Source organism: Ranitomeya imitator, chromosome 4, assembly GCF_032444005.1.
Source record: "Ranitomeya imitator isolate aRanImi1 chromosome 4, aRanImi1.pri, whole genome shotgun sequence".
NCBI lineage: Eukaryota > Metazoa > Chordata > Amphibia > Anura > Dendrobatidae > Ranitomeya > Ranitomeya imitator.
This window is the reverse complement of record NC_091285.1, coordinates 607,980,786-608,103,805: the sequence shown is the minus strand read 5'-3', so window position 1 is coordinate 608,103,805 and position 123,020 is coordinate 607,980,786. Positions and strand designations below refer to the sequence as shown.

The 123,020-nt window shown below is 44.1% G+C and overlaps 1 protein-coding gene across 2 annotated transcripts; it reads right to left on the bottom strand.

The window, feature by feature from the left end:
• Nucleotides 1–15,929: 15,929 nt before the first annotated feature.
• GFPT1 (glutamine--fructose-6-phosphate transaminase 1) lies at nucleotides 15,930–74,192 on the bottom strand. 2 transcript variants are annotated; one of them, XM_069766569.1, is made up of 20 exons: nucleotides 74,063–74,192; nucleotides 42,507–42,614; nucleotides 41,648–41,755; nucleotides 37,551–37,676; nucleotides 36,639–36,697; nucleotides 34,636–34,770; nucleotides 33,786–33,847; nucleotides 33,623–33,702; nucleotides 33,020–33,073; nucleotides 31,413–31,518; nucleotides 27,058–27,221; nucleotides 25,169–25,264; nucleotides 24,478–24,575; nucleotides 20,882–21,002; nucleotides 20,474–20,631; nucleotides 20,231–20,345; nucleotides 20,011–20,138; nucleotides 18,472–18,639; nucleotides 18,226–18,387; nucleotides 15,930–18,109 (listed from the first exon to the last, which is right to left on the bottom strand). In XM_069766569.1, exons 1-20 carry the CDS (start codon nucleotides 74,067–74,069, stop codon nucleotides 18,065–18,067), a joined length of 2,100 nt encoding a protein of 699 aa, XP_069622670.1. In that variant the 5' UTR covers nucleotides 74,070–74,192; the 3' UTR covers nucleotides 15,930–18,064. The 2 variants fall into 2 exon arrangements, with proteins under 2 accessions (XP_069622670.1, XP_069622672.1); XM_069766571.1 differs by lacking the exon at nucleotides 33,020–33,073.
• Between the last annotated feature and the right edge of the window lie 48,828 nt (nucleotides 74,193–123,020).

Below are 123,020 nucleotides of genomic sequence, written 5' to 3'. Positions count from 1 at the left end.
GATAAGGTGTTATTCCGAGCATGCTCGGGTGCTAACAGAGCGATTTTGGCATGCTCGAAAAATATCTTCAAGCCCCAGCGGCTGCATGTCTCATGACTGCTCGACAGCTGCAACACATGCAGGGATTGCCTAACAGGCAGCCTCTGTAGCCTTTCAGAAAAGGTGTGTGTATACAGACAGACCATGTGACGCTTAGGCTGCGGTCACACCTTCAGTATTTGGTGAGTATTTTACCTCAGTATTTGTAAGCTAAAACCAGGAGAGGAACAATCAGAGGAAAAGTACAATAGAAACACGTCACCACTAGTGTTGAGCATTCCAATACTGCAAGTATTGGGTATCGGCCGATATTCACTGTATCGGAGTTCCGATACGGAGTTCCAATACTTTTGCAATATCGAATACCGGAATCGGAAGTTCCCATAATGCTATGAGCCAGTTTCATTTAATTCAGCCAATGAGGAATCCTAAGAAGTGTGGGCACATCCTGTTATGCATGTTAGGCATGTAACTAATGGCATGGCTGTTGATTGGCTGCTGAAATGATGTCATGATGAACTTTTTGGGTTCACTGTGCTGTGAATTCAGTTAGGGACAGGACGCTGCTGTTCTGACTGAGGGAGAGTTTGAGATAGCGATTTGCTTCATTGTACTTTACCCAGGCTACTGTAGTAACCAGTGTGAGAACCTTTTTTTTGCCTTGCAGCGTTGTTCACGGCTGTCTGCAAGGTCTGTGTGTGTGAGTGCAGCTCACGCTGCAGTATGTTCTGCAGCCACATCTGGTGGTAGTTCCCTCAGCGTGCATCACTGCCTCATACTGTTACATTGTCCTTTTTTTCATTAACCCCTTCCCGACCCATGACGCCACGTAGGCGTCATGAAAGTCGGTGCCAATCCGACCCATGACGCCTATGTGGCGTCATGGAAAGATCGCGTCCCTGCAGATCCGGTGAAAGGGTTAACTCCCATTTCACCCGATCTGCAGGGACAGGGGGAGTGGTAGTTTAGCCCAGGGGGGGTGGCTTCACCCCCTCGTGGCTACGATCGCTCTGATTGGCTGTTGAAAGTGAAACTGCCAATCAGAGCGATTTGTAATATTTCACCTATTATAACGGGTGAAATATTACAATCCAGCCATGGCCGATGCTGAAATATCATCGGCCATGGCTGGAAATACTAATGTGCCCCCACCCCACCCCTCCGATTGCCCCCCCAGCCCCCCGATCTGTCCGGTACACTGCTCCGGCTCCCCTCCGTCCTGTGCTCCGCTCCCCCCCGTGCTCTTGTCCGCTCCCCCCGTGCTCCAATCACCCCCCCGTGCTCCAATCACCCCCCCTGCACTCCGATCCACCCCCCCCCCCCGGTGCTCCGTTCCACCCCCCCGTGCTCCATTCCAGCCCCCCCGTGCTCCGTTCCATGCCCTCCGTGCTCCGTTCCACCCCTCCCGCGCTCCGATTCCCCCCCCCCCGTGCTCCGATCCCCCCCCGTGGTCCCCCCCCACCCCATCATACTTACCGATCCAGCCGGGGTCCCGTCCGTCTTCTCCCTGGGCGCCGCCATCTTCCAAAATGGCGGGCGCATGCGCAGTGCGCCCGCCGAATCTGCCGGCCGGCAGATTCGTTCCAAAGTGCATTTTGATCACTGAGATATAATCTATCTCAGTGATCAAAATAAAAAAAATAATAAATGACCCCCCCCCCCCCCTTGTCACCCCCATAGGTAGGGACAATAAAAAAATAAAGAAATTTTTTTTTTCCACTAATGTTAGAATAGGGTTAGGGTTAGGGGTAGGGTTAGGGGTAGGGTTAGGGTTAGGGTTAGGGGTAGGGTTAGGGCTAGGGTTAGGGCTAGGGTTAGGGCTAGGGTTAGGGGTAGGGTTAGGGGTAGGGTTAGGGCTAGGGTTAGGGTTTCGGTATGTGCACACGTATTCTGGTCCTCTGCGGATTTTTCCGCTGCGGATTTGATAAATGCGCAGTGCTAAACCGCTGCGGATTTATGGCGGATTTACCGTGTTTTTTTCTGCGCATTTCACTGCGGTTTTACAACAGCGATTTTCTATTGGAGCAGTTGTAAAACCGCTGCGGAATCCGCACAAAGAAGTGACATGCTGCGGAATGTAAACCGCTGTGTTTCCGTGCAGTTTTTCTGCAGCATGTGTACAGCGATTTTTGTTTCCCATAGGTTTACATTGAACTGTAAACTCATGGGAAACTGCTGCGGATCCGCAGCGTTTTCCGCAGCGTGTGCACATACCTTTAGAATTAGGCTATGTGCACACGGTGCAGATTTGGCTGCGGATTCGCAGCAGTGTTCCATCAGGTTTACAGTACCATGTAAACATATGAAAAACCAAATCCGCTGTGCCCATGGTGCGGAAAATACCGCGCGGGAACGCTGCGTTGTATTTTCCGCAGCATGTCAATTCTTTGTGCGGATTCCGCAGCGTTTTACACCTGTTCCTCAATAGGAATCCGCAGGTGAAATCCGCACAAAAAACACTGGAAATCCGCTGAAAATCCGCAGGTAAAACGCAGTGCCTTTTACCCGCGGATTTTTCAAAAATGGTGCGGAAATATCTCACACGAATCCGCAACGTTGGCACATAGCCTTAGGGTTAGGGTTGGAATTAGGGTTGTGGTTAGGGTTAGGGGTGTGTTGGGGTTAGGGGTGTGTTGGAGTTAGGGTTGTGATTAGGGTTATGGCTACAGTTGGGATTAGGGTTAGGGGTGTGTTGGGGTTAGTGTTGGAGGTAGAATTGAGGGGTTTCCACTGTTTAGGCACATCAGGGGTCTCCAAACGCAACATGGCGCCACCATTGATTCCAGCCAATCTCGTATTCAAAAAGTCAAATGGTGCTCCCTCACTTCCGAGCCCTGAAGTGTGCCCAAACAGTGGTTTACCCCCACATATGGGGTACCAGCATACTCAAGACAAACTGCGCAACAATTACTGGGGTCCAATTTCTCCTATTATCCTTGGCAAAATAGGAAATTCCAGGCTAAAAAATCATTTTTGAGGAAAGAAAAATTATTTTTTATTTTCATGGCTCTGCGTTATAAACTTCTGTGAAGCACCTGGGGGTTTAAAGTGCTCAATATGCATCTAGATAAGTTCCTTGGGGGGTCTAGTTTCCAAAATCGGGTCACTTGTGGGGGAGCTCCAATGTTTAGGCACACAGGGGCTCTCCAAACGCGACATGGTGTCCGCTAACAATTGGAGCTAATTTTCCATTCAAAAAGTCAAATGGCGCGCCTTCCCTTCCGAGCCCTGCCGAGTGCCCAAACAGTGGTTTACCCCCACATATGAGGTATCGACGTACTCGGGAGAAATTGCCCAACAAATTTTATGATCCATTTTATCCTACTGCCCATATGAAAATGAAAAAATTGAGGCGAAAAGAATTTTTTTGTGAAAAAAAAGTACTTTTTCATTTTTACAGATCAATTTGTGAAGCACCTGAGGGTTTAAAGTGCTTACTAGGCATCTAAATAAGTTCCTTGGGGGGTCTAGTTTCCAAAATGGGGTCACTTGTGGGGGAGCGCCAATGTTTAGGCACACAGGAGCTATCCAAACGCGACATGGTGTCCGCTAACGATGGAAATAATTTTTCATTCAAAAAGTCAAATGGCGCTCCTTCCCTTCCGAGCCTTACCATGTGCCCAAACAGTGGTTTTCCCCCACATGTGAGGTATTGGTGTACTCAGGAGAAATTGCCCAACACATTTTAGGATCCATTTTATCCTGTTGCCCATGTGAAAATGAAAAAATTGAGGCTAAAATAATTTTTTTGTGAAAAAAAAGTACTTTTTCATTTTTACGGATCAATTTGTGAAGTACCTGGCGGTTCAAAGTGCTCACTATGCATCTAGATAAGTTCCTTGGGATGTCTAGTTTCCAAAATGGGGTCACTTGTGGGGGAGCTCCAATTTTTAGGCACACGGGGGCTCTCCAAACGTGACATGGTGTCCGCTAAAGAGTGGAGCCAATTTTTGATTCAAAAAGTCAAATGGCGCTCCTTCCCTTCCAAGCCCTGCCGTGCGCCCAAACAGTGGTTTACCCCCACATATGAGGTATCAGCGTACTCAGGACAAATTGGACAACAACTTTCGTGGTTCAGTTTCTCCTTTTACCATTGGGAAAATAAAAAAATTGTTGCTAAAAGATAATTTTTGTGACTAAAAAGTTAAATGTTCATTTTTTCCTTCCATGTTGCTTCTGCTGCTGTGAAGCACCTGAAGGGTTAATAAACTTCTTGAATGTGGTTTTGAGTACCTTGAGGGGTGCAGTTTTTAGAATGGTGTCACTTTTGGGTATTTTCAGCCATATAGACCCCTCAAACTGACTTCAAATGTGAGGTGGTCCCTAAAAAAAATGGTTTTGTAAATTTCGTTGTAAAAATGACAAATCGCTGGTCAAATTTTAACCCTTATAACTTCCTAACAAAAAAAAATTTTGTTTCCAAAATTGTGCTGATGTAAAGTAAACATGTGGGAAATGTTATTTATTAACTATTTTGTGTCACATATCTCTCTGGTTTAACAGAATAAAAATTCAAAATGTGAAAATTGCGAAATTTTCAAAATTTTCGCCAAATTTCCGTGTTTATCAGAAATAAACGCAGAATTTATTGACCTAAATTTACCACTAACATGAAGCCCAATATGTCACGAAAAAACAATCTCAGAACCGCTAGGATCCGTTGAAGCGTTCCTGAGTTATTACCTCATAAAGGGACACTGGTCAGAATTGCAAAAAACGGCAAGGTCTTTAAGGTCAAAATAGGCTGGGTCATGAAGGGGTTAATGTAGCTGCACATTTTTCCTGATTTCTCCTATTAGTGGTGTGTTTCCATCCGTATCCAGCTAGATTGCATGCACTATATAGGAGTAGATAGAGGAGCTTTTCTGTAGCCTTGCAGCGCCATTCACGGCTGTCTGCAAGGTCTGTGTGTGTGAGTGCAGCTCTCGCTGCAGTGTGTTCTGCAGCCACATCTGGTTGTAGTCCGCTCACACTTAGATAGGGGAAAAAAGGATAATCCCCGCTCTGCCGCAAGAATAATTTCAAAAATTGTAGAGGGTTCAACGTGGTTTATTCTACGCGTTTCATGGTTCACATGACCCATTTATCAGGACATACCACAAATATTGTACAAATATTGTACAAATATGGTACAATATTTGTGGTATGTCCTGATGAAGTAATCATCTGAACCCTGAAATGCGTAGAATAAACCACGTTGAAATCTCTACAATTTTTGAAATTCTTCTTGCGGCAGCGCGGGGATGATCCTTTTTTCTCCTAAGTGTGTGCTTCAATCAGGTCCTGCACTGACCTGTGGATCTGCAGCAGCTGCCATTAATATATGTCCTTCCTTTAATCTCACCAGGTGAGTAGTTCTCTTGGTGGGCAACTTTGTGTAACGTTTGATAAGACCCTATTTGCGCTTTTGTGTCTCCCTCTTTTCACTGAAGTCCGCTCAGTGTGCATCACTGCCTCATTGTTGTGAATTCAGCTTTTGGGCTCCCTCCGGTGGTTGTAGAGGGTAATGCAGTTGTGCCTAGACTGCAGGAGTAGACAGGTGTATCTACTAATTGCAAAACTGACTGGGGTATATAGCTTTGCAGGATCCTTTAGTCAGTGCCAGTTGTCCATTGTTTTTGAAGGATTCACTTCCCTGCTGGTCTCTCCAGTTTGCTGTGCTTTTCTACAAAGATAAGTCCTGGCTTTGTTTTTGCTGCCCACCTGCTGTGGACCTTATAGTTCTGTGCATTTTCATGTTTTTGTCTTGTCCAGCTTAGTCTGTGAAGGATTTTTTGCAGCCTAGCTATTTCTCTGGAGATGCAGATATACCCCCCATGTCTTTAGTCAGATGTGGTGATTTGTATTATCTGTGGTGGATATTTTCTAGTGTTTTTATACTGACCGCATAGTACTCTGTTCTATTCTTTCTTTTTAGCTAGTATGGCCTCCTATGTTAAAATCTGATTTCATATCTGCGTATGTGATTTCCCTCTCCTCTCACAGTCAATATTTGTGGGGGGCTATCTATCCTTTGGGGATTTTCTCTGAGGCAAGATAGATTTCCTGTTTCTGTCTTTAGGGGTAGTTAGATCTTAGGCTGTGCCGAGGGGTCTAGGGAGTGTTAGGTACCCCCCACGGCTACTTCTAGTTGCGCTGCTAGGTTCAGGGTTTGCGGTCAGTACAGGGACCACCTTCTCCGGAGTCCGTCTCATGCTGCTCCTAGGCCACCAGATCATAACAGTACAACTGGCCCACAATGAGTTAATTGCATCTCAGAAGAAGGGAGGGAAGCTTTTGAGCCATTTTTTTTTTCCTTAGCCTGTTTGGAATTTTCCTCTCTCTTTACCTCTGGGTGGCTACGGAATCTAGTATTAACATGAATGTTCAGGAGTTAGTTTCTCGGGCGGATCAGCTTGCTGCTAGGGTACAGGGTATTTCAGATTTCATTGTTCAGACTTAGAACCTAAGATTCCCACTCCTGATTTATTCTTTGGTGACAGATCCAAATTTTTGAGTTTCAAAAATAACTGTAAACTGTTTTTTGCATTAAGACCCCGGTCTTCTGGTGATCCTATTCAGCAGGTTAAAATCATCATATCTCTGCTGCGTGGTGACCCACAGGATTGGGCATTTTCCCTGGAATCTGGCAATCCTGCTTTGCTTAATGTTGATTCGTTCTTTCAGGCATTGAGGTTGTTGTATGATGAGCCTAATTCTGTGGATCAGGCTGAGAAAATCTTGTTAGCCCTGTGTCAAGGTCAAGAAGCGGCAGAATCGTATTGCCAGAAATTTAGAAAATGGTCTGTACTGACTAAATGGAATGAGGATGCCTTGGCGGCAATTTTCAGAAAGGGTCTTTCTGAATCCGTTAAAGATGTTATGGTGGGGTTCCCCATGCCTGCTGGTCTGAGTGATTCTATGTCTCTGGCCATTCAGATTGATCGGCGCTTGCGCGAGCGCAGAGTTGTGCACACTGTGGCGTTGTCCTCTGAGTGGAGCCCTGAGCCTATGCAGTGTGATAGGATTTTGTCTAGAGCTGAACGTCAAACATTCAGGCGTCAGAATAGGTTGTGTTTTTACTGCGGCGATTCTGCTCATGTTATTTCTGATTGCTCCGCTAATGACCTCAGGTTAGCATCCTCAATAATCAGAACCTCCCACTCCCGTCTCCAAGACTTTACACGTGCTGCGCCGATTCTTTGGAATGCACTACCTAGGTTAATACGATTAATCCCCAATCCCCCCAGTTTTAAGCGTGCCCTAAAAACTCATTTGTTCAGACTGGCCTATCGCCTCAATGCATTAACCTAACGATCCCTGTGTGGCCTATTTATAATAAAAAAAAAAAAAAAAGGTTCCTCGCATCATGTTCTCATACACTTTATGCAGTATTAGCCCTCTGTGTCTGTACTGCTACATACTTAGGCAGTGAACTGGTTCATGCAGCTTTACATGAACACCTGAGCCTTACACTATGGCTGGTCCGAATAACTAAAGCAATTGTTACCATCCACCTCTCGTGTCTCCCCTTTTCCCCATAGTTTGTAAGCTTGCGAGCAGGGCCCTCACTCCTCCTGGTATCTGTTTTGAACTGTATTTCTGTTATGCTGTAATGTCTATTGTCTGTACAAGTCCCCTCTATAATTTGTAAAGCGCTGCGGAATATGTTGGCGCTATATAAATAAAAATTATTATTATTATTATTATTATTGCCCTAAGCGTACAAAGAGAATCGCTAGTTCTGTTGCCATCAGTACTATACAACCTAAATTTCTGTTATCTGTGACCTTGATCTGCTCATTATCATCAATTTCTGTCATGGCATTTGTGGATTCAGGCGCCGCTCTGAACTTAATGGACTTAGAATTTGCCAGACGTTGTGGTTTTCCCTTGCAGCCTTTGCAGAACCCTATTCCTTTGAGGGGCATTGATGCTACACCGTTGGCTAAAAATAAACCTCAGTTTTGGACACAGCTGACCATGTGCATGGGGCCAGCCCATCAGGAAGATTGTCGTTTTCTGGTGTTGAATAATTTGCATGATGATATTATGCTGGGTTTTCCATGGTTGCAGCTACATAATCCGGTGTTAGATTGGAAATCCATGTCTGTGGCTAGTTGGGGTTGTCAGGGGGTTCATGATCAGGTTCCTTTGATGTCAATTTCCTCTTCCCCCTCTTCTGAAGTTCCTGAGTTTTTGTCTGACTTCCAGGATGTATTCGATGAGCCCAAATCCAGTTCCCTTCCACCGCATAGGGACTGTGATTGTGCTATTGACTTGATTCCAGGTTGTAAGTTCCCTAAGGGCCGACTTTTCAACCTGTCTGTGCCTGAACATACCGCCATGCGGAGCTATATTAAGGAGTCTTTGGAGAAAGGGCATATTCGGCCATCTTCTTCACCGTTGGGAGCGGGGTTCTTTTTTGTTGCCAAGAAGGATGGCTCCTTGAGACCCTGTATTGATTATCGCCTCTTGAATAAGATCACGGTTAAATTTCAATACCCCTTGCCTTTGCTTACTGATTTGTTTGCTAGGATTAAGGGGGCTAGCTGGTTTACTAAGATTGACCTTCGAGGGGCATATAATCTTATTCGTATCAAGCAGGGTGACGAATGGAAAACTGCATTTAATACGCCCGAAGGCCATTTTGAATACCTTGTGATGCCATTCGGACTCTCTAATGCCCCATCTGTGTTCCAATCCTTCATGCATGATATCTTTCGGAGTTATCTTGATAAATTCATGGTTGTATATTTGGATGATATTTTGATTTTTTTCCAATGATTGGGAGTCTCATGTGAAACAGGTCAGGATGGTATTTCAGATCCTCCGTAATAATGCTTTATTTGTGAAGGGGTCAAAGTGCCTCTTTGGAGTGCAGGTTTCTTTTTGGGGTTTCATTTTTTCTCCCTCATCTATAGAAATGGATCCGGTTAAGGTTCAGGCCATTCATGATTGGATTCAGCCCACATCTGTGAGGAGCCTTCAGAAATTCTTGGGCTTTGCTAATTTTTATCGTCATTTCATTGCCAACTTCTCCAGTGTGGTTAAACCTCTAACCGATTTGACCAAGAAAGGCGCTGATGTGACGAATTGGTCCTCCGCGGCTGTTTCTGCCTTTCAGGAGCTTAAACGCCGATTTACTCCTGCCCCTGTGTTGCGTCAGCCAGATGTTTCTCTTCCATTTCAGGTTGAGGTTGACGCGTCTGAGATTGGGGCAGGGGCCGTTTTGTCTCAGAGGAATTCTGATGGTTCCTTGATGAAACCGTGTGCCTTCTTTTCTCGGAAGTTTTCGCCTGCAGAACGCAATTATGATGTCGGCCATCGGGAGTTGTTGGCTATGAAGTGGGCATTTGAGGAGTGGCGACATTGGCTTGAGGGGGCCAAGCACCGTATTGTGGTCCTGACCGATCATAAGAATCTGATTTACCTCGAGTCTGCCAAACGGCTGAATCCTAGACAGGCTCGATGGTCCCTGTTTTTTTCCCGTTTTGATTTTGTGGTCTCGTACATTCCTGGTACTAAGAATGTTAAGGCGGATGCCCTCTCTAGGAGTTTTTTTCCTGATTCCCCTGGGGTTCTTGAGCCGGTCAGCATTTTCTGCCATCTCCCCTGATTTGCGACGGGTTCTTCAGGAATTTCAGGCTGATAAGCCTGACCGCTGTCCTGTGGGGAAACTGTTTGTTCCTGATAGATGGACTAGTAAAGTGATTTCTGAGGTTCATTGTTCTGTGTTGGCTGGCCATCCTGGGATTTTTGGTACCAGAGATTTGGTTAGTAGGTCCTTTTGGTGGCCTTCTTTGTCACGGGATGTGCGTTCTTTTGTGCAGTCCTGTGGGATTTGTGCGCGGGCTAAGCCTTGCTGTTCCCGCGCTAGTGGGTTGCTTTTGCCATTGCCGGTCCCTGAGAGACCTTGGACGCATATTTCTATGGATTTTATTTCCGATCTTCCTGTTTCCCAAAGAATGTCGGTTATCTGGGTTGTCTGTGACCGATTTTCTAAGATGGTTCATTTGGTGCCTTTGCCTCAATTGCCTTCTTCTTCTGATTTGGTTCCGTTGTTTTTTCAGCATGTGGAATGTTTGCATGGTATTCCGGAGAATATTGTGTCCGACAGAGGTTCCCAGTTTGTTTCTAGGTTTTGGAGGGCCTTTTGTGCCAAGCTGGGCATTGATTTGTCTTTTTCTTCTGCATTTCATCCTCAGACAAATGGCCAGACTGAGCGAACTAATCAGACCTTGGAGACCTATTTGAGATGCTTTGTGTCTGCTGATCAGGATGATTGGGTGGCTTTTTTGCCATTGGCCGAGTTTGCCCTTAATAATCGGGCTAGTTCGGCTACTTTGGTTTCGCCTTTTTTTTGTAATTTTGGATTTTATCCTCGTTTTTCTTCTGGGCAGGTTGAGCCTTCTGACCTTCCTGGTGTGGATTCTGTGGTCGACAGGTTGCAGCAGATTTGGGCTTATGTGGTGGACAATTTGGTGCTGTCTCAGGAGGAGGCTCAGCGGTTTGCTAATCGTCGTCGGTGTGTTGGTTCCCGGCTTCGGGTTGGTGATCTGGTTTGGTTATCTTCCCGTCATGTTCCTATGAAGGTTTCTTCCCCTAAGTTTAAGCCTCAATTTATTGGTCCTTATAGGATTTCTGAGATTATTAATCCGGTGTCCTTTCACCTGGCGCTTCCGGCCTCTTTTGCTAATCATAATGTCTTCCATAGATCTTTGTTGCGGAAATATGTGGAGCCCGTTGTTCCCTCTGTTGATCCTCCGGCCCCTATATTGGTCGATGGGGAGTTGGAATATGTTGTTGAGAAGATTTTGGATTCTCGTTTTTCGAGGTGGAAGCTTCAGTACCTTGTCAAGTGGAAGGGTTATGGCCAGGAGGATAATTCTTGGGTTTCTGCCTCTGATGTCCATGCCGTTGATTTGGTTCGTGCCTTTCATCGGGCTCATCCTGATCGGCCTGGGGGCTCTGGTGAGGGTTCGGTGACCCCTCCCTCAAAGGGGGGGGTACTGTTGTGAATTCAGCTTTTGGGCTCCCTCCGGTGGTTGTAGAGGGTAATGCAGTTGTGCCTGGACTGCAGGAGTGGACAGGTGTATCTACTAATTGCAAAACTGACTGGGGTATATAGCTTTGCAGGATCCTTTAGTCAGTGCCAGTTGTCCATTGTTTTTGAAGGATTCACTTCCCTGCTGGTCTCTCCAGTTTGCTGTGCTTTTCTACAAAGATAAGTCCTGGCTTTGTTTTTGCTGTCCACCTGCTGTGGACCTTATAGTTCTGTGCATTTTCATGTTTTTGTCTTGTCCAGCTTAGTCTGTGAAGGTTTTTTTGCAGCCTAGCTATTTCTCTGGAGATGCAGATATACCCCCCATGTCTTTAGTCAGATGTGGTGATTCGTATTATCTGTGGTGGATATTTTCTAGTGTTTTTATACTGACCGCATAGTACTCTGTTCTATTCTTTCTTTTTAGCTAGTATGGCCTCCTATGCTAAAATCTGATTTCCCTCTCCTCTCACAGTCAATATTTGTGGGGGGCTATCTATCCTTTGGGGATTTTCTCTGAGGCAAGATAGATTTCCTGTTTCTGTCTTTAGGGGTAGTTAGATCTTAGGCTGTGCCGAGGGGTCTAGGGAGTGTTAGGTACCCCCCCATGGCTACTTCTAGTTGCGCTGCTAGGTTCAGGGTTTGCGGTCAGTACAGGGACCACCTTCTCCGGAGTCCGTCTCATGCTGCTCCTAGGCCACCAGATCATAACACTCATACATTGTCCTTTTTTTCATCAGTGCAGCCCATTTTTCCTGATTTCTCCTATTAGTGGTGTGTTTCCATACGTATCCAGCTAGATTTCGTGCACTAGATAGGAGTAGATAGAGGAGCCTTTCTGCAGCCTTGTGCCCTGCAGCCCCAGCCAGATTAGTATTAGCCTATTTTTTGGAGTCCCATCTATTGCATTGTAGGTTACCTTCCTGCATTGCAATAGGTGCAAAAAGTTTGTGATACTATCGGTTTTACATCTTTGGGCACATCCATTTATTTTTTTTAAAAAACAAAACCCTAAATAAAGTTCACCAAACACTCCACTTTACAGTTGTGTAAGGCCACATTACCTCATATTAAAGTCTAGTCCACACTTTATAAAATTAGTGTTTCTTATACCTGTTAGCAGCTGTTCAGGAATAAGCACACTAAGCCCTTAGTACTTTTCTGCCTATCTCTATCAGTCTACCAAGATGAAGAAGGCAGGGAGTAAGTCACGTGGTCGTGGAGTTTCTGCAGGGAGAGGACGTGGGGATTCTGTGCCTGCTGCGGGCACCAGTGTCTCAGCATTCCCCAGTTTTACCAGGGAACAGTCCTTTATGCGCAGCTTTGTAGGAGCTTTCCGTACCCCACTGCTGCGGGACAAACAAATTGAAGCCGTTGTCGGATGGATGGCAACTAACGCATCAACTTCAATTAGTGCCACATCCTCTCAGGTCAAGAGCACTGCAGAGCACCCATCTGTCTAATCACCACCTGCCAAATTGCCCAGGCAGTCAGAGAGCCCAGGACAGGAGCCATCTCTACTTCTGTTCTCTGAATCTCTTGGCTTGGAAAGAGGGGACCAGCCAAGCAGCATTCGAGAAATTGAAAAACAGGCAGTATGCAGTGATGCGCAACTGCTTTGTCTCTCTGAATCTGAAGAGACAGGTGGGCCAGTGCCTATGGTCAGCACACCTCAGTACGCATCTGATGATGAGACTCAGGTGCCACCTTCTGGTGCGTACTGTGCTGCCGAGACTACCCAGGACAAGCAGTTGTTGGAAGAGGGTAGTGTAGATGATGAGGTCCTTGACCTATCATGGCGTGAGGTAGAGGAAGGTGGTGGGAGCAGCTCTGAGGAAGAGATTCCCCGAACGGCCCAAAAACGAGGGAGAGGGAGGGGGAAGACTGCGTTGCCTGTAGCCTCCACTTCGGCACTCATTAGGAGCATGCCTCTTCCAAAACCCAAAATGGGCGCTCCCAAGGTGCCTGGTCCTTTTTTGACAGTTGCAGATGACATTTGCTTTGTCAAATGCAAGCTGTGTCATCAGAAAGTGAAAAGAGGGAAAAGTGTCAGCAACCTCAATACCACAAATATGTGGAAATATGTGCGGACCAAGCACGTGGTGAAGTTAAAAAACACACTGAAGACCTAGGCCAACCTACAGCGGCACCTACCACCTCTTCAGCTCGTGTTGTAGCCTCTTCCTCCAGCTCACACACACCTGGTTCGGCTCCTTCACAGGATCGCCATGGAAGAACCTCTGGCACTGTTGTCCAGAGACCCAGTGTAATTCCACCCACAGCACCACATTCCCTGTCATCCTCACACTCCCAGCCCAGTCTACAGCCATCTGTAGCACAGGCATGGGAGAAAAGGCGGCCAGTCTCGGCAAACCACCCCCGAGCACAGGCTCTGAATGCTGGCATTGCAAAACTACTGTCCCTTGAAATGCCGTCATTCAGGCTGGTGGAGACTGACACCTTCCGTAACTTCATGGCATTGGCAGTCCCACAATACGTGCCCAGCTGCTTTTATTTCAGCAGGAAAGCCGTCCCTGCCCTGCAAAAGCATGTGGAGGGAAACATTAAACATGCGCTACTAAATGCCGTCAGTAGCAAGGTCCACCTTACCACCGATGTGTGGACCAGTCACCATGGACAGGGACGATACCTTTCCCTCACTGCCCATTGGGTAAATGTTGTGGAGCCGGATACAGATCTTGAGAGTGGCGCTGTACGTGTTCTGCCAACTCCAAGGATTGCAGGAATCCAGTCTGTACACATTGACTCCTCCTCATACTCCAGCTCCTCTGAATCACGGCTGCAGGAGCCATCAGTCTACCCCCACATGGACCTGTGAACGCTTACCTGTTAAAACCGATATGAGTACAGCCGTGGCCAAACGTTAACAGGCCGTACTGAAATTAATTTATTTGGGGAATCGAAGCCACACAGCGCAGGAGCTCTGGAATGCCATCAAGCAGGAGAGCGACGTGTGGTTTGTTCCAGCGAATCTCCGGCCAGGCATGGTAGTGGGTGACAATGGCCGAAATCTGGTGGCAGCTCTGGGCCTAGGCAACCTCACTCACAACCCCTGTCTGGCACATGTGCTCAACTTGGTCGTGCAGTTTTTTGAGGGACTATCCGGATCTTGATGCACTGCTGCACAAGGTCCGCATAGAGTGCGCTCACTTGCGGCATTCCAGCATGGCAAGATCACGCCTTGCAGCTCTGCAGCGCCGATTCCGCCTTCCAGAACATCGCATCATATGTGACCTACCCACCAGGTGAAATTCAACGTTACATATGTTGGAGCGGTTGTGTGAGCAGCAGCCAGCAGTAATGGAGTACCAGCTGCATCAGGTGCAAAAAAGACGCACTGCGCGCCGTTCAGACTTCACAACCACTGAGTGGGCCACTGTGAAGGACATCTGCCACGTTTTGCGTGCCGTCGATGATTCCACGCGGATGGTGAGTGATGATGCACTAGTCAGCATGACTATCCCCCTTACCTGCCTGCTTGAAAAAACCCTGCAAGCGCTAAGGGATGAGGTTGTGGAAGAGGTTGGGGATGAGGAGTCACAAATGCCACCTGCTTCTGGACAGTCTGTGCAACGTGGTTCCTCACAAAGGCCTAGGCAGGGGACACTTTGTGAGGAGGATGAGTCAATGGAGGAGGTAGACATCTGTCCAGAGGAGGGAGGTACATAATGCTCTAGTAGTCAGTATGTAGAGCGAGGGTGGGCTGATGCAGAGCAGGCAGAGATCACGCCTCAAGCAGGGGACAGCGTTTCTTGGCCAGTTGGCAGTCTGCAGCACATGGCTGATTTCATGCTGCAGTGCCCGAGAAACGACTGCCGCATCGCCCACATTCTCAACACGGCTGATTATTGGGTGTACACCCTCCTAGATCCTCGCTACGGGACCACCATCCAGGTTGCACCATGACTGCAGGTATGATGAGCTTCTTATGGTGCTTTTTACCGCTATATTGGATGACCATCTAGGAGGCACTTTTATCACTTTATTGCTAATGACTAGCTTTGGGTATATCTTAGGGTGAGCATCCCTTAGGGACTCTGGTATTATTGAATACATGTGTTGCGTTATTGGCATTTGTTACTATTACCTATAGTCACCATGTTAATACATCATGGTTATTGATATCTCTTGATACACTGTACTATGTATGGGTTCTAGGTAACTGACATGTATTGGTGTATTGTGACACTTAGAAATAACACTATATAGTCCTAAGTAGATACGATTTAATCTTTCTGTTAATCTGCTTTACCCCCAGTCGTGGTGCTTTACACTGTGGGTGGTTATTTGGCCCCATCGGTGTTTTCATGATACACAGCCGATCCTATTCTTCCCCTAGGTATAGGGTATTGTTATGTAATTGTTCTTGCACTAATAGTTTTTTGTCATTTGATGTTAATGTATTTGATATGTGATGATTAAATAAATGTATATATTGTTAACATTTGTACCTTCTTTTGCTCTCTATTGGTCTATAGGTTTATTGCTGAAGGGATCACTCTGTGATCATATGTTGGGCTTTTCACTGGTAGACGTCACGCACAGATATGCTGTGATTATTGCGTTTTTGAAGCAGAGTATTTTATTCTTGTGAGCAAGTCAAATTAAGGCCTTCATTACATGTACAGTGTGACGCAATGTGTAACCTGTTGCCAACTATGTGGGGGTTTTACTAAAGATAAATATGTCCAAACTCGTGATATAAACTGCAATAGCGACAGTGCCACCTACAGACCGTCAGCTGGAATTGCAGTGCAACATTCCTGAGGACCCAATAAACCAGCTTGTGTCACAAGTGCTTGTCCCGAAATCCCTTCATTACTAAAGCAGACACAGACTAAAAAGATAGGTAAATGCATGTACATGTCCAAATGTTTATTGTTTCACAGAATCCAAGTGTTTTTACAAGCACTGTACGCATCTTTGGTCCTTTGTAAACTTCTTTGACGAGAACAGCATTTTTCCATCTAATGGAAACTTTGACATTTCTTTCCAGTTAAAATAGAACATAAAATAAGACAACACACATTCAACATTAAAGTACCAACGTCTCATCTCCAATACAAAACAGATAAAGATTTAAAAACAAAAAAAAGGGGACGTGAAGAAAAAAAAAAAAAAAAAAAACATAGAAAAAAAAGTCACATTGTCTTTCCTATACATGTTCATCTCTAGTAGTGCACGTAGGTCTCAAAAAGCCTTCATTTCAAATCTTAGGGAGTCTGCCTGTACATGGTTGGGAAGGTGCATGGAACAAAGATACGTTTTTGGAAGATGGGGGAAAAAAAGGGTCGGTTTTGGTTTTGTTTTGAGCTGCGTCAAATATTGCCACTTTGCCTCATTCACTTGAATTGGGATGAGCCGCAATACCAGACCGAGCCAACATACAATAGTGGCGCTGTTTGCAAATTAAAGAAAATGGACCCCTGTTCCACACTTGTACAGCCCCTTTTAATGTGCCACCGAAAGGCATAGCGACATCACATGTGAGAAATGTGTGCACTTTACAGAATTCAGCCTTCGTCAGACGCGCCAGACGCAGCATTGGCGCCCAATCGCACCTTACATACGGCTTCCAAACGAGAGACCTTAACAGGCTGTCAGAAAGGACAATTTCACAGTTACTTAATTCTGGATGTCCGTGGTGGTTCCAGGACAAGCCCTTAAAGGGGTCGTCTGGCCATGGAATATCGATGACCCAGATAGAGAACAGCAGCTCCGCAGGACACTACACGGGCGTGCTGTTCCATATTCGGACAATTTACATCCGGCCGTCTGCAGAGCGAACAGCTAATGGGTGGTGGTGCTGAGTGTCGGACCCCCACCCATCAGCTATCGATGACTAATCGTATGGATGCATCAATCTTGGATGCCCAGACAACCCCTTTACTGCAACGTAAACTATCGGTGTAAAAAGGTAGTTTCTATGATTTATGTATATAAATAGAAGGTGAAGATAAAAGGCCAATTATTCTGAGCGAAGCCGAGGATCAGACCACATCAGACATGTGGAAAACGGTCATTTCATTATCTGCTAAACCAACAAAAGGTATAGAAGAACCATTGAGGATCTAGATCCCATGCCCCCTGCTGGGTCACCGGAGAGTGAAGCCGCAGGTGGGATTGCAGTCTGTCCAGCAAAGACTGACGAGAAACAAAAACTCCGAAAAAAAAAAAAAAAAAATCATCGATAAGGCAGGAATATGAACCAGACTGATTGTCTGAACCAATGTGTAATGTGAAGCCCTGTTCTCCTGGAATATTAGGAGGGGGAGATTTCTTCTATTACGGTAAAATGGTGACTGGCTCCAGTATTCTCATGATTTACAGAAGACACATGACTCCCGATGCACAGGTTGCTCCTAGTCCTTCCATGCAAGACCTGACGCTGGCTGAGTGATGTAACCACTTGCGTGACCGCGTCTTACAACAATTCATAAGGGGCCTGGCTGTGTGCAAGGACAGGACAAGGCCTCGTAGCCAGTGATGAGAGAACGTGCTCACCGAGTGACTCTGGTGTGCTCGAATAATATGTTCCAGTCCCTGCGGCTGCATGTGTTGCGGCTGTCGAACAGCGCAGGGACTCGAACATATTTTTCGAAGACGCCTTATGTGAGCGCATTGGCTCATCACAGGCCATGTCTATGTTGGGGTGACCATAGAGTAAACAGACAGAGTTATAAAGTGCAAAACTTGGCATGACAGGAGTCGCTCCAAATCACCAGACCTCTGTCCCGGTTACTGCAGCTGGAGGGAATGACTACTCTACAGGTCGTGATCACAATAAACTATGATTCTACAATATTCTGCCCCGCATCATTTACAAGGTGCAGCGAGAAAACTACCAATGGATCGAAAACGGCAAAAAAAAAAAAAAACAAACAAAGAAACATAAATATAAAAGTAAAAATTAGGATAAAAAAAAACAAATTAAAATAAAACTTTTAGAAATATAGTGTCTTCTGTTGCGACTGCTGAGGATTATTCTACGGTCACCGACTTGGCCAAGTTTCTAGGACAATCCACCTACAGGAAAAGAGCGCATTAGATTAACAACGGGCCCCACTTTATAACATGGATATCTCAGAACACATCTACATATCTTCATGTCCCAACAATGCAGAAATAAAAATATAACTCACGTCATATCCCCTGAGCACGGCGAGATGGAAGGCGAGGAGCTGCAAGGGGATCACACTGAGGATTCCTTGGAGACAGTCCACTGTGTGCGGTACCTTTATTGTGCGCTTGATTGTGTTAATGGTTTCTGTGTCCTCTTTGTCACAGATCACTACAGGCCGACCCTGGATGGAAAGATGGTGAAATCATGTGAAAACGTACATTAATACGTAGGTCAGTCTTCCCGTTTTTTTTGGCCTCGGACCTACCTGTCGTGCCACCACCTGCTGTAGAGCATTTTGGCACTTGGTGTAGGCGTGATCTCGCACGATGATCATTATAACCGGCATAAGTTTGTCAACCAGAGCCAGCGGGCCGTGCTTCAGCTCTCCGGCCAGGATCCCTTCTGAATGCATGTATGTGATTTCCTTAATTTTCTGCAGGGAGTAAAAAACGAATGTATTATATCCCCTTGTATGAAAGCCTCCAGGTACAAGTGGGCAACTAAAGCAGGGGGACACGCACAGCACAACAGAGGGGAAATCTGCTAAAGGAGGTTTTAAAGAAGTATTGCAAAAGCGCATTTTACTTAAAGGGACTCTGTCACCTGAATTTGGCGGGACTGGTTTTGGGTCATATGGGCGGAGTTTTCAGGTGTTTGATTCACCCTTTCCTTACCCGCTGGCTGCATGCTGGCTGCAATATTGGATTGAAGTTCATTCTCTGTCCTCCATAGTACACGCCTGCGCAAAGCAATCTTGCCTTGTGCAGGCGTGTACTATGGAGGACAGAGAATGAACTTCAATCCAATATTGCAGCCTGCATGCAGCCAGCAGGTAAGGAAAGGGTGAATCAAACACCTGAAAACTCCGCCCATATGACCCAAAACCAGTCCCGCCAAATTCAGGTGACAGGTTCCCTTTAAAGGATCAAAAAGAAGACGGCAAAAGCTCTTGGATAATAAAGAATCGTAGAAACCGGTAAATATGGCAACACAGGACTATCCGAACAATGCCTGACCCAATACAGCAGCTGTATGCAAGAACGTCATTTCTGTATAGTGATCTAGTGTTGTAGGATCATTTCCCCTAAAGGGATCATCCACTTTTTTGTATTTTCTTTTTCTTAAATGCATGTATTTCAGAACTAAAAATTAATTTTGCAGTTAGGCTTCATTAAAAATGTTGCACCATTTGCCTTCTCTGGCCTAAGTGAAAAAAAAACGCTAACGATGTCAGTGTTTTGGATCAGTTTGTCATCTGTGTGTCCATTTTTTTCCATCGGTGTTTATCCAGGTATGGATGAAAAAAAAAAAATTTTTTACAAAGGTTCTCCTTTGCTCGGCAATGTTAAACTTCGATGGCACGTGGATGCCATCTGTGTCAAATGTGTTTTTCACGAATCCACAGACTTGTATTGGACATGTGCAAAGCACCATAATAATGGGTACAGGTGGTATGCGTGAAAAAAACGGATACCATATGTACTGGAAACACGGATGTGTGAAGGAGGCCTTAGTGGCTGCAGAATGAGTTACCATATTCGTTCTGACGGGAGAGTTTGTAATGTTTATCCTATTTTTTTTCCCCCCTCCATTTCTGAGCACAGTCCCCAGAACAAAACAAACCAAAAAAAAAAAAAAAATAGGCTTTCTCCTTGAAAATTATGAACACTGAATGGTGAAAAATTTTCAATAAAATCCAATTGCAAAATTTTGTTTTATAATCCCACATGCATGAATTAAAAAATAAATAAATAAAAAACCACCACCGGTGCCTCAGATGATCCGGGGTGACAACTCCACCTACCAGGGCTCCTTCTAAGCAGGTGGCATAGTGATATCCGCGCCCCATAATGAGGACAGACTTCTGCTGGTACAGCTCAGCCGCCAGCTTCTGGATCTCGTCATCGAGGCTCAGGACTTCTTTAATGTTATCTGAGCAATAGAAGGAGATTAGTCCGGGAAAGCAGACAGAGCGGCTCAGTGTGATCACCCCAATCTCTGGCGTGGGCGAGGGTCTAACTTACCTGGTAACATCTTCAGGCCGTGCATAATCTGCTTACGTCTGTCCTGCATGGATATGCGGTCATCACAAACCATGAGTGCAAACATGACGAGTGCCACAAACTGGCTAGTATATGCCTGAAGAGAGAGAACTGGGTTAGTACACATGAAACCTGATCCACAGGTTAGAAGACCCCTTCCACAGGATGGAGGACACCGCACTGTGCATACGAGATGGGACCAGAGCCCCCATAAAATGATCTCACCTTTGTGCTGGCCACACCGATCTCAGGTCCGGCATTAATGTGAACCCCACAATCGGTCTCCCGTGAGATGGAACTGCCAACAGTATTTGTGATGCCTACAGTCAGGGCACCACGTTCTTTGCAGTAACGCAGCGCAAGTAAGGTGTCTGCGGTCTCTCCTGTGGAAAAACGGTAGGTTGTAAAGCACAAAATAAAAAAATATATATAATAGGTTATCTATCTAGATCTCAAGAGGCTATGGATGAACTAGGGACACCGACCACTCTGGTGGCCATTATGGCTGTCACCCATTTTCCCAAGTAGGACATCTGCCCATCAGTGCAGAGACATTTTCCAATGCATGACATTCAGCAAATAATTCTCTATACAGGAAAATAGAAAAGAGTAACCATTAAGTGATCCACTTACCGGACTGACTAATGAAAAAGCACACATCATCTCGGAAGACTGGGGTGTTCCTGTCCAAAAAGTCACTGGCCAGCTCCACCATGACCGGCAGTTCCGTCAGCTCTTCTAAAATCTGCCGAGTCTGTGGGGAGAGGAGATTGTCCGTCAGCAAGGACTATCCTCAATGGATCCTAGAAGTCTACCCCCGACCCGTGCTGCACCCCATGTACCATTTTGGCTCTGAAGTTTGCACTATAAAAGGTTAAGTTCACCTCCTGAGGCCAGATCATGGCCGACTTATGCACAGGATGTGGCCGAAAACTGCATCAACGTGCAGACTGCTGTGGTTTACCAATGTCAGCAGCTAAAACCACATAAGTGGCCCCAATTAATCCATGTATTATCTCAGTAATGGTGCAATTTTCATTCTGATCACTGGGATTTTTTTTAGTCTCTTGCTGCTAATCTTTTCAGATAGAATTTTCAGCAGTTTCCTTATCATCAGAGGCAGGATTACAATGACAAGTAACACCTCTGTGCACAGCTGATGACACAGGATCCACCACTGACAATAGGCTTGGTCACAGCTGACCCCGTGCCCCTTCCATTCACAATTACCTTTGCACACGCTCATTAGATGCGTCAATACGAAAGCTAGAGTCAGGGTGATCATTGTGGCTAATGGTATTTCCTGAAAAAGGAAATTAAGGGTCTAAAAAGCCCAGTGTGAAAAGTGCAATATCTAGAATTTGTATTTTTACTAAAGACTGTAATACGGAAAACTAGATCAGTTTTTGTGTTAAATGTATTTTACAATTATTTATTGAAACATTAGGTCATTTTCTGATGACACATTCCAGTTAATGAATCGGGGCCAAAGTTTTGCACACAGAAATATAAGGGGCAGGGTGCAATCTGTACGTGCAGTATATAGACCCTAAATGCTGCACACAATATGAGACACATTACAGAGCGCTGAACTGAAAGTATTAACTTAGGGTGGAAACAGACCGCAAAATTCAACTGGTTGCCAATAAAAAATATTTTCAGCAAACCAAAATAGGATTAACCCCTTTCCTATGTATTAATCCATAGACCTGACGACAAGTCCTTGTCCTACCAGCACTTTAATATTGCATTATTTAGTTGTACGTTCAACACTAGAGCTCAGCTTTTATATCCTAAAAGGGGGTCTCCACCAGAACGGATATTTATCACCCATCCACAGGATGGCTAAGAAAGTTCTGTTTTCTGGGAGCCAACCATGGATCACTAGAAACAATGACTTGAGAGGCGCATGCATGTAAACGCTCACGTCTCCTTTCAGTCCTGACTGTAAAACCCCCCCATTAGTGATCGGTGGGAGTCCCAGCAGTGTGAATCCTCAGCAATCAGCCTTTTATCACCTATCTGCATGCCATTAAATGATGCTAATTAAAAAGGATTTCCCATTAGCAGTGGGATACCACAGCGGTCAGTAATGGACCCTCTTCTTTTTAAACACATTCATTTAGAATTTCAATCTTGGCAGATGACACAAAATGCTGCAGGGTAATCAATACAGAGGAGGATAATTTGATATTAGAGGGATTTATGCAAGCTGAAGGCTTGGGCTGGAGAATGGCAATTAAAGTTTAATGTATATCATGTAAGGTCATGCACTTGGGCAGAGGAAATAATTCTACATTTTATGTACTAAATAGTAAAACACTGGGTAAAACGGTCAGTGAGAGACCTGGGTGTATGGGTGGATGACAAACAACTTTAGTGACCAGTGCCAGGCAGCTGCTGCCAAGGCAAATAAAATAATGCATGAAAAGAGGCATAGATGCTCATGAGGAGAACAGAGTTGTGCCTCTATACAAGTCACTATTGAGGCCACACTTAGAATATGGTGTACAATTTTGGATACCAGTGTATAAGAAAGACATAGCTGAACTGGAGCGGGTGCAGAGAAGAGCGACCAAGGTTATTAGAGGACTGGGGGGTCTGCAATACCAAGATAGGTTATTACACTTGGGGCTATTCAGTTAGGAAAAGCGAAGTCTTAGGGGCGATCTAACTACAATGTATAAATATATGAGGGGACAGTACAAAGACCTTTCTAATGATCTTTTTACACTTAGGCCTGCGAGGGGGACAAAGGGGGCATCTGGAGGAAAGAAGGTTTCATCATAATCACTAAAAGCAGCGAGACTATGGAACTCTCTGCCACATGATGTTGTAATGGTTAATTCACTGCAAAATGTCAAGAATCTGGACGCCTTTCTTGATAAATATTATATTACTAGTTATTGGCACTAGATTCTGTGATGGGGCGTTAATCCAAGGAACTAGTCTGATTGCAGTATGGAGTCGGGAAGGAATTTTTCCCCCCAATATGTGGCAGTTGGCATCTGCCTTAGGGGTTATCACTGTACTCTGGATCAACATGTTGGGCTATTCGTTGAATTCATTTGACTTCTATCTACCTTAAACTGGGAACAAACAACTACTGTGAAACCATTATGTCTATGGTGATGTTTAAACCCAAGTAAAAGTGCTGTAACATAGTGCAAGTAAGATCCAGGCGGCTTTTGTGCTGCAACCAGAATGGCCAGGCATAAATTGCACTTCAATCTGTACCCTTGTACGGTGGTGGTCATCTAACTAAGCAGAGGGCATCTGAATACCCCCATAAGCACAAAAGGGGGTACAAGCCTCTGAGTGCATTCAGCAGGTGTAAGGACGGTGTAAACTTGGGTTGCAGCGTGTCGCGCGTTTTGCAGCAAATGCGATGATGCACAGGACAATCCACAAACTTCACCTGTATGGAACCAAACAGTGTCTACTGCCTGGCACGTTTATTGGTATGGTGCAGGCAGAGGGCAAAGGTTTGGTTTGCAGCCTGTGCCGTGTATTTGGCTGGAAACAGACTAGCGTATGACATCTCATGCGAGAGCAGCGGGTGCGATGTGCTAGTGACACTCGGTCCAGCTCTGCTACGAGCGTGATCAGAGTCAGCAGGCCTGTGGAGTCGGTAAGCCAAACCTCAAACTCCTCAATTTCCATGACACAGACTCTGACACCACCAAAATGGGCTCCGACTCCACAGTCCTGCGAGTCAGTCCTCTGTGCTTCAATCTTCTGGCATGAGGGCATCACAGCACAGGTACGGAGGAGACGAACAAAGTCATTTCTCCATCTCCTTCATCAGAATGCACTTGGATGACATCCGAGTGCAGTGCGATGTTTCACTCGCACCCACAGACTTGTATGGGTGCAAGTGAGCCGAGTCTCGCTACTACTCAACATGCTGCGATTGTCTTCTCATCCGAATCGGCATGAGAAAATAATCGGAGATCTGAGCTGCCCCATAATATAACACTGGTCCGAGTGCTAGGCGAGGTTTTATCACATAGTCGTGTTATACGGTAGTGTGACTCCGGCCTTACAATAAATGTGCAGAGTGCAGTAAATTATTAAGCCATTGCTGGCTCCAATGGTACATGCTGCACCTCTGCCAAAATTAATTATAATTCAGCATTAAGACTTCTATAATAAATCGCATTTTAATATTTAAAATACAAAATGAATTACAACTAGACAAGATTTAGCCCATAAATCCTAATACTCACAGCCACTCCAGCATGGTAACTTGTCCCACAAGCGATGAGGATGAGTCGTCGGCATCTCTGGATTTCTTTAAGGTGATCCTTCAAACCTCCCAAATTCACTGCAAAAACAGAGTTATCATTGTACATGGGTTTCTATTAGGATTATTGGAATATGCTAAAGAGGCAGGGTGTAGCACCTAGAGATACAGATAGGCAATCCATCAGTCGAGAGTTCACCACTTCTTGAGTGACCATTCTGGTCAGTTTCCTTCTGTCAATGTTTTGCTGTTTAGATTGTTATCACTATATTACATACAGAGATAACAATGCATTTGAACAAGCACAAGGCTGGGGAAAATTAGAGCCATAATAAGGAGAACTGTTATGGAAACTGCTGGGGTTAAGGATTACAATAATGCAGGACTGATAATAGCAGCTTGGTCAGAAGCTGAGGAGGAGTTAGTAGTTAACTGCTATACAGATATCAATGAGCTGGAGAGAGTAGACTGGAATGCTAGGAGTTAACTCCTCTCCTGGAATGTAACTACACAAGCTATACACTATGTAAGATAAAAGCTCTCATTGCAGGAGAATGACAACAGATAGAAAAGGTAAGTCAATTGCAAATTTGATTATTTTCATGCTGTCTAACTAAAATAATTTCACATCATGAAAATAACTCTATATGAATACAACAGTCAGCTGGATTTACCTGTTAGGTCATCAAAGTTCACTCGTCCTCTCATGGTGTTGACTACCGACTCTGGCTGCTCGAAGATTTCTTTCTGCATGAAAGAGCTGAAGTTGCCTGTTAATCAAACAAGAAGATGTAATCCGTTAGTAGTCATTATCTTGTGAACATCGCGCCTTCTAATGCTTCTCATTCCATCTTCAGTGCTGCAACTGCAGTCATCCATCCTGCACTCACCTGGAAAGATATAAATCGCTCCTTCAGACTTGTGGCCCGACACCTGCACGTCTGCCAGGATCACTGCTATCCTCTCATTTTATAGCCTTTGACATCACACCCTATTGTGCTGCACCTCATTCTTGCCTCTCACCACCACGCCCGTTCAGACCCTCTCAGCAGGTTACAATGGCTCCCTTAAAGGTACACGCCTTCTGATGGAGACTCGCCTCTATGCACAGGTCTAACCTTTTCGCCTTATGATTATGTCATCGGACAAGTGTGATGGAACATCTAATAGTTCATGTTTTGTTAACCTTTAAATAATCTGTCAGCTCTCCTGACATGTCTATTTTAGGGAGCATAGTTGCAACGGCGTATAAATTTATATGTAACGTAGTGAAAGCTTCAAAAGCAGAAGTCTCCAGAAAAATGGTCAGGTCCCTTCTTTTAGCTACTTCATGGCTTTTAAAACCTGAAACCGTTAAAAGAAGCATTAAAGCGACGAGTTGTGCAGATGTTCATTGTGTTTGGTGATTCTTCAGGCGGGTTCCAGACAGAATCTGCATAAAAAACTGACCCATATGCACATACCCCGAGTGTGACCAGATAGGTAGCGATCCTCCACAGTATAACGTCCAATCAGCGCAGCAAGCATCACTTATAGGGACGTACCCCTTTGACAAGTGGAATGGTAACACCCTGTTGTCAATTTATTCATAAATTTATAGAAGGAATGACAGGAATGGTGCAATGCTCTTATCTGCACGTTTATGGGTCCCAAATACCCCACAAAACGGGATTGGGATGTATGCGCTAACAGGACCCTAGACTATAATGGTGCAGACAGAGTGAATGTGCGCTCTGCCGTGCATCATCTTCAGGATTATACGCCTACTGGAGATGGACACCCAGACACTGGTCTACTATATCTGAGTGCACGTCTCCTGTAGGTGTATACGCCCCCAAAAACGCACACGTTCACTTGGCCAGCACCAGTATCATCTGTGGCCCTTCCGTGCACACATCTTAACCCCCATTTTGCGGGGGGTTCGGACGAAAGCCCTGACGGGACCAACGAACAAGTTCCTGAACGCAATGTGAAAGCACTCTCAGAAATGATGCTCCAGAATTTTATGCCGTATACAATGCCGTATACAAGCATTTACTAAACATGTCAAGAGAGTCGGTAGATCCTCTTTAAAAGGGGTTTCCACTCTGTGACTGCAGATGTGTGAATCCTCAAATCACGTGCAGGGCGCTTTGTTAATATTCACCGGTACCGGCGGCGAGACTGTGCAATCATGTGGCCACCAGTATGGAATATACATACTCGCGGACACATTCCAACTAGAGGTGCACAACCTCGCTCATTACAAGAGGCTGCGCAAGTCTAGTTGGTATGTGGCTGGTGGTATGCATACTGCATATTTGCAGTTACATGACCTCTTGATCTTGCTGCCAGAATCAGTGAGTCCTCACGACGCGCAGTGCGCACAATGGGAGGATTTACAGGTCTGAAATCAGAGTGACTACAGACTTTTGAGAAAAACCTAAGCAAACCATTTTAGTGTTTGAAAATCTGAGCAATAGAATGGTCAGATGATCCCAAGGATCATAAGTATCCTTGCCAAGTATAAGGTTTGTGCAAGACCCTTAGATCATCACACAAGCAGCACCAGCCTGACACTTACCCTTCATGATCTGCTGCAGCTCCATCTGCAGAGTCTGAATGGCGCGTGCTGGGTGATCTCCGGCACTTCTCTTAATGCGATGGATAGAGAGACGGCCGTCCACAACAGCAGCCACATCATCGTCTTCAAGGTAGATGACCCTGTTGGTGTGTTCAATCACAGCACTGCAATACAAAGCATCGTGTGGGTTTATCGGGCCTCACATTATGGGAGCATTCAGTAGAGCCCATTTTAAAACAAACTTTGCAAGCACGGATCCCCGAAGAACATCACATGTACATCTGAGAATACACATGTTTCTGGCATGATAATGCAATCATGGTGGGATTTTGAATCTCAAAATGGGCAGATATACTATATAAACAAGAAGTATTGGGACACACATCAATGATTGAATTCGGAGTCCTCATTCAGACCCCTTGCCACAGGAGTGTAAATCCAGCTCCTCGTTATGCAGTCTGCCTTTACTAACACGGCTGACAGAATGAGGTCACTGATACCAGCACGGTCCTGTAACTGGACATCGACAACTAAGATCATGGAATGTCTTCCCTCCAAAATAATCCACCATTACCTGTGACTGGTATTATAGAAAAAAAAAAAAGGAAGGAACCACAGCAACTCAGCCATGTAGCGCAGACCACGTAATGTTACAGAGCAGGGGTCACTGAGTGCTGAGGGACAGTGATAGAAGTCACCAATGCTCTGCTGACTCCATAAATAAAGACGCCGAACCTCCTCATCAGCTCAAAAACTGTGTACATACCATGGATTTCCATGGCTGAGCAACTGCATGTAAGCCTTACATCACCAAGGACAATTCCAAACGTCAGATAAAGTAGTGTAATGCCGCAACTAGACTCAAGAGTAGTAGAAAAGTGTTTTGAGGAGAGACGGGTCAAGCTTGTCTATCTGGCACCTGATGGACCAATCTGGGTTTGGTGAATGCCAGAAGAACATTACCTGCCTAAAAGCTGTAAAGTTTGGTGGAGGAGAGCTAACGATCTGGGACTGTGTTTCAGGGCCGGTCTAGGCTCCTTTGCTCCGGTGAAAGACAAAATTAAGACTTTGGAGTGGCCTAGTCAAAGTCCTAACCTGAATCCGATTGAGATTCTGTGGCATGACCTTAAATAGGCGGTTCATGCTCGGAAAGACTCCAATGTCGCCGAATTACAACAATTCTGCAAAGTGGAGGTGGGCCAAATTTCTCCAGATCGTTGTATAAGACTTATTGCCAGTTATCGCAAATGCTTGATTGCAGTTGTTGCGAAGGGTGGCCCAACCAGTTAGGTTTAGGAGGCAATCACTTTTTCACACAGGGCCCTGTACAGTGGTGCTCAGTTTACATACCCTGGCAGAATTTTTGTTTTTTGGCCTTTTTTCAGAGAATATGAATGATAACACCAAAACTTTTTCTCCACTCATGGTTAGTGGTTGGGTGAAGCCATTTATTGTCAAACTACTGTGTTTTCTCTTTTTAAATCGTAATGACAACCCAAAACATCCAAATGACCCTGATCAAAAGTTCACATACCCCATTTCCTAATACAGTGTATTGCCCCCTCTAACATCAATGACAGCTTGAAGTCTTTCTTGGTAGTTGTGTAGGAGGGTTTTTATTTTCTTTGATGGTAAGGCTGCCCACTCTTCTTGGCAAAAAGACTCCAGTTCCTGTAAATTCCTGGGCTGTCTAGCATGAACTGTGCGCTTGAGATCTCCACAGAGTGGCTCAATGATATTGAGGTCAGGAGACTGAGATGGCCACTCCAGAACCTTCACTTTGTTCTGATGTAGCCAATGACAGGTCAACTTGGCCTTGTGTTTTGGATCGTTGTCATGTTGGAATGTCCAAGTACGTATCATGCGCAGCTTCCGGGCTGCTGATTGCAAATTTGCCTCCAGTATTTGCTCATAATGTGCTCCATTCATCTTTCCTTCAACTTTGACCAAGCTTCCTGTGCCTTTGTAGCTCACACATCCCCAAAACATCAGCGATCCACCTCCGTGCTTTACAGTAGGAATGGTGTTCCTTTCATCTTAGGCCTTGTTGACCTCCCTTCAAATGTAACTTTTATGGTTATGGCCAAAAAGTTAAATTTTGGTCTCATCACTCCAAATTACCTTGTACCTTGTCTCTGTGCCATTTTGCGCATTGTAGGTGAGATACTTTGTGGCATTTGCACAGTAACAGCTTTCTTCTGGCGACTCGACCATGCAGCCCATTTTTCTTCAAGTGCCTCCTTATTGTGCATCTTGAAACAGCCACACCGCTAGTTTTCAGAGAGTCCTGTATTTCAGCTGATGTTCTTTGTGGATTTTTCTTTGCATCCCGAACAATTGTCCTGGCTGTTGTGGACGACATTTTTGTTGGTCTACCTGACCGTGGTTTTGTTTTTACAGAGCCCCTGATTTTCCACGCTGCTGACTGGCTTTATCAATTCCTTGGATATCTTTTTGCATCCTTTTCCTGTTTTACACAGTTCAAATACCTTTTCCTGTAGATCCATTGACAATTATTTTGCTTTCTCCTTGACTCACAAACCAGAAACATCAGTGGCTGGATGAAAGATGCAAGAGTCTATCTGGATCCCAGTAACTCACACAGCTTTTATGCACATACACTGATTACAAGCAAACAGGTCACAGGTGAGGATGTTACATTTAATAGCCATTCAAACCCATTTGTGTCAACTTCTGTGCATGTTATCAGGCCAAAATCACCAGGGTATGTGAACTGACTGTTAGCTTGGTGCATTAGCTCCAGGTCTAGCAAACAGGTATGAAGAGCACATCTGAAAATTGTGAATTTTGTGAGCAGCCCTGCACAGAAGATCAGATCTGGATGCACATATACTGGTCTTAGGGGTTTTGAGATCACTTAAAGGTACCTTCACACATAACGATATTGTTAACGATATCGTTGCTATTTGTGACGTAGCAACGATATCGTTAATGAAATCGTTATGTGTGACAGCGACCAACGATCAGGCCCCTGCTGGGAGATCGTTGGTCGCTGAATAAAGTCCAGAACTTTATTTGGTCGCTGGACTCCCGCTGACATCGCTGGATCGGCGTGTGTGACACCGATCCAGCGATGTCTTCACTGGTAACCAGGGTAAACATCGGGTAACTAAGCGCAGGGCCGCGCTTAGTAACCCGATGTTTACCCTGGTTACCATGCTAAAAGTAAAAAAAAACAAACACTACATACTTACCTACCGCTGTCTGTCCTCCAGCGCTGTGCTCTGCACTCCTCCTGTACTGTCTGTGAGCCGGAAAGCAGAGCGGTGATGTCACCGCTCTGCTTTCAGGCTCACAGACAGTACAGGAGGAGAGCAGAGAAGCAGAGCGCAGCGCTGGAGGACAGACAGCGGTAGGTAAGTATCTAGTGTTTGTTTTTTTTTACTTTTAGCATGGTAACCAGGGTAAACATCGGGTTACTAAGCGCGGCCCTGTGCTTAGTAACCCGATGTTTACCCTGGTTACCGGCATCGTTGGTCGCTGGAGAGCGGTCTGTGTGACAGCTCTCCAGCGACCAAACAGCGACGCTGCAGCGATCCGGATCGTTGTCGGTATCGCTGCAGCGTCGCTTAATGTGAAGGGGCCTTAAGTATGCTACGCTGGAGACAAGATGACACCACCTGTCAGAGGAGGTGTTTGAAGCTGAATGTGATAGTGTCTTGGGAGTGCTTTATAGGAGAATACTGAATGGGACTGGGGTATTGTAGGAACCCATGGATCTTCGTATACTGCTTTGGGGTAATTTTTGTGGAAAAGCTTTAGTTACCATTATGCCTGTAATGGGGGCTTTGGTTGCCACTACTGTGAGGGGGCGGGAGTTGAATGTGGCTTGCGACCCTCTTTCAGAGCTGAATATGGTTCTCAAGGTCAGAAACGTTGGGGGATCTCTGATTGAGAAAGAGACAACACAGTAGTTTGACAATAAATCGCTTCACCCAACCACTAACCATGAGTGGAGAAAAGGCTTTGAGGTTAGCATTTATATTCTCTGAAAAAAGGCCAAAAAAGGAAAAATTCTGCGGGGGTATGAAAACTTTTGAGCACAACTGTATGTTTGGATTTCTTTTTCCCTTAATAACGACCTTCTTTTAAAAACAGCAATTTATGTTTACTTGTTTTATCTTTGTCGAATATAATAATGTGTTTGGTGATCTGAAACATTTAAGTGTGACAAACATGCAAAAGAATAGGAAATCAGTAACGGGGAAAACACTTTCTCACACAACTGTACATACGAAAGGAATATATGAAACTGCAGTATCCTGGTGGAGCGGGTATACAGACGGCCTCCAGAATTTGTAATGTGAGGGCAGTCGATGTTTCTCACCACTAACCTGGCATCTGAGGCAAAGTAATATTCCACAGCTTTCTCATCCACAGGGAACAGGCAGGTCGTGCTGTCCACTCGGGTCAGGGAGCAGCTTCCTTTCTTTTCCAACCCTTCAAAATTGAAGATGACAAAGTTTTGTTTGTTGTTAGTGTTTGTAGATGAAAATAGTAAGAGAAGGGCAAGAAGAGTCCTTAGTCTGAAAATTTCAGCCCAACTGGAGGAAATACAGCTTGAAGCAGGAAAAAAAAAATAAGCAGAGTTTGTTATGGAAAGCATTCGAGCATTGAAGTTATGTGGTGGCAAAGGCTTCTACCCCAGACTGGTACACCGGGGTCGCAGCATGTGGATCTGCAATGATCCCATACTCGTAGATAAGTCTTCTAGGCACATGTTCAGGAGAGGCCATTTCTTTGTTAGCAGGCTCTCCGATGAGAGGCCATTTCTTTGCCAGCAGGCTCTCAGGTGAGAGGTAATTTCTTTGCTAGCAGGTCTCAGATGAGAGGTAATTTCTTTGCTAGCAGCTCTCAGATGAGAGGCCATTTCTTTGCCAGCAGGCTCTCAGGTGAGAGGTAATTTCTTTGCCAGCAGGCTCTCAGATGAGAGGCTGCTTCTTTGCCAGCAGGCTCTCAGATAAGTTATCCACCTTATCATTTTGCCAATGTTAAAACATCATCTGACAGGTCACCATTCTTTAGGTGAATTTGGGACTTTTTAAAAAGGCCCACATGAGAAAGTGCAATACTACACCCACAATGTACCAGCTGGGCACCAAGCGGTCGAGTGTGACTGCCTAGCCAATTCCACAACATAAGAAATGGTGGAGGTTATAAAGCTTGTAGTTCGCAGAATTGTGATTAGTTCCCAATATATAGGTCTTCCGTTAATTTAGCGAATGCAAAAATTCCCTGAAACGTAAGCAGAAGAAAAATAACATGACCTGATTTGACATGCCCAGAGAGGGATAGAAAAGGTAAGAAACGTTTTTGTTTTTTTGTTTTTTTATAGTTCTGGTACGGTTTCCACAAATGTGAGGGCAGAATCTATACTGTGTAACGTGTCCTAACTGCTCTAAGTAGCCTCGCTGTGCCACCAAATCTCGGCCTAGTAATAGGAATGCACTGAAACGCTCATTTACTCTGATGCTTGCAAATTTCAGACATATTTCTCTTTAAGTAGTTTGGAAAAACTGGAATCGGCACAGAATTGGGGGACATTTTGGTTTTCACTAGTAACTATACCAAAAAACTTTGACCAAATGAGTATTAAAAGTCAATTTATAGATAAACGGCACCACCTAGTGTTCAAAAAAGGGAATTGCACAAAGATTAAATAGCATTGTGCTCCGCTAAAGGCATTGGAAGTCATAATGGCAGATCTGTTTGTATCTGATTATAACTAGAAAGGCAGAATATAACCACATTGATCTCTCTCCGACTCTTCATTGGAGAGGCAGAGTCTGATCAATGAGGGCTATATTGTTCATGATGCTGTATTATGGGATGGCACACAGATTGATCTCCATGGAGAACAGTACCAGAAACCAGTAATATGAATATAGTCCCTTTCTAAGAGAAGGCATATAATGCAATACGAGGCTGGTAAGACGGGCACCTGCATTCATTACAATGGGCGGTCCCTCTAGAGGATAATCGATGCTTTGGGACACTGAAAATGACAATGAAAAATGCGACAGCACCAATCAGACAACACATCAAAGACACGGGCAAACTATGCATTGCAGCGATCTGGAATGCATATGTCACATACGTCGGCCGCGGGCACCCCGGGTATGCACAGCCATCTAATCACATGAAAGGAGCAGACTGACAGAGGCCGGTAATATTACACGTTACAACCACACAACGGCGATTGTAACTGGATTGCAGTTTATAGAAAATCAATTGTGAACATTAGCGATAATGCATATGGACAATATACCATTAACCCCCTCGCCACCCTCCGTACTATGCCCAGCACAATACTACACGTCAATAGGAAGCGATATCGCACATGCTCAGCAGGAGGCAGCTCTTCTAGTTACATCAAAAAGCAAGATATTCCCAAATATCCATCCGGACAATGGCGACTATACACGAGCTTCCTGCCCCATGTGGTTAGTGCCAGGGCTGCGTAGTTTATCACTGAAGTGAGTAAAGCCAAGGCCGTGCACGGGTCCCCGACTAGCCTGGCACCGGTCCGGCGGTGTATAATTACCTGAGCGGTACAGGATCGGGATGTGATCGGTAGATAGCTTGTGTTCGCTCTGTACACCCATCAAAAGAGGGCTACCCCTCCTAGAAAGCAATCACAGCATTAACATGACACACGCCAGACATCTGCAACCAAATAGTCAATGATCCTCTATGAAAAAGGTTACCTGGTCCCAACAGCCTGGCCGGGGTAGTGCACGCTCTTAAATACTAGAGCAAAGGCACCTTCCTGTGAGATAAAGCAAGAGGACATGGTTACAGATCCAAATATACTGCTCTGATCCCGGGTCTACATAGGTGCTGGCCACAGTCCAACATGGCAAATGCCACCATCTGTTATACAGAGGTGCTGGACACAGTCCAACATGGCAAATGCCACCATCTGTTATACAGAGGTGCTGGACACAGTCCAACATGGCAAATGCCACCATCTGTTATACACAGGGCTGTGGAGTCTGTAAGCCAAACCTCCAACTCCTCAATTTCCATGACACCGACTTGGGCTCCGAGTCCAACTCCACAGCCCTGGTTATACATGGGTGCTGGCCACAGTCCAACATGGCAAATGCTAACGAATAGTAGTATTTTCCATGTCGGACTGCGACCAGCACCTATGTAGACCCGGGGATCAAAGTGTCCAGATTCAGTCTTTAATAATACACACTAAATGCTGTGCAGAAGCTCTGGATATATTGCTGTAAGGAGAAAATGGGAAGACTGATGACTGCCACTGTAGTAGTTGTTATGGCAGCTGTAATGGCGCTTGCACAGCTCTGTCATTAATGAGATGATGCTAATAACACCAAGCACAGAGAGAAGATCGCCGGCAGCCACGGTGAATGGCAGTGTCAAATATTTGAGCTTATTAAAAGCCAACATGTCCAGATCAAAATTGACCAACTTGGTTGATTTTTATTGCCTGTGTTTGGCCTTAGCAAAAGAACAAAACAAAAAAAAAATGCTGAAATCAAGTGTTAATAAATCAGAAAGTGAATCGAAGATGTGGACTGTGCTCACCAGCTGCTGGATGACGCGCTCTACTAGGGTGGCAAAGCTGATGCCATCGTTCTCCCGGTTGTCATACATATACTTGGCCAGTTTGGCAATGGTCTCTGTGTCAGTCTCGGATTCAAACTCGTAGCCTTTGCTCTCCTGCAAAAAAAGAATAATATTTCATGTATAGGCCCTGGCAATACAATGAACACACCATGGACAAAACATGACAAGTGTCCACTAATACTTATTTTCCATGTGGGAGCGTTCGTAATAGGATAGGAATAAATTCACACATCTGCGCCAGATGAGTAGAACAAGTATTCCCTGGAAGCAGCCGGACCCCAAGTACTAATCTACATTGTCCCTCAGGGACTGATGATTTCTGCCATGCAACACATCCAGTAGACCTATTCGGTTTCCAGAGCTCACATGCAGATGTGACTGAGGCTCAAGTGAGGCTTAAAGTTTAACTAATCATTTTTTATATATTATATGGCAGCCATGGGCTTTTGATCTGTGGGGTCTCACATGCCAAAATACGCAGCTCCTGAAAGTGCTGCACAGGACAGTGGACGGGCTCAATAGTCTATGGTTCTATACACCACCCAGAGTATTGAGCCCATACACTGCCCTGCGTTCTTGCCAATCGACGGGGTCTCAAGATCCAAAAGCCCACTGATAAGCTTCATATTTAAAAAAACACACACACACACATATACTATATATATATATATATATATATATATATATATATATATATATATATATATATATATATATATATATATATATATATATATATATATATATATATATATATATATATATATATATATATATATATATATTTTACACACACACTATATAATTGTCTAAGGGTCACTTTCGTCTGTCTGTCACGGAAATGTTTTGCTGCGACCAATCAGCGATGGCCACAGTCCGGCGGCAAATTGGCCGCTCCTTACTCCCCGCAGTCAGTGCTCACAAAGGGTTAATGGCAGCGTTAACGGACCGCGTTATGCCTCGGTGTAACGCACTCCGTTACCGCTGCTATTAACCCTGTGTAACCAACTTTTTACTATTGATGCTGCCTATGCAGCATCAATAGTAAGAAGAGCTAATGTTAAAAATAATAAAAAAATCATTATATACTCACCCTCCGTCGGCCCCCGGATCCAGCCGAGGCCTTTCCCGCTCCTCGCGATGCTCCAGTGACCGGTTCATGCATTGCGGTCTCACGAGATGATGACGCGTGAGACCGCTACGTCATCATCTCGCGAGACCGCAATGCACTCTTGGGACCGGAACGTCGCAGTGAGCATCGGTAAATGCCTCGGCTGGATCCGGGGGGGGGGGGGTTTGGGGGTGACGGAGGGTGAGTATGTAACTATTTTTTATTCTAATTCTTTTTCTACACAGGGATATGGTGCCCACATTGCTATATACTACGTGGGCTGTGTTAGATACTGCATAGGCTGCGGTATATATCTCTGTGCTATATACTACGTGGCTGGGCTATATAATACGCGGCAATTTGAACCACGCTTCGCTAATTGGTCGTGGCCGGCCGAATCCTGTGCGTAAATTGCATTATTCTGAAAACATCATAATGCACTTAAAGGGGTGGCCTTATCTTGACAAATGGGTAAAATTGCGGAGTTCTTGCAATAACCACTTCACAGTGGTGGTGGGTTTCCTTGGCAAGGAGAGCAGAGCTTGCAGACTCTTTGCCACAGAGCTTGTAAGTGCTGTTCTGAAGCTATCCAGATCACTGGATCACCATCATCAGGGCCCCTGTGCTAGAGGTTAAGAGAACACAGTTTGGACCAGCTGCAGGAGCATGCCACTAGTCTGAACTGTCAATCTTCGGGACCAGCAAGCAATGAGGAAGAGGAGCGTTGGAAGACCACCGATGAGAATAACCCTTTAAGGTGGGCTCTCCTGCCATGTGAATATGAATGAGTCACATTGCATGGCACCAGGGATGTTGGGACCCAGAGGGGCTTTGTACAGAGACCACTCACCAAAAACTTCTTCAGGTCCTTATAGTTTGTGATGATTCCGTTGTGGATAACGATGAATTCTAGAAAAAAAAAGGGGTAGAAAAAAAAAATCATGTCATTTCCTGCCGCTAGGAAAAAAACCCCACCATGATGAATGATCTGAAGCAGCGGAATCTGGAGGCCACATGTGAGGCAGGCAAAAGTCAGTATATTTATGTTATCCCAAACCATTGCCGCTTCATGTACGAGACCCCCAGATCCTGTGTGTATGCAGCGATGCCACAAACTTCGGCACATCTGTTAACCCCTACAGGGAGGCAGGTCACGTCATTAACGCCAGGAAACACAGGAGAGGGAAAGTAGCATGGCTGGAAGCAATAAATCCCTGATCGTTATTAGCCCAGATCTGGAATAAATGACTTGTAGCTCGGACGTCTATAAATCATCCATCCCCTGTACTAGGAATGGAGCCGCTGCATGCAACGCAGACTTCAGAGCTGAAATCACTCAGCGTTTCTGGCCGGATGAAGATCTGCGCACACAGTAGAGACTTTACAGCACGCAGGACCCCCACTCCATTTATTTCTACTAGTATAGAAAATCAATAGTGCACACGTGTGACCCCCACTTCAACAGGCAGTAAATTAGGGAGCCCAAGGAACAGGGTGGGTTCGGACCCCTAGCGATTGTACATTTAGGTTGATAAGAGGACCCTTTAACATACAATCCCTTAGGCTCCACAATCACAACCCAATTTACACTGAGTGGGGTAGCTTGCAGCGCATGGACCCCAATGCAAAATCTCCAACAGGGTCCACAACTATCATAAGTTCATATTAGTAATGGGATCTTTGGGGCCCCCCCCCCAGGTTACAGGGACCAGGTGCATTTGTAACCTCTACACTTACGCCCCCTGCTGAGCGCGCCACGTACCATTGTTCTTATCAGAGCGTTGAGGGTGACTATTCGTCGGGCTGGGCTCTCCATGGGTGGCCCAACGGGTGTGTGCAATTCCCAAGTGAACCTCAAATTCAAGCTCCAGATCAAGGTCCTCTTGCTCTATAAAAAAAAATAAAAATTTATAATAATACTAATAATAATAATAATCATAATAAAAATAATAATTAGAGAATTTGCAAGAATGATCAGGACTATACAGCCCCCAGCTGCAACTCATACTCAGATCAAGAAATTACCAATTACTGGTCCTATATTACAGTAATTTGCACAAAAAAACCTATAATTATTGAACACTAATGTGGATTGGCAGTTTTAGAACAAGACTTTACATTAATATATGCGATTGCTATTTAGGCAATTCCCTTGTGGATACTTCTTTTCCCCGCTGAGGCCGTGGTTGTAGAGAGATGTGAATGGCTTTCATTTAACAAGCCACAATGATCTATCACCATCGTCATCTCCCTTGAGCCAGGGGGTCAGAAAGGAGAAGACAAGACTGAAGGGTTAAGCACTGGTTCCCGCTACAGCGCAGGGGGTACGGCATGTGTTAACACTTTCTATTTTGGAGGAATTCCTCTGCCCGCACAGGGGGATATGTTTGATTTTCTAGCTTTTAGTGATAATGTGAGGAAGGAAAAGACGTCCATCTAAAATAGCCACATCCAACGTTCATAATTGCTTCCAATCAGGAGCATTCATTTGCAGCTATAGGAAACGCGCCACGTCGCGGTGCTGAGGAGGGGGCATTCCACCCGCTGGTTTTTAGGCTCATTTCACATATGCTCCATGACTTCCATTTACATCTCTGCACTGGATGGATTCGATTGGCTCATTTTTCCCCGGAATTCTCCACGGACGTGGATTTGGATGCTCGATTCCATTATGAAGCCCTCTGGCAGGGCCTAAGCCTTAGTGGGGGGCTGGAGCAGGCAGATCGGAGAATGAGGGGGAATGTGAAGAAATGACATTCCTGAAGCTGTTTTTGTTGGAAAACAAGTATCTGGCGCAGCAAAAAGCTGACAACTAAGTTTTCACGTCATCAAAACACTCCACAGAAACCTTGGCATCATACACACACTGCAGATTTTGCAAGATTTCCCACCTAGAAAAAGAGAGGAGGGGTCTAATTTTTATTGTAGGTACAATTTAACTGAGACACAGAATCTAAAAAAAAAATAAAAACAGAAACCCATATTATAGAATTTTCAAATAATTAAATTCCACTTTATTGTAGAAAATAAGTGTTTGATCACCTATCAACCAGCTAGAATTCTGCTTCTCACAGACCTGTTAGGGTATGTGCACACGATGCGGATTTTGCTGCGGATCCGCAGCGTTTCCGCAGCTGCAGGTCCGCAGCAGTTTCCCATGAGTTTACATTACAATGTAAACCTATGGGAAGCAAAAAACGCCGTGCAAATGCTGCGGAAAAAACGTGCGGAAATGCAGCGGTTTACATTCTGCAGCATGTCACTTCTTTCTGCGGATTCCGCAGCGGTTTTACGGCTGCTCCTATTGAAAACCGAAGTTGTAAAACCGCAGTGAAATCCGCAGAAAAACCGCAGTAAATCTGCAGCAAAAACGCAGCGTTTTTGCCCTGCAGATTTATCAAATCCACTGCGGAAAAAAACCTCCATCATGGCCAAGACCAAAGAGCGGTCTAAGAACACAGGGTCAAAAATGTAGACCTGCACAAGGCTGTGATGGGCTACAGGACAATAGGCAAGCGGCTTGGTAAGAAGGCAACAACTGACTGCACAATTATTAGAAAATGGAAGAAACACAAGATGACTATCAATCTTCCTTGGGCTGGGGCTCCATGCAAGATATGTGGGGTAAGGATGATTCTGAGAAAGGTCAAGAATCAGCCCATAACTACATGGGAGGACCTGGTCAATGACCAGAGGAGAACTAGGACCACAGTGTCAAACATTACCGTTAGTAACACAGTACGCAGTCATGGATTATAATACTGCAGGGAGCACAATGTCCCCCTACTCACACCAGCACATGTCCAGGCCCCTTTGGATCATCCAGATGGTCATTTGCAAACTTCAGAGGAGGCATGGGAGATGGTCATGTGGTCAGATGAGACCAAAATATAACTTTTTGGTATCAACTCCACTTGCCGTGTTTGGAGTAAGAAGAAGGATGAGTACAATTCCAAGAATACCATCCCAACCGTGAAGCATGGTGGGGAAAACATCATACCTTTTCTGCAAAGGGGACAGGATGACTGCACCATATTGAAGGGAGGATGGATGGGGTCATGTATAGCTAGATTTTGGCAAACAACCTCCTTTCCTCAGTAAGAGCAATGAAGATGGGTCATGGCTGGGTCTCCAAGCTTGACAATCACATGAAATACACATCCAGCACATTGAAGGAGTGGCTTCGTCAGATGCATTTCAAGGCCCTGCAGTGGCCTAGCCAGTCTCCAGATCTGAACCCAATAGAAAATCTTTGGAGGGAGGTGAAACTCAATGTTGTCCAGCGACAGCCCTGAAACCTGAAAGATCTGGAGAAGATCTGTATGGAGGAGTGGACCAAAATCCCTGCTGCAGTGTGTGCAAACTTGGTCAAGAACTACAGGAAATGTCTGACCTCTGTAATTGCAAACAAAAGATTTTAGTTTTAAATTTTAAGTTCTGTTTTCCTATTGTATCAAATTAATTATGTAAAATCATACAATGTGATTTTCAGCTTCTTGTTTTTTTAAGATTCTGTCTCTCAGAGTTGAAGTGCACCTGTGATAAACATTACAGACCTCTCCATTCTTTGTAGGTGAGAAAACTTGCAAAATCAGCAGAGTATCAGATACTAATTTACCCCACTGTACGTCCATTAAGGCTCCAAGTCAGCAGAATACGATGCATAGCAGGATCTGTAACCCTTTACCATCTGCAGGCATTCTGTCCTGTTTTCAGTTTGCAAAGGGTAGTATTAACCCTACATTAAGCCAAACAGGATTATGGATTCATGGGTAAAAAAAAAATTATAATAATAAAAAAAAAAATTGCTACTTGTAAAAATTCTTAAAGGGGTTGTCCATTACTAGGACAATCCATTCTTAAACTAAATGTTCTGCCCCAATAATAAAGCCTATCCTCACCTCCCGTGCCTGCCTCCTTTCTCGAGCAGTCGGCACTCGCACTTCCCGGGCCTGTGATGTGGTGGAATGACACATGATGCCCGGTGCCCAGTCAGCGCTGGCGTCACTGTCTCCACCTTCGGATAAACTGAACATGAAGAGGAAGCCCAGACTTCAAGACTGCCTCTTAATGTTCAGTTTGTCTGAAGGGGGGAGACAGTGACGACAGTAACGTGTCCTTACACTGCATTACAGCCCTGGGTGGACGAGGGCAGACGCCACGGGAACGACACTGGCACGGGAGGCGAGTATAGGCTTTATTATTTTACTAGAACTAGGCCCGCTGCTATTGCATCGGGAGTGCGATGAAATGAACATCCCACTAGCGCTCAGCCAATGAGCGGCGCGGAATTCAAATCCCCTGCCGGCTGAGCCAATGAGCGGTGCTGCGCGGGATTTGAATCCCCCGCCAAGCCTCAGCCAATGAGCAGTGCCGCGCGGCTTGGTGGGGGATATGAATCCCACCCGCCATATCGGAATACCCGTAACTTGGGTGTTCCAATATGGCAGTTGGCGAAGTTCCGATGCGAGCAGCCGAGAGATGATCTCCTGACGGAATAGCTGTGCGGTTTTTGTCACAGCTTCCGGCCGTGGTGGACTGTGGTAACGACACAATCGCCAAACATTTGCAGAGGAGCATTACCACCCCGAAATTACATGTACATTCACAACTGGATTCAGGAGTCCAGGACTCCCACTCTGACTTGCTTTACGGAGTGCGGTAATTTCTGATGGCCACCCTGCCTGCACCTTAGTATATTTTTGGAGTCAGTGTATTATTCACCATGCTGACCTAGACCACTAGATCCCAATACATTGTTACTGCGACCAGATTACAGGTCAAGGCGATCCAAACCCAGACTAGGACTTATGGGACCACCGTCCCTGCATGGCGGGCGTGCATCCAGGAACTACATACTGTTAATCTCTTCATCCAAGGCCTTGACTTTCCCTTTCTTCTTGATGAGCTGGATCTGGTTTGCGTTGTTCTCCCAATTCTTTTCATTGCCGCCGTCAATTCCAACACCTACGACAGACAAAACGATGTATTAGCCCAAAATCAATCTCACAGTCCTCCTGCATAGAGGAAACGAGCAAGAAAATCCTCAATGTTATACAGTTTATGTGACCGGAAATATAAAGTCAGTCAGTGTCCGTCCATGGAATGGAAATGCGCTCTCCATGTGGAGATTTCCTGACGAGCTTGTACTTGTACACTGTATGGAGGCTGAATGAAGAGAGCTGCAGTGTAAAGTATAAGGGAGGTTGCCATTGTAGAATATACAATAAGCAGCGCAATCATCTGATGACAGTGTGAAGCTGAACGCAAGCACGGATTATAGCCCGGTCCTGAAATAGGCGGCAGATAGATTTGCACGCCGTCATGTGTGATCTGCTGACAAGGGGACATTCTGCAAGCACACAGATTCTATAAAGACAGACAATAAAAAAAAAAAAAAAAACACACAAACCATTGCATGTGCAAAAAAAAGTTAAGACACAAGTCTCTATATCAGTATAAGGCAATTCACTAGGACTTTAAATGAGGAAGTAAAGACGTCAGGAAGTTCTACCGAGCCATAATCATCCACGTGGCATGGTGCCCGCCCTTACTGGGCACAGCATAATGCCCACATAAGTTATGACAGTACCACCCTTTACAAGGGGCTGCCCGGCCTTTAGGATTAGAGCCACTTACTCCACAGAGAGTAAAAAGCCATTATATTAAATATAACGGGACAGGATACACAAGGTACCCAGCAGTCCATGCAACGTACCTGCAGAGTCATAGCCCCTGTACTCCAGTCTCTGAAGACCTTTGATAAGTCTCTCAAGGATTTCACGCCTGGTGCGAGGCACGTGGTAGTTGAGGTATGCAAATATTCCTATAAAAGAAAAAAAAAATGGCAATACTACCTGACAACATAGAAGAAAACTGACAGAAGGGTCAACTGAAAACTAGTATTCAAAGGAGCTTTCTCAAAAGGTAAAAAAAAAAAAAAATACATAGCCGTGTGATTGGGAAAAAAAAAATTATATATATATATATATATATATATATATATATATATATATATATATATATATATATATATATATATATATATATATATATATATATATATATATATATATATATTACAAGCACATTTATGGAAATTTTTTTTACCTTTTGAAAAAAGTTCCTTTCAGTATTAGAATTTTTATCTTTTTTCCCTCCATTTATAGCTAAGGTGTCCAGGACAGAAGGATATAACAGGGGATTGGGAGAGGCTCAGAAAGAAGGTGGGAGAGAAAGAGCGAGAGGAGAGAGAGCAAGAGCAGAAACAAAGTCACCAGGTCAAATGAGTCCAGTTTTGGTTCATATTTTATTCCAGCGGCTCTCCTGAATTTTACATTTTTCATTTATTTATCCGTCATATGGCTCCTGAGACGGCGGCCTTTATATTTAGTGATCATTTTCTATGGTCTCTTTTCCCAGGGGGGCAGTTCTGACACAATTCTCAGGAGAAGGTCTGTAGGCTGCTCTGCATTACTATTCTGTGAGCAACGTTCCCTTGTAAAAGTCAAAAGTTAAATGGAAAAAAAAAAAAAAAAAACAACTATCACAGGAGTTGTAAAATAAAATAAAAATAAAAAAAAAAAAAAAAAAAAAAAGCACAACAATACTCTAATATAAGAGCAAAGACGTCACTTCTCTCCTGATGACGGGTTGTGCTTAAAAAGGAATCAGAAAATGACCTACTGCTTAAAACTCAGTTTTTTAGTCTTCTACCTTCTGCCCTTTCAGCAAGGTTCCTTATCATCAGAGGCTGCAATGCGATGACCAAGGGGTCCCCTGATGTGATGTCACAGCCAACAACCCCCCCACCAATGATCTTTGCACGCACTCCATAGAGACAGCAACACAAGGGACAGAGTCTGATCACTGCGGCTACATGTGGGTATGTGCACATGGCCAGGATTTGCAGGGGGGAAAAAAAAAATTGCTCTGCAGATCCTGATGCTTTGGCAGGAGAAAAAAAAAAGCGCTTTTTTCCCCCCACTCATTAGGCCATGTTCACACCATCCTTTTTTTCATGCGGAATCGCCGCGATTTTCCCGCTGCGGGTCCGCAGCTGTTTTCCATGCAGGGTACATTACAATGTACCCTATGGAAAACAGGAACTGCTGTGCCCACATTGCGGAAAATCGCGAAAAAAGCCGCGCTGAATAGCCGCGGTAAAAAAGAAGTACCATGTCACTTCTTTTTGCGGAACTGCAGCGGTTCTGCACCCATAGATCTCCATTGTGAGGTCAAACCCACAGTAAAACCCGCAGATGAAAAAAATATCTGCGGGTTTTCTGCGGTTTGTGGTGCAGAACCGCTGCAGTGTGGCTGCCCCCCCCTGCTCCAATCCCACCCCCCCCCCATGCTCCGATGCCACCCCCCGTGCTCCGACGCCCCGCCGTGCCCTCATCTCCCCCCCCCCTTATACATACCCGGCCTCCCGGTGTCCGTCCGGCCGTCTTCTCCCTGGGCGCCGCCATCTTGCAAAATGGCGGGCGCATGCGCAGTGCGCCTGCCGAATCTGCCGGCAGATAAGTTCCAAAGTGCATTTTGATCACTGAGATATAACCTATCTCAGTGATCAAAATAAAAAAAATAGTAAATGACCCCCCCCCCCCCCCCCTGTCACCCCCATAGGTAGGGACAATAAAAAAAATTAAGAATTTTTTTTTTTTTTCCCACTAAGGTTAGAATAGGGTTAGGGGTAGGGTTAGGGGTAGGGGTAGGGTTAAGGGTAGGGTTAGGGTATTTTCAGCCATTTTAACCCTAAAAAACTTCCTAGAAAACGCACAGACTCTGCATAGAAAACTGCATAAAAAAAGCATCAAAAAACGCATCAACCAAAAAACGCACCAAAAAAGCACCAAAAAAAAGGACCTGCGTTTTCTGCCAAGAGCTGCGGTTTTTAGTCCTGAAAAAAAAGGAGGGAAATCAGGAACGTGTGAACATAGCCTAGTATGACTGAAATCTGCTGCAAAAAAGCTGATAGAAATATGCTGAAGATTTAAATCTGCAAGGGAAAAGAAAACAAAAAAAAACGCACTGTGTACATCCGTCTACTTCATTTTGCTGGTACTATGACATCTTTCACAAAATAAAATTAAATAAAAAAAATATATATTTTCATCACCTTATATAGATTTAAAACACAAAACCCGACTTAAACAGCAAGTAATTTTCTGATGGTGTCCGCCCTTTAAGAACAGATTACACACGTCTTCCCCAGCACTTTCACGTTCTGTCACTCGGTGACAGCATGTAATTAGCAGCTTCCATCACGTCACCATCCTGCAGCTGTATCTACTAGTTACAAATAGCATTTCCAGTCTCTAAATAGGCTGAAGCCCAATATTAGCGAGCCCACCAGCAACACCCACAACTGCTCTCCAGATCCGGACATACCCAAAATTATAGAAAAAAAAGTCAAGAAAAAATAAAATATGTACAAAAATATACCGTATACTTTTTTCCTAATTAGTCCCCATGTGCACAAAGTAGTCCTAACCCACAAGATCACTGCAGGACATTGCTCCGCACCCGATGACCAGGGTTTTACAGGTGAGTGATCAGCTCCATTAATAACCAACATTATTCTCATTTACATGGAGCAATTCTTTCATCACAGTTGTCTGACCGGTTGTGGATGTAACTTCAGAAGTTGCTGAGCAGCATTTTACACCCAATTCCATTTATATCACAGATTTGTTCATGTTCCCTATGGCCGCCACGTGATTGTAAGGCCACGTTCACACGATCAGTTTTTACCTCAGTATTTGGAAGCCAAAACCAGGAGTGGAACCATCAGAGGAAACGTATAATAGAAACATGTCACCACTTCTGTATTTATCACCCACTCCTGGTTTTGGCTTATAAATACTGAGGTAAAAAACTGAAGGTGTGAGCGTGGCCTGATTCGGTCAAGCAGACTGATTGGGTACAGATATTACCGAACTGTCAGCCAGTTTAAAAGGCTTTTCCAGTCTCAACCAAAACAGGTTATTCTTTGTAGGAGGAAAAGTTATATAATATGGAGCTGATTTTTTATTGTTTTCAAGATCTCTGCTTGCTGTTATATGAAAGGGCACGTCTGAGGTCTCACTACAAGCCAGATCTGATCTGTGCACCTTTGTGACCATCATGTTGCCGAATCAGATTTATATCCTACTAGCTGAAGAGCCCGGCGTTGCCTGGGCATAGTAAATATCTGTGGTTAGTTATAGCACCTCACTTCTCTTATTTTCCCATCACGCCTCTCATTTTCCCAATCACATCTTTCATTTTCCCCCTCATATCTCATTTTCTCCCTTACACCTCTCATTTTCTCCCTCACTCCTCTCATTCCCCCCTAACACTTGTCATTTCGACCTCACATCTGTCATTTTCCGATCACTCCACTATTTCCCCTCACTCCTCTCATTTTGCACTCACACCTTTTCATTTTCACCTCAGTATATACATGTTTGTCATCTCCCTTATATATAGTATACACCTGTATGTCATCTCCTGTATATAGTATATACCTGTATGTCATCTCCCCTGTATATATAATATACCTGCTGTGTGTCATCTCCCCTGTATATACCTGTATGTCATCTCCTCCTATATATAGTATATACCTGTATGTCATCTCCTTCTATATATAGTATATACCTGTATGTCATCTCCTCCTGTATATAATAATAATAATAATAATAATTTTATTTATATAGCGCCAACATATTCCGCAGCGCTTTACAAATTATAGAGGGGACTTGTACAGACAATAGACATTACAGCATAACAGAAATACAGTTCAAAACAGATACCAGGAGGAGTGAGGGCCCTGCTCGCAAGCTTACAAACTATGGGGAAAAGGGGAGACACGAGAGGTGGATGGTAACAATTGCTTTAGTTATTCGGACCAGCTATAGTGTAAGGCTCAGGTGTTCATGTAAAGCTGCATGAACCAGTTACCTGCCTAAGTATGTAGCAGTACAGACACAGAGGGCTAATACTGCATAAAGTGTATGAGAACATGATGCGAGGAACCTTTTTTTTTTTTTTTATTATAAATAGGCCACACAGGGATCGTTAGGTTAATGCATTGAGGCGGTAGGCCAGTCTGAACAAATGAGTTTTTAGGGCACGCTTAAAACTGTGGGGATTGGGGATTAATCGTATTAACCTAGGTAGTGCATTCCAAAGAATCGGCGCAGCACGTGTAAAGTCTTGGAGACGGGAGTGGGAGGTTCTGATTATTGAGGATGCTAACCTGAGGTCATTAGCGGAGCGGAGGGCACGGGTAGGGTGGTAGACTGATACCAGGGAGGAGATGTAGGGTGGTGCTGAGCCATGGAGTGCTTTGTGGATGAGGGTAGTACTTTTGTACTGGATTCTGGAGTGGATGGGTAGCCAGTGTAATGACTGGCACAGGGTAGAGGCATCGGTGTAACGGTTGGTGAGGAATATGATCCTGGCTGCAGCATTCAGGACAGATTGGAGCGGGGAGAGTTTTGCAAGAGGGAGACCGATTAGTAGAGAGTTACAATAGTCCAGACGAGAATGAATAAGTGAAACAGTCAGAGTTTTTGCAGAGTCGAAATTAAGAAAAGGGCGAATTCTAGAAATGTTTTTGAGATGCAGGTAACAAGAGCGAGCCAGTGATCGGATGTAGGGGGTGAATGAAAGGTCAGAATCAAGGATGACCCCAAGGCAGCGGGCATGTTGCTTTGGAGTAATGGTGGAACCGCACACGGAGATGGCAATGTCAGGCAAAGGTAGGTTAGTAGAGGGAGAGAACACGAGGAGTTCAGTTTTTGACAGGTTTAGTTTCAGATAGAGGGAGGACATGATGTTAGAGACAGCGGTAAGACAATCACTGGTGTTTTCTAAAAAGGTCGGTGTGATATCGGGAGCAGAAGTGTATAATTGGGTGTCGTCAGCATAGAGATGGTACTGGAAACCAAATCTACTGATTGTTTGTCCAATAGGGGCAGTATACAACGAGAAGAGTAGGGGGCCTAGGACTGATCCTTGAGGAACCCCAACAGTAAGGGGAAGGTGAGAGGAGGAGGAACCAGCAAAACATACAGTGAAGGATCGGTCAGAGAGATAGGAGGAGAACCAGGAGAGAACGGTGTCCTTGAGGCCGATGGAGCGGAGCATAGTGAGGAGGAGCTGATGATCCACAGTGTCGAATGCTGCAGAGAGATCCAAGAGAATTAGCATGGAGTAGTGACCATTAGATTTAGCTGTTAGTAGGTCATTAGAGACTTTAATGAGGGCAGTTTCAGTAGAGTGTAAAGAGCGGAAGCCAGATTGAAGAGGGTCGAGAAGAGAGTTATCTGAGAGATAGCGGGTAAGACGGGAGTGGACCAGGCGTTCGAGGAGTTTAGAGATGAAGGGAAGATTAGAGACAGGTCTATAATTAGCGGCACAGTTTTGATCGAGGGATGGTTTTTTAAGTAATGGATGTATGATGGCATGCTTAAATGAGGAGGGAAAAATACCGGAAGTGAGGGAAAGGTTGAATATTTTTGTTAGGTGAGAGGTGATAGCCGGGGAAAGGGACTGGAGGATATATAGTATATACCTGTATGTCATCTCCCCTGTATATAGTATATATCTGTGTCATCTCCTCCTGTATATAGTATATACCTGTATGTCATTTTCTATATATAGCATATACCTGTATGTCATCTCCTCCTGTATATAGTATATACCTGTAGGTCATCTGCTCCCTTATATAGTATATACTTGTGTGTCATCTCCTCCTGTATATAGTATGTACCTGTATGTCATCTCCTCTATATAGTATATACCTGTGTGTCATCTCTCCTGTATATAGTATATATCTGTGTGTCATCTCCCCTGGATATAGTATATACCTGTGTCATCTCCTCCTCTATTAGACCTCGTTCACACGTTATTTGGTCAGTATTTTTACCTCAGTATTTGTAAGCTAAATTGGCAGCCTGATAAATCCCCAGCCAACAGGAAGCCCTCCCCCTGGCAGTATATATTAGCTCACACATACACATAATAGACAGGTCATGTGACTGACAGCTGCCGTATTTCCTATATGGTACATTTGTTGCTCTTGTAGTTTGTCTGCGTATTAATCTAATTTTTATTTTTGAAGGATAATACCAGACTTGCGTGTGTTTTAGGGTGAGTTTCGTTTGTCAAGTTGTGTGTGTTGAGTTGCGTGTGGCGACATGCATGTAGCGACTTTTGTGAGATGAGTTTTGTGTGGCAACATGCGTGTAGCAACTTTTTGGGTGTAGAGTTGCATGTGACAGGTTAATGTAGCAAGTTGTGTGCAGCAAGTTTTGCGCATGGCGAGTTTTGCGCATGGCGAGTTTTATGTGTGGTGCCTTTTGAGTATGTGCAAGTTGTGTGAGGCAACTTTTGCAGGTGCTGCAACTTTTGTGCATGTGGCAATTTTTCCGCGTGTGCAAGTTTTGCGTGTGGCGAGTTTTCCATGAGGTGAGTTCTGCACTTGTGGCGAGTTTTACGTGAGCCTAGTTTTTGCATGTGGCGAGTTTTGCGCGTGGCGAGTTTTGAGCGGCGACGTTTGTGTTTCGACTTTCATGTGGCGAGGTTGGTGTATGTGTGGTGAAATGTGTGCTGAGGGTAATATGTGTTCAAGCACGTGGTAGTGTGTGGCGCATTTTGTGTGTGTCCATATCCCCGTGTGTGGTGAGTATCCCATGTCGGGGCCCCACCTTAGCAATTGTACGGTATATACTCTTTGGCGCCATCGCTCTCACTCTTTAAGTCCCCCTTGTTCACATCTGGCAGCTGTCAATTTGCCTCCAACACTTTTCCTTTCACTTTTCCCCATTATGTAGATAGGGGAAAAATTGTTTGGTGAATTGGAAAGCGCGGGGTTAAAATTTCACCTCACAACATAGCCTATGACGCTATCAGGGTCCAGACATGTGACTGTGCAAAATTTTTTGGCTGTAGCTACGACGCTTCCAACACTTTTCCTTTCACTTTTTTCCCCATTATGTAGATAGGGGCAAAATTGTTTGGTGAATTGGAACGCGCGGGGTTAAAATTTCGCCTCACAACATAGCCTATGACGCTCTCGGGGTCCAGACGTGTGACTGTGCAAAATTTTGTGGCTGCAGGTGCGACGGTGCAGATGCCAATCCCGGACATACATACATACACACACACACATTCAGCTTTATATAGTAGATGGAAGGAAGCAATTAAGGCTATGTGCACACGTTCAGGAATTCATGCAGAAAATTCCTGTGAAAAACCGGACATTTTCTGCATGAAATCCGGAAGAAATCCGCATGCGTTTTTTGCCGCGGTTTTGACGCGTTTTTGACGCGTTTTTTCCGCGGTTTTTTCCGGACACTTCCCAATGCATTTTGTAGTGGGAAATCCGCATAAAAACCGCAAAAAGAATGAGCATGTCCGGATTTTGTGCCTGATGCGTTTTTTATGCGGAAAAAAACGCATCATGTGCACAAAACATGCGGAATTCATTCTAAATGATGGGATGCTTCTTGTATGCGATTTTATAGCGTTTTTATAGGGAAAAACCGCAAAAAAAACGGAACGTGTGAACACAGCCTAAAGGTTCACACGTTAACTGACAGCAAGCAGAGATCTTGAAAACAATGAGGGACAGTTTCAGAAAATACATACATGTAATACAATAAAGCCTTAGGCTATGTGCACACGTGGCGGATTAGGCTTAGGAATTTCTGGTGCGGATTCTGCCTCTCCTGGCAGAAAACGCACCTGCGGATGTCGTGTTTTTTGTGAGTTTTTGCTGCGGTTTTCTTGCGGATTTGCCGCGTTTTTTACCCCTGCGGATTTCTATAATGGAATGGGTACAAAAACGCTGCAGATCCGCAAAAAAAAAAAAAAAAAGGTGACATGCTGTTTTTAATCTGCAGCGTTTCCGCACCGGATTTTCCGCAACGTGTGCACAGCTTTTTTTTTCTCATTGATTTACCGTACATTGTACTGTAAATCAATTGCGGTTCTGCAGCGTTTCTGCACCGCAAAAAACTCTGCGAATCCGCAACGTGTGCACATAGCCTTATTTGCTGAATCATTTCACGCCCATGTGTGCTAATGGAAGATTAGCCTCGTCGCCCGCATTTATCTGATGCAGGTGTATTTTTGCAGAGTCTTTCTGACAATATTACCTTTTGTTGGGAGAGATTAGCTGTAGCCGAGCAAAGACGAGCTGCCATCACCCCAATTTTTTTTTTTTTTTTTTTTTTTTCATTTTTTTAAGTTCTTACATTGTCTGGTGAAACATCACCATTTGTTTTTCTAGGACTGAAAAAAGGACCGGTCACTTGCCATTTACCTGGTGTAAATGCCGCTGTTCTCCTGAATCTGGCAAAGTTTTTCTTTCGTCCCTGCGCCCCTCCATTCCTGAGATATGGCCCCCTCTTCTCTGTACATAAATCTGGTCTTATTTGCCAAATGGGCGTGCACCTCAAAAAGACTTCTATACAAAAGAGATTAGGCCTATGCCCATTTAGATAAGAAGGCTAGATTTACACACAGGAAATAGGGGGCCGTATCTCATGAACAAAAAGGCGCAGGAACAAAAGAAAAATACCCCCAGATTCAGGAGAACAGCGGCATTTACACTAGATAAAAAATATTTATGGCAGATCTTCTATAAAACGGGAGTAACTATTTAGAGGTGCAGATAGCAATTGCATCTAGGGTCTTGATGCTTAAAAAGAGACTCAAGAACCCGTGTTCGTTAGCATAGAGCCCTGGCGGACACAGACAGAAAAGGGCCCCTGTGCAAGAACAAAATAGGGGCCCTTCCAATTCAATAGCTCATCAGAATGCACAATTCAGCCTGTTTTGGGTGTCAAAATGGCCCCCCCTAGCTCTTGGCCCCTGTGAGACTGCACCAATGCTTTGTCCGCCCACGGCAAAGAGGAGCTATAGATATGGCACAATGCCGGGCGGGCGGGCTGTAGGAGCATTGCCTAGGTAGCAAGTGAGACAATACACAATGCCACAGGCTACGCACAATGCAACAGGCAGCAAACTGAGTGCGGGAGCACCTAGTAATTTACTGGCCTATTAAAATGAAAAATATTTAAAAAATGAAGCCGGGTCAGGGATTAGATGAAAATTCACCCCTGTAATTGCTAAGCAGCTGTCCAATATATCCTGCAAATTGGCTGCAAGCGAAGTCCGACCTTCACTGTAACATCGAGTCTTCCATCAAGAAAAGTCTGAATGTGCTATGTGCAAGACGTCAACTCTAGATGCTGTGGGCTCCGCGGCATAAGCCAGGTAGTCATCCCGCCAGACGTGAGGACGCTCTATGGGGCCTTTGTCTGGGTGGGAGTTGTGGGTTTTAAGAACTGAAAAGTAATCTTCATAGCGAGCGTGGATCGCTGCCAGGCCGAGGCCATTCACTTCACACGCCGAACTAAAACGCTATTCACAAGAAGCTCTGAACACAGGCCGCCTTATACAGGGGGAGAGTCCTCGGCCTTATACAGGGGGAGAGTCCTCGGCCTTATACAGGGGGAGAGTCCTCGGCCTTATACAGGGGGAGAGTCCTCGGCCTTATACAGGGGGAGAGTCCTCGGCCTTATACAGGGGGAGAGTCCTCCGCCTTATACAGGGGGAGAGTCCTCCGCCTTATACAGGGGGAGAGTCCTCCGCCTTATACAGGGGGAGAGTCCTCCGCCTTATACAGGGGGAGAGTCCTCCGCCTTATACAGGGGGAGAGTCCTCGGCCTTATACAGGGGGAGAGTCCTCGGCCTTATACAGGGGGAGAGTCCTCCGCCTCTCCGACACCCTCAAATCTCACAAGAAGAAATCCTAACCTCTGCATGCTCGATGTATAAAGACCGCCATGAGACAAAATTACTACAGATCGAGCACTAAATGTCCTGCTCTTCCTAATTATATATATATATCCGCACGGCTTCAGTCGGACTTGTTTTTCAGGAATAAAACATACACCTTTCGGATCAGATAATGCGTCAGTCGCCATTCAGATGTCACACTAGCAGTATTTGGTCAGTATTTTACCTCAGTATTTGTAAGCCAAAACCAGGAGTGGAACAATTAGAGGAAAAGTATCATAGAAACATAAGCACCACTGCTGCATTTTTCACCCACTGGTTTTGGCTTACAAATACTGAGGTAAAGTACTGACCAAATACTGCTAGTGTGACGGCAGCCTAAAAGATGTAGCCGGAAACTCCTTTAGAAGCCATTATGGTGGCCAAATTAGATCATAGCCAGATTTCTCCAAAGTGGATATGTGTAACAAACAAGAAGATTACTCAAAGACCATGCGAGAGATTTTCCATTTTAAGTCCCTAGATCGGTAACAGTCAGTGAAGTGTGCACTTGTTCCCCCTCCAGCCACAGAAGTGGGCCACAGCTGAACCTCAGATGCCTGGGTCATAGATGGTGTGACCACTTTTATGGTCCCCAGTAGTGATGAGCGGTTGTGCTTGGATAAGGTGTTATCAGAGCATGCTTGGGTGCTAACCCTGTTGTCTTCGGTGTGCTCGAATAATATGTTGCAGCTGCTCGAGAGCTGCAACAGGTGCAGGAATTATCTAACAGGCCTACCATGCATGTGCTGTCTAACAGCTGTGAGACATGCAGGCATGAGGACTGTGGAGGGCATGAGGACTGTGGAGGGCATGCACCGATCCTGGAGGACACAGCTATATAGCTCATGATACTAAACATTCCATTATCTGGTATCTTCTGAAGGGTCTGGTCCTACAAGAGCAGGAGAACCTGGCACAATCTTGAAATCAACAGGTCAGAGACGAACTGCAAGTGAATGTTGTCGGCTGATGACCTGGTGTATGATCAATGTAATCCATGAAGACAGAGAAATAGTACAGACATGTCAGTACACAGAAGTCAGGGCAGCCATGACAGGATGAGATCACCCAACATAGACCCAGCTGTGGCCCCTCTGGGCTAGATTTAGATTCCAAAAAGCATGAAACCAGAGTCAGGTGTCGTGTATGGAGCCTCTACAGAGGTACACAGTCCATGTGACTGCATATGAATGTTGGGGAGTAGTAGTTACACAACGGCTGGAGGGCCAAGGATCCCCGTCTCTGGAGTAGGGCTATATGGCTCGCCTTTACCACTGAGCTCCAGTATGTTAATGTGCTTCAGCCCACGTACATGGCAGCACATGATGGATGAAACATACAGAAATTGGAAATAGATGAAGGTTTCTTAGGGCTTCAAAGAATTTTTTGTGACAGAGTACAGTCCTGATATTGTAAGGTTATGTGCACACGTTGCGGATTGATGTGCGTATTTTTCCGCACTGTTTTTGCAAAATCCGCAGGTAAACCACACTGCGGATTACCCACGGATTTACTGCGGTTTTTGTGCGGATTCCACCTGCGGTTTTACACCTGAGGATTCCAATTTCCTATAGAGGAGCAGGTGTAGACCGCTGCGGAATCCACACAAAAAAATAAATATTATGAACAGCAAAGAGGATTTCCCATTGAATGGAAAGAGTGCGCAAAAAATATTTGAAGTGGTTATTGATGAGGATTTCATAGCACTATGCGCACACAGACGGTGTCCTTCTTGAAATGTAAAAGATGCAGCAAAAATGTAAAAAAAGCGCCAGCAAAGTCGCTTCAAGAAGACGACCGTTAGAGGTTTTCTAATGTCTTTTTGTTTTGTTTGTTTTTTTACTTGTAACAAGCATTGTAATGGCGCTTTTTATATCGGGTCCTATAGAGAAATCTATGGGTAAAAACATCGGGTACTAGTTATGGGAAAGTTTCCAGCATGACAAACACAAATAATCACTAAACTCTCCCCCGAGAAAGGCCCGAGTCCCAAATCACTCACACTGTGGCCTCTTATCAAAATAATGAGTTCACTTTCTCCAGGAGGACCCGCTCTAATCTGTGCATTTCAGACATGAGGCCACAATGCCAAGAACAGATGTAATGTGCAACCACATAAGAGCACCACAATCAATAAGGACATCAGTTCTCTACACATTTTTAATAAGGAAATTACGCTGTAATGTAAACGCTTAAAGGGATTGTCTATATAAACCCTAATGTTAATTATATTCAGCTTTGGCAAAAATTGAGACCACTGCAAAATTTTCAGTTTGTCTGATTTTTTTCTCTTTATAGGTATATTTTTGTATTTTTGAGTAAAATGTAAATTGTTCTTTTATTCTATAAACGACTGACATGTCTCCAAAGCGCCAAGCAATAATTTTGTATTTATTTTCTGAAAATGAGAAATGGTCAAAATAACAAAATGTATTGCTTGCAGACCTCAAATAATGCAAAAAAAAAAAAAAAAACAAGTTCATAATCATTTACAAACAACAATACTAATGTTTGAACTCAGGAAGAGTTCATAAATCAATATTTTGTGGAATAACCATGATTTTATTCACCGCTTTCATGCGTCTCGGCATGCTTTCCACCAGTCTTTCACACCGATTTTGGGTGACCTTATGCCACTCCTGGTACAAAAATGTAAGCAGTTCTTATTTGTTTGATGGCTTGTGACTAACCAAATTCCTCTTGATTACATTCCAGGGGTTTCCATGGGTTTCAGGCCTGGAGATTGGGCTGGCCATGACAGGGATTTGTTGTGGAGGTCCTTCATCCTGTGATGCAGTGACCCCTGTAACAGGTAGGGGACACTGCATGGTCTCCCCAGTATGCGCACAGAGGTGTATTGAGGCCATGAGAGTGCATGCATGGCTGTGGTAATAAGACAAAGTCCGGCATTGTGGTGAATGGCCGATATATGTGTCGCAGAGGAGAAGACTCTGCGCTGCCAGCCTGAAGCGATGTGGTGTTTTGGGACCTATAGTCCCACAAGTATTTGGTATGTTTATCATGGGAGGTTGGCAGGGCTAGTGAGATGGGCGGGACAAACTAGCCATACACCCACTCCCACCCAGGAGAGTGGTTAAAAGGTTTATAATGTGACCAGGGTGTGGGTCACATGTTCCTGTGTGGTTCCAGTGTTTGGATCTGAAGGGTCCAAGTACAAGGTCCTGGAAGCCCGTGTTGGAAGTCCTGGGAGTAGGATTCCTGAACAGCACGTGGTGGGGCTTTGGACTTGGTGGCCTGGGGTGTTGGACTAAAGTCCTGGATAGCACCTGGACAGGCCACACGCTTGTGTGTTGGGAGGTCTTGGGATTAGGACCGGATTCCTGAGCAGCGCACAGTGACACTGAGGACCTGTATGGTCTGTGTTGGGGAAGCTAACGTCCTTCGGTGGGTCTGGACTGACTAAGATATGCCGCACAGGCAAGTTGGTGATTCCCCTGAGGCAGCTTTCCCGGAAGAAAGGACTGACAAGGAGTCAGCAGGTGGAGCAGGAGCTCCCGTCAGGTACCTATACAGACTGTTGGTGCTGGTGATGTTCTACGAACTGTGTGGTAACCCAAGGCAACTGGTCAGGAGAGGACCAGCGTGATTAGTTGCTGCAACCGTAATGTTATATGTTGGTGCCTGTAGTGCTCCATGGACATTAATAAACTGTATGGTGTGCGATTACCCACGATAACTGGACATAGAGGTTCGGCGTGTTTAGTGACCGCGTTTCAAAGCCGTACATTATGATTTGACGATTGATGTAAAGACTGTGCTTGTTGTTCATATTTCTGTGGTTTATGATGCCATAATAAACCATGTGGACTGTTTAAGTGGTAAAACCGTGCCTAAGTGCTTGAATCCCGGGCCAAGCGAGTGTCCCCCAATACACTCAGTAAGTGCAATCTTACAATCCACACCTTGATTTACCTAGCTGTGTGGCATGGCGCATTGTCCTGCTTGAAAACACAGTCCTCAGAGTTGGGGAACATTGCCTGAGCAGAAGGAATCAACTGTTTTCCCAGGATAACCTTGTATGCGGCTTGATTCATACGTCCTTCGCAAAGAACAACCTGCCCAATTCCAGCTTTGCTGAAGCATCCCCAGATCATCACCGATCCTCCATCAAATTTCACAGTCGGTGCAAGACACTGTGGCTTGTACGCCTCTCCAGGTCTCAGTCTAACCATAAGACGACCAAGTGTTGATCTGGGGATTCCTCCGATAGAAAAAAAAAAAAAAAAAAAAATGAATGGCACCAGGTGTCAGGCAGATTCAAGCATCATGGAATTAGATCTGTATAGACCTTTGGTAATGGTTGTATTCTGCTACTGGAAAACTGGTGCTCTGCATCATGTGACAATCTGTGTATCAATGCAAATTAGAAAAGAGATGCAACACTCACCCAGTTGCAAGTTGCAACTGGGTGAGTGCCACATCTTTTTCTAATTTGCGTTGATCTGGGGATGCTACACCAAGGCTAGAATTGGGCAGGTTAATCTTTGCGAAGGACGTATGAGTCAAGCCGCATACAAGGTTATCCTGGAAAGACATTTGATTCCTTCTGCTCAGGCAATATTCCCCAACTCTGAGGAATGTTTTTTCCAGCAGGACAATGCACCATGCAACACAGCTATTTCAATCAAATTGTGGATGAAGGACCACCACTAGTGATGAGCGAGTGTACTTGTTGCTCGGGTGACCTCAGAGTATTTATGACTGCTCCGAGATTTAGTTTTCATCCCAGCAGCTGAATAATTTACAGTTACTAGCCTGCTTGATTACATGTGGGGATTCCCTAGCAACCAGGCAACCCCCCACATGTACTCAGCCTGGCTAATAGCTGTAAATCATTCAGCTGCTGCGATGAAAACTACCGTAAATCTCCGAGCAGTCACACTCGGAGGTCACCCGAGCGTGCTCGGGAAAACCCGAGCAACAAGTACACTCGCTCATCACTAACCACCACAACAAAACCCTGCCATGGGCAGCCCAATCTCCAGACCTGAAACCCACTGAAAACCTTTGAAATGTAACCAAGAGGATGATGGATGGTCACAAGCCATCAAACAAAGAAGAACTGCTTAAATTTTTGCACCAGAAGCAGTGTGAAAGACTGGTGGAAAGCATGGCAAGACGCATGAAAGCTGTGATTAAAAATCATAGTTATTCCACAAAATATTGATTTCTGAACTCTTCCTGAGTTAACATTAGTATTGTTTCTAAATGATTATGACCTTGTTTTCTTTGCATTATTGGAGTTCTGCAAGCACTGCATTTTTTGATTATTTTGACCATTTCTCATTTTCAGAAAATAAATACAAAAGTGAGCTTGGAACTTTGGAGACATGTCAGTAGTTTATAGAATAAAACAACAATTTACATTTTACTCAAAAATATATCTATAGAGAGAAAAATCAGACAAACTGAAAATTTTGCAGTGGTCTCTTAATTTTTGCCAGAGCTGTACATCATAGAAGTCATCAAGAGCAGGAAGTGTTGGCCTTGAAATTGCGGTGGTCCTCTTCCCGTTCCTATGGGATATGTGGCTTCATTCTATACCTAAAGTGGCGGTCTGCCTGGTTTACAAAAAGACGATTTCCATGTAGCCTAGACCATGTCATGTGTGCACGATTCAGTGACAAAAATTTCTGTGTAGGACTTTTAGAAGAAATCCAGTTGAGGACCTTCTCCCAAGAACATGAGAACCACATGCAACACGTGACTGTAAGAGGCCAGTGAAGGCCAAGTACAGCACAGGGACCAATTACATATATTTTTTTGTCTTCAAAAAGTGCAGCCATGTGTCCTAACCTATACAGTTTAAAGGGGTATTCAAGTTTGGACATTATTTCCTATCCATGGGTTAGAGGACAACTTTCCGATCGATGGAGGTCCAACCTCTAAGGTATCCACTGCTCCGGAGAACCAGGACTCTGTGTGAATGGAGCGGTGGGCGACCAGGTGCATGGCCGCTCCATTCATTCTCATGGGTGTGCCGAAGGTTAGCTGAGTGAAGTACGCCGTCATCACTGGCAGTCCTCTAATGAACGAAGCAGCAGTCCACATGACCCACCGCCGCTCCATTCAGACGAGGCTCTTCAGAGACCCAGTTCTCATAACCAGTGGGGGTCCTAGCAGTCAGACCCCCTCAACGAATGGGAACTCATGCCCTGTCCATAGGATGAGGGATAACTGTCGAACTTGAGAATACCCCTATAAATAAAGATTATGAAGATGCTTACAGGTCAGACAGTTATTGGATGGTGGACCGGTTCCCGCTATATACGTTGGCCACATGCACAAATGTAATACGCACTTTTCCAAACACATTAAGGAGCAATCATCATTAAATTAATAAAACTACAATGAGCACTTGTGACAATGACACCATCTGCTCCGCCTGCAGTACAGTAGATCTACAAGGGTATATAATGTGGGGAAATAACTCGGCATAAAGGTGCTACATACCTGCCACTCACCAAGAGGGAAAAAGCTCAGTCGGAAGATGGGAAGTGAAGCAAGGCTGCCAGAGGACAAATACAGGTGTGTCCCTTCAGACAGAGGCCTTCCAACACTCCACACTCCCCTCCTATAGTTACATAACTACCTGTATGATAATGGTGGTCATCACTACACTAACCTTCACTGGAATTTACTTACGGTAATTGCCCTATAAAAGACTTGTAGCCTTGCTTTTTCCACAACAGCGCCACACCTACCTACAGGTTGTTCATGGCATTGCAGCTAAGCCTTAATTCACACCAGATGTTAAACTGTAATTCCAGACACAACCACTAGACAGGTGTGGCACTGTTTCTCATATTTTCCTAACACTTAGTGCAAATTATTTATAGAGTTTAGCTCATTTAAGTCTTTGATAAAACTTATGTATATTAACTTAGGCTACTTTCACACTAGCGTCGGCCCGTCTCAGTGCGTCGGGCCGACGCATCCTGTGACAACGCAGCACAACGGGGGCAGCGGATGCATTACTACAACGCATCCGCTGCCCCATTGTGAGTTGCGGGGAGGAGGGGGCAGAGTTCCGGCCGTGCATGCACGATTGGAAATGGCGGACACGACGCACAAAAAAACATTACATGTGACTTTTTTTGTTCCGACGGTCCGCCACAACACGATGTGTGGCAATGCGTCGCTAATGTTAGTCTATGGGGAAAAAACGCATCCTGCAGCCAACTTTGCAGGATGCGTTTTTTTTTTTTTCACCAAAACGACGTATTGCGACGGACGTCGTACCATGCCAGTGTGAAAGTAGCCTAATCCAGATATTACCTGCAAAAGAGAAATACCGGATTACGTACCGGTAATGCTCTTTTATAGAGCCCACGACAGCACCCACTAGAGAGAGGGGATCCGCCCCTAGGAACAGGAAACCTACAGAGAGATAAAAGGGGCGGCCCCCCCTCGCTCCTCAGTTGTTTTACAGAGAATAGGAGGAACCGCCGCCAAGTTTTAGTTAACAGGTTCAGGTATATACATATTTACAACCTCATATTATATCTTTCTAATATTTACACCTCACCAAACAAGCACCATGTGCAACTATATACAGAAAAGGGAGGGATGTGAACGGGTGCTGTCGTGGGCTCTATAAAAGAGCATTACCGGTACGTAATCCGGTATTTTCTATTCGCCACGACAGCACCCACTAGAGAGAATTGCAGAGACTATAGACTGGGTGGGTTTACTGAGTCAAGGACCGATACACCAAAAGTTAGATCAGAAGCAGAGGATAGATCTAATCTATAATGCTTATAGAAGGTATTTGGTGAAGACCAAGTTGCAGCCTTACATATAAGGTCTATTGGCACATTCGCCCTTTCTGCCCAGGAAGTCGACAAGGCTCTTGTAGAGTGTGCTCCGACATGCATTGGAGGATCTCTCCCTCCAGCTTTATACGCCAAGATTATGGCCTCTCTGATCCAGCGAGATAATGTGTTCTTTGTGACTCCGGCACCCTTGGTTTTACCCTGGAAAGACACAAAGAGAGCCCTACTCTTCCTCCAGTCCCTAGTTCTCTCTAAATAGGCTAGGACAGACCTTTTTACATCTAGGGTGTGAAGTCTTTCTTCTTCTGGAGTTGAGTGGTTCTCATAAAAGGTGGGTAACAAGATCTCCTGGGATCTATGAAAGGTAGAAGCCACCTTAGGGAGATAACAAGGATCTGTTTTTAAAAGTATCCTATCTGATGTTACCGTTAAAAAGGGAGGATCTATAGATAATGCATGGAGATCGCTCACTCTTCTGGCAGAGACTAATGCCACTAGCAAAACAGTCTTCAAAGAAATGTTCTTTAGTGAGGCTGTATGGAGAGGCTCAAAAGGTGGTTGTGTTAATGCATTCAAAACTATCGAAAGATCCCACTGAGGAACCCGAGGAATGTTAATTGGTTTTGATCTTTCACAAGCGGATATAAACCGGGATATCCATTTATTTCCTGCAATGTCATGATTAAAAAAAGAGCTCCTAATGCTGAAACCTGCACCTTCAGAGTGCTCACGGAGAGCCCTAATTCCAGCCCTTTTTGTAGAAATTCTAATATTTGAAATATAGGAATCTCAGAGGAAAATTGTGTAGTATGAAATTGAAGGAATTTCCTCCAAATTCTAACATAAATCCTGGTAGTTGAAGGTTTTCTGCTCTTCATAAGAGTATCGATTAACCCATTAGAAAACCCCCTGAGATTTAGTAACCGCCTCTCAAACTCCAGACAGTTAAGTTCATGCCCTTTGCCTGAGGATGGAGGAATGGACCCTGAGAGAGCAGGTCCTTGGACTGAGGCAGAATCCATGGATCTGACACTGACATCGCCCTCAGCCATGAGAACCATGGCCTCTTGGGCCAAAATGGGGCTATCAACAGAACTTTTGCGCCCTCCTCCCTTATTTTTCTTATTACTATAGGTAATAGATTCCATGGAGGGAAAGCATAGGCCAGATCGAATGTCCATGGCGTCTGGAGGGCATCGAGTATGTCTGGCTTGTCCTCCCTGTTTAGAGAGGCAAACATCTTGACTTGACGGTTGGCTCTTGTGGCAAACAAGTCTATTTGAGGAACACCCCATCGAGCTGTTATTGCCTTGAAAATCTTCCTGCTCAGCATCCATTCCCCTTGATGAAGAGTATGACGGCTCAGGAAATCGGCACGAAAGTTGTCTGTGCCTCTGATGTGTACTGCCGATAGTGATAGTAGATGACCTTCAGCTAATTCCATGATGTCTGATGCCACCTCCCTGAGTTTGTCCGACCTTGTACCTCCCTGATGGTTCAGATACGCCACCGCAGTGGTGTTGTCGGAGAATACTCTTGTATGAGAGCCGCTGAGCTGGGGAAGAAAGTGGAGAAGGGAGTAATATACCGCCCTCAACTCCTTGACATTCGAGGAATTATTAAGATCTGAGCTGGACCAAAGATCCTGAACCCATTGATCCTGAAAATGTGCCCCCCAGCCTTCAGGACTAGCATCTGTGGTCACAACACTAGAAGGAGTGATTACCCATAGAACCCCCTTTGAAAGATTATTCTGATCCAACCACCACCTAAGGGAGTGTAATACTTCCGATGTTAGAAAAACTGTTCTATCCAGACATCCTCTATTCTTAATGTCCTCCTCCAATACAAATTTTTGTAGCTGCCTAGTATGGAACTGTGCCCACTGTACCACAGGAATGCACGATGTTAGAGAGCCTAGCAATGACGTGACCTGTCTTAGTGACATACTACGTCTTTTTATTGCTGAGGACACCTTATCAACTATGGAGAATTTCTTATCCTCAGGCAGTTTACAAATCTGGTCAACGGAATCCAGAAGGAGCCCAAGGAATCTTTGACACGTTACAGGCTGAAGTCTAGATTTTTCCCAATTAACTAGCCAACCCAGGGATTGTAAGGATATGACTACTTCCCGTAATCTCTGCTCACACTGTAGGGGGCTCTTTCCTACAATCAACAGGTCATCTAGATATGGAATGACCAAAGTATCCTTTACCCGTAAAAAGGACATTACTTCTGATAGTAACTTAGTAAAAATCCTTGGGGCCATAGATAACCCGAAGGGCATTGCTCTATATTGTAAATGACGAATTTGCCCCTCTATACAAACTGCTACCCGAAGAAATTGTTGGTGTGAATTATGAATGGGAATATGGTAGTAAGCATCTTTTAGATCCAATACTACCATGTAACAATTTGGAAATAGATTTTTTATAGCTGAACGAATGGATTCCATTTTGAATGTTTTAGGTTTTATAAAGGAATTCAGCTTCCTCAAATTGATTATAGTTCTGAAAGAGCCATCCGGCTTACTAATCAGGAACAAGGGAGAGTAAAAACCTCTCCCTATCTGAGAAGATGGAACCTCTACTAGGACATGTTTGCGTAGGAGGGTTTTAACCTCGGTTTCAAGTGCCTCTTGCTGAGGCTTGGATCTTAAGGTGGTAAGAACGAAAGAATCCGGAGGAGTTTTAATAAAGTCTAGTGTGAGGCCTGAGGATGTTAATTTAATAGCCCATTGATTAGTTGATATTTCTTTCCATTGATGACTGAATTGTTTTAGTCTTCCCCCCACCGGAGAAATATCACTGATGGAATTTATCGGTTGGCTTGAAGGGGCGTTTATTAAACAGATTTCCTTTTTGTTTGAAATCCTTATTATTCCACCTGTCTCTGAAGCCTCCCTTTCTTCCGAATGGTGGCTTCCTGAACGCCCTTCTGTAAGACGGAATAAAGGGATTAGGGAATCCTTTCTTCCTCTCGCCCGCCTTAGTGAGAATATCATCAAGGACTGTGCCAAACAGGTACTCACCCTGACAGGGTATGGAACATAATTTGGATCTTGACTGGGCATCCCCCTTCCAGTTTTTTAACCATAAAGCCCGCCGAGCCGTATTAGCGAGATTAGCTGTCCTGGCCGCCAGGCGGAGGGAATCAATTGAGGCATCTGAAATAAAAGCCGCAGCACCTTTAATCAAAGGGATAGATGCCCTTAATTTTTCTCTAGATACGCCACTTTTAATCTTCTGATCCAGCTGATCCAGCCAGACTAGCATTGATCTGCCAGTACATGTGGCTGAAATAGCCGGCTTGAATGCCGTGACACAGGCCTCCCACGATTTTTTAAGGAGTGCGTCTGATTTCCGGTCCATAGGATCTGATAAGGAACCTGCATCCTCTACTGGTAAGGAGAAACGGCGAGATGTAGACGCAACTGCCGCATCGACTTTTGGTATCTTGGCCCAGGTATTCAAATCCTCATCATCAAAGGGGTAGCGCCTCTTACAGGATATTGGGACCAACCCCTTTTGACCTCTACTCCATTCTTTTTTAACGAGATCTTTTATGGCCTGATTTATTGGAAATACGTGGCCTTTCTTCTGAGAAAGACCAGCGAACATAACTTCTTGTGGCGTCTGGGGTTCTTTTGATTCAGACACCCCCATCGTATTTCTCACTGATTTTACTAGGTTGTTTATGCCCTCAGTTGGAAAACAGACGAAGTCCTCTTCCTCTGAGGAATTAGATTGCTGAGAAATATCAGAGTCGACCTCCCCAATCTCCGCTGATGTGTCAGCTCTAGGAGAGGATGTTTTCCTCCTTCGTTTCTCCATATTTACTGAAGAAGTAGAACCACCTCCCAACGACTGGAGTTCTTCCCGAATTATGAGACGTATCTCATTCATTTTAACCGATTCCTCCTGCCGTAAGGTGTTGTCTATACATGCCTGACACAGACTTTTAAGATAGGAGTCAGGCAGGGGTTCGGTACATATGGCACATTGTTTGTGCTTACTCTTCCCCGTCCTCTTTGCCTAGAAATAATATAAGCAAAGGAATCAATATAAGCTTCAGTGAAGCTATATACGCACTCACCCAGCGTAATATTTATACCGGCTGCGGAGATGCCTTAGCTTGGGGTGTGGAACGGGAGGATTTTCTTCCTGATTTATCAGTGGAGTCACTTATTTTAGAGTGTCCACTATTCCTTTTCCTGGCTTCACCACTAGGGACTAATGGCTCTTCCATAGGGTGCACCCTGACCTCCTCTTGGGACGACATAATGGCACACTGACTGCCTTAACTGACTACACTTTATAGTGTAGTAATGTACACACCCCTTGCTTTGTCTCCACTTTTTTTTTTTTTTTTTTACTTACAGATCCGGCGTTTAGAGTAATGGCACCACATGGGGGAATCCAATATGGCGGTTCCCCCGGAAATGACCTCCAACACCGTGCCCCGGATGTTCCTCTCCATTTCCGGGACGCCGACGCTACTGCGCATGCGCCCGCGTCCTGTATGCCGGGAGACGCCGCTGCCTGCTGCATCCCACCATGTCACCTCTTACCTTGGAGGGACAGGAGGGCCTCGTATCGTGGAACCGTCTCACCGCTGCCCAGACGCACACCGGAGGACGTCGCACCAGGTACCCGCACTGTCGGCGTCTCCACAACGGTGTCCCAGCAGGGAGACCGTTGGATAACTTCAGGCTGCCTGTCAGCCGCACCAGATGAGGGGGGAGCCCGCAGGATCATTCCCCCGACTCTGTCTACCTGCTTCTGGAACCCCTGCCGCTCAGCAGAGTCGTACAGGCGGTAGTCCAGGCAGGTCTTCCTCTTCCTATCCATAGAGTCTTCTCTGTGGGTCTCCATCTAGGAACAGGAAACCAACTGAGGAGCGAGGGGGGGCCGCCCCTTTTATCTCTCTGTAGGTTTCCTGTTCCTAGGGGCGGATCCCCTCTCTCTAGTGGGTGCTGTCGTGGCGAATAGAAAAATCCATTTACCTTAAAAAGCTGGAGCAACTTTTTCCATGTCAGGTTCCGTGGCCATAGACCAAGTGAATGTGGTCCCATTGCCACCCATAGGTGCTGTTGTGAAGTTGCAAACAGTGTCAGTATTTTGTGACTTGCTGGTTGGGGTACCCAACAGGTCACAAGGCGATCCCATTCATGTGCATTTTGCTACAATGTAGCAGTGGCACAGAGCCATCTCCTGTCCCTGACCTAGACAATGTTGCTGTGTAGCCCCTGTATAAAGGGACACAACACTGACAAATGACAAAAAGTGGCAGCACAAAGGGGAGACTCCATGCACGACCATGAGATGTGATGTCAACTTATTCTATCTTTACTATTGGTCACATTGCCTTTTTTCTCTCAATACACAAAGACATGAAAGAAAGATTCCACAAACTTGTAATACAGAATTCTCGAGCAATGACCTTAAGGGAAAAAACAGCTGGAGGGACGTCTATAGGTAACACAGGATGGGCCGTGCACAACAACACACGGCAGGCGACCAACATGAGGCTGGGGCAAAAATATAGCAATACGCCATCTCCTTGAACATAAGAATTTTCCCATCATGCCAGTAAAACATTGCACCAACATTCCCATCCCACCCAAAAAAAAAACGTTATGCGGGTGTTTATGGACCACACTTTTATGCTAAGGCCAAGTCCAGATGTGACGGAGATCAGGTCTGCTAATGTCAATTCCCTGACCCTAGTATTATACTTACCTTACCAGCCGTCGGCTTCTGCTCTTCTAGGCGCCACTCCATTCCTGATCCTCCATCTTGTGACCACAACTTCTGACTGACCGGAAGTCAGAGATAACGATCACAAGCTCTCACTGTAAAGGCCCCGTCACACATAGCGAGATCGCTAGCGAGATCGCTGCTGAGTCACAAGTTTTGTGACGCAACAGCGATCTCAGTAGCGATCTCGCTATGTGTGACACGTACCAGCGATCAGGCCCCTGCTGTGAGATCGCTGGTCGTGTCGGAATGGCCTGGGCCATTTTTTGATCGTTGAGGTCCCGCTGACATCGCTGAATCGGCGTGTGTGACGCCGATTCAGCGATGTCTTCACTGGTAACCAGGGTAAACATCGGGTTACTAAGCGCAGGGCCGCGCTTAGTAACCCGATGTTTACCCTGGTTACCATCGTTAAAGTAAAAAAAACAAACGCTACATACTTACCTACCGCTGTCTGTCCCCGGCGCTGTGCTTCTCTGCTCTGGCTGTGAGCACAGCGGCCGGAAAGCAGAGCGGTGACGTCAACAGTGTCCAGTGTCTGATTGGTTGCCGCCTGCTACGAGCGACCAATCAGAAACGTGCCGTACTGTGACACACTCCGCCCGCCATTTTGGTGTGATTTTTGAATTTTTACTTAAATAACAAGAATTGTCAAGAGCTGGTGAGTGCAGCCATTTTTTGTTCTTTCTTACTATTATTTATTAATTGTATTATTCTTACATTTGAATAAATAAAGTATATATGGATTCTAGACTCCCGATTCTTTAGAATCGGGCTGCCATCTAGTAAATAAATAATAATAATAATAATAAGTCCTCTTTTTCTCAGAAGAGGCAATTTGCATATCATTGATACCACTCATTCCTGCCCATGATTTTTCATAGACCAAGAAAATTGCAGGAAGTGTTCAACTGCATCCACTGGTCGGATCAAAAATCGGTAAAGCAAGTCTATGGGTCTCTGGAAAATATATATATATATATATATATATATATATATATATATATATATATATATATATATATATATATATATATATATATATATATTATTTTTTTTTTTTTTGGGTTGTACTCGAATATCATCCAAATGCAGCCCAGTCTCATTTTCGCACACTTTGACCTCCCCTCTGATGTCCATTTTTCTCATATATGAGAAAAAAGGAATCTGAATGAGGCCCAAGTCTGGGGCGCCACGTGCTCGCAGCAATATCTGTTTGCGGGGGAAACAAATACAGTTGATTTTATGCCATTTTTTTGAAAATTACAACAGAATTGGATTTTTTTGTTGTGGTCCCAGTATCATGCAATGCGCCACTATGAGAGTCACCGGTGTGTACAGCCTTTGACCTAACAGATAGAATAAATTTCATATTAAAGTCTGATTTCTCAAAATAGTAAGATCTTGCTCACATGAGCTTCACTATCAGTCACATCATGGGGATAGAGAATTTTCTTTTCCCCTTTGCATCGTACAATGAGGTCCCTGTATCAATACAAAGCTTAATGGTCGGCAGAAAGAGAATCTACATGCCTCTAATGAAAGGCAGAAAGTTGAATAGAGCGGATTGATGTGGCCGGCCCGAGAAGCGTCAGATTACATAGGGAACGAGCCCATGGTGAGGTGGCCATGGTATTCTCTCCATGACGGAAATAAGTGTCAAAAAAATCCCCATCCCGGCCCATCCTGCTTTCAGAGGTGTGAGGACAGGGTAACAGAACACATCTAACCAAACTGATCAGCCCCACTCAGGACCAAAGTTCACTAGAAACCCAGAAGGAAGAGCTAAGGAAAAGGAGACTTATTGCAGATGTGAAAATACTCCGGTCCATTCAACCAGCGCCGCGTATTAATAACCGGCATCTGCGTCTATGGTTGGTCACTGGTCAATTATAGGATTTTGAGCATTTAAAGGGGCTCTCCAGGACTTAATGAGCCAATTAAGTACCTGCTATAATAATACAAAGGGAAATGTATTGGAGCTACATTAAATGGAAGCCAGCATTAGGAAATTATCCATTTTAGGAATTACGTATGTGTTATATGCATGACATTTTCGACAATGCTTTCATTTTTTCATATCAATAAAAAATTATAATTGTAATCCTGCAACTTTCACGCAGGTCACTGGGACGTATTCAGACACCTACTTCCTGTCTTTTCAGGTAGAGTTTTCAGCAGGCTGCTTATCAGCAGAGGCAGGGTTACAATGACAGGAGGCACCTCTATACACTAGATCCACCAATCGCAACAGCCAGTGGAAACGCTGCAGCCATGACATGAATGGTTGGGGTCCATTGGATAAGTTTTCTGATGTTAAGACCACCATGTGCCCTTTTGTACAAGAATATTCAGTAGTAGAGAACCCCTTTAAAAATGGAAACTGTCAGTAGGATTGACCCTCCTAAGACACCTATATGGACAGTGAGGTCACAGCAACCCAATTAAAGTGACACCTTGATATCGGCGACCCGATGTCTTATTCCAGACAAAGCCACATTTTTCTTAATTTGTACATCATCTGATAAGATCTATGGGTCAGAGATAGATCTCCCTTAAGGTACCTTCACACATAACGATATCGTTGCAACATCACGCTTTTTGTGACATAGCAACGATCCCGCTAACAATCTCCTTATGTGTGACAGCGACCAATGATCAGGCCCCTGCTGGGAGATCGTTGGTCGTGGGGAATGATCAGGACCTTTTTTTGGTCGCTGATCTCCCGCTGTCATCGCTGGATCGGCGTGTGTGACGCCGATCCAGTGATGTGTTCACTTGTAACCAGGGTAAATATCGGGTTACTAAGTGCAGGGCCACTACACTACATACTTACATTCCGATGTCTGTCACGTCCCCCGCCATCAGCTTCCCTGCACTGACTGTCAGCACCGGCCGTAAAGCAGAGCACAGTGGTGACGTCACCGCTGTGCTGCTTTACGGTCGGCGCCGCTGACACAGTCAGTGCAGGGAAGCTGACAGCGGGGGACGTGACAGACATCGGAATGTAAGTATGTAGTGTTTTTTTTTGTTTGTTTTTTTACTTTTACAGTGGTAACCAGGGTAAATATCGGGTTACTAAGTGCGGCCCTGCGCTTAGTAACCCGATGTTTACCCTGGTTACCCGGGTGCTGCAGGGGGACTTTGGCATAGTTGAAGACAGTTTCAACGATGCCGAAGTCGTTCCCCTGATCGTTGGTCGCTGGAGAGAGCTGTCTGTGTGACGGCTCCCCAGCGATCACACAACGACTTACCAACGATCACGGCCAGGTCGTATCGCTGGTCGTGATCATTGGTAAGTCGTTTAGTGTAACGGTACCTTAAGAATCTGCCCCCAGGGCTTATTTTAAATTAAAAAGGGCATTACCAGAGTGAGACATGTAGATTCAGAGCAGACTGTCAGTCATTACACGACTCACACTGGTAACTGCCACTTTCATTTACAATAAGCTCTGGAGGCAGATTCTCAGGGAGATCTTTGTCCAGCCCATAGATCTTAACAACTCATTTACATATTAAGAAAAAAATGGATTTTTCTGTAATATGACATCAGATATCATGGGGATGGATCATACTGAAAAATTCCCATTAAAGTGCAGGATTTCTTCAGTGCATCAGTTATTCCCTGGGATGAAGACATTCAGGAACTACTGTATATGTGGCCTTACTTCATAAATCATGTTCACACTCCCCAGGGTCATCAGCAGAGAATATCCCATTTAGGGCAATATAAATATTAGATAAGAGAGACTTTAATTTTCATGATCAGGATATCATTAAAATCATAAGCAAACCCCTTTCTAGGCTCAGACCTCCATAATTTGCACTTTCTACAGCGATGCAAACTTGTTTGTGACCAAATCTTTTTGTCTATGGCTTCCTTAACAGATGCAAAATCATCCATTGCCCAAGACTTGTTCTAGCTTAGTAATTCTGGGAAATCTGCCCATGAGAAGAAGAAATCCGGGCACTTAAATGCAAATCTTTCTCAAGTCCTCCACCCAAATGATAAAGCATCCAAGTATCTCTCAACTCTACTCTTACAAAATTGGACATAACTAGACACAAAGAAAACACAGTCTTGAAATGCTATGGTGGCACAATTTATATTCCTGGTAAACAAGTAGTCACTTTAGACAGGAAGAGAACAGGAACTCTAGGGCCCTATATTGGAGATAGCAATCCTACAGAGTCAATATTGACCCTAGAAAAGGTAGGGTTGAGTAGGATAAGAAAAACTGAATTTGCAGACATGTTTCGAGTCTTTGCCCCTCATCAGTGTAAAGTAGGAGCTCTGGTTTGGTTGGGTGAGAGTCTCTGACAAGTGTAAACTTTCTCTTGCACTTGGTAGGCATTTCAGGTTGTCGTCCGTACGTACGCAGACCATAAGCCCTTCAAAAATGTTCTTTATGTAGGACTTTAAAAAGATCTGCCAAGCTACCTAAGGCCTGTCCCACACGTCCAGATAATTCCGGTACCGGAAAAATCGGTACTGGAATTGTCCGTGTGCTTACGTAGCACATCAGTGTGGCACACGTGTGCCGACTGAGGACCACACGGACCATGCAGGAGACAGCGCTAGAGTTAAGCGCTGTCCCCTGCGTGCGGTGCTGAAGCCGGTATTCATCCCTTCTTCCCAGCAGCGTTCGCTGGAAAGAAGGAATGAATAAGTTTTTTTTTATTTTGTTTTTAAAATAAAGTTGCCGGTAATCTGCCCCCTCCCACCCCCTGTGCGCCCGCCCGCTGGCATTAAAATACTTACCCAGCTCCCTCAGCGTCGCAGCTCTTCCTGTATGAGCGGTCACGTGGTGCCGCTTATTACAGTAATGAATATGCGGCTCCACCCCTATGGGAGGTGGAGCCGCATATTCATCACTGTAATGTGCGGCACCACATGACCGATCATACAGGACAAGCAGCGACGCTGAGAGGATGGAAGCGCCGAGGGAGCTGGGTAAGTATTTTAATGCCAGCGGGCGGGCGCACAGGGGGTGGGAGGGGGCAGATTACCGGCAACTTTATTTTAAAAAATAAAAAGAAAATTATTCATACCTTCTTTCCAGCGAACGCTGCTGGGAAGAAGGGATGAATACCGGTTTCAGCAACGCACGCAGGGGACAGCGCTTACAGTAGCGCTGTCTCCTGCACGGCACACGGACAACATCCGTGTGCGGTACGTGTTTTACACGGACCCATTGACTTTAATGGGTCCGTGTGATCCGTGCGCTCCCACGAACACTGACATGTCTCCGTGTTTTCCAAACGGACACACGGTCTGTGAAAACACGCTGACATGTGCAGAGACACATTGATTTTAATGTGTCTATGTGAGTCAGTGTCTCCGGTACGTGAGGAAACGGTCACCTCACGTACCAGAGTCACTGACATGTGAAACCAGCCTAACAAACATATTCCAGGACCTATAAGATGTTACATTTTAGAGGTTATAGGGTAACTATGATAATGATCAGTCACAAACAAACAGCAAAAACACAATAGTAAACCAAGCAGAACCATGGCCACCACCTGGGGCCTGTGCCACCAAACACAGAGGACTCCAGCTATTAGGACAGAGATAGGATTCTAATTTGCATCATTATCAGCAAAGTTGGACTTAAACACCAGACAGCCCTTTGAAATGCAAAAAAGCCTAAATAAAACACAAAGTGGCACACACAAAAAAAAAAACTGCCCAAAAATCTAATTAAAACTTGTCACCTTCAGATAATTCCTTGGTAAAACAGATGGATGTCTGTGGCTAGTTAAACACAGCTAACCCCACATCCTGGGGAGCAGGATCCAGATAGAACCACCGCCTGCACAACAAGACTTGGACTCGGATGGATCATTTTGCTTGCTGTGACCAATACCAGGTATATTAGTTGAGTGCCACATGTCTGTGGCAAATGGAGGAGACAGGTTTGATTTTGATCCAATAGTAAAATGAAAATTTATAATGCAAGTAAACAGACCCATAAACAGGAAAGAATAAATAAATAAATCTGAACGCCCTTGGATGACATCAGAGTGTGGCCCAGGCTATCAGAAAGGAGAAGCTGGAAAAATGCAGGACACTTGGAGCGCACTGTGATCAAGGTCTGATCAACATGTCTGTTTTTCTCATTTGTGGAAAAGTCAGAGGTGTGAACGAGCGCTTAGTCTGCAATCAACACCATTCCCGAATTTGTTAGCTCCCGGACATAGGTAAATCCCCAGGCAGCAGTGTTTGGAGGCGGCGCAGGGGATGCAATGTCGCCACCTTTTATTGATGAGTGCCCAATGTGGAACAGGACACAAAGCAACAAATGTGCAGCATTTGGTCAGTATTTTACATCAGTATTTGTAGCTAAAACCAGGAGTGGGTGATAAATACAGAAGTGGTGCATATGTTTCTATGATACTTTTCCTCTATTTGTTCCACTCCTGGTTTTGGATTACAGATCCTGATGTAAAATACTGACCAAATACTGCTAGTGTGACAGCAGCCTCAAACATCCAGACTTGCTGCATTTTTCTCCAAAGGTCACAAGCTGCACGTGACCTTGTCACCATAGACCACAAGGTAAGGAACAGGCGTTCTGACGTTAAACTTAGTTTTGGGGTCTCCAAATGAAAGCAGATCATCATATGGCACAAATAAATTGCGCAAATGTCATCATCCAGCAATAACCCCATAATATCCACTGATGACACGGCGCCCCGCTATTATACTAATAGGGATAATTACAGGAATTTAGGCCAAAGCGAAGACAAACCTCACATTGTGTTTAGCAATAAAGCGGCCCCACCTATCAAACGGAAGGACCCCGCAGATGAGCCCCCGACACCCAGGAATATTCTAAGATCACAGCAATTACAGGGCAATGCAAGAACGTGGGGTTTTCACAACAAGCTCATCCTTGGAGGAAGAACGAAGCTGCACAAACCTGAGCGCACGGCGCGGATTCCCAGGGTGTAGGGAACGCCTTCTTCAGGGCTTGTAACACAAGGAGGCGGAATCAGACCTGTGTGGCGGATTCTGGCCGCTGATTAGTGGGAAGACTGTAAGCAAATCGGCACCAGAGATTTTCTGCAATGTGCGAACATGGACTAAGAAAAAAAAAAAAGCGCAAAACACAGAATATCCCTGGAAGAGTGAATGATACAAAGTAGCAATACTCATATGCAGATATCATGGGCCACGGGAAGTAACAGGGCAGCCATACTTAGACCCGCCGGGGCAGGCCAACAGAGACCCGCCGGGGCGGGCCATACAGAGACCCACCAGGGCGGGCCATACAGAGACCCACCAGGGCGGGCCATACAGAGACCCACAGGGTCCAGCCATACAGAGACCCACCGGGGCCGGCCATACAGAGACCCACCGGGGCCAGCCATACAGAGACCCACCGGGGCCAGCCATACAGAGACCCACCGGGGCCGGCCATACAGAGACCCGCCGGGGCCAGCCATACAGAGACCCACCGGGGCCTGTCATACAAGACCCACTGTGATCTATGTTGAAGGGGATAAGTGTCCCCCAGAGATGATGCTAATGATGGAACGCATAGAATGTTACCAATAGCAACAATGTGAAGAGAAGCTCCAATAATCGGTAAGTGACCCCGGGGACTGAGGAATAACACACTGGGTCGCCCCGAATATCTGCCGCAGCCCCATCACCACACACAGGAGTGAAGCAGCGATGAGAGAACATCAGAGCCCAGAACGGCCATTACTGGAGAGAGGGCACAGACAGGGTCACCGGCCGTCAGCACAAGGTGAGCAGCACCGAGCACGTCAGCCCGAGGATGCTGAGAAGAGGGGAAGAAGCTGCCCGTGTGCCATGCAGGGAGCCGGGAAGCCCCGTAGCCGGCAGGCAGTGTGCGCATACTCACCACACATGCTGCTCTTCCTCTGTGCCGCGCTCTGTGAGATGTCACTATCACACACTGTCTGCGGCCAGCTCAGCCTCGCCGACCCTACATAAGGACCACGGACCGTGCTGCCGACGTCACCAGAACAACCTGATTCTTCCTATTGGTCGCCTCCTTGCCCGTCATTCCCGGAGCGCGTCTCTATTGGGCACTCCCCTCACACTTGTCCCGCCCAGTCTTCCGCTGATTGGTGACAATGAGAGGAAGGCGTGCCGTTCTGCTGGCAGGAGTGACGTGGCCGGATCCAACTCTTGAGAAGCCACCGAAGGAGCGGTGACTCCGCAGAGTGGGCGGGGCGGAGGGACAGGACGGGCGGGGCTTAACGTCATGGACGAGGAGTGGCGGCAGTTAACCATTCGTTGGCCATAGCGCTGCGGTGCGCGGCGTATGGCGGCCTCACATACAGTCGATGTGTATGCAGGGACCTGTGTAGAAGGGGCACATAGCCCAGAGGTCACCATTGCTGCCCGCTCCTGCAGTGAGGACCTGACTCTCCTGCTCCAATGTCAAAATCTCCCAGGACCCATCCCCCCAACTATCACTGATCTTTAACCCTTTCTCGCAGTGGTCATTCTTAATTTTTTGCAGAATTAGTTGCACTTTTGGATGACGCCATTCATTCTACCATATAGTGTACTGGAAAATGAGAAAAACGTTCCCAGTAAGGTAAAATTGCAAAAAACAAAGTGCAATTCTACAATATTTGGATTTTTTTCTATACCATAGTCACTATATAGTAAAACTGACCCCTCAATATGATTCCTCGGGGCAGGGCGAGTTCGCAGATACCAAACATCTATAGTTTTGTTGTTTGTTTTTTTTCAATTCAAGCGGTAAAAAAAAAATTGGAAATTTCTAAGAAGAAAAATGTTGCTTTTGTCACCATTTTCCCAAACCCGTAACGTTTTCATTTTTCTGGATGCAGAGCTGTGTGACGTCTTATTTCATGAGCCCCGAGTTGACGTTTTTATTGATACCGTTTTGGGGTAGATACCTTCTTTTGATCTCCTCTAATTGCATTTTATTGCAATGTTGCAGTGACCGAAAAAAACATAATTCAGTGGTTTTGATTTTTTTAATCTCAGCTCTGTGTGTGCCATCTGATTTTTACGCACCCATCTAGAAAACCCGATATTTCATCAGCCGACTACAGTAAATTCACTGTGTGAGCCATCAGAACAGGTATATACATAGAATAGATATAGATACATGGAATAGATAGAAAGATGTCAGAGACGTATATAATTAGTGCGGTGTGTCTGTAGTTTAATGTTCATGGATTTAGCTAATAAGAGTTATTTAATTAAGAAAAAAAGGGTGTGTGGTCCCCTGAAAATTTTAATAACCAGCAAAGGGAAAGGGCTGATGGCAGATGTCTATAGCCTGGGAAGGGGATAATCAACATGGATCTTCCCAGGCTATTATTATCAGCTTATAGTTTTATGCTTAGCCTTTACTGGTTATTAAAATACCCCCCCCCCCCCCACACACACACACACACACACACACAAAAAAAATGACAACCCCCCCCCCCCCCCCACCCGTATTTAATAACCAGCACAGGCTAGGCAAACAGCTGCACCTCCTTTCACCTCACTGACGTCACCACTAGTGTGAGAGCAGTGACGTCAGTGAGGTGAATGGAGTTCATCGGCTAAGAACTCCGCTCTTCTTTTTCACACAAGGCTGCTGAATCTATAGTAATTATTGGTATAGGTTTTTTGACAACTTATGAGGAAAAAGACCAAGGGCCCGGACAAACCAGGTGTCGACCGGATTAAACCCCTCCCCACTGTCCAAAAAGGCAGAAATAAACACCTTTCTTCCACCTAATAAGATCACGGTGGGTAGAAAAATTTGCAACATTCCAAAGGAGGAATTATTTAGACCCAGGTTGATAAACGCCACGCAATCTGTGCTCTTTAGTTTTCCGGTTACGTATGGATTGACAGGTACCAGCAAATGACCCTTCCTGCCACAAAAACACACTCCTTTTTTACGCTGAACCGCTGGAGGACCGGTGCTAGGAGTTGTTTCCCCAAATGCATGGGTTCCTCAGTAGACTCAGACCTAGGTTCATTAGACACATGACCAATCCACTGGCCGGTCTCCTGGCTGAACTTGATCCGATTTTGATTCAACAAGAGAGAAACGGTCGGGATTATCATGAACGAGCCCCAGAGCACTAAAGAGTCCTTGACTGTCTGGAGCGACTGGAAACTAGATAGAAGGGGAAATGCTCAGGTTTGGGGGACTCCCTGTAGAAGAGATGACTATCCCAACTTGCTGGTCCTCGGTACCCAAAGAATGTGGAAGTAGCCTAAAGTATAGTTTGCATACCGCCCTAAATATCACAACTTGTCCCAGCCCCCAGAGGACCTATCCCGCAAGGCTTGTTTAGGTTCCGACCGGAGTTGCCTGGGAGCAGCGGACGCTAAACCTGAGGTCAATGCTGGGTGCTGCAAGGCAAATGAACCCAGATCTGCTACATCAAGACATAGTTTTTGCAACTGCTCTGCCAGAGCAGTCACCTGATCTGGAGGAAGAGTGGAGAGGCCACAATCCAAGCTGCTTGAGGTCTAGTGTGAAGTTTCCACAACCAGTGATGGTTTGGGGAGCCGTGTCATCTGCTGGTCGAACTTGATGGATCTAGGTCTTTTTCAACCTACATAACTATGTAACCACGCTAACAATGTAAGAACATGGAGTTCTAAAGAATGACTAAAACGTTGGCTTTACTTATTGTAAAGTTGGCATGGACGCAATGATATTAAGTTATTCAATTATTTTCTCTTTATACCACTATTATGTATTATTTTGTCTATGTCTCAGCATTAGAGAACTGCTAGATCTGCCGCAGGTAAAACACTGTGTTTATCAAAACTGTAGCAAGCAGCCCAGTAAATTACATATTGCTAGAATCGGGATCTCTGCCCATATATTGCTCTGCTATCAGATGGGGTATCAAACACTCGGTGACAGATTCCTTTTAAATTTGAGAATACAATTGGAATCTTTCCCTATACATTCGGGCAATATCTGACACCTTGGCTAGTTTTAGCAAGAGTTAAAAGGGTTTGCCCATTTACCTTTATTATTGTATTGAAGAACTTAAATAAATTAACTTTTTGATAATATTCTAATTTTGTGAGATGTACCTGTATATACTCGCACACACACTGCACATGTGGTATATACCAGCTTATTTCCTCTTTAGTTTCTCTAGACTCTTGCAGTTAAAGAACCTTTTGTGACATCATGGTCACATGACTGTAATGTCATTAAAGGTCCTTAAGCAGTCTTAACCACGGAATATAAATGCTGGGGGCCCCTAAGAGAGTCGGGCCCTGGGAAATTGCCAAGTTCTCTCCCCCTAACCTTATTTTTTGAGTAAGGCTTATATTTTAAGCTTCAAATATCCTATAAAACCCTGCTAAGACTTATTTTTTGGGGAAAACGGTAGATAGATAGATATATAGATATGATATACAGGAGCTGAAACTCCTAAACCCTTCATCCAATTTTAATGTGGATACCCTCAAATGAAAGCTGAAAGTCTGAACTTCAACTGCATCTGAATTGTTTTGTTTAAAATTCATTGTGGTAATGTCTAAAACCAAAATTAGAAAAATGTTGTCTCTGTCCAAATATATATGGACCTAACTGTATATAATAGATAGATAATAGATACTGTGTATAGATATGATATAGATAATAGATAGATCTATAGATAGATAATATATAGATATGATATAGATAATAGATGGATAATAGATATATAGATAATAGATTGATAATATACAGTATATATAGATATGATATAGATATATAGATAATAGATAATATACAGTATATATAGATATGATATAGATATATAGATAATAGATAGATAGTGCATATCAAAGATGTCTCTAAAGCGTTGATAGAAACTGTTAGTAATACCAGAATACTCTCACATTTGTGACTCACACGTGTTGTGCAATAATCAGGGGTAGAAGGTAAAGGATTGTGTTGTTATTTACTTCTATGGAAGAAAGAATCTCCAAAGTCTTCAGCAAATAAACTGTTTTTATAACATTGAATGCCGTGGCCTAGTCTGACAAACCATATTTCCTTCTATATCCTATGGCTGGGTGCGCGTGCGCCGTGTACCTGGGGAATGGCTGTTTTGACACATTCTCATGCGGCATTCTTAGATTTATTGCACCTTAAGGCAACATATTGCTGACACGTTTCTGTGTGCAAATATCTGTCCGGTGGGGAGGGCGGTGATGTTTAAGAACATAACCAAACTGTGCAATGAGCTACCTAAGTAAGTTTTCTATCACCTTATACATATATAGAGACTGGATCGTTTGGGTTTTTGTTTGTTTTTTCAACATTGAAGTCTATAGGAACCAGATCATAATGGACGGTCATAGTGTAGATCTGTTAAGCATTGCGTAAGCCCAGAACACCTTGCCGCTTCTAGTGATATGAATCCATTATAAAATGATGAAGAGCAGAAAACAAAGTGTGAGACCTGTCACTATAGGGGTGCGGGTGAGGAGAAGCCACAGGGACTCGCCCGCCTGATTAGTCTCCTATGGGGCTCGGTCTCCGGTGGCTTGTAAAGTATGTTTATCTCTAAAATGCCGCATCATTTCATAGTCGACCATACCTAGCCGAAGTCATGTAGCCGCTGCCTGTGGATCGGGCAGCATGTATCAGCTGTCAGGTTCCTTTTAATGTCAGCCTAACCAGACAACTGTGGGATCAGACGACATTCTAATGTGTCCGGGGCCTCCATCCCGACTTTTCCCCTGACAGAACAGGAGAGACGGGTCACGTAGGTCCAATTTGAGACTGACAATCTTTTTGTTCTCTGATATGCTGCTACCGGATGAAAGAGCAAGCGGTCCTGTGTATGGAGGAGCCATACTGTGTACGGAGGAGCCAACTGACAGCGTCTATTGTGTAAGCAGCTTATCTATCGTGTATCTGCACCTCCGGACGCGTGGACAATAAGGCTACTTTCACACGAGCGTCGGTACGGGGCCGTCGCTATGCGTCGGCCCGACGTACCGACACAAACTGTGAAGAAAATGAACAACGGGGGCAGCGGATGCAGTTTTACAATGCATCCTCTGCCCCATTGTAGGGTCCGGGGAGGAGGGGGCGGAGTTCCCGCCGCACATGCGCGGTCGGAAAAAGCGGAACCGACGGACAAAAAAATGTTGCATGCAACTTTTTTTGTCCCGACGGACTGCAAAAACACAACGCATCCGTCGAACGACGGATGCAACGTGTGGCAATCCGTCGCAATGCGTCTCTAATGAAAGTCTATGGAGAAAAAAAAAAAACGCATCCTGCGGGCAACTTTGCAGGATGCGTTTTTTCTCCAAAACGACGCATTGCGACGGAGGCCAAACAATGCTAGTGTGAAAGTAGCCTAAGGTAGGACATAAAATGATTAATACAAACCTGTTTGTACATTCATAATGAAATCAGTTTTGGTCTCTTGGATAAACTTCTATCTACAGATCAGACAACTTTGTAGTCAAAATAGTTAAACTTTGTGCAAATTGAGAATTCCTCCTTGGCTTTCCTTTATGTGATAATTGCATTTTGCAGGCTTTCACAATCATTTTACAAATACAATTACTATCTTTAGTCTGATTACCAAACTAAAGCATTTTATCTCTACAGAGATTCAGTGAGACACAAAACAAACAAGACACAAAGACCAAGTTGGGCTCATTTAGCATAGAAGAAAGACGTCTCAAAGGAGATGTGATTTATATGTATAAATATGTGTGTGGACAGTACAGAGTATGGTACATGACTAAAGGTACCGTCACACTGAGCGACGCTGCAACGATACCGACAACGATGTCGATCGCTGCAGCGTCGCTGTGTGGTCGCTGGAGAGCTGTCACACAGACCGCTCTCCAGCGACCAACGATCCCGAGGTCCCCGGTAACCAGGGTAAACATCGGGTTACTAAGCGCAGGGCCGCGCTTAGTAACCCGATGTTTACCATGGTTACCAGCGTAAACGTTAAAAAAACAAACACTACATACTTACCTTCAGCTGTCTGTCCTCCGGCGCTGTGCTTTCCTCTGCACTGTCAGCGCCGGTCAGCCGGAAAGCAGAGCGGTGACGTCACCGCTGTGCTTTCCGGCCGGCCGGCGCTGACACAGGATGCAGGAGGAGTGCATAGAAGCAGAGCGCCGGGGACAGACAGCTGAAGGTAAGTATGTAGTGTTTGTTTTTTTAACGTTTACGCTGGTAACCAGGGTAAACATTGGGTTACTAAGCGCGGCCCTGCGCTTAGTAACCCGATGTTTACCCTGGTTACCAGTGAAGACTTCGCTGGATCGGCATCACACACGCCGATCATCACACACGCCGATCCGGCGATGTCAGCGGGAGATCCAGCGACGAAATAAAGTGCTGGACTTTCCTCAGCGACCAACGATCTCCCAGCAGGGGCCTGATCGTTGGTTGCTGTCACACAGAACGATTTCCTTAACGATATCATTGCTACGTCACAAAAAGCAACGATATCGTTAACGATATCGTTATGTGTGACTGTACCTTTATTCCTTTCAAGGGCCATACGGGCACTCATTATGGGTGGAAGAAAGGTGATTCCGGTAGCAATATAGGAAAGGGTTCTTTACAGTAAGGGTATGTGCACACGTCAGGATTTCTTGCAGAAATTTTCCTGACAAAAACCAGACCTTTCTGGCAGAAATCCGCATGCGTTTTTTTTTTCCGCATTTTTGATGCGTTTTTGATGTGTTTTTGGTGCGTTTTTTGAGCGTTTTTTCCCAAATGCATAGAATAGCGGGAAAATCCGCAAAATTAATGAACATGCTGCTTTTTTTTACTGCGATGCGTTTTTTTTTGTGGAAAAAAAACGCATCATGTGCACAAAACATGCAGAATGCATTCTAAATGATAGGATGCATAATGTATGCGTTTTTAATGAGTTTTTATAGCAATTTTACCGCGAAAAAACCTGAACGTGTGCACATAGCCTAAGAGCAGTCAGACAGTGGGATGCCCGACCACAAGAGGTAGTAATGGCCGACACTATATCAGCTTTCAAAAAAGGTCCGGATGATTTCCTCAATACGCATAACATTGGGGGTTTTAGATAAATCAGTGACAAAATGGAGAAAGGTTGAACTTGTTGAACCTAGGTCTTTTTTAACCTATGTATCTATGTAACTATGTAACCACGCTAACAATGTAAGAACATGGAGTTCTAAAGAACGACAGAAGCCAACTTTTGTTATGTTGTCATAGACACAATGATATTAAGTTATTAAATTATTTTCTCTTTATACCACTATTATGTATTATTTTGTCTGTGTGTCAGTTTTTTTGCGTCAGGTTTCAATGTAAATCTATGAAATACGTGATTCAGACAGAAGATTCCCTATATTGAGGCAGATGGATGCACTGTGGACACTGTCTGAAACGTCGATGTAAGTGCTCAGCGTAGAGCGCAGGATAAATGAGAGCTAAAACATTACATTATGTAAAATGCTCCTAACAAAAGCTTCAAATCAATCCACAAAAAAAGCAAGTATCCGCTCAGGTCCGTCATCTGTCAATGGAAATATAGGGGGCTTCCATGATACTGGTAGTACTAAGGCTCTAGAAAAGCAAAATGGCTCCTCGCCCCCACCAAAGAAATCCAGTGAATTCTGCGCTCCAAAATCCAAATGCCCCTCTCCTTTCCCCACAGTGTGCCTAAACCACATTAAGCGTCTGCATGTTTGGCATTTCCATAGCAATGAGAGCCCAACTCATTTACAGGTGCATGACTGCAGAAGCATAAGCTGGTCACTACCACGTACTCGTCTCTAAAGTGTACTGGGAACCACCACGTTCTATGCACTAAAGCATACTGGTCACAATGGCAGTTTGCAATTTTCACTCAGCAACATTCACTTCTGCTTGTTTCTGGAAAACACCCATGGAGTCAAAACCATCACTACACTTGTAAATAAATTCCCAAAGAGGTATAATTGTATATATGGAGTCTACAAACTATTATAGAAAAATGTGAGCTCCATGAGGCAAAAAGCGCTCCGTCCCTCCAGAGTCTCGCCGTATGTCTAAGCAGTACTGTACGGTCATATATGGGGCATTTCTACATTCAGCAGAAATTGTGGGACAAATTATGGTGCCATTTTTACCCATTTCCCAGTGTGACAATGTAAAATCTGGGCCTAAAACAATATTTTGGTGGTAAAAATGTAATTATTTTTTTCTTCACAGCCCAATGGTATAACATTCTGGGTCCAAACTGAGGTGTCAATATGATCACTGCACCCCCTATATTAATTCTTTGAGAGGTGAATTCAGGTACCTCAAGGGCTCTGCCAATGTGACATGGCATCCTCAAACTAGTCCAGCAAAATCTGTAGTCTTCAACCACACATGGGGTATCATTGTACTGTCATAAAATTGCACAACAAATTTTCAGGTGCATTTTCTCCTGATATCCTTTTGAAAACGAAAATATTTGGGGTTAAAACAACATTTTTGGGTGAAAAATATATTCCTGTGAAGTACCTCAAGAGTTAATAAACTTCTTGAATGTGGTATTGAGTACCTTGAGGGGTGCAGTTTTTAGAATGGGGTAACTTTTGGTTATTTTCTCTGATATAGGCCCCTCAAAGTGACTTCAAATGTAATGTGGTCCCTAATGAATCGTTTTATAAATTTTGTTGAAAAAATGAGAAATCGCTGGTCAACGTTTAACCCTTATGACTTCCTAACAAAAAAAAAAATAAGTTTCAAAAATTGTGCTGATGTAAAGTTGACTTGTGGGTAATGTTATTGATTAGCTATTTTGTGTGAGATAACTCTTTTTTAAGGTCTTACAAATTAAAAGTTTGAAAATTGCAATTTTTATAAAAATTTCTTCAAATTTCCGTTTTTTTCACAAACGCACATCATATCAAAGAAATTTTACCACTATCATGTAGTACAATATGTCACGAAAAAACATTCTTAGAATCATCAGGACCCGTTGAAGCGTTCCAGAGTTATAACCTCATAAAGTGACAGTGGTCAGAATTGTAAAATTTGGCCTCGTCACGAAGGTAAAAACAGATTTGCTGTGTGATGGGGTTAGAAAAACTGCAAAACAAGGGGATAAATGATTGGAATCTGTGAAAATCAGTGACATAAAACTATAGAAAAAAATACTATATCTCACACTACAAAATATTCAGGGAAAGAGAAATATTGGTGGAAAATGAAAGATAAAAAGGATTGAGGAATGCCATTAGGGTAACACAAAGTGGAGTAAGAAAAAAAAACATGTAACAATAATGGACAAGCAAGTGATATAATCACATGGCCAACAAAATTAATGTGTTCATGTCCAAAATTATGGACTGTAGAAATGTATCATATTAATAATTTATTATAGTTTTCCAATATATAGTTACATAGTTATTAAGGTTGAAGGAAGACTATACAGTGCCTACAAGTAGTATTCAACCCCCAGTGCCTACAAGTAGTATTCAACCCCCTGCAGATTTAGCAGGTTTAATAAGATGCAAATAAGTTAGAGCCTTCAAACTTCAAACAAGAGCAGGATTTATTAACAGATGCATAAATCTTACAAACCAAAAAGTTTGTTGCTCAGTTAAATTTTTGTAAATTTTAAACATAAAAGTGTGGGTCAATTATTATTCAACCCCTAGGTTTAATATTTTGTGGAATAACGTTTGTTTGCAATTACAGCTAATAATCGTCTTTTATAAGACCTGATCAGGCCGGCACAGGTCTCTGGAGTTATCTTGGCCCACTCCTCCATGCAGATCTTCTCCAAGTTATCTAGGTTCTTTGGGTGTCTCATGTGGACTTTAATCTTGAGCTCCTTCCACAAGTTTTCAATTGGGTTAAGGTCAGGAGACTGACTAGGCCACTGCAACACCTTGATTTTTTGCCTCTTGAACCAGGCCTTGGTTTTCTTGGCTGTGTGCTTTGGGTCGTTGTCTTGTTGGAAGATGAAATGACGACCCATCTTAAGATCCTTGATGGAGGAGCGGAGGTTCTTGGCCAAAATCTCCAGGTAGGCCGTGCTATCCATCTTCCCATGGATGTGGACCAGATGGCCAGGCCCCTTGGCTGAGAAACAGCCCCACAGCATGATGCTGCCACCACCATGCTTGACTGTAGGGATGGTATTCTTGGGGTTGTATGCAGTGCCATCCAGTCTCCAAACGTCACGTGTGTGGTTGGCACCAAACATCTCGATCTTGGTCTCATCAGACCAGAGAACCTTGAACCAGTCAGTCTCAGAGTCCTCCAAGTGATCATGAGCAAACTGTAGACGAGCCTTGACATGACGCTTTGAAAGTAAAGGTACCTTACGGGCTCGTCTGGAATGGAGACCATTGCGGTGGAGTACGTTACTTATGGTATTGACTGAAACCAATGTCCCCACTGCCATGAGATCTTCCCGGAGCTCCTTCCTTGTTGTCCTTGGGTTAGCCTTGACTCTTCGGACAAGCCTGGCCTCGGCACGGGAGGAAACTTTCAAAGGCTGTCCAGGCCATGGAAGGCTAACAGTAGTTCCATAAGCCTTCCACTTCCGGATGATGCTCCCAACCGTGGAGACAGGTAGGCCCAACTCCTTGGAAAGGGTTTTGTACCCCTTGCCAGCCTTGTGACCCTCCACGATCTTGTCTCTGATGGCCTTGGAATGCTCCTTTGTCTTTCCCATGTTGACCATGTATGAGTGCTGTTCACAAGTTTGGGGAGGGTCTTAAATAGTCAGAAAAGGCTGGAAAAAGAGATAATTAATCCAAACATGTGAAGCTCATTGTTCTTTGTGCCTGAACTACTTCTTAATACTTTAGGGGAACCAAACAGAATTCTTGTGGGTTGAGGGGTTGAATAATAAATGACCCTCTGAAAAGACTTTTCACAATTTAAAAAAACAAAAAAACAAAGAAATAAGATTCTTGTTTGCTGCAGTGCATTTCACACTTCCAGGCTGATCTACAGTCCTAATGTCACAATGCCAAGTTAATTCCAAATGTGTAAACCTGCTAAATCTGCAGGGGGTTGAATACTACTTGTAGGCACTGTAAGTCCATCTAGTTCAACCCATAGCCTAACCTAACATGCCCTAATATGTCTGTTAAAAATGTTGCCTACTTGTGATTTTTTTTTAAATGCTGTCCAGCAAAAAATAAAAGCAAGCTGTGTTAAATCCATAATAGGAGATTTCTATATCCATATTTGCACATTTGTATGCATATACAGGGTGAAAAATAAGTATTTGATATACTGCAAATCTTGCAAATATTCCCACCTACAAAGAATGGAGAGGTCTTTAATTTTTATCGTAGATACACTTCAACTGTAAGGCCGGGGTCACACTTGCGAGTGCAATGTGAGAAACTCGCATCAATACCTGGCACTGGCGCCGGCACTCGGGACCGAATCGTGTGGCTACATAGAAATACATGCAGCTGCACTCTCCGGTCTCAAATGCCAGCGGCAGTGCCAGGTATTGAAGCGAGAGACTTGCGTGAGTTTCTTGCATTGCACTCGCAAGTGTGACCTCGTCCTAAGAGGCAGAATCTAAAAATAAATCACAGGAAATCACATTGTATGATTTTGAAATAATTAAATTTAATTTTATTGCATGAGATAAGTATTTGATCACCTACCAATCAGCAAGAATTCAGGCTTTCACAGACCTGTTAGTTCTTCTTTAGGAAGCCCTCCTACTCTGCACATTACCTCTATTAATTGCACTGGTTTAAACTTGTTACCTGTCTAAAAGACACCTGTCCACACACTCAATCACACTCCAACCTCTCCACCATGGCCAAGACCAAATAGCTGTCTAAGGACACCAGGGACAAAAATTGCAGACCTGAACAAGGCTGTGATGGGCTACAGGACAATAGGCAAGCACTTGATGAGAAGGCAAAAACTGTTGGCACAATTATTAGAAAATGGAAGAAACAAAAGATAACTGTCAATCTTCCTCTGTCTGGGGCTCCATGCAGGTGTCATGACTCTTTCCTTTCCTGTCCCTAACGCTAGGGGTGACTAAGCTCACACTGTTCCCCACATTACTTCAGACGGTGAAGACATCGGGGCCACGTACCTTATCTTATCTCCTGAATCCACCCTCAACCTGTACCCTTCTCCCACCCAGGGAAGAGGGGAGTAGTAGTGTACCATAATATACTAAACAGACTAACAAGGTAAAACGAACAGGGATAAAGGAAAATACCAATCATACAAATATACACGCATAAACAACTAAGGTAAACACCGAGGACTGGAGGATGGGGTTAAACCAAAGTAGTAGAAAAAAGGGAATTATTACAAAGTCAAAACCTAGCAACAGTCACAGATAAATCCCCCAAATGCCTTCTCAAACAACAACCATCAACAGCGTCCAGCCATGCAGCAAAAGCTAGCTTTGATAATAATGAGTGGTAGCCAGGACCCAGTTTATATAAGAGATGGAATTGGCTAACAGTGCACAGCTGAGAGCCTTAATGCAAGAAAGTTTCAAGAAGCTCTCAACTGAGCACATTAACCCCTGCGCTGCTAAAAGAAAGTTACACAATTGCTGCGGTCTTCTGGCATCTCTCTGGCGCAGTAAACCTGTGACAGCAGGATCTCCCCTCATGTGGTAAGGATGATATGAGAAAGATCAGGAATCAGCCCAGAACTACAGGACCTGGTCAGTGACCTGAATGAAGAGAGCTGGGACCACAGTCAAACATTACCATTAGTAACACACTATTCCGTCATGGACTAAAATCCTACATGGCACACAAAGTTACCCTTCTCACGCCAGCACATGTCAAGACCTGTTTGAAGTTCGCCAATGGCCCTCTAGATGATTCAGGGGAGGCATGAGAGAAGGTCATGTGGTCAGATGAGACCAAAATAGAACTTTTTGGAATCAACTTCACTCACCGTGTTTGGAGGAAGAAGAAAGAAAGAGTACAATAAAAAAGAACACTGTCCCAACCATGAAGCATGGTGGGAGAAACAAAATACTTTGAGGGTGTTTTTATGCAAAGGGGACAGGATTACTTATTTAAGGAAGGATTGATGGGTTCATGTATTGCGAGATTTTGGCCAACAACCTCCTTCCCTCAATAAGAGCATTGAAGATGGGTCATGACCCGAACACATAGCCAGGGCAACTAAGGAGTGGCTCAGTAAAAAGCATCTCCAGTTCTGGAGTGGCCTAGCCAGTTTCCAGATCTGAAACCGAAAGAAAATATGTGAAGGAAGCTTAAACTCAATATTGTCCAGCAACAGCCCCGAAACCTGAAAGATCTGAAGAAAATCTGTATGGCGGAGTGGGCCAAAATCCCTGCTGCAGTGTGTGCAAACTGTACCAAACATTAAGTTCTGTGTTTTTATTGTATCAAATACTTATTTCATACAATAAACTGCAGATTAATTACGGTATGTAAAAATCATGCAATGTCATTTTCTGGATTTTTTAAGGTTATATCTCTCACAGTTGAAGTGTACCTACGATAAAAAATAACAGACCTTTCCATTCTTTATAGGTGAGAAAACTTGCAGAAACGGCAGCGCATCAAAAACTTATGTTACTCGCTGTACATATATACAGATAGTTCCAGAAAAATTTGGACAGTGATACAAGTTTTGTTATTTTAGCTATTTACCAAATCATGTTCAAGATACACTTATAGCAATATGGTCTTAAAGTGTAGACTCTGAGTTTTAAATTGATGGTATTCACATCCTAATTGGATTACCTGGAGTTTGGGTTAGGAATCACAGCTATTTAATATGTTGCTGCCTCTTTTTAAAGAGACCAAAAGTAATGGACAATTATCTAAAAAGCTCTTTAACGGGCTGCATGGGCTATTCCCTCATAAATCCATCATCTATTAAGCAGGTAAAAGATCCTGAGCTGAATCTAGGTGTGGCATTTGCATTTGAAAGCTTTTGTTGTGAACCCACAAAATGCGGTCAAAGGAGCTCCCAATGGAAAAGAAACGGACCATCATTAGGCTAAAGTAAGAAGAAATCCATCTGACAGATAGCAAAAATGATAGGAGTGGCAAAATCAACAGTTTGGTATATATATCTATATATTTTTTAAAAGGAGCACATTAGTGAGCTTGGGAACTCAGAAAGGCCTGGACATCCACGGAAGACAACAGTGGTGGATAATAGCAGAATCCTTTCCATGGTGAAAAAAAGCCCCTTCTCAACGTCCACTCAAGTGAAGAACACTTTCCAGGAAGTAGGTGTTTCAGTATTAGGTATCAGGTCTGTTACAAACCCCCAAATATAACAGAAAGCATGGAAAGTCTACTTCTAAAGCAGATAGATGAAGCTGCAACCCATAATGAGGTCCTGGTTATGGGGGACTTTAACTACCCGGATATTAACTGGGAAACAGAAACCTGTGAAACCCATAAAGGCAACAGGTTTCTGGTAATAACCAAGAAAAATTATCTTTCACAATTGGTGCAGAATCCAACCAGAGGAGCAGCACTTTTAGACCTAATACTATCTAATAGACCTGACAGAATAACAAATCTGCAGGTGGTTGGGCATTTAGGAAATAGCGACCACAATATTGTGCAGTTTCACCTGTCTTTCACTAGGGGGACTTGTCAGGGAGTCACAAAAACACTGAACTTTAGGAAGGCAAAGTTTGACCAGCTTAGAGATGCCCTTAATCTGGTAGACTGGGACAATATCCTCAGAAATAAGAATACAGATAATAAATGGGAAATGTTTAAGAACATCCTAAATAGGCAGTGTAAGCGGTTTATACCTTGTGGGAATAAAAGGACTAGAAATAGGAAAAACCCAATGTGGCTAAACAAAGAAGTAAGACAGGCAATTAACAGTAAAAAGAAAGCATTTGCACTACTAAAGCAGGATGGCACCATTGAAGCTCTAAAAAACTATAGGGAGAAAAATACTTTATCTAAAAAACTAATTAAAGCTGCCAAAAAGGAAACAGAGAAGCACATTGCTAAGGAGAGTAAAACTAATCCCAAACTGTTCTTCAACTATATCAATAGTAAAAGAATAAAAACTGAAAATGTAGGCCCCTTAAAAAATAGTGAGGAAAGAATGGTTGTAGATGACGAGGAAAAAGCTAACATATTAAACACCTTCTTCTCCACAGTATTCACGGTGGAAAATGAAATGCTAGGTGAAATCCCAAGAAACAATGAAAACCCTATATTAAGGGTCACCAATCTAACCCAAGAAGAGGTGCGAAACCGGCTAAATAAGATTAAAATAGATAAATCTCCGGGTCCGGATGGCATACACCCACGAGTACTAAGAGAACTAAGTAATGTAATAGATAAACCATTATTTCTTATTTTTAGTGACTCTATAGCGACAGGGTCTGTTCCGCAGGACTGGCGCATAGCAAATGTGGTGCCAATATTCAAAAAGGGCTCTAAAAGTGAACCTGGAAATTATAGGCCAGTAAGTCTAACCTCTATTGTTGGTAAAATATTTGAAGGGTTTCTGAGGGATGTTATTCTGGATTATCTCAATGAGAATAACTGTTTAACTCCATATCAGCATGGGTTTATGAGAAATCGCTCCTGTCAAACCAATCTAATCAGTTTTTATGAAGAGGTAAGCTATAGACTGGACCACGGTGAGTCATTGGACATGGTATATCTCGATTTTTCCAAAGCGTTTGATACCGTGCCGCACAAGAGGTTGGTACACAAAATGAGAATGCTTGGTCTGGGGGAAAATGTGTGTAAATGGGTTAGTAACTGGCTTAGTGATAGAAAGCAGAGGGTGGTTATAAATGGTATAGTCTCTAACTGGGTCGCTGTGACCAGTGGGGTACCGCAGGGGTCAGTATTGGGACCTGTTCTCTTCAACATATTCATTAATGATCTGGTAGAAGGTTTACACAGTAAAATATCGATATTTGCAGATGATACAAAACTATGTAAAGCAGTTAATACAAGAGAAGATAGTATTCTGCTACAGATGGATCTGGATAAGTTGGAAACTTGGGCTGAAAGGTGGCAGATGAGGTTTAACAATGATAAATGTAAGGTTATACACATGGGAAGAGGGAATCAATATCACCATTACACACTGAACGGGAAACCACTGGGTAAATCTGACAGGGAGAAGGACTTGGAGATCCTAGTTAATGATAAACTTACCTGGAGCAGCCAGTGCCAGGCAGCAGCTGCCAAGGCAAACAGGATCATGGGGTGCATTAAAAGAGGTCTGGATACACATGATGAGAGCATTATACTGCCTCTGTACAAATCCCTAGTTAGACCGCACATGGAGTACTGTGTCCAGTTTTGGGCACCGGTGCTCAGGAAGGATATAATGGAACTAGAGAGAGTACAAAGGAGGGCAACAAAATTAATAAAGGGGATGGGAGAACTACAATACCCAGATAGATTAGCGAAATTAGGATTATTTAGTCTAGAAAAAAGACGACTGAGGGGCGATCTAATAACCATGTATAAGTATATAAGGGGACAATACAAATATCTCGCTGAGGATCTGTTTATACCAAGGAAGGTGACGGGCACAAGGGGGCATTCTTTGCGTCTGGAGGAGAGAAGGTTTTTCCACCAACATAGAAGAGGATTCTTTACTGTTAGGGCAGTGAGAATCTGGAATTGCTTGCCTGAGGAGGTGGTGATGGCGAACTCAGTCGAGGGGTTCAAGAGAGGCCTGGATGTCTTCCTGGAGCAGAACAATATTGTATCATACAATTATTAGGTTCTGTAAAAGGACGTAGATCTGGGGATTTATTATGACGGAATATAGGCTGAACTGGATGGACAAATGTCTTTTTTCGGCCTTACTAACTATGTTACTATGTTACTATGTATTCAAGTGTACTGTAAAGAGAAGACATAATGAGAGGAAATACAGAGGGTTCACCACAAGGTGCAAACCATTACTCAGCCTTAAAAATAGACCAGATGCAGGTGAATGGATGGCTCTTAAAACTACAGACAATGACCCAAAACATGCTGCAAAAGCAACCCAGGAGGTATTTAAGGCATAGAAGTGGAATATTCTGCAATGGCCAAGTGTAGCACCAGATCGTAAACCCAATGAGCAGCATTTCACATGCTGCAGACAAAACTTAAAGTAGAAACATCCAAACAAGCAACAACTGAAGTCATCTGCAGAAAAGGCCGGCAAAACATCACAAAGGAGAGAATCCAGTGCTTGGTGATGTTCATGGCTTCCAGACTTCAGGCAGTCATCACATGCAAAGGATTCTCTACAAAGTGTTAAAAATTTAATGTGTCCAATTACTTCTCAGCCCCTGAAATGAGGTGGATTTGTAAAAAAATAGTTGCAAATCTTTAATGTTTCACAGGATATTTTTGTCCAACCCCTTTAATTAAACCTGAAAGTCTCCATTTCAATTGCATCTGTTGTTTTTAAATCAAAAATAGTGGCATGCAGAGCCCATATTATTAAGATTTCGGTCATTGTCCAAATATTTCTGGACCTGACTGTATATATATATATATATATATATATATATATATATATATAATCAGAAAAGATTGAGGTAGCACTCCACATTAAGGATAAAAAAAGTGCTCTTTAATGACCCATATGGCGGCGACATTTCAGTCCTAGGTGTGGACCTTTCTAAAGCTTTCGGTCCACACCTAGGACTGAAATGTCGCCGCCATATGGGCCATTAAGGAGCACTTTTTTCAACTTTAATGTGGTGTGCTGCCTCAATCTTTTCTGGTTTTTGTTCATGGGGACTGGTATGTACCTGTGAGGCTTTGCACCCTATTCTAACTGTGCTGTTCTACCATTTTATATATATATATACGGGTTTCTCTGAGCATGCTCGGGTGGTCTCCGAGTATTTCAGCATGCTAGGAGATTTAGTTTATGTCGATGCAGATGCATGATTTGTGACTGTTAGACAGCTTGAATACATGTGGGGGTTGCCTGTTTATTAGAGCGTCCTCACATGTATTCAAGCTGTCTATCAGCCGTAAATCATGAATCTGCATCGACATAAACTAAATCTCTGAGCAGAACCAGAAACACCACTCCTTATGGGTCATTTGCATCAATGCTGTTCCATCCAGCATGTCCACATGACAATTCCCTCTCTGAACCCTGCTTATACAGGTAGTATACAGATGATCAGGTTTTTAAATACATCAGATAAGGATTATATACATTAGGTAGGACTGCTCTATATGGGTATACCTTGACGATTGATGGAGCAGCTTAGTTACATTTTTTTGCAAAAAAACGTATCAACTAAATACCCTGTTTTTTCCATCTTTTGACTAGCAATTGCTTATTACTGTGATTTTTTTTACAATAGAGTATTTTTGACCTCACTGTGCTTTTTTGTGTCTTCAAGTTTCTTGGTGGTGTGTGAACAGGTTCCTACAGACTTGTTCAATGTGCAAGCAGCCCATGTGTTTCTGGTTCCATAATTGTTCTCTTGTTTCTACAAAACTAGGGAGTTCACCACTCCTTATGGGTCATTTGCATCAAAGCTGTTCCATCCAGCATGTCCACACGGATATTCCCTCTCTGAACCCTGCTTATACAGGTACTATACAGATGATCAGGTTTTAAATACATCAGATAGGGATTATATACATTAGGTAGGACTGCTCTATATGGGTATACCTTGACAATTGGTGGAGCAGCTTAGTATACATTTTTTTGCAAAAAAAATATCAACTAAATACCCTGTTTTTTCCATCTTTTGACTAGCACTTGCTTATTACTGTGATTTTTTTTTACAACAGAGTATTTTTGACTGTGATCTTTTGTGTCTTTAAATCTCTGAGCACGCTGAAATTCTCGGAGACCACCCGAGTATGCTCGGGAAATCTCGAGTAACGAGTTTACTCGCTCATCACTAGTTGGCACCCTTGAAATTGTTCCAGGAAATGAATTGTTTCTCCCAGAAAATTATTGCAATTACACGTGTTTTGTTATATACATATTTCCTTTGTGTGTATTGGAACAACATAAAAACACAGAGGTAGAAAGAAATAATGGTCATCGTTTCACACAAAACTCCAAAAAGGGCTGGACAATTTTGTTAAACTAAGCTGAAAAAATTAACTGGAGTATAAGTTGGTATGCATGCAAAATAGGAGCATGTTCATATTGGCTATTAAACATACTTTTACTAAAGGTACCTTCACACTAAGCGACGCTGCAGCGATACCGACAACGATGTCGATCGCTGTAGCGTCGCTGTTTGGTCGCTGGAGAGCTGTCACACAGACAGCTCTCCAGCGACCAACGATGCCGGTAACCAGGGTAAACATCGGGTTACTAAGCGCAGGGCCGCGCTTAGTAACCCGATGTTTACCCTGGTTACCATCGTAAAAGTAAAAAAAACAAACACTACATACTTACCTTCAGCTGTCTGTCCCCGGCGCTCTGGAATCTGGAATTGCTTGCCTGAGGAGGTGGTGATGGCGAACTCAGTCGAGGGGTTCAAGAGAGGCCTGGATGTCTTCCTGGAGCAGAACAATATTGTATCATACAATTATTAGGTTCTGTAGAAGGACGTAGATCTGGGGATTTATTATGATGGAATATAGGCTGAACTGGATGGACAAATGTTTTTTTTCGGCCTTACTAACTATGTTACTATGTTACTATGATACCCTGCTGTAAGTAGCTAAGTAAAAGCTATTGTGCATATTGCTATATAGTGACATTTATAAATAACAACCCACCAGCGTCAAGGTGTACCCAAATTGTGGGTGGTCCTAACCTCTAGTATTAAAACCTTACCATGCGCCATAGTGACGTCTGTGTGAATAAGGGCTGAGAAAGACAAAGGTCCTGAACATTGACACACTGCAAACTGTAACGCTCGTGCGTTGATCTTGGACTTACTGTGCCACAGTCTGGTGAGAGCCTCGAGGGGCGTAACTGAGCGCCCACCTGGTTCTTCACTAAAGCCCGTGATGGTGTGGTTAGACTTGAACTCAGGGGGATGCTAGGTGCTACTCCAGGGCAGACTCCGGAGCTGTGCCATGCTCAGACAGGATGGACAGGAACAGATTCAGGAAGAACGAGGTCACTGGCAGGAGAAGTACGGGACCGTAGGTGCGAACAAGTGATAAATATCATCCAAACAAAAGACATTATGTGATAATATATTAATGTATCATGACTAATTGCCTATAAGTAGCCAACAAAGGGATAGCAGTGGACGCTCCTTTTAGATATATAACCTATAAGAGACTAGTAGTCCAAGTCCAAAGAAGTTTAAAAATGTTATTACAAAAATTACAAAAAACACTGACAAAGAAAGATATATACGTTACATATATTTTTCCTCCCTTTCAGTATCAGAATTCTCTATGCCATACCATACAAGAAAATGCTTCCACAAATGTGGGGCATTGATTGCAAACAAGGTTTGTTATTTTTCACCCCCCAAAAAAGTAATTTTCCTAACAAATTAATAGACAACCATGTTGCAATAATGAGTACACCCCAATGAAAGTCTTAGGAGGAAAGCTAAAGTTTAGGCTACAAAATTCTAATTAACAGGAATTCAGCCACAGGTAGGTCTAATTATTCATTACACAGGTGTCCAGCAGACAAATTACTATAAAAGGGTGTTACATAAAAAAAACAAAAAACTTTTCCCATTTTGTGCAATGGCACCACATGGAAGAGAAATATCACAAAACCTGAGAAACAAAATATTTTCTTTACACAAGAATGGTGATGGCTACAAGAAGACCAGCAAAGCTTTACTTATCAGTCAGAATGTTGTAGCAAAAGTGATACGAAAATGTAAGTCAAAACTGCAACCAGCTCACAGAAACCTCCAGGTCGACCATAGAAGTTAACACCTAAACAGCAGCATCATCTGGTGAAAAGGGATAAAGAAAATCTAAAGAGAAATGGTATTGTGGCGCCCCAGGGTCCTGGTCGTCACAGTATCATTGCTATCCTCACAGGGAGAGTGATGTTACGTTTGGAGGCAAGAAGGGATAACTGTCACCAGGTAAACACAAGCATGCAACACATTCACACTCCAGGCCACCAGGGGGAGCTTATGATCCTATTTACTAGGTGACTCCTAATATATATGGTAGTTTGTAGGGAAAGTTAGTCAGTTCTTGCCAGGAAAAAGACTGGAGCAGTCTGAGACAGAAGAGGGTGTACGGAGCTGTGTAGCTGCAGTGCTGCAGTTCCTAGAAAGAGATTATATGAAAGCCGAATATATTGCAGTGAGTATGTAGGAGAGCGAAGCACAGGAGAGGAACGCCAGTGGGAGACCAGCCACGAGCAGGCTGCCTCCTTCTGAGGCGCAGAGACCGGTAGCCGGAACATGGGGCCTCTACAAGTTACATCAGAGACCGTCAGGACAGCTGAACTCCAAGTTACCTGTCCTTCATAATACCCAGAAGGTAAGGTGACACCCATAGAGCCCAGGGCATGCTAGAGTCCCTATAAACAGGCTCAAGTCACCAGCCATACGGGTTATGTCCTATCCTATACGGGGGACAGAGAGAGAACATCTGTGAGGACCTTATGTGAAGCCATAGGCAGTAAGGGACTACAACACCACCGTGTTAGAGGAAGGCTTTGATCTTCACCTGGGTAAGGGGACTCCTAACTTGCCTCCAAGCCGGCCGGACCCTGCCTGCCCTGTGATCTGGTGCCCTGGACTGTGGATGCTGAAGTATTCAATAAACAAGGTAAAGAGACTGCAAACCCGTGTCCTGGTTCTTTACTGCGCCATTCACCATCCACCATCTACACACCGGGAGCCCTGGGGATATACTTCACCTGTGGGAAGGTATACCATCTAGCTGCCATAACATAACCCCAGAGGACCCCTTAAAGCAACGTCGGTCCCCACTGACCGAATACTACAGGTGGCGTCACGAACATAAACTTTATTCCCTTTAAAGACCTTTCCCTTTACATGGGCGCCCTTGGCCACGGACCGCGTCACCACCGTGACATCCCCCTGTGAAAACTGGACCCGGTACCGAGTACCCCACGGCCCAGACGGGGTGACTTATCATGCAAGGGTTTCCTAAAGCCCATGCACAAAAAAAAGGCCACATACAATTAGCCAGGGCCCAGGCTAGAAAATTGAAAACTACTGGGACTCTATACTCATGAGTGATGAAATCATGATAAATGTTTTTGGAACTGATGGCTTTAAAGCTTTGAGCCATTGCAAAGGTGAGGAGCACAAAGAAAAATGCCTGGTGTCAACAGAGAAACATGATGGTGGCACCAGAGTTATTAGCGATGCCAACCTGACTTTTTATTTTTTCTCGACAGCTTATCCAAAAATCACAAACAAACATTATTTTTTACGGACACTTTGGAGAACCATAATAAATCATCATGATTTTAAGTGATACCTGTCTACAGGCCATAATTCTCATATAAAGACATCAGCTGCATTCACTGCAAATTGTAAAATGATGATAATTACAGTCATAATAATCTGTATAAGTTTTTTCAGCTTAAAAAAAAATCACAAACACCTTACCTTTTTTTTAAAGAACAGTGCAAAAAAGTGGTCAATTTTAACGGACTCTCCTGGAATTTATGTACTGTTGACAACCCTGATCTGACACTTCTCTCTTGGCAGCTCCTCATTTCACTCCCTTCCCCCATCCTAAGAAATCAGTAAAGAGGGTCAGGTCAGGAGCACAGTGATGTTGATAATAAGCTGTAGACACAGGGACTGCATCCTCCTCCTCCTCCTGCCATGCTGTTTATCCATGAAAACTGCTGCAGGGCTGTGTTGGCTATTTGTTGACCCCTCTCTCTTCTGACTGAGGCCGGCCTCACACTAGCGAGTTTTACGGACGTAAGAGAGGTGCTAAAAATACGGATTGCATACGGTACAATGCTTCTCTATGCCCCTGCTCCTATCAGCCGTATTTTACTGATCCGTATTATACGGTCTTCTACGGCCGTAGAAAATTGCAGCATGCTGCGTTTGTCACCGTATTGCGCAAAAAATCCGCCAATGAAAGTCTATGGGGGCCAAAAAAATACGGATTACACACGGACCAGCAGTGTGACTTGCGAGAAATACGCAGCGGTGTTAGAGAGAAAAGCCGGCAATTCAGTGCGGTGTACAGTAAAATCACACGGACACCTTACAATAGAATATGTAGAATAAATGTGTACAAATAGAATAGGTATATACAGTGCCTACAAGTAGTATTCAACCCCTGCAGATTTAGCAGGTTTAATAAGATGCAAATAAGTTAGAGCCTTCAAACTTCAAACAAGAGCAGGATTTATTAACAGATGCATAAATCTTACAAACCAAAAAGTTTTGTTGCTCAGTTAAATTTTTATAAATTTTAAACATAAAAGTGTGGGTCAATTATTATTCAACCCCTAGGTTTAATATTTTGTGGAATAACCTTTGTTTGCAATTACAGCCGGCACAGGTCTCTGGAGTTATCTTGGCCCACTCCTCCATGCAGATCTTCTCCAAGTTATCTAGGTTCTTTGGGTGTCTCATGTGGACTTTAATCTTGAGCTCCTTCCACAAGTTTTCAATTGGGTTAAGGTCAGGAGACTGACTAGGCCACTGCAACACCTTGATTTTTGGCCTCTTGAACCAGGCCTTGGTTTTCTTGGCTGTGTGCTTTGGGTCGTTGTCTTGTTGGAAGATGAAATGACGACCCATCTTAAGATCCTTGATGGAGGAGCGGAGGTTCTTGGCCAAAATCTCCAGGTAGGCCGTGCTATCCATCTTCCCATGGATGCGGACCAGATGGCCAGGCCCCTTGGCTGAGAAACAGCCCCACAGCATGATGCTGCCACCACCATGCTTGAGTGTAAGGATGGTATTCTTGGGGTCTTATGCAGTGCCATCCAGTCTCCAAACGTCACGTGTGTGGTTGGCACCAAAGATCTCGATCTTGGTCTCATCAGACCAGAGAACCTTGAACCAGTCAGTCTCAGAGTCCTCCAAGTGATCATGAGCAAACTGTAGACGAGCCTTGACATGACGCTTTGAAAGTAAAGGTACCTTACGGGCTCGTCTGGAACGGAGACCATTGCGGTGGAGTACGTTACTTATGGTATTGACTGAAACCAATGTCCCCACTGCCATGAGATCTTCCCGGAGCTCCTTCCTTGTTGTCCTTGGGTTAGCCTTGACTCTTTGGACAAGCCTGGCCTCGGCACGGGAGGAAACTTTCAAAGGCTGTCCAGGCCGTGGAAGGCTAACAGTAGTTCCATAAGCCTTCCACTTCCAGATGATGCTCCCAACAGTGGAGACAGGTAGGCCCAACTCCTTGGAAAGGGTTTTGTACCCCTTGCCAGCCTTGTGACCCTCCACGATCTTGTCTCTGATGGCCTTGGAATGCTCCTTTGTCTTTCCCATGTTGACCATGTATGAGTGCTGTTCACAAGTTTGGGGAGGGTCTTAAATAGTCAGAAAAGGCTGGAAAAAGAGATAATTAATCCAAACATGTGAAGCTCATTGTTCTTTGTGCCTGAACTACTTCTTAATACTTTAGGGGAACCAAACAGAATTCTGGTGGGTTGATGGGTTGAATAATAAATGACCCTCTGAAAAGACTTTTCACAATTTAAAAAAAGAAATAACATTCTTTTTTGCTGCAGTGCATTTCACACTTCCAGGCTGATCTACAGTCCAAATGTCACAATGCCAAGTTAATTCCAAATGTGTAAACCTGCTAAATCTGCAGGGGGTTGAATACTACTTGCAGGCACTGTATATATATGTCATTGAGACACACATATGTATATATATTAATATTTAATACAGCGCTAGATAGCTTTAAAGCCGGTAATTCAATTGCCGGCTTTTGCTATCTCCTTCCTAAACCCAACATGATATGAGACATTGTTTACATACAGTAAACCATCTCATATCCCGATTTTTTTTTTCATATTCCACACTACTAATGTTAGTAGTGTGTATGTGCAAAATTTGGGCGCTCTAGCTATTAAATTTAAGGGTTAAATGGCGGAAAAAATTGGCGTGGGCTCCCACGCAATTTTCTCTGCCAGAGTAGTAAAGCCAGTGACTGAGGGCAGATATTAATAGCCTGGAGAGGGTCCATGGTTTTTGGCCCCCCCTGGCTAAAAACATCTGCCCCCAGCCACCCCAGAAAAGGCACATCTGGAAGATGCGCCTATTTTGGTACTTGGCCACTCTCTTCCCATTCCCGTGTAGCGGTGGGATATGGGGTAATGAAGGGTTAATGTCACCTTGCTATTGTAAGGTGACATTAAGCCAGATTAATAATGGAGAGGCGTCAATTATGCTTTATGCTTTCCAGGAAAGTTCCCACACTTGAGTTCATATGAGGACAACCAGCATAGGGCGCATCACCGTGAATGAAGGTAACTACAGGTCATTGACCTACATTACCTTCATTCCCCGGGGTTTTACAGGCAAGAGCACAGCTGCATTATAGCAGAGCTCCTGCCTGTAGAATATTTTAACCCCTTCAGATGGATTTACATCGTGGGACATTACAGATCATCGGAAGGTATGTATATTGTTGGTTTATTATTTTTCCTTTGTTACAGAGCGAGGGTCTTCAGGTGGATTGAGAGAGCAATAAAATATTAAAACAAACTGTGTGTTTATTTCATTAAAATAATTTTGAATAATATGTGTGTGTTTTTTTAACCATTTCATGCTATTGGATTAATAATGGATAGGTGTCATAATTGACGCCTCTGCATTATTAATCTGGCTTAATGTCACCTTACAATAGCAAGGTGACATTAACCCTTCATTACCCCATATCCCACCGCTACACGGGAATGGGAAGAGAGTGGCCAAGTGCCAGAATAGGCGCCTCTTCCAGATGTGCCTTTTCTGGGGTGGCTGGGGGCAGATGTTGTTAGCCGGGGGGGGGGGGGGGGCAAAAACCGTGGACCCTCTCCAGGCTATTAATATCTGCCCTCAGTCACAGGCTTTACTACTCTGGCGGAGAAAATTGCGCGGGAGCCCACGCCAATTTTTTCCGCCATTTAACCCTTTATTTTAATAGCTAGAGCGCCCAAATTTTGCACATACACACTACTAACATTAGTAGTGTGGAATATGCAAAAAAAAATGGGGATATGAGATGGTTTACTGTATGTAAACCATGTCTCATATCATGTCGGGTTTAGGAATGAGCAAAAGGCGGCAATTGAATTACCGCCTTTCTGCTATATCGCGCTGAAGTAAATATTAATATATATACATATATGTGTCTACTGATATATGTATATATAGACAGTATATATGTTTTTATGATTTTTTGAGAACATGGATCCATTGTATGTCCGTATGTCGGTTTTGCAAGCCTGCGAGAAAATCTCGCAGTACGGATGCCATACGGATTACATACGGAGGATGCCATGCGCAAAATACGCTGACACACCCTGCCTACGGAGGAGATACGGACCACTATTTTGGGGACTTTTCTGCGTATTAAGGCCGTAAATTACGGACCGTATTTTTATACGCTGAGTGTGACGCCGGCCTGATGCTGATAGGACACTGTGGCTGATGTTCTAGGACTTTTTTTCCCATTGTGTTAAAAGACTGTGCCAGTCCAGCCCTGTGTACGATTTATATGTATATTTACATTTCCTGATCTGGCGAGGCACACCTCTTGAATTGCAGTTTTTTTTTTGTGAACTAAATGACAATCAGCTTAATATACATCTTACTTATGAATTTGATTTTTTTCGGATTGATTTTCTAGATGTACTGGTGGAGAGGGGTATGGATGGCATGTTGCTTGCCAATGCCTTCCGTAAGGATACGGCGGTTATTTCTGTGTTACATTCATCATCATCCCACCCGCCTCATGTGATTAATGCCGTTCCCGCTGGCCAGATTCTCCGTATCAGGAGAGTTTGTTCATCTAATGAAGCTTTTGAGGCCCATCCTGAGGATATGAAAACTCGTTTTTTGAATTGCGGCTATAGGAAGAGGAGTATCAAAAAGGCCAACAATAGGGCCAAGAACACTGACAGACATCAACTCCTGTATTCGACTGCTAAAACTAGGACCACTAACAAGGTAAGGCTTGGTAACACAGTATCACTCACGTTGGAGGGAGATGCAGGACTCAGTGTCTAAATATTGGCCCATACTCCTTGCCGACCCTATTTTGAGGCAATACTTACCTTCCCGACCTTCAATTACAGCTCGTAGGTCATAAAACTTGGGTGACCATCTGGTTAAGAGTTATTTTAAACCTGCTAAGCCGTCCCCCATTTTCTCTATAGAGTCTGTTCCCCGTGGTTCTCCATGGGGTTGCAGACCCTATGGAAATTGTGTTTCCTGCCCGAATATTGTCAGTGCCAATCATTTTCTATCCTCTGAGGGCAAAGAGTTTTTGATTACTCAAACAATTACTTGTTAAACCACTATGGTTGTTTATCATGGGACATGCCCTTGCAATAAAATTTATGTGGGCCTCATGACAAGGGGCTTTAACCCCTTAGCGACCGCCGATACGCCTTTTAACGGCGGCCGCTAAGGGTACTTAAACCACAGCACCGTTAATTAACGGCGCTGTGGAAAAAGTCAATAGCGGCCCCCAGAGGCCGATTTTCTCCGGGGTCTCGGCTGCCGGGGGTAGCCGAGACCTCAGAGAACATGATTCGGGGGGTTTTTAACCCACCCCGCATTTGCGATCGCCGGTAATTAACCGTTTACCGGCGATCGCAAAAAAAACCCCAAAAAACGCGATCTCTTTTTAATTTCTCTGTCCTCCGATGTAATCGCACATCGGAGGACAGAGAAAAGGGGTCCCAGGTGGCCCCCCAATACTCACCTAGCTCCCCCGATGCTCCTCGTGTCTCCCGGTGGGCGCCGCCATCTTCAAAATGGCGGGCGCATGCGCAGTGCGCCCGCCGGCCGGCACCGGGAAAATCTTTGGGGTCTCGGCTGCCGGGGGTAGCCGAGACCCCAAAGAGCATGATCGGGGTCGGTTTTACCGACCCCTGTTTTGCGATCGCCGGTAATTAACTGTTTACCGGCGACCGCAAAAAAAAAAGTAAATTGTAATTCTCTGTCCTCTGATGTGATCGCACATCAGAGGACAGAGAAATAGGGGGATTCGGGGACCCTACAATACTCACCTGTGTCCCTGGATCCTCTTGCTGCTCCTCCTGGCCGCCGGCAGAAGAACATGGTGGACGCATGCGCAGTGCGCCCGCCATCTGTCAGAACAGCAGTTGGGGCTAAAATTAGGGTTAGGGGTAGGGTTAGGGGTAGGGGTAGGGTTAGGGGTAGGGGTAGGGTTAGGGGTAGGGTTAGGGTTAGGTTAGGGGTAGGGGTAGGGGTAGGGGTAGGGTTAGGTTAGGGGTAGGGTTAGGGTTAGGGCTAGGGCTAGGGTTGGGGCTAAATTTAGGGTTGGGGCTAAATTTAGGGTTAGGCTTCTTTCACACTTACGTCGGTACGGGGCCGTCGCAATGCGTCGGCCCGACATACCGACGCACGTTGTGAAAATTGTGCACAACGTGGGCAGCAGCTGTAGTTTTTCAACGCATCCGCTGCCCAATCTATGTCCTGGGGAGGAGGGGGCGGAGTTACGGCCACGCATGCGCGGTCAGAAATGGCGGATGCGACGTACAAAAAAACATTTCATTGAACGTTTTTTTGTGCCAACGGTCCGCCAAAACACAACTGATCCAGTGCACGACAGACGCGACGTGTGGCCATCCGTCACGATCCGTCGGCAATACAAGTATATGGGCAAAAACCGCATCCTGCGGGCACATTTGCAGGATCCGTTTCTTGTCCAAAACGACGGATTGCGACGGAATGCCAAACGACGCAAGTGTGAAAGAAGCCTTAGGGCTAGGGTTAGGGTTGGGGCTAAAGTTAGGGCTAGGGTTGGGGCTAAAGTTAGGGTTAGAGCTGGGATTAGGGTTAGGGTTTGGATTAGGGTTGGTATTAGGGTTAGGGTTGGCATTAGGGTTACGCTTGGGATTAGGGTTAGGTTTGGGATTAGGGTTAAGGTTAGGGTTGTGATTAGGGGTGTATTGGGATTAGGGTTAGGTTTGAGGTTAGGGTTGAGATTAGGATTAGGGGTGTGTTGGATTTAGGGTTTTGATTAGGGTTATGGTTAGGGTTGACATTAGGGTTGTTTTGGGGTAAGGGTTGTGATTATGGTTAGGGTTAGTGATTAGGATTATGGAACAGGTTGGGATTAGGGTTAGGGGTGTGTTGGGGTTAGGGTTGGAGCTAGAGTTGGGGGGTTTCCACTGTTTAGGTACATCAGGGGGTCTCCAAACACGACAGCCAATTTTGCGCTCAAAAAGTCAAATGGTGCTCCCTCCCTTCTGAGCTCTGCCGTGCGCCCAAACAGTGGGTTACCCCCACATATGGGGCATCAGCGTACTCGGGATAAATTGGACAACAACTTCTGGGGTCCAATTTCTCTTGTTACCCTTGTGAAAATAAAAACTTTGGGGCTACAATATCTTTTTTGTGAAAAAAAAAATATTTTTTATTTTCACGACTCTGCATTCTAAACTTCTGTGAAGCACTTGGGCATTCAAAGTTCTCACCACACATCTAGATAAGTTCCTTGGGGGGTCTAGTTTCCAAAATGGGGTCACTTGTGGGGGGTTACTACAGTTTAGGTACATCAGGGGCTCTGCAATCGCAACATAATGCCCACAGACCATTCTATCAAAGTCTGCATTCCAAAAAGGCGCTCCTTCCCTTCCGAGCTCTGCCGTGCGCCCAAACAGTGGTTTACCCCCACATACAATATGGCGCATCAGCGTACTCGGGATAAATTGGACAACAACTATTGCAGTCCAATTTCTCCTGTTACCCTTGTGAAAATAAAAACTTGGGGGCTACAATATCTTTTTTGTGGAAAAAAAAATATTTTTTATTTTCACGACTCTGCATTCTAAACTTCTGTGAAGCACTTGGGCATTCAAAGTTCTCACCACACATCTAGATAAGTTCCTTGGGGGGTCTAGTTTCCAAAATGGGGTCACTTGTGGGGGGTTACTACAGTTTAGGTACATCAGGGGCTCTGCAATCGCAACATAATGCCCACAGACCATTCTATCAAAGTCTGCATTCCAAAAAGGCGCTCCTTCCCTTCCGAGCTCTGCCGTGCACCCAAACAGTGGTTTACCCCCACATATGGCGCATCAGCGTACTCGGGATAAATTGGACAACAACTATTGCAGTCCAATTTCTCCTGTTACCCTTGTGAAAATAAAAACTTGGGGGCTACAATATCTTTTTTGTGGAAAAAAAAATATTTTTTATTTTCACGACTCTGCATTCTAAACTTCTGTGAAGCACTTGGGCATTCAAAGTTCTCACCACACATCTAGATAAGTTCCTTGGGGGGTCTAGTTTCCAAAATGGGGTCACTTGTGGGGGGTTACTACAGTTTAGGTACATCAGGGGCTCTGCAATCGCAACATAATACCCGCAGACCATTCTATCAAAGTCTGCATTCCAAAAAGGCGCTCCTTCCCTTCCGAGCTCTGCCGTGCGCCCAAACAGTGGTCTACCCCCACATACAATATGGCGCATCAGCGTACTCGGGATAAATTGGACAACAACTATTGCAGTCCAATTTCTCCTGTTACCCTTGTGAAAATAAAAACTTGGGGGCTACAATATCTTTTTTGTGGAAAAAAAAAATTTTTTTATTTTCACGACTCTGCATTCTAAACTTCTGTGAAGCACTTGGGCATTCAAAGTTCTCACCACACATCAAGATAAGTTCCTTGGGGGGTCTAGTTTCCAAAATGGGGTCACTTGTGGGGGGTTACTACAGTTTAGGTACATCAGGGGCTCTGCAATCGCAACATAATACCCGCAGACCATTCTATCAAAGTCTGCATTCCAAAAAGGCGCTCCTTCGCTTCCGAGCTCTGCCGTGCGCCCAAACAGTGGTTTACCCCCACATATGGGGTACCAGCATACTCAGGACAAATTGGACAACAACTTTTGGGGTCCAATTTCTCTTGTTACCCTTGTGAAAATAAAAACTTGGGAGCTAAAAAATCTTTTTTGTGGAAAAAAAAAATATTTTTTATTTTCACGGCTCTGCATTATAAACTTCTATGAAGCACTTGGGCATTCAAGGTTCTCACCACACATCTAGATAAGTTCCATGGGGGGTCTAGTTTCCAAAATGGGGTCACTTGTGGGGGATTTCTACTGTTTAGGCACATCAGGGGCTCTCCAAACGCGACATGGCGTCCGATCTCAATTCCAGCCAATTCTACATTGAAAAAGTAAAACGGCACTCTTTCTCTTCCAAGCTCTGCGGTGCGCACAAACAGTGGTTTACCCCCACATATTGGGTATCAGCGTACTCAGGAGAAATCGCACAACAACTTTTGTGGTCTAATTTCTCCTGTTACCCTTGTGAAAATAAGAAGTTGTGGGCGAAAAGATCATTTTTGTGTAAACAAAAGCGATTTTTTATTTTCACAGCTCTACGTTATAAACTTCTGTGAAGCACTTGGGGGTTCAAAGTGCTCACCACACATCTAGATAAGTTCCTTAAGGGGTCTAGTTTCCAAAATGGTGTCACTTGTGGGGAGTTTCCACTGTTTAGGCACATCAGGGGCTCTCTAAACGTGACATGGCGTCCGATCTCAATTCCAGCCAATTCTGCATTGAAAAAGTCAAACGGCGCTCCTTCACTTCTAAGTTCTGCGGTGCGCCCAAAAAGTGGTTTACCCCCACATATGGGGTATTGGCGTATTCAGGAGAAATTGTATAACAAAATTTATGGTTACATTTCTGTTTTTACACTTGTGAAAATAAAAAAAATGGTTCTGAATTAAGATGTTTGCAAAAAAAAGTTAAATGTTCATTTTTTCCTTCCACATTGTTTCAGTTCCTGTGAAGCACGTAAAGGGTTAATAAACTTCTTGAATGTGGTTTTGAGAACCTTGAGGGGTGTAGTTTTTAGAATGGTGTCACACTTCATTATTTTCTATCATATAGACCCCTCAAAATGACTTCAAATGTGATGTGGTCCCTAAAAAAAAATGGTGTTGTAAAAATGAGAAATTGCTGGTCAACTTTTAACCCTTATAACTCCCTAACAAAAAAAAATTTTGTTTCCAAAATTGTGCTGATGTAAAGTAGACATGTGGGAAATGTTATTTATTAACTATTTTTTGTGACATATCTCTCTGATTTAAGGGCATAAAAATACAAAGTTTGAAAATTGCAAAATTTTAAAAATTTTCGCCATATTTCCGTTTTTTTCATAAATAATCGCAAGTAATATCGAAGAAATGTTACCACTAACATGAAGTACAATATGTCACGAAAAAACAATCTCAGAATCAGCGGGATCCGTTGAAGCGTTCCAGAGTTATAACCTCATAAAATGACAGTGGTCAGAATTGCAAAAATTGGCCTGGTCATTAAGTACCAAATTGGCTCTGTCACTAAGGGGTTAAGGTCCATGTACGAAAACACGTGATATAATGGCGGCTGCCAAGGACGACAATGTTGAGTCCTTCTAGGTGGTAATTTGAGTCAACTTTTGGCACAGAGTGAATCCCGGAGGATATGGAGGCTCAAACCAACACAACCGTATGGCCTTAATGAAATGTTGAGTTTCGCTCCTTTTTTTGATCACTTGTCCCATGTTTTTTAACTGGCATCTTTTATTTATTCATTTTTATTTACTGTATGTTGATTTTTCCTTTTTTATGTGTATATAATTTTTTTTTAATTAAAAAACTTTTCATTCTAGATAGTTATATATGGATTCTGGTCTTCGTATTTTTACTCCGGACGCTTTCTCCACTACGGGTCAAGGTTTCTTTTCTTGAAGAAAGATGACACTCCCTCTAATATGTACTGTATATGTATATAAAATAGCTTTTCTTATTTATAATGATTCTATCACGTATATACTGCCATATCTTTTGGTAGTGTTGATCTTATGTATTATGGATATAAAGTTTTTCTATTATTGCTCTTTGTCATAATTGATTACACTGTATTTGCATATGTTATTGATTTTACCACGCTTACATTTCCATATTTTTTGGTAATAATGATTTTAAGTATTATTGCCACGCATCATTTTTTTTTCTGTTGTTGTGTATCATAATTAATTGCATTGTATTTGTATGTCTCCTTGCCCCAATCACTATTATTACAATTATTGGTCACCCTACTTTTATGTACTTATCAGTTCACATATTTCACACTCAATACTGTATATTATTCTCAATTACACACAGTTAGCAATTCTTATTTCTCTTACATGCGTGCACTTGCTCTGTGCGCATGCGCGTCGACTTCTTTTGGCTCTGTTCGGGCTTGCGTCTGTGGCTCTGTCCATGTGATCCATGTGGGTGTGGCCTGGCGGCGCTGGCTCTCACATCCGATGACGCCCTTGGTGATGCGCAGGTGGGTGCTGTCATCTGCGTATGCGCCGCTATAGAGCTACGTCACTTCCCATACACCCAGTCACTCGGATTGGTTTGTCACATGTATTTAAAGCCCACTTTCCTTTCTGATGCCATACCCCCGGAAGAAGGCACTATTGCCGAAACGCGCGTTGGGGTGGGTGGCCCCATGGCTTTACAGGTAACCCCTTTGGCTGTTCATGTATTTTACATCAATGAGTTCAGATCTTGCACTTTTTTCTTTTGATGGCTGCCAGCCTCTATGTATTTTGTGCGCAATGAGTGTCTCACCACTTATAGTATCTATATTGTTATTGCACAATGATACACATTACTGCCCAATGCATTTTACTTTATGACCTGTTTGTCACGCTAACTTGGCCTGGGGATTTTTGCAACTTGCTAGCCTGTTTTACCACCGTGGTTTCATCTTTCAGCTTACCATTGTCTTTTCCATGCATAATTTTCAACACGTATGATCATAATTTGATGTGTAATAATTAAGTTTAATATTTTTACTAATTTTGGTTCTCTTGGTGCTTTCTCTTCGGTATGATTTTCATGATTTTGCACTGAACCTTGTCCTATACATCCTTGCACCCCTTGATACTTTTCCATTCCGTGCACTGTGGATTTTGGGTGCTGGCTTGGCATATAGGTTATTATTATGTTGATAATCAGCTGTAGACTCACAGACTGCATCCTCCTCCTGCCATGCTGTTTATCCATGAAAACTGCTGCAGGGCTGTGTTTGCTATTTGTTGACCCCTCTCTCTTCTGACTGATGCTGATAGGACACTGTGGCTGATGTTCCCGGACTTTTTTTCCCATTTAAAAGACTGTGCCAATCCAGCCCTGTCTATGACTTATATGTATATTTAGCGTGTCATAAATATATTTCTGCGATGTTCCTTGTAGGAATAGTTTACAGTAGTTTGATCAGAGGTAGAATTACGATGTCTGATAACATCACTATACAGAGCTGATAACAAAGGATTCATCATTCACAATAGGTCATGTCCCTGACCCTGTTTCCTGTGTGTTCACATTGACCTTTGCACATGCTCATTAAATGCTTCAGTACAAAAGATAAGAGTCAGGATCTGTTCATTGCTGCTAATGTGTGTGTGAATTTTTCTAAGCATGTTGTATTCTTAAATAGCATGAAAATTGCAAGATTTCTAATTTTTAATAAAAATTGTGATATGGAAATTACAAACTTTGGGAAAAGTGTTAAATATATATTTAATACAGAAACCCACTTTATACAAGATGTTATTTTTCTGATAGCACATTCCCTTTAATACTGAATGAAGATAGCAGGACAACATGGTAACACACATTATTTTGGAAGCGCTCAGACTTGTTTTAAAATAACAAAGGAAGAGCTAATTATGATGCAGCCTCGAGCAGGTTCAATGGGAAACAAGCCTCAGACAGTGGAGTAAAGGTACCGTCACATTTAGCGACGCTGCAGCGATCCAGACAACGATCCCGATCGCTGCAGCGTCGCTGTTTGGTCGCTGGAGAGCTGTCACACAGACAGCTCTCCAGCGACCAACGATGCCGGTCCCCTGGTAACCAGGGTAAACATCGGGTTACTAAGCGCAGGGCCGCGCTTAGTAACCCGATGTTTACCCTGGTTACCAGCGTAAACGTAAAAAAAAAAAACACTACATACTTACATTCCGGTGTCTGTCCCCCGGCGCTGTGCTTCTCTGCACTGACTGTGAGCGCCAGCCGGAAAGCACAGCGGTGACGTCACCGCTGTGCTCTGCTTTCCGGCTGGCCGGCGCTGACAATGTAGAGAAGCACAGCGCCGGAGGACAGACACCGAAATGTAAGTATGTAGTTTTTTTTTTTTTTTACATTTACGCTGGTAACCAGGGTAAACATCGGGTTACTAAGTGCGGCCCTGCGCTTAGTAACCCGATGTTTACCCTGGTTACCAGTGAAGACATCGCTGAATCGGCGTCACACACGCCGATTCAGCGATGTCTGTAGGGAGTCCAGCGATGAAATAAAGTTCTGGACTTTCTGCAGCGACCAACGACATCACAGCAGGATCCTGATCGCTGCTGCCTGTCAAACTGAACGATATCGCTAGCCAGGACGCTGCAACGTCACGGATCGCTAGCGATATCGTTCAGTGTGAAGGTACCTTAAGCCGATGATAATATAAAGAATTACCATCATTGCTCATACAAGAACGAGCATTAACATTCCGATCCACAAGTTTAACCTGTAGCATCTGGAGAAGTCGGTTACTGAGATATGTGCAAACTGAAAAAGAAGCTAAAGAAATGTAGCAACGCTACAAATCCCTGGGCAAATGACCAAAATACTGTGTATCACACAAAGTCTTGGAGGAAATTTTTATGGTAACGTAGCTAAGGCTACTTTCACACTAGCGTCGGAATCTCCCCGTCGCAATGAGTCGGGTAGAGATTCCGACGCTAGCGTTTAACGCACTGCACAACGGAGGCAGCGGATGCATTTCTCCGGCGCATCCGCTGCCCCATTGTGAGGTGCGGGGAGGTGGGGGCGGAGTTCCTGCCGCGCATGTGCGGTCGGAAAAAGCAGTCCGTCAGGAGCAAAAAACATTACATGTAGCGTTTTTTGCTCCCGACGGTCCGCCAAAGCACGACGCATCCGTCGCACGACGGATGCGACGTGTGGCAATCCGTCGCAATGCGTCGTCAATACAAGTCTATGGGGAAAAAACGCATCCTGCAAGCACTTTTGCAGGATGCGTTTTTTTCTGCAAAACAACGCTTTGTGACGGATTGCAGTTAACGCTAGTGTGAAAGTAGCTTTAGTTTAAAAAATGTGTGGAAATGCCCACTGATAGCATTCAGCATATTGTAACAGTGGTTGACTTGTAGCGTTTTCATTACCGGTTTGTCCCAGGGAAGCTTCTTGACTCTTTTCTCTTTCAAAATGTGTGCTTGACGATTATAGGTTATGAAATGGAAAGAGGCTTTGTTTGATCTGGCTTTTACCATTCAAGAATTAGTGGAAATCCCAAGATCACTGACGTAGAAGAATAAGAGATGTCAAGGCAAAAGATTGCGGAGATGCTGATGTACCTTGAAGACCACAGACAGCTATCTATCTCAGTAGACCATACAAGTCATGCTTAATGGGGTGGCCTGGGTAAAGGTACTTGATGGTCTGGGCATAGGATACCTATGCCCAAACAGCCCCTGTAACTACCTAGTACACAAAATCATAAAATGGGTTGTCACGTATAAAAAAACACTGTCTTGTTGGAGCACCTACTAGGACAGTGGGGTATTCGGTACTAAGCCGGTATCTTAAAGGGATGTGTCACAGCAGCAATGACCCAGTCCGTGGTCCTGGGCGTCCAATAAAATATGAAAAAGGGGAATAGAGTTTATGGGATAAGTGTTCATGACGCCACCTGAGGTACTCAGCCAGGGATGGCCGGCGCTGCTTAAAAGGGTCCACTGGGGCTGATTGGATTGCAGCAGAGTTGGTATAGCTCCCCACAGGTAGAGCTTAGTCCCCAGGGATCCCACTGCAGTTGGTAAGGGATGATAGATGGTGAAGTGCAGGAAATAATTCTAGGACACAGGATTTGCAGTCTCTTTACCTTTTACCTGTGAAATTGCGGTCCAGGTCACAGATTACAGGTGATCTTGGAAATCCGGGCAGCCTGGAAGCGATTCGGAATCCCCCTAGAAAGGTGGGGTTTGAAGCCTTCCTTTCTGCACTGAATTCTGGGTCCTTGATACATTAGCTTTCCTCAAGTCCCTCTCTCAATCTGTCCCTTAGGTGGAACACTACCCACATGGCAGATAGCTCAAGCCTTTTTACAGGTGCCTGTTATAGGTCCCTTTCTTGTGGTGACTCTGGTCTCTAATCTGCTGCTGTGCCTTCGGGTGTCAGTTGTGGCTAGAAGACCTGCAATCTCCTGCCCTCCGGTTTCTGCTGTGGGGCATACAGTTCCCACACAACCTCAGACCCTGGTGTTCGGTTTCTTGCGCTCTATCCTGGGAGTGAGCTCAATCGCAGCTCCACTCCCAGTTTCTCTCTCCTTTGCTCCCTCTCCCTTCACTGTCTCACACAGACTGAACTCTAACTCCTCCTCCAAGCCAGAACTTATAGGGAAACTACCCTGAAACCGGGTCTAGAGCTCCCCCTTCTGGCCTGGAGTCAGGAAAGTGTTGCATGCTACTGCTACCTGCCAAGGGGATTCCTTCTTGCTTCCAGACATGGCATCACCCTCCCCATGAGGCAATACCACTGTGACAACCGGATTCCTGGGGTGTCACACTATTACAGGTTGTTTCTGGTATTCCAGCTCTGAACCATCACTTTACTGGAGCTGAGATGCTATGTAAAACACACCCAGTAGACAGGGGTGGCACTGTTTTGGGAGGAAAGTAACAAGATTTTTCCCTAATCCTGGACAGACACTTTGAGTACAAGGTGGACTATGAGCTATTGCTGGTCATAAATTATTTTCATAGCTGTAAGACGCAGTAAATCTGAAACCCAACATCTCTATTTTTATCTTGAGATTCAACCCTCTGACCTGATTTTTTTTATTAGGAGTCACTGATTTCTAAGATCTAGCAAGTATAGGAAGCTCCCGTGTGCTGGGGCCTCTTATGAACATGTTCACGCACTCACACGAGTAACGGTAGAAGGAAAAGACTTACAAAGAGAGACCCTGCACCCAACTGGTCCCGTTAAAGTCTAGGACCTGGCTTCCAAAAAGGCTATCGAGGGGTTTCTTGCACTTCCTGAGGCATAGCTCCCAACAGTCCCAGATTCTAAATACTAATCTGTCTCCAACGTCTTCATTGCTCCAGAGCTCCTCCTCCTCGGGGCGAGGCTGCATCTCTCTGCTCAGTGCATAAATTAAATCATATTATTCACTTTTCCTCCATCCTTAGATCAAGTCTCCCCAGGACTTGAACTCACTACCCCAATTTCACAAGCTGTAGCTCTATCTAGGAGCCACAGCCCACAATGATGTACGTAGGAGAATTTGATAATCTTGACATGTACTGCAGACAGTGAACACAGAAACAGATTATACATGTCCATATAGATGCATTGTGTATAACAATGTATTTCTATGGTCCCTGTGTACTGAGGTGAAGAAACAGATTTTTTGTGTTCTTATAAAAATAGTAAAAATGATACAAAACTGTCATTTTTTCTTTTTTGTGAGAGTCTTGAATCCACAACCTTAGCATTACAGGTAGCAGCTAAAGCTACTGAGCCACAGACTAATGAGTAGAATTTAGTGTACTTGATCTGTATTGCAGACTCTGATTCCACAGGCAAATTGTACTGACAAATTGTGCACAGTAGTGAATTTCTATGTCTTTGTATTCCAGACGGCGAATAAGAGATTTTTTCATCCTATAAAATTACTAAAAAATGAAAACAAGTGATAACGAAAAAAATAACGTAATTTTTTTATGCGTTTCTTTTTTTATAATAATAAACATCATAAACAGCAAATAATACAGACATATTTGGTGTCCCTGTAATCATAACGAGCCGCACAATACGGCAATCAGATTATTTATGAGAATCGGTAAATGGAGTAAAAATGGCATGATTGATCTATTATTAAACCCATAAAAAATGTAATAAAACTTAAATGCTGATGCTGTGTTCACACGTAGTGTAAATGCTGTGTTCTTTCTGCTGATTTCTTTCTGCAAGTATCCTCACCACAAAACGCAATAACAATCTTATTGCGTGTTTTCTGTGGAGGGTTTGTGGATGCGATCTTGATGCACATAGGAAGCAGAGTTTTTAACGCTTTTTAATACTACAGAAAAGCGTTGATTCTGCACATAACCCCTTTACCCCCAAAGGTGGTTTGCACCTTATTGACCGGGCCAATTTTTACAATTCCGACCACTGTCACTTTATGAGGTTATAACTCTGGAACGCTTCAACAGATCCCGGTGATTCTGAGATTGTTTTCTCGTGACATATTGTACTTCGTGATAGTGGTAACATTTCTTCGGTATGACTTGCGTTTATTTGTGAAAAAAATGGAAATTTGGTAAAAATTTAGAAAATTTCGCAATTTTCCAACTTTGAATTTTCATGCCCTTAAATCACAGAGATACGTCACACAAATTAGTTAATAGGTAACATTTCCCACATGTCTACTTTACATCAGCACAATTTTGGAACAAACATTTTTTTTTTGTTAGGAAGTTACAAGGGTTAAAAATTGACCAGCGATGTTTCATTTTATCACCAAAATTTACAAAATTATTTTTTAGGGACCACAACACATTTGAATTCACTTTGAGGGGTCTACATGATAGAAAATACCCAAGTGTGACACCATTCTAAAAACTGCACCCTCAAGGTGCTCAAAACCACATTCAAGAAGTTTATTAACCCTTCAGGTGTTTCACAGGAATTTTTGTAATGTTTAAATAAAAATGAACATTTAACTTAACAGGAAAAAATGGACCCCATAATTTGTTGTGTAATTTCTCCTGAGCATGCTAAAACCCCATATAAGGGAGAAAACCACTGTTTGAGCGCACAGCAAAGTTCGGAAGGGAAGGAGCGACATTTGATTTTTTGAATGCAAAATTTGCTAGAACAATTGGCGGATGCCATGTTGCATTTGGAGAGCCTCTGATGTGCCTAAACTGTGAAAGCCCCCATTAATGACACCATTTTGGAAACTAGATTCATCAGCGAACTGATCTAGATGTGTGGTGATCCCCTTGAACCCCAAGGTACTTCACAGAAGTTTATAATGTTAAGCCGTGAAAATAAAAAAAATCACATTTTCCCCACAAAAATGTTATTTTAAGCCAAAAATTTTGCATTTTCATAAGGGTAACAGGAGAAATTGCACCATGCAATTTGATGTGCAATTTCTCCTGAGTATGCCGATACCCCATATGAGGGAGAAAACTACTGTTTGGGCGTACAGCAGGGCTTAGAAGGGAAAGAGTATCATTTCACTTTTTGAATGTAAAATTTCCTGGAATCATTAGCGGACTTCATGTCCCATTTGGAGAGCCCCTGATGTGCCTAAACAATGGAAACCCCCCACAAGAGGCCCCATTTTGGAAGCTAGACCCCTCAAGGAATGTATTTAGATGTGTGGTGAGCACCTTGAACCTCCAGGTGCTTCACAGAAGTTTATAACGTTGAGCCGTAAAAATAATAAAATCACTTCGTCCCCACAGAAATGTTATTTTAGCCCCAAGTTTTGCATTTTCAAAAGGGTAACAGGAGAAATTGCACCATACAATTTGATGTGCAATTACTCCTGAGTACGCCGATACCCCATATGTAGATAAGCCCCCAATCCGACCTGTATTATGCTCACCTGCGGGGTGCTTTGGTCCAAGGAGTGTCACTCTTCTTGGTCTGGTGCCTCCCATCTTCTTACCATCGCCATCCTCCTTCTTGCTTGATGTGGATGACGTGTCCTTGCATCATCCACACAGTCTGCTTGGCATCGTGCTCCTGCGCAGGCGTACTTATCTGCACTGTTGAGAGCAGAGCAAAGTACTGCAGTGTGCAGGCCCTGGGAAAGGTCAAAGTGACCCAGTACCTGCACACTGTAGGACTTTGCTCTGCCCTCAACAGGGCAGATAAGTACGCCTGCGCAGGAGCGCAATGCTGAGAAGACTGTGTAGATGATGCCTGGACGCGTCATCTACATGAAGCAAGAAGGGGGACTGCGATCATAAGATGAAGAGTGACGCTCCTCGGACCGGACTGCCCCACGGCTGAGTATAATAAAAGTTATTTTTCTTCTCCTACAGGTCAGGTTGGGGGCTGATTTACAGCATTATAGAATGCTGTAGATAAGCCCTGAAAGGTGATGGCCGTAACTCATATCGGCCAAACCTTGTGACATAGTCCCTTTAAAGATGTTTTTTATTGCAATAAATAGTTTTTGTATCACCATTTTATGAGAGCTATAATGTTACCTTATTTTGGCCCATAGAATTATGTCAGGTCTTGTTTTTTGCAGGACGATTTGATATTTTTATTGGTACCATTTTCAAGCACATGACATTTTTGATTGCTTTCTATTCCGATTTTTGTGAGGCAGAGTGAACAAAAACCAGCAATTCAGGAATTTTTTTTTTTGGAGGGGGGATTTATGCTATTCCATGTGTGATAAAATTGATAAGGCAGTTTTATTCTTCAGGTCAGTTCGTTTACAGCGATGCCACATTTATATAGTTTTTTTATGTTTTGGTGCTTTTACACAATAAAAACAATTTTTTTTAAGAAAAAATTATTTTTGCATCACTTTATTCTGAGAGCTATAACTTTTTTTATGTTTCTGCTGATGGAGCTGTATGGCAGCTTGTTTTTTGCAGGACAAGATGACATTTTCAGTGTTACCATGTTTATTTATATCCGTCTTTTTGATCGCGTTTTATTCTACTTTTTGTTCAGCAGTATGATGATAAAGCGTCGTTTTTTGCCTTGTTTTAATTTATTTTTGTATGGTATTCACTAAAGGGGTTAACTAGTGGGACAGTTTTATATATGTTTACATTTATATTTTTTTCATACAAATATTTATTTATCGATACAATATCTTTTTATTTGTTTATTTATTTTTTTAAATATTTTTACAATTATTTAAAAAAAAAACATTTTTTTACTTTTCTTAACTTTGTCCCACTATGGGACTATCATTTTTTGCAGGCTGATCACTTGTACAGAATGGGGATGCAGCACCATACCCATGCTATTCAAACAGAGATAGTTTTTGATCATGCACAGCACATGATCAGCAACTTTTCTAGCTCTGGTGACCCGGATGTCGTCATAATGACATCGAGTCACCATGGCAACAATCAAGACCCCGCATCACGCTGCGTGGTCTCCATCCAAAGGCAGAGGGGCTGTCATCCCACTGCCGGCTCCCGGAATGCTGCGGTTACAGCATTTAGGGAGTTAAAGTGCTGGGAGCGGTGCAGAACCATTCATGACATTTAGTGCCGGGTGTCAGCTGTCAGAATCAGCTGACACCCGACGGCAATCGCCCATGCACAGCACTACTAAGATGGGACAATCTGGCAAGAGATCGCACTGTCAGGTGAGAACAAGGCTAGCAGAGACCAGTTCCACCCCCAAAATTGACGTCAGTTTTAGGGGCAGAACGAGTGTCTGCTTTTCCTGCTCACCTTATTCTCTTCTTACAGTATGCACTGACAGTGTGGTTTCTGACAGGCCATGTCACTTCTCAACTGAGCCAGCAAGAGAGCGCACTGTCACTATGTATTGAAAGTAATATTGCATATTGACAAGCCTCTACCCCCTGATGTTGTCCCGTTTGAGTAGCACAGCATGCACTTGGAATTATCAAACTAAATGTCATCAAACTGGAGGTAGGTAAAAAAAAGCAGATGAACAGAGTAGAGAGGGAACAATAGGGACTTTTTATAGTAGAAAAGCGATTAGATTATTACATTAAATAGACAGAAGTTTAGGATTAAAATCAACGTTAATGTCAACCATCCCTTTAAGGAACATCCCTGGCCTGAATTATTGTTCCTGACCCTTGAGTCTGACCCTGTTTTTCACCTTGGTCTTGTTCTTGGATTACACTTTTGTCTCATTCTTTGGATTTGCTGCCTGATTCCAGTAGTTTCTCTCCTTGTATCAATTCCATGCCTGCCTCCTGACAAAGGATTTGCCTCCTGACTGTTAAATCCATTGATGACTCCAGGCTATTTTCATAACTTTACTACAAGTTTTTTTCACAACAGTATATCTGGTGACTATTCTGGGCTCGCTCCGCAACCTGAAGATCCTTCGTGCAGTGGTTAAGGGTCAGGAAATGGAAAATTCTTCAGAATGTTTAGAGCACAAAACCAATTATGGCCTAAAACAGTGCTTTTCAAACTGTGATATGGGCCCCACCAGTGAGGCACCCCTTAGTAGGTGAGGCCCAGATAAGGAGGCAACTTTTCCAGTAGTGATAAATTCCAGCCCTTTATGTAGCTGCAGCAATATCTGGTTCAGCAACATAATACACTAGATGTTTGTTATTTTTAGGTTATACAGGAAACACCGTATATACCGTATATACTCGAGTACAAGCCGACCCGAGTATGAGCCGACCCCCCTAATTTTGCCACAAAAAACTGGGAAAACTTATTGACTCGAGTATAAGCCTAGGGTGGAAAATGCAGCAGCTACCGGTGAATTTCAAAAATTAAAATAGATGCTCCATATCGTTCATTATGGCCCCTTAGATGCTCCATATAAAGCTGTGCCACATATAATGCTCCATACATTTCATTATTGCCCCATAGATGCTCCATATAAAACTGTGCCACACATAATGCTCCATACATTTCATTATTGCCCCATAGATGCTCCACATAAAGCTGTGCCATATATAATGCTCTGCACTGTTCATTATGGCCCCATAGATGCTCCACATAAAGGTGTGCCATATATAATGCTCTGCACCATTCATTATGGCCCCATAGATTCTCCATATAAAGATGTGCAATATATAATGCTCTGCACCGTTCATTATGGCCCCATAGATGCTCCATATAAAGCTGTGCCATATATAATGCTCTGCACCGTTGATTATGGCCCCATACATGCTCCATATAAAGATGTGCAATATATAATGCTCTGCACCGTTCATTATGGCCCCTGTTATGATCTGGTGGCCTAGGAGCAGCATGTGACGTACCCTGGAGAAAGTGGTACCTGTACTGACCGCAGACCCTGAACTTAGCACTGCAACTAGAAGTAGCCGTGGGATGTACCTAACACTCCTTAGACCCCTCGACACAGCCTAAGAACTAACTACCTCTAAAGATAGAAACGGGAAAACTATCTTGCCTCAGAGAAAATCCCCAAAGCATAGACAGCCCCCCACAAATATTGACTGTGAGAGGAGAGGGAAATGACATACGCAGACTGAAAACAGGATTTAGCAAAGGAGGCCTTTCTAGCTAAAAAGAAAGAATAGGACAGAGTACTATGCGGTCAGTATTAAAACACTAGAAAATATCCACCACAGAAAATACAAATCTCCACATTTGACTAAAGACATGGAGGGTATATCTGCATCTCCAGAGATACAGCTTGGCTGCAAAAAAATCCTTACACAAACCAAGCTGGACAAGACAAAACATGAAAATGCACAGAACTATAAGGCTCACAGCATGTGGACAGCAAAAACAAAGCCAGAACTTATCTTTGTTGAAAAGAGCAGCAAACAGGAGAGACCAGTCAGGGATGTGAATCCTCCAAAAACAATGGACAACTGGCACTGACTAAAGGATCAAGCAAGACTAAATAGCCCAGTCCAAGGTGGACACACCTGATAAGTGCTGCGATCCAAAGACAGCAGCACTACCACTCATAACCACCGGAGGGAGCCCAAGAGCAGAATTCACAACAGGCCCCATAGATGCTACATATAAAGATGTGCAATATATAATTCTCTGCACCGTTCATTATGGCCCCATAGATGCTCCATAGAAAGCTGTGCCATATATAATGCTCTGCACTGTTCATTATGGCCCCATAGATGCTCCATATAAAGCTGTGCCATATATAATGCTCTGCACCGTTCATTATGGCCCCATAAATGCTACATATAAAGATGTGCAATATATAATGCTTTGCACCGTTCATTATGGCCCCATAGATGCTTCATAGAAAGCTGTGCCATATATAATGCTCTGCACCGTTGATTATTGCCCCATAGACGCTCCATATAAAGCTATGCAATATATAATGCTGCTGCTGCAATAAAAAAAATGGCATACTCACCTCTCTTGCTGCCCGCAGCTCCTCAGCGTCCCGTCTCGGCGTCTCTCCGCACTGACTGTTCAGGCAGAGGGCGGCGCGCAGATTAGTACGTCATCGCGCCCTCTGACCTGAACAGTCAGTGCAGAGGACATGGAAGACGGAGCGGCGCCTGGCGGATGGAACGTGGACAGGTAAATATGAGATATTCACCTGCTCCGGCATCCCTGGCTCCTTATCCCGGACAGATGGTCTTCGGGTGCCGCAGCCTCTTCCTCTGTAAGCGGTCACCGTTACCGCTCATTAGAGGAATGAATATGCGGCTCCACCCCTATGGGAGTGGAGTCCATATTCATAACTTTAATGAGCGGTACCATGTGACCGCTGAACAGAGGAAGAGCTGCGGCACCCGAAGACCATGGGACAGGCAGAGGGAGCGCCAGGAGCCCCGGAAGAGGGTGAGTATGCGACAGTCCTCTCTCCCCCTCACCCGCCGACCCTGCCGCCGACCATGACTCGAGTATAAGCCGAGAGGGGCACTTTCAGCCCAAAAATTTGGGCTGAAAATCTCGGCTTATACTCGAGTATATATGGTATGTTATGAGCCTTGATTTATGGCTTAGGCATCATCTTGGTTGGTCTGGTGAGGCCCAAGTAGAAAATGTTTGAGAAGCCCTGGCCTAAAAGATCCACTTCTTCAGTGAGAAAATTAAAGGGCCATCAGAACAAGGCCTTTTGTTTAAAACAGGGTTTGTGTTAAATGTATTTATAAAATATTATTTTTCCAGTTTTGTATATATTAATCAATATTAAAAATATAAAATCTTGAAATTTTCACAATGGACACTGGAGCTTTTTTAGACTCTAAAGACCCAATACACATTAAACAGACCTCGACTAACCTGCCAATATTGACAGGTTCAAATGACAATCTCGTGTTTTAGGGGGGGTTGGGGTGGGGGCCAGGACAGATGACTGTCAGGGGAGTTAAGGATCTGGCTTGTCCAATTTTTTTTTTATTCCCCGTAGATAAACCACCTCCAGAGATTGTTGAGATAGCATTCTGACTAATGTTTGGCTAAGCCATCATTCGTCTTACAGCTATCTAAGATGTATGGGGGGGCTCAGCTTCTTCAGTTATTTCAGGAAACATCATATGTATTTAACCATAATAGTCAGACCCTGACTCTTATCTTTTTTTATATTGAATAGGGCAGCACGGTGGCTCAGTGGATAGCACTGCAGCCTTGCAGCGCTGGGGTCCTGGGTTCAAATCCATCAAGGACAACATCTGCAAGGAGTTTGTATGTTCTCCCCATGTTTGCGTGGGTTTCCTCTGGATTCTCCGGTTTCCTCCCACATTTCAAAGACATATTGATAGGGAATCTAGATTGTGAGCCCCATCAGGGACAGCGATGATAATGTGTGCAAACTGTAAAGCACTGCGGAATATGTTAGCGCTATATAAAAAGTAACGATTATTAAAGATTATTAATTGTCTAATGCGCCTGTACAAAGGTCATTGTGAAAGGAGCAGAAACAGGGTTAACAGCAATATTGCCTATGATTGATGTTTCCATGTTAAATACTCTTCCTGAAAGGACAGAATGTATGAGTTTAAAATAACCTCATGTGGCCAGTGTGAAAATTGCAAGACTACTTATGCTGTGTCATGCTGGTGACTCTTACGGTTTGAAAGCGACATCCTACTCACTGTGCGCACCGCTCTGCTCCTCCCAGTGTCAAACCACCTCTGTTATCTGCCTCAGCAGTGCTACATCCTCCTGTTGCTGGAGAGTCTCCACCCCGCTATAGGGAAGAGTGGCCATACTCTGCAGGAATTTAAAACCACTGTACTGCAGAATTTTGCTTCCCTGGCCTCCCCCTTCCAGCAGTAGATATATTAGGCAGCTCCTACCTCCAAATCTTGCCAGCGTCGTATCATATTCTGAACCTGTGCTGCTCGCCTTAAACCTCAGACTTCCTGACTAGTGATCAGCGAATATACTCGTTAATCAAGATTTCCCGAGCACGCTCATGTGTAGTCATGAGCGAATATACTTGTTACTCAAGATTTCTTGAGCACGCTCGAGTGTCATCCGAGTATTTTTTAGCTCGGAGATTTAGTTTTTCTTGCCGCAGCTGAATGATTTACATCTGTTAGCCAGCATAAATACATGTGGGGGTTGCCTGGTTGCTAGGGAGTCTCCACATGTACTTATGCTTTTCCCATCTTTTCCTTCTGGCCCAGACCGACATGACAACTTCTTCCACCCAGGTCTCAGCTGCAGAGAATACAACAAAGACACATTTCACTTCTCATATTCCATCCACCACCTTCTATTCCCAACCTGCACAAACTCCTTATCCTGCTGATACCCCAATACAGAGCCGCTGCTGCCCTATGTGACCTTATTACTGCCCCTGATGTGTGGTTCTCTGTGCCCTCCAAATTCTAAAGCACCCCTCTGTAATATAGTAATGCCGGGTGAAAGTGCCCTAGAAAACAGTGCCCACATTTTGCCCCCTAGAAAGTAATATTGCCCTGTGTGCCCCTTTGACAGTGACAGTAACCTGAATTCCCCTATAACAATAAGTGCCCACTTTACATTTAATAATGTATTGAGTCTCACCCCTGTACAGCTCCCTCATACACAGTATGATGATCTCTTATACACAGTATAATGCCCCTTCACTGTATAGTACCACCCACGCAGTATACTGACCCCTTAGTAGCTCTCAAACTGCTTGATGACTCCAACACTGTATGATGGCCCCTTCACTGTAATCCCCACACTGTACAATGGCCCCCTCACTGTAATCTCCACACTGTAGGATGGCCCCCTAGATAGTCTCCATATAGTTAAATGCACCAGATTGTCCTAAATATAGTATAATGCACTCACCTTAGGCCTACTCTATACTGTATAATGCACCCCCATAGGCAGACTCTATAGCACAAGGCAGCACCCATAGGCAGACTCTATAGCACAAGGCAGCACACATAGGCAGACTCTGTAGTATAATGCAGCACCCCATAGGCAGGCCCTGTAGTAAAAGTCAGCACCAATATAGACAGACTCTGTAGTATAAGGCAGCACCTCTATAGGCAGACCCTGTAGTATAAGGCAGCACCCATAGGCAGACTCTATAGCACAAGGTAGCACATATAGGCAGACTCTATAGCACAAGGCAGCACCCACAGGCAGACTCTGTAGTATAAGACAGCACCCCCATAGGCAGACCCTGTAGTATAAGGCAGCACCCACATAGGCAGACCCTGTAGTATAAGGCAGCACCCACATAGGCAGACCCTGTAGTATAAGGCAGCACCCCCATAGTGATGTTGTAATGAGTGATTCATTACTTAAATTTAAGAGGGGACTGGATACCTTTCTGGAAAAGTATAATGTTACAGGGTATATACACTAGATTCCTTGATAGGGCGTTGATCCAGGGAACTAGTCTGATTGCCGTATGTGGAGTCGGGAAGGAATTTTTTTCCCCAATGTGGAGCTTACTCTTTGCACATGGGTTTTTTTTGCCTTCCTCTGGATCAACATGTTAGGTTAGGCTATGGGTTGAACTAGATGGACATATAGTCTTCCTTCAACCTTAATAACTATGTAACTATGTAACTATGTAACATAGGTAGACCCTGTAGTATAAGGCAGCACCCCATAGGCTGATT

Bases quoted from the DNA above. Each gene is read 5' to 3' on its own strand.
- GFPT1 (XM_069766569.1), bottom strand. The intron at 41,756-42,506 runs GTACGTTGCATG...TGTCTGTCGTAG, and splicing joins CAGGGGCTATGACTCTGCAG to GTGTTGGAATTGACGGCGGC. The intron at 18,110-18,225 runs GTGAGTTATATT...CTTTTCCTGTAG, and splicing joins CCGTGCTCAGGGGATATGAC to GTGGATTGTCCTAGAAACTT.